Source organism: Acipenser ruthenus, chromosome 26 (genome assembly GCF_902713425.1).
Source record: "Acipenser ruthenus chromosome 26, fAciRut3.2 maternal haplotype, whole genome shotgun sequence".
NCBI classification, from domain to species: domain Eukaryota; kingdom Metazoa; phylum Chordata; class Actinopteri; order Acipenseriformes; family Acipenseridae; genus Acipenser; species Acipenser ruthenus.
The window spans coordinates 13,700,038-13,822,417 of record NC_081214.1 but is presented as its reverse complement, the minus strand read 5'-3'; the positions used below and the strand labels follow the sequence as shown (position 1 = coordinate 13,822,417).

Below are 122,380 nucleotides of genomic sequence, written 5' to 3'. Positions count from 1 at the left end.
TTATGATTGCATCACATATCTCCCTGGCACTCTTGAGGAGTGTGCAGTCCCCTGTGTTCAGGGTTATGATTGCATCTCATATCTCCCTGGTCCTCTTGAGGAGTGTGCAGTCCCCTGTGTTCAGGGTTATGATTGCATCTCATATCTCCCTGGTACTCTTGAGGAGTGTGCATTCCCCTGTGTTCAGGGTTATGATTGCATCTCATATCTCCCTGGTACTCTTGAGGAGTGTGCAATCCCCTGTGTTCAGGGTTATGATTGCATCTCATATCTCCCTGGTACTCTTGAGGAGTGTGCAGTCCCCTGTGTTCAGGGTTATGATTGCATCTCATATCTCCCTGGTACTCTTGAGGAGTGTGCAGTCCCCTGTGTTCAGGGTTATGATTGCATCTCATATCTCCCTGGTACTCTTGAGGAGTGTGCAATCCCCTGTGTTCAGGGTTATGATTGCATCTCATATCTCCCTGGTACTCTTGAGGAGTGTGCAGTCCCCTGTGTTCAGGGTTATGATTGCATCTCATATCTCCCTGGTCCCCGTGAGGAGTGTGCAATCCCCTGTGTTCAGGGTTATGATTGCATCTCATATCTCCCTGGCACTCTTGAGGAGTGTGCAATCCCCTGTGTTCAGGGTTATGATTGCATCTCATATCTCCCTGGCACTCTTGAGGAGTGTGCAGTCCCCTGTGTTCAGGGTTATGATTGCATCTCATATCTCCCTGGTCCTATTGAGGAGTGTGCAGTCCCCTGTGTTCAGGGTTATGATTGCATCTCATATCTCCCTGGTACTCTTGAGGAGTGTGCATTCCCCTGTGTTCAGGGTTATGATTGCATCTCATATCTCCCTGGTACTCTTGAGGAGTGTGCAATCCCCTGTGTTCAGGGTTATGATTGCATCTCATATCTCCCTGGTCCTCTTGAGGAGTGTGCAGTCCCCTGTGTTCAGGGTTATGATTGCATCTCATATCTCCCTGGTACTCTTGAGGAGTGTGCAGTCCCCTGTGTTCAGGGTTATGATTGCATCTCATATCTCCCTGGTACTCTTGAGGAGTGTGCAATCCCCTGTGTTCAGGGTTATGATTGCATCTCATATCTCCCTGGTACTCTTGAGGAGTGTGCAATCCCCTGTGTTCAGGGTTATGATTGCATCTCATATCTCCCTGGTACACTTGAGGAGTGTGCAATCCCCTGTGTTCAGGGTTATGATTGCATCTCATATCTCCCTGGCACTCTTGAGGAGTGTGCAATCCCCTGTGTTCAGGGTTAAGATTGCATCTCATATCTCCCTGGCACTCTTGAGGAGTGTGCAGTCCCCTGTGTTCAGGGTTATGATTGCATCTCATATCTCCCTGGTCCTCTTGAGGAGTGTGCAGTCCCCTGTGTTCAGGGTTATGATTGCATCTCATATCTCCGTGGCACTCTTGAGGAGTGTGCAGTCCCCTGTGTTCAGGGTTATGATTGCATCTCATATCTCCCTGGCACTCTTGAGGAGTGTGCAGTCCCCTGTGTTCAGGGTTATGATTGCATCTCATATCTCCCTGGTACTCTTGAGGAGTGTGCAATCCCCTGTGTTCAGGGTTATGATTGCATCTCATATCTCCCTGGTCCCCATGAGGAGTGTGCAATCCCCTGTGTTCAGGGTTATGATTGCATCTCATATCTCCCTGGTACTCTTAAGGAGTGTGCAATCCCCCGTGTTCAGGGTTATGATTGCATCTCATATCTCCCTGGTACTCTTGAGGAGTGTGCAATCCCCTGTGTTCAGGGTTATGATTGCATCTCATATCTCCCTGGTACTCTTGAGGAGTGTGCAGTCCCCTGTGTTCAGGGTTATGATTGCATCTCATATCTCCCTGGCACTCTTGAGGAGTGTGCAGTCCCCTGTGTTCAGGGTTATGATTGCATCTCATATCTCCCTGGTACTCTTGAGGAGTGTGCAATCCCCTGTGTTCAGGGTTATGATTGCATCTCATATCTCCCTGGTACTCTTGAGGAGTGTGCAGTCCCCTGTGTTCAGGGTTATGATTGCATCTCATATCTCCCTGGTACTCTTGAGGAGTGTGCAATCCCCTGTGTTCAGGGTTATGATTGCATCTCATATCTCCCTGGCACTCTTGAGGAGTGTGCAGTCCCCTGTGTTCAGGGTTATGATTGCATCTCATATCTCCCTGGTACTCTTGAGGAGTGTCCAATCCCCTGTGTTCAGGGTTATGATTGCATCTCATATCTCCCTGGTACTCTTGAGGAGTGTGCAGTCCCCTGTGTTCAGGGTTATGATTGCATCTTATATCTCCCTGGCACTCTTGAGGAGTGTGCAATCCCCTGTGTTCAGGGTTATGATTGCATCTCATATCTCCCTGGTACACTTGAGGAGTGTGCAATCCCCTGTGTTCAGGGTTATGATTGCATCTCATATCTCCCTGGTCCCCGTGAGGAGTGTGCAATCCCCTGTGTTCAGGGTTATGATTGCATCTCATATCTCCCTGGCACTCTTGAGGAGTGTGCAATCCCCTGTGTTCAGGGTTATGATTGCATCTCATATCTCCCTGGCACTCTTGAGGAGTGTGCAGTCCCCTGTGTTCAGGGTTATGATTGCATCTCATATCTCCCTGGTCCTCTTGAGGAGTGTGCAGTCCCCTGTGTTCAGGGTTATGATTGCATCTCATATCTCCCTGGTACTCTTGAGGAGTGTGCATTCCCCTGTGTTCAGGGTTATGATTGCATCTCATATCTCCCTGGTACTCTTGAGGAGTGTGCAATCCCCTGTGTTCAGGGTTATGATTGCATCTCATATCTCCCTGGTACACTTGAGGAGTGTGCAATCCCCTGTGTTCAGGGTTATGATTGCATCTCATATCTCCCTGGCACTCTTGAGGAGTGTGCAATCCCCTGTGTTCAGGGTTAAGATTGCATCTCATATCTCCCTGGCACTCTTGAGGAGTGTGCAGTCCCCTGTGTTCAGGGTTATGATTGCATCTCATATCTCCCTGGTCCTCTTGAGGAGTGTGCAGTCCCCTGTGTTCAGGGTTATGATTGCATCTCATATCTCCGTGGCACTCTTGAGGAGTGTGCAGTCCCCTGTGTTCAGGGTTATGATTGCATCTCATATCTCCCTGGCACTCTTGAGGAGTGTGCAGTCCCCTGTGTTCAGGGTTATGATTGCATCTCATATCTCCCTGGTACTCTTGAGGAGTGTGCAATCCCCTGTGTTCAGGGTTATGATTGCATCTCATATCTCCCTGGTCCCCATGAGGAGTGTGCAATCCCCTGTGTTCAGGGTTATGATTGCATCTCATATCTCCCTGGTACTCTTAAGGAGTGTGCAATCCCCCGTGTTCAGGGTTATGATTGCATCTCATATCTCCCTGGTACTCTTGAGGAGTGTGCAATCCCCTGTGTTCAGGGTTATGATTGCATCTCATATCTCCCTGGTACACTTGAGGAGTGTGCAATCCCCTGTGTTCAGGGTTATGATTGCATCTCATATCTCCCTGGCACTCTTGAGGAGTGTGCAATCCCCTGTGTTCAGGGTTAAGATTGCATCTCATATCTCCCTGGCACTCTTGAGGAGTGTGCAGTCCCCTGTGTTCAGGGTTATGATTGCATCTCATATCTCCCTGGTCCTCTTGAGGAGTGTGCAGTCCCCTGTGTTCAGGGTTATGATTGCATCTCATATCTCCGTGGCACTCTTGAGGAGTGTGCAGTCCCCTGTGTTCAGGGTTATGATTGCATCTCATATCTCCCTGGCACTCTTGAGGAGTGTGCAGTCCCCTGTGTTCAGGGTTATGATTGCATCTCATATCTCCCTGGTACTCTTGAGGAGTGTGCAATCCCCTGTGTTCAGGGATATGATTGCATCTCATATCTCCCTGGTCCCCATGAGGAGTGTGCAATCCCCTGTGTTCAGGGTTATGATTGCATCTCATATCTCCCTGGTACTCTTAAGGAGTGTGCAATCCCCCGTGTTCAGGGTTATGATTGCATCTCATATCTCCCTGGTACTCTTGAGGAGTGTGCAATCCCCTGTGTTCAGGGTTATGATTGCATCTCATATCTCCCTGGTACTCTTGAGGAGTGTGCAGTCCCCTGTGTTCAGGGTTATGATTGCATCTCATATCTCCCTGGCACTCTTGAGGAGTGTGCAGTCCCCTGTGTTCAGGGTTATGATTGCATCTCATATCTCCCTGGTACTCTTGAGGAGTGTGCAATCCCCTGTGTTCAGGGTTATGATTGCATCTCATATCTCCCTGGTACTCTTGAGGAGTGTGCAGTCCCCTGTGTTCAGGGTTATGATTGCATCTCATATCTCCCTGGTACTCTTGAGGAGTGTGCAATCCCCTGTGTTCAGGGTTATGATTGCATCTCATATCTCCCTGGCACTCTTGAGGAGTGTGCAGTCCCCTGTGTTCAGGGTTATGATTGCATCTCATATCTCCCTGGTACTCTTGAGGAGTGTGCAATCCCCTGTGTTCAGGGTTATGATTGCATCTCATATCTCCCTGGTACTCTTGAGGAGTGTGCAGTCCCCTGTGTTCAGGGTTATGATTGCATCTTATATCTCCCTGGCACTCTTGAGGAGTGTGCAATCCCCTGTGTTCAGGGTTATGATTGCATCTCATATCTCCCTGGTACACTTGAGGAGTGTGCAATCCCCTGTGTTCAGGGTTATGATTGCATCTCATATCTCCCTGGTCCCCGTGAGGAGTGTGCAATCCCCTGTGTTCAGGGTTATGATTGCATCTCATATCTCCCTGGCACTCTTGAGGAGTGTGCAATCCCCTGTGTTCAGGGTTATGATTGCATCTCATATCTCCCTGGCACTCTTGAGGAGTGTGCAGTCCCCTGTGTTCAGGGTTATGATTGCATCTCATATCTCCCTGGTCCTCTTGAGGAGTGTGCAGTCCCCTGTGTTCAGGGTTATGATTGCATCTCATATCTCCCTGGTACTCTTGAGGAGTGTGCATTCCCCTGTGTTCAGGGTTATGATTGCATCTCATATCTCCCTGGTACTCTTGAGGAGTGTGCAATCCCCTGTGTTCAGGGTTATGATTGCATCTCATATCTCCCTGGTACACTTGAGGAGTGTGCAATCCCCTGTGTTCAGGGTTATGATTGCATCTCATATCTCCCTGGCACTCTTGAGGAGTGTGCAATCCCCTGTGTTCAGGGTTAAGATTGCATCTCATATCTCCCTGGCACTCTTGAGGAGTGTGCAGTCCCCTGTGTTCAGGGTTATGATTGCATCTCATATCTCCCTGGTCCTCTTGAGGAGTGTGCAGTCCCCTGTGTTCAGGGTTATGATTGCATCTCATATCTCCGTGGCACTCTTGAGGAGTGTGCAGTCCCCTGTGTTCAGGGTTATGATTGCATCTCATATCTCCCTGGCACTCTTGAGTGTGCAGTCCCCTGTGTTCAGGGTTATGATTGCATCTCATATCTCCCTGGTACTCTTGAGGAGTGTGCAATCCCCTGTGTTCAGGGTTATGATTGCATCTCATATCTCCCTGGTCCCCATGAGGAGTGTGCAATCCCCTGTGTTCAGGGTTATGATTGCATCTCATATCTCCCTGGTACTCTTAAGGAGTGTGCAATCCCCCGTGTTCAGGGTTATGATTGCATCTCATATCTCCCTGGTACTCTTGAGGAGTGTGCAATCCCCTGTGTTCAGGGTTATGATTGCATCTCATATCTCCCTGGCACTCTTGAGGAGTGTGCAGTCCCCTGTGTTCAGGGTTATGATTGCATCTCATATCTCCCTGGTACTCTTGAGGAGTGTGCAATCCCCTGTGTTCAGGGTTATGATTGCATCTCATATCTCCCTGGCACTCTTGAGGAGTGTGCAGTCCCCTGTGTTCAGGGTTATGATTGCATCTCATATCTCCCTGGTACTCTTGAGGAGTGTGCAATCCCCTGTGTTCAGGGTTATGATTGCATCTCATATCTCCCTGGTCCTCTTGAGGAGTGTGCAGTCCCCTGTGTTCAGGGTTATGATTGCATCTTATATCTCCCTGGCACTCTTGAGGAGTGTGCAATCCCCTGTGTTCAGGGTTATGATTGCATCTCATATCTCCCTGGTCCTCTTGAGGAGTGTGCAATCCCCTGTGTTCAGGGTTATGATTGCATCTCATATCTCCCTGGTCCCCGTGAGGAGTGTGCAATCCCCTGTGTTCAGGGTTATGATTGCATCTCATATCTCCCTGGCACTCTTGAGGAGTGTGCAATCCCCTGTGTTCAGGGTTATGATTGCATCTCATATCTCCCTGGCACTCTTGAGGAGTGTGCAGTCCCCTGTGTTCAGGGTTATGATTGCATCTCATATCTCCCTGGTCCTCTTGAGGAGTGTGCAGTCCCCTGTGTTCAGGGTTATGATTGCATCTCATATCTCCCTGGTACTCTTGAGGAGTGTGCATTCCCCTGTGTTCAGGGTTATGATTGTATCTCATATCTCCCTGGTACTCTTGAGGAGTGTGCAATCCCCTGTGTTCAGGGTTATGATTGCATCTCATATCTCCCTGGTACTCTTGAGGAGTGTGCAGTCCCCTGTGTTCAGGGTTATGATTGCATCTCATATCTCCCTGGTACTCTTGAGGAGTGTGCAGTCCCCTGTGTTCAGGGTTATGATTGCATCTCATATCTCCCTGGTACTCTTGAGGAGTGTGCAATCCCCTGTGTTCAGGGTTATGATTGCATCTCATATCTCCCTGGTACTCTTGAGGAGTGTGCAATCCCCTGTGTTCAGGGTTATGATTGCATCTCATATCTCCCTGGTACACTTGAGGAGTGTGCAATCCCCTGTGTTCAGGGTTATGATTGCATCTCATATCTCCCTGGTACTCTTGAGGAGTGTGCAATCCCCTGTGTTCAGGGTTATGATTGCATCTCATATCTCCCTGGTACTCTTGAGGAGTGTGCAGTCCCCTGTGTTCAGGGTTATGATTGCATCTCATATCTCCCTGGTCCCCGTGAGGAGTGTGCAATCCCCTGTGTTCAGGGTTATGATTGCATCTCATATCTCCCTGGTACTCTTGAGGAGTGTGCAATCCCCTGTGTTCAGGGTTATGATTGCATCTCATATCTCCCTGGTACTCTTGAGGAGTGTGCAGTCCCCTGTGTTCAGGGTTATGATTGCATCTCATATCTCCCTGGTACTCTTGAGGAGTGTGCAGTCCCCTGTGTTCAGGGTTATGATTGCATCTCATATCTCCCTGGTACTCTTGAGGAGTGTGCAGTCCCCTGTGTTCAGGGTTATGATTGCATCTCATATCTCCCTGGTACTCTTGAGGAGTGTGCAATCCCCTGTGTTCAGGGTTATGATTGCATCTCATATCTCCCTGGTACTCTTGAGGAGTGTGCAGTCCCCTGTGTTCAGGGTTATGATTGCATCTCATATCTCCCTGGTACTCTTGAGGAGTGTGCAATCCCCTGTGTTCAGGGTTATGATTGCATCTCATATCTCCCTGGTACTCTTGAGGAGTGTGCAATCCCCTGTGTTCAGGGTTATGATTGCATCTCATATCTCCCTGGTCCTCTTGAGGAGTGTGCAGTACCCTGTGTTCAGGGTTATGATTGTATCTCATATCTCCCTGGTCCCCATGAGGAGTGTGCAATCCTCTGTGTTCAGGGTTATGATTGCATCTCATATCTCCCTGGTCCCCGTGAGGAGTGTGCAATCCCCTGTGTTCAGGGTTATGATTGTATCTCATATCTCCCTGGTCCTCTTGAGGAGTGTGCAATCCCCTGTGTTCAGGGTTATGATTGCATCTCATATCTCCCTGGTCCTCTTGAGGAGTGTGCAGTCCCCTGTGTTCAGGGTTATGATTGCATCTCATATCTCCCTGGTCCCCGTGAGGAGTGTGCAATCCCCTGTGTTCAGGGTTATGATTGCATCTCATATCTCCCTGGTACTCTTGAGGAGTGTGCAGTCCCCTGTGTTCAGGGTTATGATTGCATCTCATATCTCCCTGGTCCTCTTGAGGAGTGTGCAGTCCCCTGTGTTCAGGGTTATGATTGCATCTCATATCTCCCTGGTCCTCTTGAGGAGTGTGGAATCCCCTGTGTTCAGGGTTATGATTGCATCTCATATCTCCCTGGTCCTCTTGAGGAGTGTGCAATCCCCTGTGTTCAGGGTTATGATTGCATCTCATATCTCCCTGGTACTCTTGACGAGTGTGCAGTCCCCTGTGTTCAGGGTTATGATTGCATCTCATATCTCCCTGGTACTCTTGAGGAGTGTGCAATCCCCTGTGTTCAGGGTTATGATTGCATCTCATATCTCCCTGGTCCTCTTGAGGAGTGTGCAGTCCCCTGTGTTCAGGGTTATGATTGCATCTCATATCTCCCTGGTACTCTTGAGGAGTGTGCAATCCCCTGTGTTCAGGGTTATGATTGCATCTCATATCTCCCTGGTCCTCTTGAGGAGTGTGCAATCCCCTGTGTTCAGGGTTATGATTGCATCTCATATCTCCCTGGTCCTCTTGAGGAGTGTGCAATCCCCTGTGTTCAGGGTTATGATTGCATCTCATATCTCCCTGGTCCCCGTGAGGAGTGTGCAATCCCCTGTGTTCAGGGTTATGATTGCATCTCATATCTCCCTGGTCCCCGTGAGGAGTGTGCAATCCCCTGTGTTCAGGGTTATGATTGCATCTCATATCTCCCTGGTCCTCTTGAGGAGTGTGCAATCCCCTGTGTTCAGGGTTATGATTGCATCTCATATCTCCCTGGTCCTCTTGAGGAGTGTGCAATCCCCTGTGTTCAGGGTTATGATTGCATCTCATATCTCCCTGGTCCTCTTGAGGAGTGTGCAATCCCCTGTGTTCAGGGTTATGATTGCATCTCATATCTCCCTGGTCCTCTTGAGGAGTGTGCAGTCCCCTGTGTTCAGGGTTATGATTGCATCTCATATCTCCCTGGTCCTCTTGAGGAGTGTGGAATCCCCTGTGTTCAGGGTTATGATTGCATCTCATATCTCCCTGGTCCTCTTGAGGAGTGTGCAATCCCCTGTGTTCAGGGTTATGATTGCATCTCATATCTCCCTGGTCCTCTTGAGGAGTGTGCAATCCCCTGTGTTCAGGGTTATGATTGCATCTCAGCATGGTTCCTCCACATTGCTTGTAAACACCCATGTGAAGCTGGTACAGTAGGGTGATTAATAGCCTGTTCTCAATCTCTACTTTATAAGTTGGGATTGAAAGTAATTTGTATATACTGGTAGTAAAATAACACATTTGTTATACTCTCCTTTCTTCAATTAATAGAAGCTGGCATTTTGGCAAGACGTCTGTTTGTCTTCTATTGGCTGATTTTTGTATGATTTAGTTACTTTTAGTTGTTCCAGCTGTTTCCAGGTCATAGTATCCTGAGCTCAAGTTATTTCAGTGATTTATTGCAAATATAATATTTCCAGAAACATTACCTGTCGTGTGCTTCCATTTGCTATGTAGAGATCACAATTTAAAAAATATCTATGTATTCCCATGCTAGGATAAAGAAAGCTCTGTTTGAATGCTTTACTTTCATCAATTTGTGGACTTCCTAGGTCATTTCATCTGGGGAGTGAAATTGACTCCATCCTCTGACGTCATTAACCAACCAGCAGCTTCTCCTAATGACAGACACTGCTGATGTGAAATCACCAAGGAAGTACATCGGAACTTCCTGAAAGTAAAGCATAGAAACTGGCATTTGAACTCCTGTGAAAATTAGATCTACTTTAGATACCTGACTTGATACCTGGCTGTTGACATTTATATCAATAAATATAAATATCAATAAATATCAATAAATAGCAATCTCCAAGAATCCTGGTTCTCAATATTTCCCACAGCATCCTTGGCCAGGCACTGAATTGAGATTTATCTGAGATAGGGGTTAAACTAAAGGGATGGCACATTTTTACCTGGGCTGATCTCTGTGCTGTCTGTTTAATCAACGTTAATTCTGGATATGCAATGGTAGCGGGGCTGGGGCTGTGACGGATGACTTACACTGCAGATTCATTATTCTGGACCTGGACTTGAACAAAGCAGCTCTGTTTCTGTAATCAGCAGAGTTTTGGGCTGGCTGGTTTCCTGCGATGTTCCAGGGCTGAGGAAAGATCCAGTCATTAAAGATTTGGGGCTTGTGAGAGCTATTTTAAACCTGTAGTGCTCATTCTCCCCAAAACAACAGCTGCCTGTCAGAGCGGCTTGAGCAGTTTTATCTCCAGGCCCGAGCAAGACCAAACAAAGAAGGCCCTGCTCATTTGGAAACGCTCTCTAACTTTTGTCCTGTTCACAGAAATCCCGCTAGTGGAGTTCACAGGATGTGTCAGCGCTGTAAATGAGCCTCAGCTTTGTCAGGGGACTGAACTGGAAGGAACTCAGGGGGAGGTTTGGATCACAGGAGTTTGTTTGACTCACCCAGGATATCATCTGTCTGAGACCTGAGGACAGTGAGACTCAGGGCTGTTCTGAACAGGACACTCAGTCTGGGTGACTGCTTTCATAAGAGAGATCTGACAGAAAAGATTCTCATTTACTCAGTTTCTACAATGCACGACTGTAAACACAAATTTAGAGCCATGCCAAAAACAAGATCACCAAGACCTACATCCACTGCATGCACGTGTGTAAATGTGTTTGACAGACAGACAGATGGACAGGGTTTCTCCATGTATGCCCAGGTAGTGATATTTACAATATTTTGTGCTAAAAATCCATAGGGTTTTAGAACAAGGTCATCTCAACTTTTTATTACTATACCTGGAGTGGCCAGCAAGCTACTCTGCCTCCTCCTGTATAGGACCCTTTCTTTGGTTCACAGTCCTGCTTTGTGATTGAGCAACACACTGACCAATCTTTATCAAGCCAACATTCAAGTTTTCCATTGCACCCTCTGCTCCATGAGCTAGTGTTGTGAAAGGGGGTTCCGTTTGGAATGCAATATTAAGTTACATTTCTCTCGTCACATTCCAGTGAGGGCTGTTTTACGAGAGCTCATAGATTCCAAATCCCAGTAACATTATTTGGGTTTGACTTTTCTTGGGGGTCAAAAGGCACCCACCTGTCATTCAATATAGGCAGAAATTACTAATGAAAAACAGAGTCTTATAACCCCTTCTGCTCAATTTATACATTTTTTTTAAATGTATGTAGAAGCTGCCCTGCCATGGGCATTATAAAGTATAGCGCTGTTAAGAAACTTAACATGACACAATTATAAATGGAGACAGAATGTGCCACCCATTTAAATCCATACTGTACTGTGCAGTATGGAGTGCATTCACTATATGGTTCAATGTAATTTCTATTATATACCAAGGTAATGTGCGATTTACCTGTAGAAAAATGAAACAAAGAATATCCCTAAGCTGGAATACAATATCCTACATATACCTGTGTGTGTCTGTGTTAATACAATCCTGTTTACTCTGGGTGAGCAGAAATACATTATTACAAAATGTAACTTTATATATACAGGGTGATTAGAAAGTAAGTTTACCACAACAACACACCATACCATTGATGTGGTAAACTTACTTTTTTGTACAGACGTGCTCAAATTTGTTGGTACCCTTACAGCTCATTGAAATAATGCTTCATTCCTCCTGAAAAGTGATGAAATTAAAAGCTATTTTATCATGTATACTTGCATGCCTTTGGTATGTCATAGAATAAAGCAAAGAAGCTGTGAAAAGAGATGAATTATTGCTTATTCTACAAAGATATTCTAAAATGGCCTGGACACATTTGTTGGTACCCCTTAGAAAAGATAATAAATAATTGGATTATAGTGATATTTCAAACTAATTAGTTTCTTTAATTAGTATCACACATGTCTCCAATCTTGTAATCAGTCATTCAGCCTATTTAAATGGAGAAAAGTAGTCACTGTGCTGTTTGGTATCATTGTGTGCACCACACTGAACATGGACCAGAGAAAGCAAAGGAGAGAGTTGTCTGAGGAGATCAGAAAGAAAATAATAGACAAGCATGGTAAAGGTAAAGGCTACAAGACCATCTCCAAGCAGCTTGATGTTCCTGTGACAAAAGTTGCAAATATTATTAAGAAGTTTAAGGTCCATGGAACTGTAGACAACCTCCCTGGGCGCGGCCGCAAGAGGAAAATCAACCCCAGATTGAACAGAAGGATAGTGCGAATGGTAGAAAAAGAACCAAGGATAACTGCCAAAGAGATACAAGCTGAACTCCAAGGTGAAGGTACGTCAGTTTCTGAGCGCACCATCCGTCGCTTTTTGAGTGAAAGTGGGCTCCATGGAAGAAGACCCAGGAGGACTCCACTTCTGAAAGAAAAACATAAAAAAGCCAGACTGGAATTTGCTAAAATGCATATTGACAAGCCACAATCCTCCTGGGAGAATGTCCCAGCTCTATGTTCACAGACGAAAAAATGAAGCTTTCAAAGAAAAGAACACCATACCTACAGTGAAACATGGAGGAGGCTCGGTTATGTTTTGGGGCTGCTTTGCTGCGCCTGGCACAGGGTGCCTTGAATCTGTGCAGGGCACAATGAAATCTCAAGACTATCAAGGCATTCTGGAGCGAAACGTACTGCCCAGTGTCAGAAAGCTTTGTCTCAGTCGCAGGTCATGGGTCCTCCAACAGGATAATGACCCAAAACACACAGCTAAAAGCTCCCAAGAATGGATAAGAACAAAACATTGGACTATTCTGAAGAGTCCTGATCTGAATCCTATCGAACATCTATGGAAAGAGCTGAAACTTGCAGTCTGGAGAAGGCACCCATCAAACCTGAGACAGCTGGAGCAGTTTGCTCAGGAAGAGTGGGCCAAACTACCTGTTAACAGGTGCAGAAGTCTCATTGAGAGCTACAGAAAATGTTTGATTGCAGTGATTGCCTCTAAAGGTTGTGCAACAAAATATTAGGTTAGCGGTCCCATCATTTTTGTCCATGCCATTTTCATTTGTTTTCTTATTTACAATATTATGTTGAATAAAAAATTCTATTAAATATGGAATAAACAATGGTGGATGCCAATTACTTTTGTCAGTTTCAAGTTATTTCAGAGAAAATTGTGCATTCTTCATTTTTTGTGGCGGGGGTACCAACAAATTTGAGCACGTCTGTATATACATATACACTGTTGTGCAAAAGTCTTAGTGAAATAGCTCACATCTCTCGATTTTCAAGGTGTGGCATCCGAAGCATAATCAACAAGTACAGAGAAACATCATCTGTAATTGACAAACCCAGGACTGGAACACCCAAAAAGCTGTCTAACAAGGATGAGCAATACTTGAAGATAATATCCTTAAGGAATAGAAAGAAGACAAATGTTGAATTGACAACAGAACTGGCAGAAGGCACAGGTGTCGTTGTCCATCCATCAACAGTCCAAAGCACCTTTCACCATTGTTCCATAGTCCAATTTCTGTGTTCTTGTGCATATTTTAGCCTTTTAGTCTGGTTCGCCTTTCTTTACAGAGGTATTCTTACTGCAACACATCCTTTAAGTCCTGATTTCAAGAGTGACCTTCGTACTGTTGTTTTTTTTTTTTCATAAATTTAGTCGCTGCCAATTATTTTTATTATTTTCTCCTAATTTGGAGTGGCCAATTATTTTATTATGCTCAGCTCACCGCTACCACCCCTGCGCTGACTCGGGAGGGCGAAGACGAACACACACTGTCCTCCGAAGCGTGTGCCGTCAGCCGACCGATTTTTTTCACACTGCGGACTCACCATGCAGCCACCCAAGAGCTACAGCGTCGGAGGACAACACAGCTCTCTGGCAGCTTACAGGCAAACCTGCAGGCGCCCGGCCAGACTACAGGGGTCGCTGGTGCGCGGTAAGCCGAGGACACCCTGGCTGACCTAACCCTCCCCCAATTGAGCGCCGCACCCTGGGAGATCCCGTCCTCGGTCTGCAAAGGAATAGCCTGGAATCGAACTTGCGACGTCTAGACTATAGGACGCATCCTGCACTCCACGCGGAGCGCCTTTACTGGATGCGCCACTCGGGAGCCCTTTTCTTACTGTTGTTTTGATGGACAATGACACCTGTGCCTTCTGCCTGTTCTGTTGTCAATTCAACATTTGTCTTCTTTCTATTCCTTAAGGATATTATCTTCAAGTATTGCTCATCCTTCTGGGTCTTCCAGTCCTGGGTTTGTCAATTACAGATGATGTTTCTCTGTACTTGTTGATTATGCTTCGGATACCACACCTTGAAAATCGAGTGGTGCAAGCTATTTCACTCAATGTTTTTCCTTCTTTATGCAAGTCAAGGTTGTTATAATAGTAGAAAACACTAGTGGAGGCTTTGAGTAAATTGTTGATGCTCATAATGCATCAGAGTAGAAAAATGCAACATATCTAAGACTTTTGCATAACAGTGTATGTGAGAGAGGTCTGATAGAGTGGAGTTATTTTTGCTAGACCTGTAAATAGTCTTATGATTTTATTTATTAATATTGAACAGAGGAATATAATAAATTCATGAATGCACCATCAATAAACACAATGAAACTCACGCAGTGTTGTGGGACGCTCTGTCCTTATGGATTCTGGCACTACTGATGGTGAGAGGAGGTTGAAAGCTCTATGCAATCCCATCAGCGGCGGTTACACTTCTAATATACCCTGTATACTGTGAGTTTACATTCATGTAGTGTTTGTTTTACTCAAAGCTGCCGTTCTCCACTTCTTTCCATTGCTTATTCAGCCTGTGTGTCAAACATGCTTTGTTTTTGTGCTCTGTTTTTGTATAGAGCTGGTTGGAGAGGCATGTTGAGAACAAGACCCCATTGAACACTAACAAGCATACTGTGACAGACCAGTAACCCTTAACAGCTCTAACAACAAAGCCTCCTTTAGAGCGTCAATTAAACCATTTCATAATGATTCTTTACCCATGTCAAGATGATATAATTAATGAACTGCCATTGTGAAACTATACCCCCCTTCTAATAGGACATGGGGGTTTGGCGAGGCGGGACATTTTTACAAATGTGTTAAAGGCTTTTCAAATAGGGAAAAAAGCAACTAAAAATGTTATATATTTCAAGGATTGCTTATTGGTGTCAGTGTTGCTTATTTAAATTATTCCATATGTACTGCAATGTGATACATAAGGCACACACACACACACACACAGACACACACACACACACACACACAGACAAAAAGACACACACACAACCACACACACACACACAGACAAAAAAACACACACACAACCACACACACACAGACACACAGACACACACACACACACACAGACACACACACACACACACAGACACACACACACACACAGACACACACACAGACACACAGACACACACAGACACACACACTTCACCTCCTTTCCCTCACTCTTCTTCAAGGTCTAACACATCTGCATCTCCTGTTGTGGAAGTAAGCAATCGCTGCCCTTGGTTCAGTTCTTGCCCCCGCTCGTTTCAAGCCACCTCTTTAAAGTTTCCAAACAAGCTGTAGTTGAAAGCGAGTTGTTCTGTGCCTCCTCGTCTCATCTGGAACACCTCGACCATATAAAAAAATCATTACTGCGTTACTGTTCCACTGCTTTCTGTTCTTTGGCTCAAGTTTCATTCCAGCTCTCAGGGGACAAAAAGAAGAAACTTCTGCTTGTTAAAACAACAAATAAAAAAAAGATTTTTTTTTACAGATGAACTTGATTTATTTTGTTAGAAAAGTCATGAGAATGAAACAATAATCGATAAAAAAAATAACAACTGCTCCCAAGCGACAGGGATTAAAGCTGCAGTGTTGCATGATTGTGAAGTCAGATGAAGAGGTTTTTTTTTTTATTCCTGTAGAAATCTTTCCTAGTTTTGAGTGATATTTTTTGATTTGGAGCAGAGGAGCTCTTGTGTTTTTGTAATGTAAATACACTGCTCTCCTTTCCAAGGTAACCCTTTTATATTGAGGAACCAACTATAAGGCAGCATGGTCCTGGCTCCAGTGTGTCCCATATTGCCATTCTGCTGGGCAGAACACAAATAGCAAATAGTCTTGTGAGGATGGCTCCCAACTCTAGGATTATAAAGGGGGAGCACTGGATAGTTTGTCTGTGGAGAAAAATACAGATGATCTGGATTTTGCACTATGCATTACAACTTGATTCATGGTATAGAAATGACAGAAGGGAAGTGCAAAGGTTAACAAGAGGGATTCACAATGGGGTTGCCACCTGTCCCTGTTTACCTCATTTTTTGAGAAAGGTGTCTTGGGAATTCAATATGCCTTCCTGGGACACTAAAAGGTCACAGTTTTTTTTTGTTTTATTCTTAGTCTTCCACATCCATGTAGATTACTACAGCAATGCCAGTACCATAAATTGAGCATGTTAGATAAATCAAGATATACCATTACCGCCATGGACTCAAAATATGAATTGGTTGTCACTACTATAGTAGTAATATTAATATGTTTCCTATTGGACGAATATAGGATTTCTAATGAGAGTTTAAACTTTCAACAACCCCTCTTCCTTTTGGATGATATGTTTTTTGTACCCTCATCCACAAGCATATTTTATTTTTCACACAAATAAAAAAAAGATCGGCTGGTAGAGATGTTTCATTTCTGTATATTTGGAGTCCCGAGGTCTTTTACAATGGACAAATCAAACCTGCATCACAACCAGCATGAGCGACCATGAAGCAATCCTGGCCAGCAGTGTTAGCATCATTCACCCAATGTGTGGACAGCCAGCTTTCTGCTTAAAATGCAATACATATATTTGAAGAAGGGGAGATCATCTATTAAGGGTTACCAAGATGTTTGAGCAGGGAGTCTGAGTGGGATAAAGTTGAGCAGCAATCAACCCTCCCTCAATGTTTATTTCATCTGTTTCAATCCGGGAGGCAGTGTACTGTACATACAGAAACCATATGTATTTTGAATGCAGATATGGCTGTGTGGGGAATTCATTGTTGTGAATTGGTACAAACTAAATGAAACTGGGGCAGTTTTCAAAGGATCAATAAGAGAGCCATTTGTTTCTATTGAGTTCACTAATGGTGCCAGTCTAAGAATCCATGTTGGGCCTGAGGCAAAGCAGCCAAAATGACAGTGGAGATTACTGTATGACGGCCATTCCATACCAACTCAACCAACTCAGCCGTTGCCCAACCGTCTCAGATTTTGCTAGAAAAATTGGCGGTTTTCGGGCCCGCTGAGTTTAGAAATGCTAATATATATATTTTTTTATTTCCCCTTCGAGCTGTGGGATCAAACTAAAGTGGCAAAGGTCAAACTAAAGTGAAAAAGTGACCCTGACAAGAAAAATCACCCTGGGCTCAACTTAGACGCTACCATCATGTGTAGCACCTCGTTCGATGAATAGGGCTTTTGAGAAAAAAAATACCTGGAGCACCTGCACAACTTTGGCAAGTTGCCAGACGAGGGGTAAGTGACCTTTTGGTTTCAAGTCCTCTCTCGGGGGGGGGGGGGGGCTCCAAAAGCTCACCCAAATACATTTTAGTATCTGCAGATTTTGGATTTTTGAAGCTGCATTTGTCATGCATTCAAGCATTGATTATGGCCACTGTGGGGAGGCTAAAAGTACCACATAGTCCTAACTGAACTGGCGTTATTCTTCAATTTTGCATTGCCCAGGGTTAGATCTACAGACAAAGGGTGTGCTTCCAGTGGCACTAACTTGGAGTTGAGGGGTTATGAACTTGCGTGTGGAACTTATTTCTATGTTACAGTGACACATTTGAAACTACCAAAACCTCACTTAGGTGCGTTTTAAAAACTACAAACTGATAGAAAACAGTTCTTACCCTGTTCCTTTACTTGCTTTGCTTCGTTGTTTCTTACTGCATTTCATTCCAGCTCCTCTCCATTTGCTTAAACGACCTCTTTATAACCCAACATATTCCTCATTTCTCATTCGGTCCCGGTGTGTAGTTAACAAGCAGCCAACATTAGCACATTCTACACGATGATCCTTACAACAAAACCTGATCAAACAATTAGTGCTAAATAAAAATAAAGAAAAACACACGTGGAAAAACACTTACAATAATTAAGCAATTTGAAAAAAACCCGTTTACAAACAAATAGTAAAAATAAAAATAGCCAAGACAAAATGAAAATTACACATACTGATAAAAAAAGAAAAAAAAAGACTAAGTGATTCATCACCTGATGACAGTTTCTAGAGTTGTGTTCTTAACAGCTTGCATTGAAGTGGATCATTCCCTGCCTCATTTCCACCCCCAGGCAGGCTGCATGCAGTTTGTACTGCAGCTTATAAATGGAAGGCATCCTGCTGATTTTGGTCAAAGTGAATTCAAACAGAATGATGTTTTTTTTAATAACCTTGAATGCATGCCTTTGAATTTGAAATGTTGATTGGGTGCTTGACATGCCCAGACACACTTGGCGCCTTGATTTGTTTCATGGTCACCCATGGTATAGCAGTGATTGCTTCTGATGATCAACCATGGTCTGACAATGCCAGGCATGGTTGTATTTGTAAGAGTCTGTGCCATGGTGCCATATACTGTACCAAGCATGGTTAGGCAATGGTCACCATGGATAGTTAGGGGTGACCATGTTTGGGTGTTCATCCAGTAGTGGTGGTACCACAGCTTTGTGGGAACTCTCTGGACAGGTTTGCTGTCTCATTCTGTTTTTCATTTTGCCCTTCCACCCCCCTCCAGACCACTAAAGTTACAGCGATGAAGCCATGAAAACCAACCCCAGGAGAGCCAGCAGTGGAAAAACCTTCACACCGGACAAGGGAACATAAAAAGGGTCTCACTGAGGAGCAGAGGGTTATATCCCAGAGAGCCTGTCCCATATTAAAGAAAATAAGAACACAGTATGACCCAAAGGAAAGATCTTAATGTGAAGACATTGAGAGGCTGACACTGTGACACATTCCGCACGCAGCTGGCTTTTATGGTGAGTGAAAATGCAGATTTATTTTGCATTTTAAATTGCATCCTGATGAATTAATGGGCACTGCATGAAATAAATAGCTGTGCTTGTCTGTTATTACAGAGCATTAAACTAGACACACTCCATTTACAACCCACTTTAAAAGAGTGTTTTAAAATCCATTCTCTTACCCTGTATTCTTATGTTATAAATTACAGTTGGGTTAGTCCTGTGTATAGATGACATCAGTCTGAAGTTATCAAACAAAATTCAATGGAAAAAAGTTTGTAGAAATAGAACAATTAAGAGTCTAAAACTAAAATGTAATAAAATTGGAATTTTAAAAAAAGAACAATGCAGTTTTAATTGTAAAATAGGAACACTAAGATAGAATAGCTCTTCAATAAAAATAAGTTTTCAATCTTGACTTAAGAGCTTCCCTGACAGAGCATTACAGAATTTAGGAGCTTTTCAAGAAGAAAAGACACACAACGTATTAACGTATGTTTAGCACTAGCAACACTATCACTGGTCCACTATGTTTGTGATTGTTTCATTGCAGAGATGCAACCCTATATATTCAAACCAAGCTGCTAATCACTTCCTGTGCTAGAGGACAGTCTTACTTCAATTGAATGTATTGCTGAGTAGAACTTCCTGATGGACCTGACTTTGTACATTTCAATCCATGTTGCACCAGTTTTTTTGTTTTTTTTCATGATTCAAACATGAACTATTATTACGGTCACCCCTGATTTAGCCATTGCCAGACTGTGCCAATCCACGTTCGAGTCATTAGTGAATTTCTGATGGTACACTGGCTGGCCAAAAAATGAGAGTGCCCTAATTTGTCTAAATGGAAACAGGTGTGTTTTGTCCAGCGTTTTAAGGTTTCTGTGATCTTGTTGTTACAATCAGTTACACATGGCTTATTCCATCATGACCCTCTTATGAACAGAGTTGCCTGCTGAAGACGTTGCCACTCCCACTATGGAGACTCAGTGCAGCCGCTGCGTTGAGAGACGGGCCGGTGCACAGGCCCCCACTGCCATGCGTGACGTCACAGGGACCCTTCTGCTTGCTCGTGCTCGCTGCTGAATGCCTGCACCTCTCACACCACTTGGGGACAAGCCGATCACATGACATGGAACAGGACCACATACATCTGCAGACTGGAGATGTTTTCTTCTTGCATTCTAATTGTATTTTCTTGTTGGTTATGCAGTGTCCAATACATACTTCAGGTAATCTATTACAGTGCATGTTCCAGATCAGGGTGGAGTTATACTGGGATTCCCAATAGGATTTTTCTTAACCTGTCGCTGACATTGTGGCCATATGATACAGTTCGTAGCCTAATGGGCTTGTGTTTATAACGTTAAAGGATTAATCATCCAACCACTCTTTAATTTGATCTATGATCCAATAAAACAGCCTCCTGCATTGTCCTACATTTTTTATTTCGTGGTTTTTTTTGTCTTTTTAGTGCACTGTTGCTCTCTAAATCAAAATGGAGTTTGCTACTTATATCATAAATCAATCCCTCTTTGGAATCGGATACGGTGGTTATTATCTAATTAGCACTAATATACAACCAGTACTGTGCTTTATAGTGTGAAGGAGTCAGTTGTGTCAATAACAGGGCCTTTTACTAAACGTTCCCAGCTTCGAGTTGCTTTCTTCTGCTGTGTGAGGTGTCTCTAATGCATGAAAAGGCCTGTAAACACACGCCAGCCCCCTGCCCACCTCCACCTCTCCATAGAAACAAAAAAGTGTGCTTTATTACACTTTTATTGGCTTGTAAACTCACCAGGAGGTAGCCTGAGCAGGCGGCTGGTCCGGGGAGTGTGTGTGTCAGTGTGCGTTACCATCACCACTGCGCCACTACATGGCAAATTATTCCAGTGGTTGTGTTTTTAGTGTTAATCAAGGCCAGAAGCGTAAGGGGAAACCATGTGTAAGCTGACTCCATAAGTCAAGTACAGTACATTTTGTCATATGAACTGTAATGAAAATGTCACTTTCTTACAGGTTTATAAGGTAACTTTATGTGAAACATTTACAGAATACAGTATGTGTGTATTCTGGCTGAAAAAAATAAATACAAATTCCACACAAAGGCTTTCTAGCTTATTAAATGTCTTGGTATCCCTGAATATATAATCACAAGGGCAGTAGTACCCAGGAACATTATCAGTTTACCAGCAAATGCAGAAGGACTGGGTGGGGTTTTTGTTCCGACTTTTTGCCAGACAAGATGTAGATGAAGAACGGTTAAAATGAAGAGCAAACATCGCTCTGCATTTGTAGACAGAATCCCAGATTCATTTATTTTTTTGACTGTATTATTTTTTCACTATAATATAAATCATGTTCCAAACATTCAAGTGTATCATGAGGAAAAAATGATGGTTTACACCTGCCTTTTGAAAACAAACCCTGATTTCTACAGCCTCATAATATATTGTGGGGTCGTCTTTGTGCATGACAAGCACAAAATCCACATCGGTCACGGGCATGAGAACGGATCAAACAGATATCTGTGCTGTGGATACATGTCTCGGAGCATTGTTGAGCAACAAAATATATTTTTAAACAGGTCGAGTGCTATAAGGCCTTTTCATGGACCCCAACTTGCTGAAATTTCTGGGGGAAAGAAAAAAGTCAACTGATATTTTTTTGGAAGAAAAACACTTTTTACAAATTTTACAAAACTATAACCAAACATGAATGTGGAATTTATTTTTTGAATTAGCTTGGCTTGTTCAGTGGTCCCAGCCAGTGTCTTCCCTGGACCAAAAACCATATCTATACTATAGACAATGCAAAGGTAAAACATATAAGAAACCTGTCAAACCATACATGTACGACTACTTTTAAATATTGTTGTTTAGACCATAACACAGGGCTTGTACTGTAATGATTACTTGCATTGTACAGTAATGGCCAAAAGTTTTCCATTACCTTGAATATTAGGATTGAGACATAAAAAAAACAACATATGAACATAATTTGATTTTTTATTTAACATCATGTAATCAAAGAAACTACAAAATGATATCACAAAAGTAGTACAGTATTTCATGCTAGATTTCAAAATGTCACATTTTTCAATTGTCACTTTTTCATTAAGTATATGGAAAACTACAAAGTGGTATGTAATTCAGTATGTTAGCAGAACATTATTCAGCAGGTTTCATTTGATTTCATGAAGTGAAATGAGTTCATTTTGACCATGGCCTTATACTCATGTATATCCTGGTTTCTGTGAAAATGCAGTTACTGGTTTAGTTTCATATACAAGCTGTCTCTGAGTATAAGCTGTCACAGGGTTCCTTCTTGTGCAAGCCGTTACCACCAGATTACTGGATAATGTCTTGACTGAACTTTCTTTTAATTAATAAAATTCCATCAGTATTTTTATTTTTCCCTCATTCGCACCTACAGTAGCTGTCGTCTTTATCTCACTCCGACCACACACACACACAGGTGGTTTGGGAGCTTCTCTTTTAAACTCCATAACCTCTCCTTTAATTAACAGGTACTCATTCTATCAAAGGTGCTGATTTAATTATTGGCTACAGACACAGCAAACAAATCACAAACGTACAAATCAACAAATACATTTATATACCGGTATTTTCCTAAACAGTAATTATGGGTTCACCAACAAATATAGCACCAAAATACTTTTTTACTGTTTTTAACTGTTTTTTCTTTTACCTGACTGACAGGATGGACCGAGGTTTGTGACTCAGAGACAGTATAAAGTTCAAAAATAAAGTTTTTAATAAACAAAAATACAAAATAAACCAGCACAAGGGCCAAACAAAGAGATTTAAACACAAAATACAAACACAAAACAAAAACTTACAAAATAAAGTTTCCAGGCTGGGCCTTGCCTTCACTGGAACAGAAAAACACCACATACAAACACACTCTTGCTTCTGGAACTCTCTTTCTCCTACTCTCTCTCCTCCTAGCCAGGGCCTCTCCCCTGGCTTTTATCCCCTGTGGCTGGAGCCCAATTATTCAATAATTACTGATTAGTCAATTAGGGCTCCAGCCACATTCTCACATGTTTTTCTGGCAGGGAGGAATTTTAACCCCCTCCCTGCCAGTCCCAACATTGATCATAAAGACGGGGCAGTACCCCGTCACACTGACATACAAGCGCACCTGTTTTCAGGATGATAGGGTACTCGATTCCCACATGATAGATATTTCAGAATCTGGGATAGTGAGAATGATGTGGTTAGGTGGCAGGTATTGGTCAATGCTGTGTAGTTGGTTAGTGGTTAGGGAGAGTGGGAATGGGGAGTGCATTGGTCTCGTATGAGGATACTTTCAGGGAGCCCCTGGGGTTTCCTCGCAGGACCTCACATTGGGAGCCCCACACACTAGAGGGTGCATTGGTCTATCGTTTGAGGATACTTTCAGGGAGCCCCTGGGGTTCCCTCGCAGGACCTCACATTGGGGGCCCCACACACATTGCATTGGTCAATCACTCCATCTCCAAGAAACTGCACCAACACAAACAACTCCCTTCAGAAAGAGAAGCGGTTCACAGCATTACAATATGATGTTATTAGAAACTGACTGACTCACTTTGTCTCGGGTGCCTTCACGTTTCAGTACTGTAAACAGCAGTGTCTGTGAATGTGCCAAACAGGAACTGGGATGTCATGGCTGCGGATCTGAAGAATGGGCTCTTATTGCAGTAAATGATCTGGAGACTGTCCAGGGTCTGTCCTGCTCGTCCCCTTGCATCTGCACAGGATCAAATGCTGTTCACTCTGAATTCATTAACAGCCAAGCTGCCAGAATCTAGTAAATTAACGAGGAATTTTCACATCATCCCATCAAGCTCTTGTTAAAGCTCACAAGTTCCAGTGTATTAGCCCTTTATATAACGGGCCTCGTATTCACACATATCTAGGCCTTTGCAAACTCCTTAAAAGGAAAAGAAAAGAAATACAAATGATAAATCAAGTTACAGCATTTGAAGGCACCCTTATAAAAGTTTATCACGGTATCATGCTTTTCCCATGGTTTTACTAGGGCGATTACGCTATTTCATGGAAGCTGTCATCTTAATTGCCCTTATACAAAAAGTGTCTGAATGCTCGGTGAGTGCTTTTTAAAGTAATACATCACCATGACATTGTGAAAACATGAACTCATCAAAATCCCCTAATGCTGCCAGTGTTGTGGGCTGCACATGGTATTATTGTCATTAGGCTGTGCTGTACCCTTCCTTATTTGTGTATGACCTCTCAAGTTGACAATGGACATGTATATTTAATAACCAAAAACTGTAATGGATGATAGCATTTTATTTTAGACAGTTATGGGTTGTTTTTTTCTGGTCTGGGAACAAAACTATTTTGAGCAAAATGAGCAAAATATGAACAGGGTTAAAGAAGAGACAGGCACAAGTACCTAAAAGTACAGCCTTCCTACCCTGTGATCCAATTTCAACAACTAATTGAGCCAGAATAGTCATCACCCTGCTTTTAAATGTCTGCAGGTTAAACGTGTTTTCACACAGAGAGTGGCAAGGGTGTAGAATGGGATACCTTGTTGAGACAGAACCATCTGGTTCCTTTAAGACTCAACTTGACAAATTTCAGATCAATCAGCTAGTAGGAAGCGGACGAGCACTGATGAGCTGAATGGCCTCCTCTCATTAGTAAATTGTTCTTATGTTTCCATTCTAAACAGGTTTTGAAAGCTAGACTACATTTAGCAGCTCTCAAAGGCAAAGGTACAGCATGTGTTTTTATATACCTAGGTGTTTTTAAAACAGGGACCTAATTCCATATTTCCTACCTGCTGTACCTCCAGCCCCTATTGGGTGTTTATTATCATTCTAGTAAATGCCCCACAGGAATCCCGTTTCATTTACAAGTAGCCTCATCAGGAGGTATGAGAGCACAGCCTTGGAAACAAGAAGCCTTTCAAATCCAGGAAAAGCCAGGAATATGCTGCTGACCGCTTTCAATATTTTTTTTAACAGGAGTGGAGAGAGTTTTGGTTTTGTGGAAAAATTATTAGATTATAAATACAATTTAACATGCCCACCCAAGATATGAATAATGATTGATAAACCATTCTGAAATATTACGATAAGGAGGCCCTCTTGAAAACTTGTTAACCAGAAACCGAGCCTTTGGGGAACGGCAACTGCTTTTCACAGTGCTTTACTGAGTTCACAGCCCCCTCGGCAGCTAAGCGAGTCACAGGCTTCATTGTTTACTAGGCCTCGGTGTACCTCACCTCAGCATTTTTCGGTGCCCATGGGACAGGAGCTGAATAAAGTGCCTTATATCCACTCAAAACACCATTCGAATTACAGTCAATTAAACTCCTGTACTGATGTGTATGTGGTCCAAAATGTGAAAAAAAAACAAAGACAAATTTCTGTTGAAGTAACTAACAGTTTAACAACAGGCAGAATAAATCTCCCAATGGGCAGTGTTATTATCCTGAATTGATTGTTTATGGTGCTACGTTAACCTTTTAACCCAATGAATAAACTGTTGTGACCCACAAGGGAGGGCCATGTGTTGTAATGACACGGTTTTTACTTAAATACAGCTAATTCATGGTTTCAGGCCAGAATAAACTGTACTGTTGAGAGCTAATCTATCTACATGTGCTCAGTGATTATAAAGTCAATCTGACACTGTTATGGGAAAAACACTCACAGCAGAGTAATGAAACTTGGCAGGTGGCATCACCAAATAAAGTGCAATATGATTCCAGGACCACAGCTGTGGGCCAACAACTCATTGCTGTATTTGAGACCTATAAGTGAATTAACAGGGATGGAGCCAGTCAAATAATCCCATACCTTTTCCATTTGCTCTGTAGGCCTGACAAGTGCAGTTTTGAAAGAAACACATGTTATAGCAAACAAGCATTTTTAAAATCTGGCACCAGTTTACATGCCTTACTCTAAGGTAGCTTTCCTTGGTCATTTCAACTAGGGAGTGACATTCTCTCCACTCATCCAGCTCCTTATTTCCTGTCAATAACACGCAGCCAGTGACTTGTGTAACAGGCAGTGTTGGGAGATGCACTGCCCCCTGTTGGTGAGATGAGATGAGGTTAAGAGCTCTACATAGCCTGGCTCTTTTGTATAGTGGTTAAGACGCTCGCTTGCAGTGTACACTTGCTTTGCCACAAAAGCCAGTGCTACAGTGAAACTACCTACTGTAGGGAATTCGAGAGTAGGCCTGTAAGCTGAGAGTAAGCATGGACTCTATATAACATGTGCTTCTTTCAAAGCCCATGTGAGACCTGCATACTTGCAATAAACCCACGAGTGCATTACTGGCTCAAAACCAACAAGGGCGATATACAGTATATTGTGATGATCTTGCTCTTTTTATTCTGTTATTGGTATGAATCTTGTTGTTTCGGAGTTCCTGTCCCTGCTTGGTTGAATTTCCATGTCTTTATTTCAAGTATTTAGTACTGTGCATGGTTTGTTTGTAAAAGCTACAGACAGAAAGGTGCATATATTGTACCTACATATGGACATGAAGAATACAAAGATCTATTTCATGCAATGCAGTGCCCGATTACCATGGTAACATTAAATATACAGAGACGTGTTTGAGAACGCAAGGTTAAGCTTTGCGTTCTTCCCCAGGTATTTGTATCATGGTTAAACCATGTTAGCAGTGTCTGTATTTATTTTGTTACTGTCTTAAGAATTGAAAACTGGCTGCTTTAATTCCTCGTTCCCATTCCTATGGCAGGAGAAGCAGATGTGGGCAAGGTGCCTGCGCTCAGTGTATAAACAGTATTAAGTAAGGGAAATTGTTTAATCCAGATAGAGACGAATCAAAAGAATATCAAGGATTCCTTTTCTGAGCAAAAGTGAACTCCCTTTCATCTTCAAACAAGCACCAAACGAGAGACCAAAAAAAGGAATAACATTTCTGACAGGATAAGTACAATGTCACTGATTTCTTAAAGGTGATATCTTTATATACTCGTGCCAGTTTTGTTCTTGGTAAAATCAGGTGAACTGTACTTTTCAAAGATTTCGTTTGAATGTGTTATAAAAAAATACAGTTGTGGTGGATCGATGTTTTCCTGCTATTTTGATCATAATATTAGTTATAATGGCTGTGTCATAAATTCAAAAAATTGATAAGTTACAAAATGTTGTTTCAGCTGGTGTCAATGTGATGACTAGCGCCAGTGTGTACCTTCAGTAAATGCATTATCATGATGAGATTAACTGCGACAGTTCAATAGACAAGAGCCTGTGCCCTTTGGAGACAGCAGTAATGCTGGTTTCAACACTGCAGAACTGTAAAGAGGTCATGGAAAAAAACACTCCACTGAATACAGCAGACCAGCCCTGGTCCTGATCTTCATATACCTCCACGTCATTTTAACTTTTACATTTGTCTTATTCCTTTTCCTTTTCCTCTTCCTCGGATTTGGGTTTTTGCCCCATTTCTTGGCAGATGATCACAGTCAGATTTGGTAAATACAAAAAAGACAAGAAACAAGATGTCTGTAATCGCAGTTGATCAGGATACACCTGTGCCCTTCTTTATTAGGCCCTGTAACTTTTGGTTTCAATTGGTTTCATTTACCCTGATTAGCACAGCCCCTGCTGGTCAGCAACTAAGTGTATCTGCTGGACTCTTATTGGTCAGTCAGACAAGGTCTACAGCAAATGCATTTGTAAAAGAGCGGCCGCTGGGCATGAACTGCACACCCGCACACCGCAAGCAAGCATCTTAATTAAACTTTGATGGAGAGGAAAGCATTGTGATTGGTTAACTTAGTGACAAGTGAAGGTTTTAGGTATGTGAGAAATAACAAAGTTTTTTTTACTGTTTATTTTTAACAGTACAGTATCTTTGATTAATGCTTCATTCTTGGACTATGAAACTAGCGATCCTCCAAATTGCAACAACTGTTGAGCTAATGAGTGAAGTTTTTAGCCATTGGTGACGGGCATCAGATGTCCAGCGGATGAGGGTTTCAAGCATACAAGGAGCAGGAACCCATCAGAGCCTTGTGTGGCTGCATGAAGTATGTCCAAGTGTAATCAGAAAGGATTGGACTCTATACAAGTCACTGCATTGCTATGTAAACAAGTGTTCGGCTGGATTATCTTTACTGCAGAGCTTCTATGACATCATTGTTCCTGAAACCATTCTGATTCACCGCACTGTGATTCCGCAATTCGTTTTTTTTCTTTTAGCACTGGTAGATGGAAATAATCACTGTGAATTACTATAGTAGCATGTGAGTGTCATAGTAGGGCAGCAGTGTGGAGTAGTGGTTAGGGCTCTGGACTCTTGACCAGAGGGTCATGGGTTCAATCCCTGGTCGGGAACACTGCTGTTGTACCCTTGAGCAAGGTACTTTACCTAGATTGCTCCAGTAAAAAACCCAACTGTATAAATGGGTAATTGTATGTGAAAATAATGTGATATCTTGTAACAATTATAACTTGCCCTAGATAAGGGCGTCTGCTAAGAAATAAATAATAATAACCCAGCTGAACTTAAACAGTGAGAAACTTCAAACTCTTCTACATTATTTTAACTGTCCCTTAACTTTGAATGATGCTTGCAATCATTCTCAGTGGCCCTCATTGCAATTTCTGAAATATATTTTGGAATGATGTAGCTTTAGATGCTTGGACTGTGAGTTCAGGAGCTTTAGCTAGTTGCCTGCTATTGATATATGTCATGCAGTCTTGAGCAGACAAATTAGTAGGCGCCAGCACCATCTAGTGTACAACTGTATATTTACAGCAACACAAACTTCATCCAAAGCGTCAGATCACTAGCTGGTGCTGACTTTTGCTTCTATAAAGACACATTCTCTAATCTTATATGAGAAAGTAACACATGTTAAATACAAAAGAAAATAACAACCCTATTGTGTTCAAAGCACACATTTTTCATATATTTAAACGAGATAGATTAGATAGAAAGATAGATAGCTAGATAGTTAGAAACAATGCTTAGTATCAGGGATGGAAATAAGACTCATATTGCATAGCTGTTTGAGCCATTCCTGGTTTTATTGTGAGTTTAATAAAACACACCTGAGGTTGTTATTACCTATTCACTGTGGCTAATCAAACTCAGAGTAAAACCTGGAATGGATGAAACTGCTATGCAACAGGAGTCTTATTTCCATCCCTGCTTAGTATGTATAAATATTACATGAATACATTTCTGATTTGATACATTTTTGCAAATAGTCATGTAATAAAAATATATATTTTGAAAAGAGAGGAAAATTACACTTGGAAGTTTCACTCACTGAATTTCGAGTTGAATTTTTGCTACAATAGTGCCACCTGGCGGGCTTTTCAAGGTAATGCACAAATGTTTTTAAAGTCTTGTGGGCTGACATTCCGCGCCAGTGTAAAGTTTGGACCATTTTTTATGTTTTTTTTTATAATCAGTTTTAATTTTCAAACATGAAGCTTTTATTTAAATGTCTATAAAAGTGAAGGATTAATATAAGGCAAAATTGATTAACCCATACTGGAAAAATAACTGTTGGGTAACAACAAAATAAAAACACAAGACTGAAAGAGACTTGAAATGAAACCCCAGTTAAAGAGCACATGTGTGTTCTGCATCCGGGCCGGTAAGTTTGTAGATGACATTCTCACGCTGAGCAAAACATTTCCACTGCTCTGTAAGGTGTGATTAATTAATGTTGATACAAATGGGATTCTTAATTAAATGTCTCAAAACAGCTGCTGAACTAAGCTTTCTGTGACGATAACTCCCCCAAAAGCAATCCAACGTTATTCAACATGAAATAGAATGGGTTCTTTTACTTTTTAATTTAGAATCCCCTTTGTCTCAAAGTAAAAATTACATTTAAAGGGCAATAGAAAACCATAACATTTTGCCAATGTTTTATTGCTGCAATTGACAGCAATACAATACAATACAATACAATACAATACAATACAATACAATACAACTTATTCTTATATATCTCTTCCTCTTGAGGCGTCCCCAGGGTGCTAACCAATTAAAAACAAGAACTTTTGATTCTAAGACAAGCACACTCCATCAAACACGCCTTCAGTCTAGACTTTAAAGATTCAAGTGTGCTGGCATGCCTGATAAGAATTGGAATTAAGTTCCTTCACAACTGCAGGCCTTCGTCCCAGTCGATTTCAGGCAGCATTTTGGATCCAACAAGAGTTTTGCAATCTCAGAGAAGGGCAGAGAAGGGCTGGGAACCAAGGGAGAAACCTGGAGATAAGAAGGACTGGGCAGGACTGTTACATCGATTGTGAAAATCACAGTGCACGTGTTTAAGCACTGGGGGGCTTTGTGTGGGCTGTGGTTGTAGAAGCAGGCTTGGAGGCCCATACGAAGCAAACAAGAAGTTGCAAATCTCTGATTTATTGTTAAATCTCCAGGATCCTTTGGTCATACACATCTCTAGGTAGGTTGGTTTCAGGCATACAGACTAACCCTTTTCTGGTTCCTTTACTGGTTTCCAAACAGTTTCCTCCAGCTTCCCTCCCTGCAGCCCTGCTCCCTCTCTCGCTCTGTTACAGCGAGGCTCATTACAAGGGTTCACATCTCTGAACTGACAAAGTGAGCAGCAGTTGTCAAGGTGTGAAGAAGCCTGTTTTCTGTAGTTAAAACTATCATGAGGGATGTAAACGAACTGGAATGAGCCATCACCTAATGAAATGCAATGCACAGACATGTAGTTGACAGGCACCAAGTAATCATGTTTTAGAACAACAATTAAAAAGCCAGGTATTAGTCTTTAATGAAGGGTGTTCTGGTACACTTCTTCTCTGGGATGTCAACATTTTATTTATTTATTTTTTTAAGAAATTGTAATACGCGTTCCAAACCTTTAAAAAAAAACAAAAAAACATGAAACTAAATGATGTTTTTCTTATGTTGACTTATTTTGAATGTATATCCTCAGACAAGATTGTAAAAACTGCAATGGATTTTATTATTATTATTATTATTTATTTATTTATTTCTTAGCAGACACCCTTATCCAGGGCGACTTACAGTCGTAAAAAACAAAAATACATTTCAAGAATCACAGTACAAGTAATAATACAATTAAGAGCATGATAAAAATACAATGACTTTGGTTCTAATTTTAATTATTGGTCCGAGGTGTCTTGCTTTTATATTGGCAACACAAATAAACCCTTGCATGCATTTGTTTCAAAACAGGGCAGAGGGGATACGATGTCAGGCTGGCAACAGCTGATAATACAGGAACAACATATACAGTTATATGCATCAGTATACTCAAACATGTTTAATTCAATTACATTGAAATTTAATAGTAGACAACAATATACTGTATAACTATAAACAACCTTGAAGCAAGGGTAGTTTCTAGCAGTAAATTATTACCCTTTTAATGCCTTTGCCCAACACAGACAGAGCCTGCTTCGTTTATCATGCCCTTCAGTCATTTATTTTATTGCAGGCAGGGCTGTATAAGCAGAGGTCTGCAATGACAGATTCTGTTCTGTGTCTGGCTGAGCAGAGTAATGGCTCGGGGGGAAAAGGATTTATATCCCAATAAATGTCTTTCTAGTCTACTGGCTGAAGAGGAATGGGTGAGACGAGGCAATGAGACATGAGAAAGAAAACACACACACTCCTCTTCTGGGATCAATCCGTTTGGTCACATGAGTTCAGGAGCTTCTCCAGGAATCTTCCACCTGTGACAGTGGCCTGCAAGTTTTTACAAACGATTGTTATTTCATGAATTGCATTTCACATTTTATTTGCATACTGAACTTATACTAACACATATAATAGGTAATGCATTTATCTAATTTCTACACGTATTTCCACAAAGTGTCTTTCTCGATGAACGATGATGTCTGAGCTGCCAATAGAAAAGAGTACCGGAACTGTGTTCCAACTAGACTACAGCACTGCAGATTCCAAGACTGTAAGAATTAGAACCACCCGTAACATGAAACAGTGGATCCCCATGCCCTGCATCCACAGGAAGCACACAGGAAAATTGACATTTCACATTATTACTTATTTCTTAGCAGACACCCTTACCCAGGGCGACTTACAGTTGTATACAAAAAATACATATCAAGAATTACAGTACAATTAAGAGCAAGATACAAAATACAATGACTTCAGTCCTAATAAGAGCAAATACAAAACACAGTCTGATTTGATATTGGGGCCGTTCAACAGAGCGCAGTTTGGTTCTTACTGAGCATAAAGGAGAGCCAGGGTTGGGGAGGGGAGAAACAGAGAAACACCATTCTTAGAGACAGATGGTCCCCCATGTAGGAAATACCATGGAGTAGATGTAAGGATATGCGCAAAGTGATTTGCGGGAGCAAAACCCACATAATGTTGTCCTAAATCGTGTTTAGCTGCCGTAAAGTCTGATTTTGGAGGACGCAAGAAATGCAGTGTATCTAAAGAATGGTGTTCACCTGGTGTTCTGCTCCTGCTATTATAGGAGGCTGTGTGGACCAGTGGTTAAAGAAAAGGGCTTATAACCAGGAGGTCCCCGGTTCAAATCCCACCTCAGCCACTGACTTGTTATGTGACCCTGAGGAAGTCACCTCCTTGTGCTCCATCTTTCGGGTGAGACATAATTGTAAGTGACTCTGCAGCTGATGCATAGTTCACACACCCTAGTCTCTGTAAGTCGCCTTGGATAAAGGCGTCTGCTAAATAAACAAAATAATAATAAAATATGCACTTTGCCATCATTAATCCATTACAATTGTATTGAAATGCATTCAAAGGAAGAAAAGAGCATGGAATTGGGCAGGAGCTGGATACTAAGCGGGTGCAAATATTATAATGTGATGTAAGGATTTTGCCTTGCACTTAGGCAATTGCTGACCCTCCAAAAACTTTACACCTCTTCTTACAAGGTGCAAACCATTGTAGAAGCGAGTAACTAAGAGCTGTATAAAAGCACACACCTGCAGATATCTGTCATTGGCTTCAGGATGGCTGCTCTGGTACACTTCCTGATGCGGCGACACTTGTTGAGGAGAGGCAGGAACACGTTCAGAGGAGAAGGGCAAGACGAAGAAGACCCCTCATAGTCAATCCAAGGGTCACTTTGTTTGGGATGCAGGAGGATGCTGTGCTAAAGTGTTATCGTCTCACTCCGCAGATCATCCTAGACCCAATAGCTGAATTGAGGGATGAGCTAGACCCCAGCGTCAATCTAGGGGCCGCTATCCCTGCACATGTGAGTGCTGTGTTCTCTGCACTACTTAGCCTCTGGTTCCTTTAATTCCACCTTTTCCAGAGTTCTAAGCACATTTCTGAATGTCATGCTAAAAAGGGCAGGCAGATACATATAATTTCCTTAGGATACAGTACAGCAAGTGTGTGTATCTTAGATGATCATATACTCTATAGGTAATGGACCTGAAACATCCTTAATATGCTAGTTAGATGTACCCAGTACATAGTAGTTAGCATCAGGCTTTTTATTACCCCCCCAGGGGATGCATGTCCCTAGGAACAGGAATACAGGGTAAATACAGGCACACATACCCTTAGAAAGATTTCCCATAGTACCAGTATAGGTGTAATAAAGCATAGGTAAGCATTATAAAGCCCAAAGAGGTATTGTAAAGCCTATTAAAAAAAACATGACACATCATGGTAAACTATGAGAAAAACATGGGAAAACTGCAAATTTACTGTGCAAAATTACTGGGCAAATTTACTGTGCAAAATTACTGGGCAAATTTACTCTGCAAAATTACAGTGCAAATTTACTGTGGTGAACTTTTATCTCGAGAACCATTTATGCACCCACTGTGAAACTTGGTCTGGATTTAATTTCGCACAAGCTGTTGAGAATACCAGAATCTGAGTAAATGGCAACTATGTTTGTAAGAATTCACGGCACACTTTCGACACTGTGAACTCTTCCCAGACATGGTGTTAGGCCCTGTAACATGCCAGCTGCTTCTCACTTTCCTGCGAGTTCTTTCTCAGGTTTCACAGACAGCGTTTGAAAGCCTACTCTATTTTGGGGGACATTTTCTGTATTGCAGGGGAGGATTGCGCTGGGAGAATGTTAAATAAAAGCAGGTTCTTTGTCGATTAGATTTGCTCAGTTGTATATTTGTTTTTTCGGGTTTGTTATTTCCCTGGGTGAATCCACACACCAGGACGTTTTCCCCCACTGCGACGCCCAACTCCCGACTGCCTGACACAAGGTACACAAAACAGGGATTGCCTGCCAGCTTAACATGGTAAGGAAGGACGTGGGCATTTTGCTTTGCTGTGCATGCTTATCGGACCTGTGCTGAATTGTTTTTATTTGTGTGTCCACCCCCTTAGAGATTTTTAACATTCCTGGCAAATCTACACACTCTATTTTCTCTTCCCTATTAAGAAAATAGTATGCAAATATTTATCATATGCAACACATTGGGTCTTGTACATTTTTTTACATGTGCAACTGTGCGTCTCATTTTGTCAAAAAAAGGTATAATTAATGGTAAATGTACCTATTGTTTGACAATAGGAAAACACTCAACAGATCGCAATTGATTGCACCTGTACCAAAATCTTTCAATGTGATGACATAGCGCTTTCTGACATTACACCGGTCAGGTTTTGGTATGCGTACCACATTCTGATGGTGTACCACTTTCTAACACTACACCGGTATCTTACTCTGATTTTTAAAGATTTACTGGTAATACATTGTCACCGCTGAGGAAAATCGACTGCTTTATGCATTGACACTTTCTCCTATTTGGTTTAGGGTCGGCTTCATACTGAGGAAGTAATGTGAATAAACACGTTTTAGATAATTTTATAAAAATAACTACTGTATATTGCTACCCAACACTGTGAAAATAAACCCAAGCTTGTAGACTGGTAAAAAGAAATGCCTTTAAAAACTATGACAGAAATAAAAGGTTTTTTTTGTAATAGTGATTTTTTTAATTGTGTTTTGACTGTTCAAGGATTCAGTTTGTTTCAGTGCTATGATAATACACTAAGAGAATGCTCTTAATAGTGGTCCGTATCCGAGTGCATTGTGTGAGTGGAAGTAAGGCTGCCTGGTCTTGTCTCAAGGTTTCTCTGATGTAGCTCGTCTGTCGCCTGTCACAGTACGTTTCAAAGCTGAACTTTGTTTCCGGTGATGCTCCTCTGCCAGTGCTGCCATTCCAGGAACACCCAGGAGACTTGGTGGAGACATTGTTTGTTGAACTGTAACAGTATCAAACTATAAAGAAATTGTTTTTGATTCCTCCCACAGTGATTAACACCTGCACAGACACTGCAGAATGTGTTGATTGGGCACATGTCTGGGAGTATGAAATGAGCACAAAGTTGACTCCATTCAAGTGATTCAGAAGGCGAATAGGCCCATGACTTTGCATTTTCTAGAGGCTTTAAAAGATCCTTTCCCTGCCCTGTCTGTCATGAAGGTTCACTATCTGGAGAAGCGAGCAGCAAATTATAAAATTGCACACACTGTATGTGATAAACACTTCATTGTTAGAGTTACTCTTGTTTAGCTATCCCTTTAATCGGTTACTGATAACTAATATCCCCTAAACGAACACTGCTTTTCCTTTTCATTTATTTTAGTTGATAAGTTTGAAACCATCTGTACAAGGAAGTAACACCTGGATTCAAATAAGCATGAAAATGGTGATTACATGGCAGAATCAATGGAATGTAAAGAGAGATGCCTGTGAACAGAATAGGCATACTGCTGCTCTTGCTCCTTCAGCGACAAGGGGTTCTGAATGCCATCTGCAAGCTCTGCTGAAGCACAGAGAATCTAAACCTGTGATTGCTTTCCACAGGAAACGATGTGTGTCCCTCTCTTGAATCACATTGCAGAGGAATACAATAATCTGAATGGTATAAATTTAGCAATAAAAACAACCTCACCTGATATCTCTAACGCCATTGCAACTCTTTCAAGCTGTGTCTCCCTCTTTGTAACCAATTCTGCTTTTTCTTGAGTAGTTTTTATGTCTCTGCGTTCCTTCATGTGAACACTTGAATCACGCAGAACGGCTCACGGAACTGCAGCATTTAAATATGTGTTTCTTTTTTTGATATTACACATTTCAATTGGTTGTTGCTAACAAACTGCTGTCATAAATATTACCAGTTACATTCATGTTATAAGTCTCAAATGTTCACTTTTGAAAAGAAACAAGATATCATAAACATGTAGAGCTATGGCCAAACATTTTGCATCACCTAGAATTTTAGGATTGAGACACAATGAAAAAAAAAACAAAACTATATGAACATAATTTAGATCTTGTATTTAACATCATGTAATGAAAGAAACTATAGAATGATATCGCAAAAGTCTACAGGAAGCTTTAATAGCAGTACAGTATTACATGCTAGATTTCCAAATGTCAAATTTTTCCATTTTTGTCAGTTTTTCCATGACCAGATAGCCCATTCCATCCCCTCACCACTCTATGTGTGAAGAGGTGTCTCCTTCAACAACATGACCAGGTAGCCCATTCCATCCCCTCACCACTCTCTATGTGAAGAAGTGTCTCCTTCAACAACATGACCAGGTAGCCCATTCCATCCGCTCCCCACTCTCTACGTGAAGAAGTGTCTCCTTCCCTCTGCCACTTAATTTCCACTTAATTTCCAACTGTGTCTCCAGATCCTGGTTTCTGTACTGATCTTAAATATTGGTAAGGGATAACTACTATATATATACTTCTTTCAAAACTATGCATTTGAGGATTAAAGCTTGAATGTACATGGCGTGGAAAATGCATGGATTTATTTATTTGAAGCTAAATCATGTCAACAAAGCTTTACCATACTAACAGAATCTAACAGGTGGTAAAACAATATAACTGTCTGCAAGCTATTCCGCAGCAACACTCCTTGAAGAATGAAAGTGTTTTCTTTGAGTTTAATGATCGATTGGTTCTGTTGTTCAGTGTGAATGCTAGGAACAAGTAGAGATCCAAAGTAGTTCAGTGCACACAATCTTTCCAGTTCATCTGCTTTTGATTTTGGTTACATTTCCCTATGCTTATTTGGGCAGGAACGATGTAGATTCCTGCATTGGCCATTCTAAACCAATGATGGGTAAAACATCAATCCACTGTGGTGGCTCTCAAAGGGTGGCCTACCGGCTAGTACAATAAAGTGAATTGTATTGATTATTATTAGCAAATAATTAGAATATTATCTATTTTAAAAAATCTGAACTTTGGAATGCTTTCCTTTGGTCTTGACCATTTTCTCAAGCTCACAATTAAAAACAAACAGAACACCAAAGAGAACTCAGCCGGTGGATTTGAATCATAAACTTTTCTTAGACACTCTCATGCATTCTCACACACGGAGGTGGAACGAAAAAAATGGACACTAAATTGTTGCAAACAAAAGGCTAATTTATTACAATTACTATTGCGATGTTTGGCCTTAGCATTGGAAGACAAGCGTAACATGACCAATAAGTTGTCACCTGTTCCATCAAAACATTACACACAAAAGACAACATTCCTCCGCCCAGGAGAGCAACCACCAAGAAAAGGTGTTAAAACCAATTCTCGCCCAGGACAACTGGAAGCTGCTAGAGACTGGAAAATGCTGGCAGATGTTGGTCAGCGGCTTATTTTTCCACCTGAGATTGCCACCACTAACCTTCGACCAGATATTGTCTTGTGGTCTGGATCAGCACGCCTTGTTCACCTGGTAGAGTTAACAGTGCCATGGGAGGATGCTGTAGATGAGGCGTATGAGAGGAAGAAACTGCGGTATGCTCAACTAGCCACTGAAGCGGAACAGCGAGGATGGAGAGTTCGGGTTTACCCAGTGGAAGTGGGTTGTCGAGGATTTGTGGCACACTCTACAACCCGGTTTCTCAGAGACGTCGGATTCAGTGGCCAAGAGTTGCGTCGCACAGTGAAGAACTTATCTGAAGCAGCAGAAAGGAGCAGCAACTGGCTGTGGTTGAGACGGAAAGATTCTGGCTGGGGACAGGTAAGTAAGCTGGGCTGAGTTGAGTGGGGGACGGAGGGGGGTGATGCTGGGACGCCAGAATCACCGTCGAGCCCTCTTGAGGTGTCGTGGGCTAGTCGACGAAACACTGAGGATGGAAGGTGCCCACTTGAAAACCCCAGAGATGTACCCTACTTAGCTCAATCCAGACGGTTGTCATGCTGATGCGCTGGGGAGGCCGCACTTTGGTTGATCCCCGGAGCCAGCATCGCAGCCGTTGTGTGTGCTGATGCGCCAGGGAGGCAAAATAAGCTGATCCCTGGAGCCAGCATTACACTTCAGCCATTAACACCAGACAGAAGGATATCTACATCATCATATGGAAGGAAACGTAAATGGATGGAGACACATATGGATCACATTAGTTTACTGTAAAGCTACGTCTTAGTTGGTGCTTATCTTGGCGAGAGCCGAGTTCAAATCAGCATGAAGTTTTAACATCTACTCTCGTGTAATGGAAATCATTATTGCACAGAAAACACACTTGCAACTGTTTTTAGGGGTTGATTTCTTCAACAGGCTTGGGATAAGCCACAGCTAGATTTTTGTTTGAGCATTTTACAGCATTGGAGAATCACCCTGGATTGCATCTCTGTCCAGTGATAACCTCTAAAAATAAGAGCTCTGTGCAGTCCAGCTGGATTCCCTGGCAGTGTAAAATGCTCTAAAAAAACAACAGGTTTTAGGTTAAGCAAATCAACCCCTTGAGGCTGCAATAGTGAAGGGAAAGTTGTTCTGCTAATGACCAGCCGTTTAACTTAACTGTTTGGTTTTAGTTTTATAAAACTGGCAGATCATTTTTCAGCAGTAAATTACACAGAGGATACCAGGGTGCAATATGTTTCCACCTGGCTAATGTACTGGGCCAGATCAAGTAACTGCCAAGGCCATTGTGTCACACCTGTCTTCGAGGAAAAAGGCTGTACCCCACATTGGGAAAATAAATTGCTGGATACCATACACTAAATTAATAGATATGATTTGGCACTGGGTTGTGACTCTCCAGAAACTGAAGACAGGATTTGTCATTAAACCCCAACACTGAGTGCTTTCTGTGCAGCAGCCCCCCTGGCAGTCTTCAGGGTGTCTGTTATTGTGTTATCTTGTGCAGTTTGGGCTGCTCAGGCAGTGCAGAATGATCCCTCTTATGCTAGCCTCCACATGATGTATGAAGATTGGGCTTGGAGTTGTTTTTTTAACTTCAGAATTGTGCCATGTGTTCTATGCACAGGTTGACATCTGTACGCAGGATAAGAATTTTGCCTTTTGTCAAAATCTGTAACCAGGAAACCAACAATCTTGAAACCATCACATTCACAAGATAAATTAACTCAGGATCTCCACATTTGTTTTTTTTCTTGTCCTCACTGAGCCACTGTACCCAACACAAAACAGCACAGAATATCTGCATATGATTACTTTTGAAGAATGGTTTCCTAATGCAGGATTGGTAATTTAATGTTGTAACAAGATGACCTTAACCAAAACGTTGGTCTACTTGACATATTTTCTTCTAGTTTTGTCCCGTACAATTTCTCCTGTCTTGACCAAATGGCTGTCATGTCTCAGCTGGTAGGTTGTGATTTTCCTGGGCACTGGGAGCTGCTCATTAGTGTGATGTTGGGCAGTCGAACCCGCTGGCAGGGTCTAGGAGAGGCTTTCCTTCCTATTTCCTCATTAGTGTCAGCAACACCACTGCCCTGTCCTTTTCAATGCACTTGACTTGATCATCTGGAAACTACAATACATACACCGTTCTTAATTTCAAGAGACTTATTTTCAGCTTTAATAAGGGATCCAACTTAAATATTCCAACTTAAACATCCCAAATGGGCTCTCCATGACCTCAATATCTGTGTTTGTTAATAAAACTTCAATCTCTTACAAATAATTTTTAGATAAACAAAACCATCCCATAAAACCCACCCTTTCCACAGGGAACCTTACTACAGAGTAACTGAGTTCATAGTAATATTATTATTATGTAAAAAGGGAGAATGAGTATATATACATATACATACATACACAGTATATATGTGACTACTATATTTGGCCAGGACCATTCACAAAACTATTACAGAGAATTCAAAAACAACAAAAGGCTCTTTATCCAAGGAGAATCAGGATCCAACAGGCTACTCATCAATCACTAGAAATACTTCATGAAGAAAAGTAACTGATAAACTGAAAACTCAAAATGATCACACAGGCAGTGCATCTGTTTGAGGTGCAGTGGTGTTGAAGATGATCACACAGGCAGTGCATCTGTTTGAGATGCAGTGGTGAGATCCAGGGTTTCTGACGGCTTGTTTTAATTCAGCTCTTAGTAACAATTTGCAGATATTAGGAGCATGGGCGTCATTTCACAAAACATTTTGGGGCGGGAGGGAGGGACACACAAAGTTGTGCCAATATTTAACATTCTCTGTCTCAGACAGCATCATGAATGAACAAAATCAGGCAGTAATTGGCTCAGTTTAAAACGAGATCGCGTGCTGCGCTTTGTCAACCTTGTTCTTATTCTTAAATTAAATTATACAAAATGTGCAATGCAAGTATATTTAACGCACACCACTGTTGTTCAGTTATGTGTACAGATCTGATTGAACTAAACCAGCAAAGTGTTTCAAGAACCAAACAGCCTTGTCAGTTTCTCTATTAAACACCCACATACCACGCTACAGTATCAAAAAGGAATTTTTTTGTAATCATTTTTTAAATGCTCAATTTGAATCTCACTGCAACCCACTTACTGACTCAGATGACTGATGATCAGCAGTGCCCTCCGTTCCTGTGGTCAAGTTAACTGCTTACTCTCATCTACCAAGCCTAAGCATTGGATGTTACCAAGATACTGTTACCAGTGTGTCTGGACTCGTCATGCCCTTGACCAGCAGGGGTCAGTGAAGTGCGATGATGCAAACTATCCCCAGCCGAATTTCCTCCCAAACTTACAGGAGTGCAAACAACTGTACCAAAGGGGGCTGCTGCTTCCTGGGTCCAAACCACTTCCTGTGCTCTCGTTCAGTTTCGTTCCACTCTGTCTATCTGCAATCAGATCACGTGACCTTCCACACAGGAAGTGATTAGGTACCAGGAAGAACCACTTTGATATGTTTTGATATGCTGCATTGTATAGTCTGAATTAAAGAATATTAAAACAAGCCAAAAAACATCTTCAACTCCAAAAAGGGCCAGTGAAATATTGCTAGTGCTAGAGGTAAGAAGAAGGGTGTTGAAACATAGCACTCCTTTAACAATAATGGACACCAAGCCTATCTGCAGGGGCCGCTCCACAGCCCCTGATGAAGATCTGGTCAGCTGTCTTTCTTTTATCACTGTATAGCTTGCTTTGCAGAATACTGTACTAGTGTTATTATTCTGTGTGCGCTATACAGGGTCAGAAGTTCACATCATCTTTTGTATTTATTCTTGGACATGTCTAACCCCTAGTGTCACAGTTTAAATAAGGCAGTGAATTAGCATCACTATGCCAAAGAAAGAACAACATGGAGTGATACTAAATTCAGACAGCCGACTGTACGTTTCAAAATGCGATCTACAGTTAACTTGTGTAAAAAAAACCAAACAAACGTAGGGTTTGTACCGAAAATGAGTTCCTTTAAAAAAATTGACAATCTATAAACAAAATAAGTAATTAAATAAATTCAACACATGGCTAAGGAAAGTAAAAAAATGTTCTGACACATGGCTGGCATACTGTAATAAGGTGCTCACTTATTTTTTTTTATAAATCCAAGATTAGAGCTAATCTGGGTCTGTGAAGCAGCCAAACTAGCCCTCTGTTCTGTCATAATGTATTTTAATCTCAGCTTCAAACATGAAGACTGATAAAAAACAAAGTTATTCATTTTAAACACAAGACAACAAGTTAGTGTTAGACTTATGATTACATTATAGTTACATGTTCAATCGGATGGTAGTGGGGTTTTTATTCAAAACATATAACAGTCTCGGAAGATAAAAGGATGACGGTGTAATATTGCTAGTGCAATAAGAGGGAAGAAATGGATTTTAAAATACTGGGTTGGCACTCCTTTAAGGGCACACACCTTATAAAAGAATACCAAAGTGTAACAAAGCACAGTGAAAGCTTGGTAAAGCATAGGAAGCATTGTAAGAGAGGAATGGTTAAGAACAACTGGAAAGTTACTGTGTAAATATACTGTGGTAAACTTATATAAGGAACTGTAGTTCAGTAGTATGAATTTAATAACCTCTCAAGCTAAAACCAAGTTTAAAGCACGTATTAGTAATGGCCTGCAATACAGTATACTGCAGCAAGAAGGGAAGAGGTAGGGACTATGCAGACTGCGACTTGAAAGGGGGGCATTGTTAACATACTGTCAAACTGTCAGACTGTCAGCACACAGGCTGCCTAGCAGACTCGAGAGATCACAACGCTATATTGCACAGCTCACGGAGTGCATATACATTTGTTACACTGTTTTCTTGTTCGTCTCTTTTTCAGAGCCCGGATTGGAGCGGATGGAATTGAGCGTGCTCCCAATTCCAATGCAGAGTTTCAGCGAGAGCGAGAGACAATCTTTACAGAATTGACGCTGGGTATTTGAACGTAAATTACCCACATTTGCACGCAAAGGACGCCGAGGGGCTGCAGACTTGATGACTCAGAAGAATTTACGCACTATGCGTAGGAAATCGTCGCAACATACGCCCTGAATACTCTCCTACCTAGTTCTGTGAAAAGGTGCTAGTTCGGGTGTGGGGACTCGTTGTTTCAAATACCGCAATTCAACGACACATCTGCAAATACTGGGTGCTGGATGTGGTTTGGGGAAATAGGAGACCGCCGTTTTATTTTGGATTAGGATGCTGCATAGAATTTGTATAATTGATTCAAAAAGCAATGGACATCTATCCATAATACTGCCGCGAACTTCGAAGTCTGTTTTGCACACTGTGGTATATACAAAATAATTGCTATATCAATACGAAGCATTGTGTGAGGCAAAGCAAGTGAAAAACACAAATGCAATTCAGTGCCGTTATTTAATTACATGCATCTTGTGCTTTGAACATTGCAGTGCCTTGTTGCGCCGGCGCTACTGCAGAAGAGAGACGCATCAGGTGCGTTCAAATTAAATTAGTGAAAAGGACAAGTTCGGATGCAAAAAATTAAGTGTTGGGAGGCAGATCACCCGGAGCCTTACTTGTTATTCATGGTGAAACGTGTGGGTCCTACGAACTCGAGCCCCAGACCGCCTCACATAGCCACAAAAAGGAGCCGTCCATCCTTGCTGACGGTGCAGTATTCGTCTACAAGGCTGTCCAGCCATAGTTAAGCAGATAAGGTTGATTGCTATAAGCGTTGAACCTGGTTGATGTAAGCCGAAGTAGAGACGTTTTATGTTCTAAATAAGATTTTTTTTTTTTTTTTTTTTACATATGTAGGAAATCCTCTACCGTTTTATATGTATAGAACAAGACAAGTAATTTTTTGCAAGCCAGCATCACCCTACTAAAAAACAACGTAAGGATTTATCGTAAGTGGCGTCATAAAAAGGATCTGTGACATTGCGATTTTATTTTTTCCTTCCGCCGTTACTCTGTAATTAAGAATTTAACGTAGGGGCTACGCTGGGTATTAAATTTGGAAAAAGGGAGAAGGTGGAGCACTTCCCGTCGTACGTGTTGACGCAGTGGGGTTTCTACGTCTGGTCGGCGTTCCCCCCCGCCCCTCCCGCGGTGACGGCGATGGGTAGGAAGCGGTGTGTTGGTGCAGATTGTTCCAAGATGGCGGCCGGGTGCTGCGGGGTGAAGAAGCAGAAGCTGTCGGGGTCCCCCGGTTCGGGGGGTCTCTGCGGGGCGGGGAGCGGTGGAGCTGGGACGGGACACTGCGGCTCGGACCTGGGGATTGGCTCCTCGTCTGCAGTGGCGGCGGGGAGCGTGAATCGGGTGAACGGCCTGGGGGGTCCGGGTTGTAGCGTTAGCGGCAACAGCAACGGGCTCTCCCCAACTTCGGGAGGCTACAGCACCACTGGTCTCTCCTCGACCCTCAGCCCCGGACTCGGCTCTGGCAGCGGGGGCAGGAAGATGGTTGTTTCGGCGGAAATGTGCTGCTTCTGTTTTGACGTTCTGTATTGCCATCTATATGGGTACCAGCCTCCTCGGACACCGAGGTTCACCAACGACCCATAGTAAGTACCCCAATACAAATGATAATGATCTCCTGCTGTTAACACTGTGTTAATTGATAACCAGCTTAATACAATCCCGTACTGCTTCCTAGCTCGCAGGAGACAACAACAAAGATTCTGTACTAGTCGAAGAATTTCAAAAGTTTTACTAAACTTCAAACTTTCAGTAGCTAAAACAAATACATAACAGCGAAACACGTAAAAATGCATTATGTGAACCACCAGGGCTGCAGATGTTCTACAGAAACCGACTTCCAGTGCTCAGTCCTGTATAAACAAAGCGGATCTTTTTCCGAGTGGATCAAGTTCAGAACAAGATGTGAGACAAAGAGAATGCAGATCTAGGGCGGTTAGTTAAACAAACTCTTTTGTGGGATTACCCTGTTTTCTAAAACACGACGGTTACTTTAAATACAACCTGGCAGAATACTATTCTATGCAAGATTAGAAGGTAATCGTTTTATGTTCTGGTAATACCATCAAACGAAAGTAATCTGACACCAAACACAGTCTTTGTTATGCTTTACTAGAGAGGAGCCGTCGAATATTGTTGTATAAATCTGCACCTTTAAAACAATAACGAACAATTGAAACTGTAAATTGCTGTTTCTAGACTTAACCTAGAATGGCGAGAACCGTAGCTGATATCTTATGGAGTTAAGAATATTCAGTTACCCGGAGCCCTTTTTTATCAACTCGTAAGAAGTGTTTACATGCTGTATTAGTTTAAACACATTGAGTAAGTAAAGAGTTTCTTTAAAATTCCCTTCTCGATTCACAATTAAAGCTTTCACTACTGGTACCTTCCGGATTACTTGTAATGTAAATAAAACAGTCTCCTTTGTTAGGAGCGTTAAGGGACACAAAATAATAATAACAAAAAAATACAAGCCAGGCATTTATTTAGAGATCTGATGCTTTTTTTTTTTAATCCCCTTGTTAAAACTGCTTTTTATTTTGCACATTGTAGTTAAAATCCGGTATTTTAAATTGTACTAGCCTTTGTTTGTTAGAGGTACAGAATCAAATATGGCTGATCCTATACCCGTCCCGTAGTGTGTGTCTTTAGGCAGGCCCTAATTGTTGGGATTAATGTAAATCTCCATTGACTTTTTAAAGTGTATCTGTGTGTGTGGAAGTGCAGAACATTGCTTTACAGGTTTAGTTATTTACATTTGCTTGGAAATTAATTTAATTGGAAAAGAAAGTCTGGCTGTTTGAATCCCCTCAGTCTTTGTGTGAATACTGTGGTGTATAAGTGTTCTTTCAGACTCGAGGGACTTGCCTAAATGTGTACATTGCTTTTAAAATGTATTTCACATTTACAGCACAATATATCATTGGGGCTCTAGAGAAATGGGTGCAACCTAATCAAGTTGCTGTGCAAGGCTTTGGGATTCTTGCAGTCAGGGTTGTGAAGATATTGGAGCTGGGCAGATCTCAGGCTTGTATTGCAGTATGACATGGACTCTTCTGATCACAGAGGAGTAAACCTGAGGACTGAAGTATATCCTTGCTGTGTATCTACTGCATTGTGCTCTATCAATAAGAAGCATTTAGACTTGGAAAATAAGCAGGAGGTTTACTAATAACCAGACAGAGGGGAGGCTGCTGATAACACATGCTTTGTTTTTCTCTCTTCCTGCAACAACCGATTTGTCCATAAAGAGATGCTAGGGGTGGGCTGGGGCAAAGAGCCACAATTAAACTGTGAATCAGAAAATAAATCAGATTCAGTCCCTCTATATTGAACAGTGGTATGGCAAAAAACAAACGTGTGTGAGAGGAAGAACTGCTAACTGGGGAGAAAGTCAGTAATGGAATGGCAGTCAAATGAGATTTAAGATAATTGGGAATATTAACTGAATAGACATGGTGGGCCTTCGTTTCAGCTGTCAGGCCAGTTGTAACTTTTCAGCGGCCTAGGAAGTTACCGCCTGGAGTGATCACGCCTGACCAATAGGGGTCACTGCAGCGTAAACAGGAGCACAAAGCGAGTTCCCTGTCGAGATTGGGATTCAAACCACACTTGCATTGCTCACCCATTCTAAATTGTAGTGCTTTTACTCACTTGGGAAGCCACAGGGGACACTGTAGAATATATATTTACTGTGTGTGTGTGTCTATATATATAAAATATATATTTTTTCTGTAGCACAAGTTTAAAATAAACTTAAAAATAAATTAATAAAAAAAATTTGTAGATCTGATCTTATACAAAACTAAAATAAATCCTTACTTTTAATATATGGCTGAATATAGCTTAGAAATCTAGAATATGAGTATACAGATACAACCCAATATAATACAAATGTGTGTTATTTATATATTAGTATTTTCAGTTTTCAATTCCACTTGTTTTTACAATGCATCAAGATACTATAATTTATTACAAAAAATGAACATCAATGCAAGATCCTCCTAAAACACATTTCCAGTAAATGTTTAGCAATCTGCTGTCATTTTTATTTTTGTTTGGTTGTAATGTGGAGTAAAATCATTTATTTTAATGGTAACATTTTCTTACTAGGGGTGCTACTCTGTTGTAATTTCCTTACTGTTTTGCTATCCTGTGTTTTAAACTTTTACATTAAACATTATTGTAACATGTATTTGTGTGTAAGACTGTATGTAAAGCATTTCATTATACGGAAAGGACTGCAGAAATATTAAATATGAAATCAATTGGCCTACACTGTGTATTTCATCCCAAGTTTTCACATCTTTTAAACTCATGTTCATAGGGTTAGCCTAATTCTTCACTGTGTTAGTTCAGTCAAATACTGTCAAGCTTTTCGTCAAACTGATTCATAAACCAAACTGTACATGTTTGCTTTCCTGTCATTATTTTCTAAAAATAATACACAAAACACACCTTCCGGTAATTATTTTGTAGCATACAGTGCTGGAAAAACATGAACATGACATTAAATATAAACATTTGAATACAGGAAAATAGGGGCGGGATGCTACGTAAACCCGAGGGCGAAGCCTGAGGTGTTTATCCAAGCATCCCACCCTGAGGGTGGATATTGAATTCTCCTTTATCACACACTACCTCGTGCAGTGTTTTTTATAATCTCGGGTGAGCAGTTTTTTTCCCCCAGCGGAGAAGCGAGCGAGAGAAGACAGTAACTATGTGAGGTACGGTTTGAATTCCTTTGTTTGAGAGCTCGCGCTGGAGTTGCGCTCTGTTGCTGGTGTTAATCAGCGCCTGCTTCCTGTATCAACCAGAGGGGTAATATGGGAAATATCAGCTGGATGAGCCCATTAGAAAAATTAATCAGCAGTTCTATTATATTATATTATATCCTGCATGTAGATTTTGTATTTCAAGGGATTCTACCACACTACCGTAGAGGAGAGTGTGAACTGCATGGTTGGGGGAACGGTGTTGCCAGTTGATCCTAAATTGTCAGGATTGCTTTGTGATGTGGACACCTGCTCCGTTAGAATGAAGTCTGCATGTAACCCCCAAGAGCCTTTCCACTAGTAAAACGCCTTGCCTGACTCGCTGTAGAACACTGTAAAACGCCTTGCCTGACTCACTGTAGAACACTGTAAAACGCCTTGCCTGACTCACTGTAGAACACTGTAAAATATATAGCACCTTTCATAGTGGACCATCACAAAGTGCTTTAGAGAGGAAGGCTGTGAGCTGTGCATTATATGCAGTCACTTACAGTAGGACATTGATTTAACATCTCATCTGCAGGATGGAGCACAATGAGGTTAAGTGACTTGCTTCAGGGTCACACAGTGAGTCAGTCAGTGGCAGCGGTGGGATTTGAACTGATGACCTTCTGGTTACAAGCCCTGGACTTTAACCACTGGACCACACTGTCTCCTTGCCTGACTCACTGTAGAACACTATATTGGGTAAAATGTATAAAAGGTAAACAGAAATACCAATCCAGAACCGCACAGTATTCCACTAAATGTTTAACCAGGAATGTTCCGGTTTTATGAAATATGTTCATTTTACATTGTTTTGACCCAAAAGTTAAATCTTTTATAGTATCTTGGTTTATTGTAGCTTCTGTAATTGAATACTGTATGGTGATGTTTGGCATGTCTAATAAAGTCACCAGCATATTTGAACTGTGGGCAGTCTTTCGTTCAGAGTGAAATTACCAGTGCATACCCCAAGGGGAACCCCAGTGGCCATTTTTATACAGAGCTCATTATAGAAATTCCACCTTGCTCAGGCTTGCTCAGAGACCACTCAAATGTACAATATCCTGGGGAGACTTAATTAAATGTGTCGGGTATCCATGAGTGTAGAAATAGTAAGCTCATGTACACACAAATGGTCAATAGTATGATACCTGTCTTCTGACCCTATTGCTGTTTTTGAAGAATAACTCTTACAGCATTGCTTGATTCTTTTGATGACCAAGTTGTTTTAAAAACCATCACTGTTAGGTTCTCTGAAGTAAATGTATTCAAAGATAGCTGTCAGGAGTTAAAGATTGAGGCCTGATTTTCCAATACATTTTAATTCTGTTCTGATTAACGCTTTTTTAACCTCTTTTGGTAACAGATGAATGTTCTGTAGTTTTTGTCAAAAGCAGATTTCAGTCTTTTGGCATGTGTAAATTAGTTTGTTTTATGAAATTTGTTTTCCTCTCTTACTGCTTCTAGCTTTTTTTCGGTGGTAAACTTACCTAGCCAGCCAGTGCAGTTTGTACCCCCTAATGATCTGTGTTTGGGGGTGGGGGAGACAATCCCAGGCAAGTACAGGAGTACATTTTAGGGGCTTGTTTCTGTGATGAATTGCCTGCTGGATTGTCATTTATAATGAAAGATCCTGCAGCGGACCTAGAAACCATTTCCAGTGCTATGGGAACCACAGTATATCATGATCTACGTATAATTGTTTCTTGAAAGGTCTGTTCCAGGGAGATCATTTGTCAAAAGTGGAAAATATCCCTGTCTCCCCACTCTTGTGATTTACTGGAGACGTCCCCAGAGTTACCTTTACTGTGCCAGTCTGATCTTTTGTGTTTCAAAGTAGAATGGCTTGCAAACTCCCTTTCCCTAATAACTTGATCTCAGCATGTACATATAGGAATTTGTATCATGTTCCATTTAGAACATACAGTTCGACCTTCAAGCATACAGTAACAGGTACGTTTTGTTTTATCAAATCCAGAAGTTTCAATAATGATTTCACAAAAAGTGCTTGCAAATCTGCAGGGCTCCAAACTAATCTGATGTCTGGTGACAAGCCAAACAGTGTCACAGCAGCTGAGCAGTCGCTGCACTCAGTTTCAACATTTTTACATTGAAACTCATTCCAGCTATTGAGCTACAGTGTGTACAGTAAGTAAAGCAGTAAACACACTTGTGGGGGGTTGTGCCTGCTCTCACCTGAAAATCATCTGGCTCAATTGATTAGCCTTTATTTAGCCACTTTTTGTCAGCTGGTTACAGTTTATTGTACAGCACTGTTGTTTCTTTTCAGAATTTAGTGTATCAAAAGTGTGTATTGTATAGTAGTTTTGTGATTCCAATTGATTTCAGCACACTATTGGAAACTTGCTGCAGTTTGTGAACTTCCTTTGTATCCCTGATCCTGTAGAAGAAAGACATATCGCACAATGTATATGTACAACAAGATCGCTGGTTTACTAGGAGCTTTCTGAAGTCTACTAGTAGCTTTCTGAAGTTACTCTGTTTTGGAAATGACCTATTCTTATTCTTGCCAGAGCTGGAAAACTAGAGGAACAGAAAGCCTTGTAAGGTTTCCCGATCAACACTGCTTTCTGCTTGGCCTGTTGGAATATGTTTTCAGTGCTGAGAATTGTCTGTTTGTCTTTTCATGGGATTTGAGTCATGTTAGGGTGGATTGCGCACATCGAGATTCAGCCAGGACTGGATGGAATCCTGGATTGACATTTTTTTCCATTGTGCACATCAAGATTCGCGTTTGATCCTGGATTACATTCCAATCCTGGTGTGAGGGTGGATTGAGTCTGGATTGTCACAACCAGGTATACCCCATGCTGCTGTACAGTGTTTTAAAAGCACCACAATAAAATAATGTATTTGGTTTCTGCAAGTTAAATCATTCTGATTTGCTTTTGTTAAGTTGTACCTTTTTATTTTGAGTCTTTTTGAAGTTATTTGTAAGTGTGTTTCAGCTGAAAGTTTTTAAGGATATTGAATAGAACCCCCCCCCCCCCCCCCTTCACGAGCTGCTCCTCTGGTCCTTGACTGCATGTGGTACACAAGCACTGGTATTTAAGTTCAGAGCATTCTGTGTACTAGTTTTACTGCACAGGCTGCTGAAGAGCCTCTAGCTTTACGACTGCCCGAGGAACGATGATAATTTCCTATATTCTGTTTGGCTGGTACAATCTGGAATTTAGTGCAAATTGATTGAAGATTTAACCGATGACTGCGATGAAGAAACTGGCCATTCAAATTTAGAACAATGCACTCCAGTACATTGTTCATGGATAGAGCTCATGTTGGGAATCGCCGATGGTGTGAGACACAGTACCAGGCAGTCTAGATCTGTCTTCTGAAATGTTGCTGTGAATTCCTTCTCTGCTGCGTGGGTATGAAAGACAGTTATAAATAGAAGTGAATGCCTTTGAGCGGTTTTGAGTTGTATTTTTGTTGTAAAAATCATCAGTGTATCTCAACTGAACCAACGGTTTACAGTGTCTAGTTTTCCCATGAATAAGTTTGCATAGGGAGGAGCCGTGTGGATACCCATTGCTGTTCCTTGTATCTGCAGGTGGTGTTTCCCACAAAGTGAAGTTGTTACAAGTTCTCATTCTGCTTTGACACTCGTGAAGATGCCAAGGCCGCTGTAGCTCGTAAAATAAATAAGGTATTTTCAGTTGTGCCATGGCATATTCTCTCGCTCTCCAGCGTACTCCTAAATACAGATTAACAATTGAGGATTTTCTTTCCTAGAAAGATGTAGCCGTGCTTCTCTGTACATGGTTTTGCTTGAATAAAGGACAGTGTTCTGAAAGAGGAATGTGGAAACAAATCGAGATTACAACCATATTAATCAGTTCCATTGATACTTTAACATGTGCTTCAGCACACTGTGTAACTGGACTACATGTTCTGTACTGGTGGGTTTTGTACACAGGGGTACTTAATTGAGTGGGTTATTAAATGCTTCTTGGACAAATGGGGCAATTCACATTCAACCGCATAATGGGACGCTGTACTTACCGATAAGGGTTTTTACAATATACACTAGGCTTATAACGATAATAATGACATTATTTATCGATTGGGACCCCACGATAACAAATTGATAATGTTTTAATGAAATTGAATATTCCACGAAGTTAAAAACATGTCGTGTATATTTTAACTTGCTGTCAAGAACGTAATCTGTGGTGCTGCTTCTAAAAGTTACTGAGAATATGCGTCTGTAAACAAATACAGGATGATGATGCAGAGATCAAGAGTAGCCTGCTTTGTTAATGTATTTTATACATATTGTTTTAAATAGGTCCCAACTGGGTGCCCGTACCAATTGCTGCAATGCCCCTCAAAATATATGTCTATTCACGGCCATTATAGCCGCAGCAACTAGAGAGACTCCTGTATTAGGAAGTGTTTGGGTCCAAACAGTAACAACATTTTATGAATGCACTATGATGTCGGTCTGTAAAGGAAAAAAAAAAAAGCTTTATGTTTTTAAACTGAAGCGTGAGAGAGATGATAACAATATGATCAAACACAAATGCCTGGAAGTCCAGAGGTGCTGTATCAACACCAGCAGAATACGGGAACCCCAGGTTTATGGAGCAGTTGTGATGGTGACCCAACGTGTGTGAGTACCATTGTGTAAAAATGTAGCCTAAAATGAAACGTTGCATTCAAGACATTTTAAAACCAGAACAATTAACAAACTGCCCTAAAAAATTAAAATAAAGAATCATTATAAGGGCTGAAACGCAGCAAAAAGGTCAATAATTAAACAAACAAACAAAAAAAGGGAAGTGAAAATGTAGTTTACACACAAACAGATTTTTATCGTTTGTTACATCTTCTTTAGCAGCCGCATCTATCCCATATATATTCGGTTACATTGTGTACCTTCAAGAGTCCGAGGATGATTTAATTGCGAAGCAACTTGCCTAGTTACATGACGAGCTGATAATATCTCTTGACTTCAGGTAAAGAAGCAGGCACGGTAATTTAAGACGTTACCATTTTAAAAACAGTAAATGCAGCGTGGGTTTTGTACTAAAGCACGGTCAGCTGCTGCAGGGAAAACTGAGTATTTCAAACTCACCATTTTAAGAATGGTGACAGCAGAACACACATACATACTTTGGACTGTAATTAGGAAGTGTACTCCTCAGGGGAAAAAATCCCAAACATTTAGGTCATTTAAATTAAATGTACTGTACTTGATTGCAGTAGAAAACCTGCCATTCGAAAAACTTAGCATTCAGATTGTGCTAATGAAAAAGAATGGTTTGGAAATATCTCAAATATATAATGTTTTTACTGCGTTGTATTTAATATTGTAAATAACAGAACAAACTTGCTGAAACTTAAACCTGTTTGTTACTGAAACAGTAAATGGTTACATGTACAGTAAAAAAACATAAGATCTGGCTGTGTTACATTCTCTGAGACCAGGACTCTACTAACTAACACTGAGCATGCGAGCAGCAACATGCTGTTCCCCACATTACCACTGGACACAATTAGAGGTGCGGTCACCAATTCCATACACAACACTTGCAAAAGTTAAAATGCCAAGTTCATTGTAGACATCAGCTGCATAGGTTACCTCTTCAACATAATGAGGCAACAATCAAGTGAGTACTAACATACGTTACTGTTTTAGTATCACTTTATTATCTAAACAAGTTGTTGCATTTTAAGCAGTTAAATATGGTAGCAACCAACTTGCTCCTAAAGTGGCACCCAGCAATTGGATATACGGACCCATTTTTTTTGGCCTTGGAGCCATTGGCTCCTAATGCACAAAGTTAGTCTGGAGCCCTGTCTAGGCTGCTGGTTGACAAAAAATTGCATTTTCTGAATAAATAAGTAGTTATTTAATTAAGCTGTGTTTTTCTTCCTGTGGCCATTAATTAGCTTTTTATATATGAATCCTAAGCAAAAATACACAACGTCCTACACTTTGGCTCGAGACTGCCCCCTGAGGTGGTCTCGAGTACAGTATTAAAAGCTGCGTAGTGTGGACACTAACTGTATTTAGCACTTTTAAGCCAGTTTCAGGGATAGATCCCTGCAGAATAACACACAGGAATGAGCCTCCTGTGCACCAGGGACAGATCCCTGTAGAATAACACACAGGAATGAGCCTCCTGTGCACCAGTGACAGATCCCTGCAGAATAACACACAGGAATGAGCCTCCTGTGCAGTACTGCACCAGGGATAGATCCCTGCAGAATAACACACAGGAATGAGCCTCCTGTGCACCAGGGATAGATCCCTGCGGAATAACACACAGGAATGAGCCTCCCTGTGCACCAGGGACAGATCCCTGCTGAATAACACACAGGAATGAGCCTCCTGTGCAGCACTGCACCAGAGCCATATCCCTGTAAAATAACACACAGGATCACATTAAGAGGGTTTTATTGTACAGGAAAATGAGCATTGTCCTTCAAACTGGTTGATTGGACATCTTTTCAATGTATTGCCCTTTTAAGTTAATTACTTCATTTAATAATTAAACATATGCTTCTACATCTTTGTTTTATGAAGACAGTCTTCAGAAGTGGAGGAATACTGTCTGACTTGTAATTAATCAGTGATGTACAGTAGTGTCCAGACTGAATTAAAACAGGGTTTGTGGATGAATTGGCATGTGCAGTCTCTGGATTCTATTTGTGTTTATTAAGGAAATGGAATGGCTATTTGTAGGAGAGTCTCAAGTTTACTAACCATTTGATGGAACAAAATGTTAACATGAGGAGTCTCTAAAATTATGCATTTTTATATGAATGTTAAATGAGAACAACAAAAATGTAATTTCTCATGTTTGTTGAAGCATATTCTCCACCTCATGCAATCTTGTTCATTGCTGGATTTATTTTAAAAAAAGATTGGTGTTTTCTTAAAGTCTTTGTAGGCATGACGGGACAATTTGCTTCCAAGTTCACTAAATATTTTACTGTATCATTTAAAAATGGTGATGCAATTGATAACTATGTTTTTAAAGACCAGTATTTTCTTTTGCGTTGATGCAAACATTGTCATTAGATTGTTTCTTCAGACTGGTTGGTTTAAAGTGGAACAATTAAACCGTGCTGTTCTCAGTCAATCAGTTAAGTTATTGTTATTTGACCCATGACTGGGTAAAAGCTGTTGAAAGGGTTGGGTACTTGCTGTGGAATAATTTAGTACTGGTTCCATGTGTGTGAGTTGACACCACCCAAATTAAATACTTCAGTCGCGTTATGCCGCACTGTGCCAATATTGTGTGAGTAACACCTAGTCTATGATACGAGAAGAGAATGAGAATGAGCTTTTATGTACTGCACTCCTATGAAAAGCTTATACCATTTACAAAATATGAGCAAGAATTTGCAAAGCACTACTGTAGCAAAGGTAGTCTAAGACTTTCAATACCAAAACTCAGAACCATATTTTTAAAGAAAATACTGGAACAAAATGTTGTACATACTATAGGGCCGCAAAATGCCAAAATTTGCATCGGTAACATACCTCGATATAAGCTTGTAAGCATCATTTGCAGGCTTATTGTGAATCCTATTCCTTTGTTTTGTGATCCTAAAACATTTTGTGAAACCTGCTGTGTCGTCGTCGTTGTCCCCCCCCCCCCCATGATCCTGGGTAACGCTTCACTACTTCATCATAGTCAAGCCATCTGTGCTGCTTTCCGTTTCGTTCCCGGTCCCTAAAGGTGGGTTCAACTCAACGGAACAGGTGTGCTCCTGTTGCTGCCTGTGCTGTGACTTGGTAAGGACATTCTTTATTCGAACCTGCAGATATGTGAAAATGCCTGTCTGTTAATAACTGTGTAACTGTGATGTGCATTTTATTTATCTTTTAAAAAATATTTTACTGTGCATTTTATTTATGTATATCTTTATTGCAGAAAATTCCTACTGAGCAGATATTCAGGGCTTCCAGGGAACAGTCTGCTAAAATATGCTAACTGTTTTCTAAAAACCGTACTCTGCATGCCACTTTTAATGATGGCTGCACAGATAGCAGTTGGTTGAGAGCTAAAGGTTTATCTCCTGGCAGAGGGACAGGTTTTCTGCTTTCATCATCCTCGTCCTGTTAGCAGAATGCTCTCCATCTGGATTAACTGGTTATTTTTGTTTAATCGAGTGTCCTCTCAACATGTTTAAGATCCTGCATGAAGAGTCCTGATGGAAATATTCATATGTTTTTGAGGCTTACTGTAGTTTTTAAAGCTTTATTTTTGGGGTTGGTGGTCTTTTTAAATCAAGCCTTTCGGAACTGTGAAATGGTAATATCCTCATTTTGCAGATTTTAATATGTTGGGGATTTTAAATGAAATCCATAGTCTTGAGTTTGTATTGTTTCTGGTATTTAATTACATGCCTAAGGGAACAGTAATGGTTGCATACCCTGCTATGTGATGTGTTGCATTAAGATGAGTTTAATATTGTGCAAGTATAAAATCATGGGTTGGAGAGCTGTTCAGTCTTGAGAGGACTTTAAACTGAAACAGCTGCAGAGTTTTTATAGCTGTATTCCACAGAATATTCTGCCTACTAGATTACTCTTGTGCACTATCTACCTCCAGTACCTCCCCTACTCTACCTCCACAGCTACTGTGCCTACAGTAACTATGGCTAAATGCATGTAAACTGCATGTTGGGATCAGTACAAAAGATAATACAAAAAAAACCTCAGACAACAATTTCTATTTGGTCCTAACCAAACTCCTTGTTTTTTTTATTCAAACCGAACACAAAAAGCGAGTTCTGTTAAAATGCTTTCCCCAGATTTTAAATCTTAATGACTTGTTGCTGAATATAACCTGTTTTACAAACAAGTTTCCTCTTAAAGGTGGGGTGCAATGACAAAGTCATTGAGTGCAGCTAAACTTTCTATACATGTCCTGATAGTTTCATTCACATTCATTACTTAAAGTGGGGGAAAAAAGGCAAATTTGTGGTTAGATTGTTTTCAAAAACCTTCGAGCCCTCTACCTGGAAGAACACGTGTGCGTGACGTCATACCAGGACATTCACTGATGTAAACAAATGCAGTAGATGGAGGACAGAAGTGAAAGCGATGTTACCGGTACGGATGTTTTAGCATCTTAAATCAGATCAGAAATGTTGGTCTTGTGCTTCATTGATATTGGCTTCACAATGTTTTTTTTGTCAGTTTCAGGTTTTTTAATTTGAATTTGTTTCTTGGCAGTATTTTCACGCCTGCTTTTAGTGAAAAACTTGTGCCAAGCATCCTTATTCAGACGAATATTGAAGAATATTGCTTGATTGTTGCATCTATGCATCCCTGCTGTAGCGCGGAATTTAGTTATTAATCAAACAAGAGGTTAAATGATCAATTGAATGTTTCGACTACGTCACCCTTTAAAGGTGAGGGACCTCTAATCTCCTGCACAGATATTTAACTGAGCAGAACATCAGTGACTGATAGGAAGTATACAAAACAACAAGGAGGCAGATTGCAAAAAAAATGGAGCGTTTATTGTTCAGGTTCACAGTATAAACAAGACATAGAAGTATTCTGAAAGTTCTTTAGTTATTGTTACATTTTTTATATAATAAGATGTTCAGTAGTGATGGGATTTACTTGAAGCAACACCTCTCTATGACTCTACATAATAGTACAGTCAATTACACCGCGTCACACACACAGCCCGATAACCTTCACTGTCTATGTAGGCTATGCAAAGGTTCTTAGTCACTCGGTCGGCTGAGACCCTTTAAACATAAACAAATAAACAAAAAAGAATACAGACTCTACCCTCTTTGTTTCGAGACACAAAGAACAAAAAAAGGTGCGTTCTCCCAGCTCAGGAACTCCGTACAAAATAGCCAGTCTCTCGTTTCTTCACTGTAGGCTTTTTAAAAGCATTGAATCTCTGTGGCAACGGATCAGCCGCAATTTAACATGCAAAACAAGTAGAGTAATACACCTGTCATTTATGAAAACACGAAAACCAGAGGTCTCCTTTTACAGACTTAATGCACAACTTTCTCCGAGCAAATCAATATAATAATTCTTACATATAGCCTACAGAAATTAACACTTTATTCATAACTTGTAGCCTATTGGAATCTGATATAGCCTACATCAACATCATAAAGTAGCCCAAGACATTTTCGCAGGTGGGATGGGGAAAATAATAATAAATAAAGGTGACGTTTAAGATTGTATCTCTCCCCAGGGTGCCTTGTGTTTTGGTGAGCGCCAATGCAAGAAAGCAGCGGGCGGGATGGCGAACTTGTCCTGGGTGACATCACGCATAAATTAACCACAGCTTCCAGTGAGCTGGACTTTTCATAGAGGTATACACTTAGCGTTAAAACCTATACATTAAAACTACACAGATACTTTTATTGACCTACCAACAGTACTATACAAGTGAATTCTGAAAAAAATTAAATCATTGCACCCCACCTTTTAATTACGATTTAATTAAAACAGTGTTACTTCTTAACTCGTTGTTTTGTGTTGGGTTTAAATTAAAAAGAAGGTGCTACTTTTTTTTTTTTTAAACATTATCAATGGAACAGGATCATAGTCTCAATCAACTTAGTTAACTTGTTTCATAATCAACACTTTTCCAAAAGTCTGAATGAACAGATTTGTTTAAAAAAAAAAAAAGGAACATCACTTGATCAAAAACAAAAAGCGAAAATGAAGAGCCCTACACATACAGTACCGCAGGCAGTTATGTGAAATGGATACTCTGTTCCTACTGAATTGTGTTTAATGACCTGTTGTTCATTTTACTAGGCTTATTAACTAAAGACATTCTTCAACCACTGACATTTCTGGAGTGATACGGTTTTAGACGACGAGTAGGGGTGAGCAACTAATTTCAGACCCCTCTGCAACAGAGTTCATAAATGGGGAAAATCTCTCTACAAAACCAGTCTCAGAAGGGACAGTAATTACAGCTGCGCACATAAAAGCAACAAGACTTCTTGCTTTTTGTACAGTACTTTTTGTGAAGCTTGGTTTAGGTTACATTAATTCATTTCCATATAACAGCAAAAAAGTACAAAGATCAGATCCCTTCTAAAATAGATGACTTGCTGGAAGTCTTTATAATCTTAGACTGAAACCTCATTGATTCCGTAATTGGAGGAAATAGTCTTGGATTCCTCACAAGATACAAATGATGACCTTAGCAACAACAGAATAGTGTTGTGGCTGGGATGCCTCCATTTTCTGTTCATGATCAATTGGCAGAAGAGCAGCAAGGCCATTGGCTTGTGTCTCGGCTCACAGACAGGGATTTCTTGAATTAAGTGTCTATTTATAGGATACTCCACAGAGCTGTGAAGCAGGGAAGCAGAAGAGTAATGCAGCAGAGAGGCTTGCATGATTTGTAAAAAAAAAACATTTGTAACTGCTTTACTATGGAAAGCACATAACAGCATGACTACTTTGGATTCTGTAGACACGCTGTTGTGATCCAAATGCTAACAGGATATTTAAAAGGATTCTGTCGACACATTTCCTTGACTGTTCTTTAGTGAACTGGGGGCCTGTCTAACTACCCCCCCCCCCTCCCCTCCCCTGCATTTTCTACCTACAAATATAAACTTACTTTCATCAGACTGCTGGGTAGTAAAATAAGTTTTCCATACAGTATGCGTGGAGCAGATCTATTAAAAGGGTATACCTACTACTTTGGGGTCATTCCTGCTCGAGAGGACCAAATCCAGGGGAGGTGTCTACTCCATTTGTGAGTAATGTAAACAGTACCAGGGCAGGTGTCATGTGCATGCACAACAGCTGTGTAACTCATTATGGTGTGAAAGTGTCTGACGGTGGTAAAATGCCCATTTTGATGACCATCAAACTATCCCCCTATGTGGGGGATAGCAAATAAGGCTGATTGAAGCACGCTTCAAGGGCTTTCCAACAAAAAAAATAATTGACGCTGTTCTTGAGGTTGATTTTTTTAAACCACGTTGGTCCAGTTGACCTAGAATGACCCTTTCATTACATCTGGTAGAACGTTTCTGCCTACCTGAAGAGGTCTCCTTGTTTTAAATGGAAGTCGTGTTTGTCAGGGAGTGGTCGGAGGTGCTGGTGCTGGATTGATGTGTCGTACAGTTGGGCTGTTTTCATACACGAGTTTTATGTGCTGGCTTTCCAACGTCAAACTGCTTGATTTTGTAGATCTATAAAATGAAGCCGTTCACATAAAACATTTGCACTTTGTCAGCAGTGATTGGCAGCTTGGGGACATTATTTGAGCCTCTTTGAGTTTCCACACTGAATAATCCCCCCACTCCCCAGGAAAGATATAATGTTTGGGTATTCTAAACTGTGTGGAGGAGTTACACAAATATTTAATTATTTACCTGCAAGTATTGTATTTAACGCTAGGGGCAACAATATCTGAAATGCAAATACAGTATGTATAGCTTAATGTTAAACTGGGGGAATGATGTTTCTTAAACCCTTTGTGTGAATTTATTGTTCGTGCAGAAGCTGTATTCCCTTCCCCCACTTTGAATATGAACATAATGTAGCCTGTGTTTTCACAACAGGGGACCATTACTGCTCTGCTGAACAATTCTCTGAATAAGAAGGAAGTGACTCTACTGTGGATGGGTTTGAGTCTGGATTCATGTGTACATGAACGACATGCAGATTAATGTGTAACATGTACAGTACTGTGCAAAAGTTTTAGGCAGGTGTGAAAAAATGCTGTAAAGTAAGAATGCTTTCAAAAATAGACATGTTAATAGTTTATATTTATCAATTAACAAAATGCAAAGTGAGTGAACAGAAGAAAAATCTACATCAAATCAATATTTGGTGTGACCACCCTTTGCCTTCAAAACAGCATCAATTCTTCTAGGTACACTTGCACACAGTTTTTGAAGGAACTCGGCAGGTAGGTTGGCCCAAACATCTTGGAGAACTAACCACAGTTCTTCTGTGGATTTAGGCAGCCTCAGTTGCTTCTCTCTCTTTATGTAATCCCAGACAGACTCGATGTTGAGATCAGGGCTCTGTGGGGGCCATACCATCACTTCCAGGACTCCTTGTTCTTCTTTACGCTGAAGATAGTTCTTAATGACTTTCGCTGTATGTTTGGGGTCGTTGTCATGCTGCAGAATAAATTTGGGGCCAATCAGATGCCTCCCTGATTGTATTGCATGATGGATAAGTAGCCTATCTGCCTGTACTTCTCAGCATTGAGGAGACCATTAATTCTGACCAAATCCCCAACTCCATTTGCAGAAATGCAGCCCCAAACTTGCAAAGGAACTTCCACCATGCTTCACTGTTGCCTGCAGACACTCATTCGTGTACCGCTGTCCAGCCCTTCGGCGAACAAACTGCCTTCTGCTACAGCCAAATATTTCAAATTTTGACTCATCAGTCCAGAGCACCTGCTGCCATTTTTCTGCACCCCAGTTCCTGTGTTTTCGTGCATAGTTGAGTCGCTTGGCCTTGTTTCCACGTCGGAGGTATGGCTTTTTGGCCGCAAGTCTTCCATGAAGGCCACTTCTGACTAGACTTCTCCGGACAGTAGATGGGTGTACCAGGGTCCCACTGTTTTCTGCCAATTCTGAGCTGATGGCACTGCTGGACATCTTCCGATTGCGAAGGGAAGTAAGCATGATGTGTCTTTCATCTGCTGCAGTAAGTTTCCTTGGCCGACCACTGCGTCTACGGTCCTCAACGTTTCCCGTTTCTTTGTGCTTCTTCAAAAGAGCTTGGACAGCACATCTGGAAACCCCTGTCTGCCTTGAAATTTCTGCCTGGGAGATACCTTGCTGTTGCAGTATAAATACCTTGTGTCTTGTTGCTGTGCTCAGTCTTGCCATGGTGTATGACTTCTGACAGTAAACTGTCTTCAGCAACCTCACCTTGTTAGCTGAGTTTGGCTGTTCCTCACCCAGTTTTATTCCTCCTACACAGCTGTTTCTGTTTCAGTTAATGATTGTGTTTCAACCTACATATTGAATTGATGATCATTAGCACCTGTTTGGTATAATTGTTTAATCATACACCTGACTATATGCCTACAAAATCCCCGACTTTGTGCAAGTGTACCTAGAAGAATTGATGCTGTTTTGAAGGCAAAGGGTGGTCACACCAAATATAGATTTGATTTTAGATTTTTCTTCTGTTCACTCACTTTGCATTTAGTTAATTGATAAATATAATCTATTAACATGTTTTTTTGAAAGCATTCTTACTTTACAGCATTTTTTTCACACCTGCCTAAAACTTTTGCACAGTACTGTATGTTGAGCAAGAACTACTTGCAGTGAGCACTTTATAAAAGGTGGTCCAAGACTAGTGTGAATTAGGGTTTGCTAAACCAGCTGGTAGTGTTTTTAAGGCTAGTGTCCTGGGGCCAGTTTCACCAAGCACTTCTAAAGTTAAAAGCTAGAGGGCTGCTAAGTCAAGATCTAGCATGAGGGCACATGCTGCTCTGTCTGGTTTCATGAAGGCTCTTCTACTGTTCTGCTGGCTAGTCTGATTCCAGGTGATGAGAATGATAATTACCATGCTAACTGAGTCTGCATGCGGGACATCCCAAACGAATAAAAACTGAAGCTGGAGTTCACTTCACTGAACAGACAAAACGAGAGAACAAATTCAAAAAAGGAGAAATATAACGCAATATTTAAAGAACCCTTTGCAGTCCATTTATTAAGTGCACGTCAGGTCTAATTAATTTTCACACGCGCAGTTAATTTTAGACGCGCTGTTTAAAAGTGTTTTTTTCCACAGTCGAACGGGTTTAAATGGCCCTGCATATCAACAAAGCACTCACTAGGCATCTCCAGCCCTGCCCCACCCTTTCGTTCGCTATCGCTTTCACCTATGTAAGAAATAAATAATAATAAAAATAATAGTCGTACATACTGATCAATCATCTCCGGATCACTCGTTTTATCACCAAACTCCTCAATAATGCGATCAAAGTCATTATTCTATTACTTTAATATCTGAAAAAAGCTCTGCAAATGTCTGTGATAGTCTCTGTGCGCTGACGCACTCAGCCAGCTTGTTTACTATGCCGCCCTGTTATCTGATACCAGGGCCATATGTATGACACTTCATGAGATACGCCTTATTTATTTATTTTTTTTCGACTTGTCTCTGCTCCTGTCGCTCCCACTCGGCAATTGAATGGTTTTTTCGGCTTTTTCCGGAGAAAAAACGACTAGAAACCCGTTTTTTGCGTTGCTATAATGATGTCGGACCCAGTCCGACAAAGAACCTGAGAAGAATAATTGCAATGTCGGACCCAGTCCGACAATGGACCGCAAAGGGTTAAGTTATTGTAGCCTGTTGCAGTGACAGAGTGTAAAAATCAGGAGTTGACTCAAAGAAATATTTCAAAGCAAAATTGCCTTGGAGGCACAATGAATCAAGCAGAGTAATTGTAGAGTGCTTATTGGTGTTTGAGGGACACAGTGTTTTAGACACATGTTTAATAGTAATCCTACACTGGTATGGTAATGGGGCACCAGAATGGCATAATCTTAACCTGTGCAAGAGTTCAAACCTTTGGTTGCTTTATGGTTCTATTCTTGGTGTATTGTTCTGTGAAGCAAGCGTGGGGACATTTAACTCCAATTTTGTAATAATTTACTAATGTGGATTATTCCTGTTTCCTAGCTGCTCTATATCTTCATACTCCCACACACAACAGCAAAAAGCAGCTTGAGCAGTAGCCTACATTCTTTAAAACATTGGCTCTGCAAATGTTATTGTTGGCACTGTGCCATTTAAAGAGCGCAAAACCAAAGTATTAATTAACCAATGCCCAGTTATCCCTGTCAGGAAGGCTTGTTTTGTAAACCCGCTGCCACAGCTATATTTAACTGCTTATGTCTCCTAAACCATGTGAGATGTTCATGTTTTTCAGTCTCTTGGAAACTTCTTTTTCAAAATCTAGCTTTACCTGCTCAATTTGACCTGTGGCTTACAGTGTTAGTCTTTTTTAGGTAGTAGTAGACTTTGAGTTATTTTATTAATATTAGGTAAACGGCTTCTGTGATTTTCTTCCAGGTGGTGCCTGTTTCAGTGCCACATTGTTTTAACCTTTGGACACTGTACATGCACAGCTGTTTTCCACATCCATTTGACTTCATGCTTTCAAAACATTCAGTCTGATTTGCCGTTCCCCTTACATTCCGCCCCCGGGGCGGTACTTGTTGCAGGATTCGGGTGTGTGTCTGGTACTTGCTGTAGGATTCGGGTGTGTGTGTCTGGTACTTGCTGTAGGATTTGGGAGGGTGTGTCTGGTACTTGCTGTAGGATTTGGGAGGGTGTGTCTGGTACTTGCTGTAGGATTTGGGAGGGTGTGTCTGGTACTTGCTGTAGGATTTGGGAGGGTGTGTCTGGTACTTGCTGTAGGATTTGGGAGGGTGTGTCTGGTACTTGCTGTAGGATTTGGGAGGGGGTGTGTCTGGTACTTGCTGTAGGATTTGGGAGGGTGTGTCTGGTACTTGCTGTAGGATTTGGGAGGGTGTGTCTGGTACTTGCTGTAGGATTTGGGAGGGGGTGTGTCTGGTACTTGCTGTAGGATTTGGGAGGGTGTGTCTGGTACTTGCTGTAGGATTTGGGGGGGGGGGTGTCTGGTACTTGCTGTAGGATTTGGGGGGGGGGTGTCTGGTACTTGCTGTAGGATTTGGGAGGGGGGGTGTCTGGTACTTGCTGTAGGATTTGGGGGGGGGTGTCTGGTACTTGCTGTAGGATTTGGGGGGGGGGGGTGTCTGGTACTTGCTGTAGGATTGGGGGGGATGTCTGGTACTTGCTGTAGGATTTAGGGTGTGTGTGTCTGGTACTTGCTGTAGGATTTAGGGTGTGTGTGTCTGGTACATGCTGTAGGATTTGGGTGGGGGGTGTGTCTGTGTCACAAAGACGGCCAGAGTGGGTGGCGTCAGACCAGACAGGAATTCAAAACAAAGACAGTGGTTGATGATGAGCTGAGTGCAATGGCTGCACTCAGCGTTTATTAACAAATAAAAGGGTTGAAAACAGCACAAAACACGGGACACGGCACTATACGCCAAAGTAAAAAGACAAACAAAACGCACTAAACACAAACGGTGCTCGGAGACAAACAAACACGGTGAGTACACACACTTATCTTCACTTTTACGATCTTTAACTTAACTCTCCTCTCTCTCTCTCCCGTTCTCCTCTTCCGAACACCTAACCACGAGTGACTAAAAATGTGCCTATTTATACTGTTGTGCTGGGATTCAATTACTAATTAATTATTCACTTGAATCCCAGCACGTGAATTAATTCTGTGCAACCCCGTGCTCACATATTACATTTAACCAGCACGTGAAGTGATTTGTGCTCTCCTCGTGCCTAAATACAAATCTACACTTTAAATATACGTGAAACACAGACCCGTTTATATCCCGTGTACCAATCTATACACCAACATTAACACACACACGCACGCAACATACAACACAGATCACACAAATGCACACAGGGGCGGGGCACTTTGCCACATATACCCCCCCTTGTGCGCAGCACACATGGCCTCAACGGCCACCTCCCCCCTTAAAAACCCAGCAGTCCAGAACAAAGTCTCGGGCTGGGAAGGGAGGCTTCAGTGGGCCCTTGGCTGGCAATGCTGTCAGCACCCCTGCCGGTAGTGGCACGGCTGACAGCCCGTTGGTCCCGTCCTGCAGCGAAAAAGCTGCGGGGGCAGGTGGTCCCCCGACCTCCCCCTTCTTCGTAGCTGGCAGCTCCCTCCTGTGGGGCTCCGGCCACAAGAACTCCTGCAGCGAAACTGCTGCTGGGGAAAGTGGTCTCCAGACCTCCTCCCCCTTCTTCGTGGCCGGCAGCTCCCCTTTCTGGGGCTCCGGCCACCGTACTCCCTGCGGAGGTACGGGCAGCAGAGGCAGCTCCTGCTCCTCTGCTCCGGGCGGTGGCGGAGGCAGAGGCAGCTCCAGCTCCTCTGCTCCTGGCGGTGGTGGAGGCAGAGGCAGCTCCTGCTCCTCTGCTCCTGGAGGTGGTGGAGGCAGAGGCAGCTCCTGCTCCTCTGCTCCTGGAGGTGGTGGAGGCAGAGGCAGCTCCTGCTCCTCTCCTCCTGGAGGTGGTGGAGGCAGAGGCAGCTCCTGCTCCTCTGCTCCTGGAAGTGGTGGAGGCAGAGGCAGCTCCTGCTCCTCTGCTCCTGGCGGTGGTGGAGGCAGAGGCAGCTCCTGCTCCTCTGCTCCTAGTGGAGGAAGCGGTGGAGGTGGCGGAGGCAGAGGCAGCTCCTGCTCCTCTGCTCCTGGTGGTGGTGGAGGCAGAGGCAGCTCCTGCTCCTCTGCTCCTAGTGGAGGAAGCGGTGGAGGTGGCGGAGGCAGAGGCAGCTCCTCTGCTCCTGGCGGCGCTGGCTCCCTCCGCTGTGGCGGCTGGGCTGGTGCGCGCCGTGCTGCCTTCAGCAGCATGAATAGAGGCTGCTGGGGGACACCAGCCTCCTGCCCCTCTCCCCCCCAAAAATTTCCAGGGGGTTGGGCCTGTAACTCCTCCCCTTCCGGCCCTTGGGGCTGAACCAGCAGGCATTTTCCCTCTGCTGGTGGCTTGCCTCCCTTTGGGCTGTGGAAGCCCCGACTTGCCTCCCTTTGGGCTGTGGACGCACCGACTCCTCCCTTTTGGGCTGTGGACGCACCGACTCCTCCCTTTTGGGCTGTGGACGCACCGACTCCTCCCTTTTGGGCTGTGGACGCACCGACTCCCCCCTCTTGGGCTGTGGACGTTCGGGCTCCCCCCACTCAGGCGTAGGACGTTCGGGCTCCTCCCACTCAGGCGTAGGACGTTCGGGCCCCTCCCACTCAGGCGTAGGACGTTCGGGCTCCTCCCACTCAGGCGTAGGACGTTCGGGCTCCTCCCACTCAGGCGTAGGACGTTCAGGCTCCTCCCATTTGGGCTGTGGACGCTCAGGCTCCTCCCACTTGGGCTGTGGAGGCAAAACCAGCAGGCATTCACCCTCTGCTGGTGGAGATGGGGACAGCAGGTACTCACCCTCTGCTGGTGGAGATGGGGACAGCAGGTACTCACCCTCTGCTGGTGGTCCTGCTACCTGGGCTGCTGTTCCGTTGATGGTTGCCTCCAGGTAGCTGAGGACAAACTCCACACCTTCCTCCAAGGTGTTTGGGGTGTGTTCCTCCTGAAAGGCCTCCCATCTCTCACTGTCCATCATCCACAGGGCCCGGACGACCATGGGCAGAGACTGGGCCTCCAGCCCAGCATTCTCCAGGAACCAGCCCCGCAGTTTGATGGCGTCTTCTGCCATTGATTTTTTGTTTTGTTTTGTTTTTTTCCCCCAAAACAATATTTGTAATTTTTTTTTTTTTTTTTTTTTTTTTTTTAATCCATACCCCTCCTGGTCTGACGCTTGGAGGCGCGGCTATCCCACGAAGACACCACGTGTCACAAAGACGGCCAGAGTGGGTGGCGTCAGACCAGACAGGAATTCAAAACAAAGACAGTGGTTGATGATGAGCTGAGTGCAATGGCTGCACTCAGCGTTTATTAACAAATAAAAGGGTTGAAAACAGCACAAAACACGGGACACGGCACTATACGCCAAAGTAAAAAGACAAACAAAACGCACTAAACACAAACGGTGCTCGGAGACAAACAAACACGGTGAGTACACACACTTATCTTCACTTTTACGATCTTTAACTTAACTCTCCTCTCTCTCTCTCCCGTTCTCCTCTTCCGAACACCTAACCACGAGTGACTAAAAATGTGCCTATTTATACTGTTGTGCTGGGATTCAATTACTAATTAATTATTCACTTGAATCCCAGCACGTGAATTAATTCTGTGCAACCCCGTGCTCACATATTACATTTAACCAGCACGTGAAGTGATTTGTGCTCTCCTCGTGCCTAAATACAAATCTACACTTTAAATATACGTGAAACACAGACCCGTTTATATCCCGTGTACCAATCTATACACCAACATTAACACACACACGCACGCAACATACAACACAGATCACACAAATGCACACAGGGGCGGGGCACTTTGCCACAGTCTGGTACTTGCTGTAGGATTTGGGTGGGGGGGGGTGTCTGGTACTTGCTGTAGGATTGGGGGGGATGTCTGGTACTTGCTGTAGGATTGGGGGTGGGTGGGTGTCTGGTACTTGCTGTAGGATTTTGGGTGTGTGTCTGGTACTTGCTGTACACACTATCTCCAGCACTACACTATTTTCTGTGTGAAAACTAGAATCAAACTCTACCCACCTGCACAACCTCCAAAATGTCTGTGTTGCTGAGAGTAGTAAATGTGTTGTAAACTGTGGGGTCTCTTCAGTAGAGCTTATTGTTGGTGGATCTAAACTCTGCTGCAGTTAAATTTATGAAATGGCACCAGCCCTGGCCTTTTTACTGATCTTTTTATTGGAACTAAAAAGACAAACTGCCCCTCCACTGTTTTTTTCGCTTGGTGTATACACACCATTATACAAGTTATTGCTCATTAAGTACAATAGAGGTGGAACATTTTATGCAGAAACACTGTTTTGTGTAGGGCTGCAACGAAGGGTACATTTTGACCTCAGAAGGTTCGAATCTTCCTTCAGTAATGTGTTCCGAACATAAAATGTGCCATCTGTATTGTACTGTAATGAGCAATAACATTGTATAATGGTGTGCATACACTGAGCGAAAAACAGTGAAGGGGCAGTTTGTCTTTTTAGTTCCAATAAAAAGATCAGTAAAAGGCCAGGGCTGGTGCCATTTTATGGTACTCATTTGCATAATTTACTGGTGACATCACCATAGCTACTTGTTTTATATTTGATTGAAAGTCCTGTTTTATGGGTAATCCATATAAATAGAATAACACATTCACATGTAGTTTAAAAATGTGATATAGAACAGCAATAATTTAAATAAAAATAAAAATGCATGTTATTTATTTACACATAATTGAAGGTATTTGCGATACATACAGTAAGTTAGCATTGCACAACTGCAGTGGACTGAGGCAAAACAAAGCTTTAATTAAGCCACCGTTCCAAGCAGGTTGTCAGTCACATTTTACTACTACTAAAAATATTAATACTAATAATAATATGAACTTACACTTGTCAAAGTGACCCCAGAGATTGGTTATACTTCCATTATACAAGTCGCTTGCACAGTTTGCATTCAACTTTTTTTTTGGTCGCCTGGGCATTTAACAAAAAAATCCCAAACAGCAGAGGGTTTTTGAGACATTTCTTTCAGTACAGCTTACGCTATACAACGCTTTGCTGTCGAAATGGATAATGAAGAAATTAAAAGTTTGCTTCTGAATAACACGAGCTGGAGAGGGGAGGGACGGACGGTGCTCAGTTTTCAAAATGAAAATTATTAGTGTTATCGTATATTTTGTATGTGCTTTGGATACTATACCCTGCTCCATACACAGCTGTGGCACCATATATTATATTATTATATTATCTATTTCTTAGCCGACGCCCTTATCCAGGGCGACTTACAGTTGTTACAAGATATCACATTATTTTTTTTACATACAATTACCCATTTATACAGTTGGAGCAATCTAGGTAAAGTACCTTGCTCAAGGGTACAACAGCAGTGTCCCCCCCACCTGGGATTGAACCCACGACCTTCTGGTCAAGAGTCCAGAGCCCTAACCACTACTCCACACTGCTGGCATATAGAGTATAACGATTTGGTAGCGGATTTTAATACAACAATTTTTGTTTACGTAATATGAATTTTGCATGTGAGTGACATTTAATGTGTGATTTATAGAATTCATTATTGACAAACAGTTTAACGGGGGGAAAAAAACAAAAAAAACAGTGCTTCAATGTCGTCTGATGAACCTTCAAAGGTTTAAAACAACCTTCGAATCCCTGGCTAGTGAACGAACCTTCAAACACAGTTTTGTGATTTATTTATCCCCCCCCCCATGACAAAAACAGTTAGTAGGTTTGCATGGTTTGTCAGCTTTAACAGTTAGCAAGAAAACACATTTTTTGCCTTGTTACGATCGGCACTTAGTTCTTTACTTTGCCCCCCAACTTACCAAAGCAAGATGCCTGTGGTTAGATACAGGTTATCACAAAGCATCTGGTTCTGTAATAGGTAATTTAAGATGATGATATGGGGAGGCAGGAAGATTAAAAACTTAGGCTCTCGTATCAGAAACCTGCTGCTCCCATTGCAGTTAGCTGCAATGTTACACTAACACTGTTTTTCACACTAGGCTCAGGCATTTTACAGTAAAGGGGGAGACCACATGGCCAGACTTGCTACGGTTTGTTCTCATAGCAGACCAAAGAACCAAACTGATCCTGAAATAGTGTTTTTAACAAAGTACAGGCAGTTAAAACAGTATCTGCATCCACAGTAGACTTGGTGCAGCACTTGTTTACGCAGCTGCATTAACAGCGTGGAGTGAACCATTGCGAGTGTTGGCAGTAGTGATACTGATTTGATATTGGGGGAGAAAGATGTTGGGTATTAATTGGATAGTTGGGAGTGTCTGAATGTACTGGTAGAAGTTAGTCATGGAAAAGTGCACAACACTTTTGCGTTGGGTAAACTCTTACTTGTGTGCTTGTGTTCTGTAAATCTCGTAGTCTGTATGTACTGTTGGCATGGCATGTTTCTGGACTACTGCAGCTTGCTGCGGTATAATTTCATTTTGTATTTAACATACAGTATGTGGGAGAATGTAAACATTATTATGGGGTAAGTTGAAGCACTCCTCTTTAATATTGTGTGGCGGAAGTTAACAGCATGCAGAATTTGCAGTAGTACAAATTCTGATTTTCATTTTCCCTTTCTATTGACATTAATCCAATTTTGCAATCTGTTCATTCATCCAAGCTGTCTTGCTAAGCCAAGCTGCATGCAATCTTGCATGTCTACAATTAGCATCTTTCCCCCTGCCAGGAGGGATGGCTGTTGAGAGTGCTTAAACACAAGTGTCTACACATGTATTTCTTCCAGGAAACAATACAGATATTAAAAGCTGTTGCTGCATCTTGCCTTAAGTGACATTAAAATCTGTGAGAACAAAGGGTATTTAAATATTATTATGTAGTGCTATATATGCCATTGTGCAGTACATGTACTGTGTACTATATTCTTGCAAATATAAAGATGTAGAGGTATCATGTTTATCAAGATCCTATCAAAAGTACAAATGCCATTTGCTTTCATTGGCATTCCAGTTCCTGGAGTCCTGCTATAACTGTACATGGTACAGTTTTGTATTTAACAAACATCACAAAGGATCCCCTTCACAGCATTACAAAGCCTGAATCACTGGTCCAATTGCTGTCCGACTCTGGGCTGGAGCAGCACATAAACTAATCCAAAGCACCTGTTACAAAGCTGGAAGATTCATTGAGTGTACAGCAGTGTCCCTCGCTACTTGTTTTTAGATTTTATCCACTGTTCTCTCCTCACACACGTGATGCTTCCTGCAGTTCTTGTCTCAAGAATCTCTCTGAAATGTGTCACTGTTATCTGTTGGAGAAAAGATCTTGAATCCCTCCAATCAGCATTCAGAAGTAGTCCGTTCCAGTTTGTAATTTCTTTTTGTCCCCTTTCCCATAAAAAAAAAAAACTACTATAAAAATCTAAAACAAAACCACCTTTCCCAGTGCAGCTGGCCAATGCCCCTCCTTCCTGACTTGCATCTATCATTGATTCGTTCTGAATACTTTAATCCCTCCCAACTACTGAGTGGCAGCAAATTCTACATTTCTATTGGAGACTTAAAAAACGAGATAGAAGGCTTGTTCGTGGGAAATGTGAAATTTAAGAAAAATGCATACACATAAATAACTCAGAAGAATGTGCCCATGACCATAAGAAAGAAGATACAACTAAGTGTGCGAATACTATCAAGTTACTATTGTGACAAAACCGCCGAAGCATTTTGGAAAGTAACACAAAAGCCCTGAAAAAAACGAAAAAAAGCACTGAAATAAAAACAGCCCTACTTAAGATCCTCAGCATTACATTACTGCACATATACACTTAATCTGTAACAGTAAATAGTGTAATGTGAAGCCAGACCTGCCGTGTTTACCAAGTGTCCAGATGCTTGTTTGGTTTGTTTGTGTGTATAGTTGTGTATAAAGTGGTAGCACCAGCCACACCGTTTCTCAATTTGCCACAATCCTTGGACAATATTATGATTATTGACACAATCATTGGCGAACTCAGTTTGTTTGCAAGTTTGGTACCAATACTATATTCAAGTTTTTGATGCTTTGCTTCGTTTCTGATGGCAATTAAATCTTAATTCACACAGAACTACCATCTTGAAGCAGAAACGCAAGTGACACAAATGACAGGCTTGCTGTTGATTTTATACACTTCCGCATCTGTGGGTCTAATTATGCCGTGGTTTCATTCTGTAATCTGGTTATTTTCCAGTTGACATGTTTGGTTGAAATAAAAGTGCATTTTATATTAGCTAAAATAATAAAGGAATTTATTCCTGAAACACCCGTGGATCTTGCCCCATGCCCCACTCGCTTTTAGAAAGGCTCTGGTGACGGAGACTGCAGGTGTAATGATTACATGTCCGTGATTTATTTAGCCTTCCTATGTAGTATATACAGTAATTTCATATGATAATGTACTGTGGGTGGGTGGTTGTCACAGCAGGATACATTTCCAAAAGTTGTCCCAGCAAAACAAGTTTGAGAACCCCTGGTTTAGATCATTAACATAAGAGACTGCACATCTACTGCAGAACCTCCCTGAGAGCCAGGGCGGGTTGGGTCCCCTCCAGTTGAGAGTGACGGCTCATTTCCAGCGGGGTCCTGGCTTCCCCATTCGTACAGCTGGGTGGGACTGAGGGGTTTGTGCAGGTTCACTCAGAGTCAGTGGCTTGGCTGAGATCGCTCTGTCTGGGATCCAGGTAATTAGGGAAGTGCCTTGAGGGATTGTGTTGTGGCATCTGCCCAAGTGAGACTGCAGGTTATTTCCAGCTGGTTTGCACTGGCTTTGTGGCTGATTGTCGGGTTAAAGACTATGTTGTACAATGTAGGTCAGGGCTAGTTTGGCGTTTTCTTTAAAAACAATTATTCTGAAATTATTATTATTATTATTATTATTATTATTCTTATTATTATTGATGTAAATTACTCTTGCCTTTTTTAAAATGTTTCATTTTTAGACATTAATTTAATAAGCAGATCCTAAATTCTAAAGGCATTATTTAGAATGTGTGAAAGAAAATGTGATTAATCAGGAACATGATTCTGCACCAATGTATTTGTAGGTCGAGAACTGCCACTCCACCTGTGATCAGGCTTGGTATTGACATTCTCCACAGCAGTGGTCCTCTGTCATGTATTTAAGACTGCAGTAGCTAATTCTATCCATAAATTCACTGTATGACAGCAGTTTAAAGAGAAGCCAAACAAGTATTGTTTTTAATATTGATGTGTTGTAGAATGTGTACAAAACGAGCATGCTGATATTTCTTTTACATGCGTTTATTTAGCATCGTTTATTGAATGATGCTCAGACAAAATATTTCATTGAGGAAAAGTACCCTCCACCCTAGTACTATAGTACTGTGGTGCTCTGCCTGCATTCTTAGCAATATAATGGCTTTTATTACTTTTTGAAAAATGAACAAAATATCCAAATGAATATTTAAATTGAGCGAATGTCTGAACGTGAATCCTGTGTTCGTCCCAGCACTAGTATTGACTGCATCATTTATGTAAGTACACTGCATCAAATATGTAAGTACACTGTCAATTCAGTGTTTAGCTTGTAGTTTACGTTGTGTTTCCCTTTTATAGGTCCATCTTGACTTGTTATATTTGCAAAGGGAAAAACTACCACAGTTGTCACTTAATTACTTCCAGGCGCATCAGCAGAATGTCTTGTTTAGGCTAAACATGCAGAGGAAGAAGATGGCAAAGAACAGCCTGTAAGTGCTAAAACGCCCAAAGTTAGTCACGCAAGTTAGTTTTGAAATATCTTATTTTTAAATTCCTCGATTTTGTTTAGTGATGTATTTCTTGTTAACATAACAGGTACTTAAAGTAAAGCATTCACTTGACCACTCCATAGGCCTCATGAGAGATTTATAATCTTTTATGGTTAATATGACACGGGGCACAGGTGAAATCTCATTGAAAGGCAGGAAACAGACAGTAAAGCCTATGGGAGGCACACATGAAAGGAATAACATTAGAATACATTTTTTGATACTCCTTGAACCAAACAACACGTGTAGTAACTATTTGTGTAGCTATGTGTGTGTTTGAGGGTACAGGGATAGCAGTCAGTGAAAATGTGCTCTGGACCTTGACCTTGCTGTAACCAAGAATTGTGGATCTTCACTTAAAATAATTCCCTTGGCTTCAGAGCATTAGAGTCTGGGATTGTTTCAATCTGTATGGTGCGCACATTTATTGTTTCAATCAACGTGATGCAAGCATCTTTAGACTGATCTCTTTATTTATTTTCAGTGAAATGTCAAATGCTTTTTTTGTGTATAGTACAGTTTTGTATTAAAGTGAAGACATTACTGAGTTTTTCCATTCTGGTTTGAATCATGGCTGTTGCTAGGTGTTTGTTTCTGCGTTTGTAGAAAGAGCCTGTTCTCAATACTGCAGCACTGTGAGCATTAGTGTTCTTGTTTCCAGGATGTCATTGGATTGACTTATTGCTTGCTTGCTAATGTCTTTCACACAGTTGTTGGTTTTGCCAAGGTTACCTCTACAAGATTAAAAGCTATTAATCGTAATGCAGCATGGCACAAGCTTTCCTTCTCACAGACCCCGGTTCCAGCTTCATTTGGGTTGTAAGTCATTTGTCTGACATCCGAACAGGATGATCTTCTTTAATTATTGTACAAAAGCATGCTTTGCTGCCCAGCTAGTATTGTTCCGAGAAGTTTCAATATATGTATGCTGACACAAGCAGGAGATTAACACGATTAGGTTTCTCGGCATGGTCGCGTCGGGAAACCTTATGTTATTGGTAACAGTGAGTCTACACAGGCTTGTTGCACTCGTTACATTTCACTGCATCTTGTAATGAGGAGCCTTCTGAGGAAGTTCTGTATTATCTACCTTATAATAATGTGCATGTAAACACTGAGGCATACGGATAAATGATACATGCAAGTGTCAGTAGTAAAGTGAATACAGGCCTACAGTAACACTGAGCCAAGTGTTCTGATCACTGTCTGGTCTGTACTGGTGACTCCGCTATGTTCGTGTTCCTGTGAATGAAGTGAAGGAAAAGGCCATTTCAGAACACCTTTTATATTCAATGAGCTGTACAAAACAAGTCTCAGTCCTGCTTGGCTTCCTGACACTGGAGCATTCCATCCACATCTACATGCCTTTACCGTCAATCACCATAATCACGGCTGTCTTGCCCTTGCATTTTTCTACTGGAACCAAGCTTCTAAACCAACTGATGATCCCTCTAGCCTTAGTAAAGTGTCTGAGGAAGATCTTTTTGTGAACTGATTATACTGCATTTTGATAAAGGTTTTGAAGTGTCAGTGACACAAAATACAAGTTTCAGTGTCTCAAATAGCAGAGACAAGTGACTGCAGGTAGCCTACTTACTCAAAGTAGTTTTGTTTAAACAAGTTATTTACAGTTTTCAAAACGTTTTAGGAAAGTGAAGAAATCCTTTTTGTACAAAATCCAGATGTGTAAATCATTTGTAATAACATCAGAAGCTTACTTGTGCAATGTCATGTGAACTGTAGACAAATCCAGTATCGTAAGTCTGTGTTTTAAAAATGTATTTTTTAATGGTGTTGCTATACGAATTTCACCCCCTGCCAAAATTAAATAACTCGTGCAGCACCACATTGTTTTGAACAAAGGATATGAAAACTACTCTAGGAGTAGCTAGCATTATATTTGTGCATCAAACAACATTACTCTTGAAGACTTAGTACACTTTCCATTTGCACCATGCAAAATCTCTTGTCTCCAATCCTGCAACCAGATGTTACACCAAGGGTGTAGTGGTACGGCAATTTTGTTTGGCATAGTAATTTTGCATACCACGGTTTTCTCGTCTGGTTCCTCAAAATAATTCCAAACGTGACTTTGCCTCGTTCCTTTGTTTAGAGATGCAATTTTATTAAAAATATACAGTATAACAAACGTCAGAAAAAAACACCTTTCTTACCCCGTGTGGACTGAACCATACCAAGCCCACTACAGCACGTACACACAGTGTACCAATGAAGCGCCAGATAGAATAGAAGAAAAAAAGGGGTGAGGGAAAGATGTTGAGCCTTTATTAAGGCCATTGCTAATGGTAGTTGAATATTTAGGTACTCTATTTCAATACATGCATTACCTGCTAACCATTTCCAAGCTGTCCACTTACAACTTTGACCTAGGGATTTGCCTAATCCAACGAGGCAGGATAACACTGTCTCTTACCTAGTCAACGTAGAATGCTGAATTTTGGGACTGGCTCATAAACCATTAAGGATGCAGTGCCTTAGGTTTTGTATTTATTTTGTGTCATTACCCAGTGTGTCATCTTACTCAGTAGATGTGATCAGTCATAAGCTATGAACCACATGTTGGAATAATGCAATCTTACTGACCTTTTCATTTGATTATGATTTATTTATTTTTGTATTTTTGTATTTTTGTATTTTTTTCCACCAGCCCGCTGTTTGTCACATGGAAGATTGGCCGTGATAAGCGATTGAGGGGTTGTATAGGTACTTTTTCTGCCATGAACCTGCACTCAGGACTCAGGGAGTACACACTTACCAGGTAAGAACTTGTCAACTGCTGTATCATTCTCTTCTGTTTTTCTACTGAGGCTGTAAAAAAAAAAAAAAAAAAAAAAGCTTCAACAGTAAAAAAACATTTTACACCCTTTAATTGGTGCCATTATGTCCCAATATCTTGATGCATTTTACACCACTGAAAATATATAAATGGTTAATAACTTTCCACCAGAGGTTAAATGTTTTAATGTAGTTTTACTGTATCACGAATGTTTGAAACAATTTGCATGCTTGAACACAGCCCTGCTGGCGTTAGTTTAGTGCATAGACATATCTAAGGGCTTCCTGTACTCTCATTCTGCTGGAGCTGTGACTGTAAAGTGATTGTACCATCGAACGGCACTGTCACAAAACAACGAGTAACAATTTTCAGAGTCTGCGAGAGGCATGCAGTACAGTGTTGCTGTGATACAATCAAACTACTCTTTTTCCATTTATGTAGTCCTGTGTTCTCATTTCCAAATTCAGCACGATTAATTTAATTATGGGAGAAAATTGTACTTACGAGAGTAACATCGTCAGGCTTGTTACTGCAATTACTTGGCAGAGCTGTGATTAATCCAAAGCTATACTATACAAAACCCAATAGAAAGTGTACAAAGACTGCTTGAATTGATTACGCTTTATATATTATGGAGCTTGCTTTTGCCAGGGCATGTATGGGTTCTGATAATATAGAACAGCTTTTGTTTTGAATGGTTAAACTTTTGCAAACTCAAATTAGTGAGCTGGTATACTGTGGAAATGTATAACATCAAGTAAATACCATGGTATAAATCATGCAAGTTATAAAATGAAGGCTTATTAAAATGGAGAAATAATGTAAATGACTTTGAAAATGGGATTCATTCCCAAACATGGCGCAAAAAATGTAATTAAGAATCGCACTTTCTTTCACAGAATGCTTTAAACTTTGGCTATTTTGTATTTCATAAAGACCAAAAGCTGAAAAAGGCTAAGTAATTTTAACTTTATTTTTGATAGACAATCAGAATTTTAACTTTAAAAGAACACCCTAGAGTTGTACAATGTTATGCCACAGTATGTATTATTTGAACTATTAATATCTATCCTTTGCTCAAAACAGTGTGGTGCTGCAACGTACCAAAAAAAAGTGCTTTTTGTGGATGGTAAACAGAATTAGGAAATGATCAGTCATATTACTTAAAACACAAACAATTACTAGCGCAGGTTATTTAAGAGCAGAAGAGAGTGATTTGATTTTGGCATGCGGGCCCAAATACGTATAGCAGCGCATCATTTTGTTTTATTTTAACAGATGTATGATATTGGATTTGTCTACGTTCACATTGCACAAGTAAGCTTCTAATGTTAACAAATGATCTGGATTTTGTACAAGAAGATTTCATCACTTACCTAAAACATTGTGAAAACTGTAAATAACTTTAAACAAAACTACTTTGAGAATAAATAGGCTTTGCAGCTGCAGTCGCCTGGCTGCTAATAAATGCAGACATTGAAACGTGTGTTGCTGACAGTTTCCGCAAGCCATTGCATTAATCTGTTCACACTAAATTAGAATACGTTGACTATTACACTTAGAGCTATGTATAAGTTGATAAACGTGTAGATTTTATAAGGCTGCATTATAATAAAATCATAATGATGTGTCAGACAGTGAAGATTGCCTTCGTACAAGTTATTAGGTGTTTCCTGATACTTGTATTTTCTGAGTATTTGTCAGCAGGGATTAAATCAAAACACACTTGTTTATTTAATTTGATTTCAAAACTAGAAAAGCTGCCCTTCCCTCGCCTTTACAATTAAGTACTAATCAATAGCAATTAACTTTCACTATGAGTGTTTTAAAAGCCAGTTGGAGGTGGATTTTTCTATCGTACAGGACGCTGACATTTTTACTGCCATACCGAGACAAACTGACAATTATATTTATTTTACAAAACTAGCAGATGCAACTGATTTGTCACGTAAATGTGCCCTTTCCTTAAGCCCAACACAAGCTAGGACTGTGGAAACTGGGATATGTGTTTATCAGGCTCGGGACAACAATCCCACAATTCACTGCAGAGATGATGCATTTCTTTTTTTTTTTTTTTTTTTGGAATGTCCAAGTAATAATTACACTATGGAACACAATTTTTGTTCCTGGGTAGTAAGTGTTATTTCCTAATTGCTTATGCCTCAAAAGTATAGAAAATGGCTATTATTCCCCACAAACTTTGCTTTTGTGACCAGGACAGTGATATTTTGAAATTTACCTATTTCCAATGAGAAAACGGGCGAATTTGTGTCTTTTTGTTCACATAGTCAGAAAAAAACAACATATGAATCCAAATTAACATGTATTTATACTAAAGTAATACAATAATGACTACAAAAGATTTAGAAGCGAGTAGTTTTTCGAGATTTATGATTATACTGTAAATCACTTTCACGAATCAGCCCCCAAATGTAGTCTCCCATCATGTTCTCGTTATACTGTCCTTGGTAGCGGCGTTCAAAGTCCAGTATATCCTGGTGGAAGCGCTCGCCTTGCTCCTCCGAGTACGCTCCTTGAATTTATCAAGATGAGCATCAAGGATATGGACTTTGAGGGACATCCTACAGCCCATTGTGCCGTAGTTCTTCACCAGAGTCTCAACCAGCTCCACATAGTTTTCGGCCTTGTGATTGCCCAGGAAGCCCCGAACCACTGCGACAAAGCTGTTCCAAGCCGCTTTCTCCTTACTAGTGAGCTTCTTGGGGAATTCATTGCACTCCAGGATCTTATTTATCTGTGGTCCGATGAAGACACCGACTTTGACCTTTGCCTCAGACAGCTTAGGGAAAAAGTCTTGAAGGTACTTGAAGGCTGCCGACTCCTTATCTAGAGCTCTGACAAATTGTTTCATAAGGCCCAATTTGATGTGCAGTGGTGGCATCAGCACCTTCCAGGGGTCCACCAGTGGCTCCCACTTGACGTTGTTCCTCCCCACAGAGAACTCGGTCCGCTGTGGCCAGTCCCGCCTGTGGTAGTGCGCCTTGGTGTCCCTGCTGTCCCAAAGGCAAAGATAGCAGGGAAACTTGGTAAAACTGCCTTGGAGACCCATCAGGAATGCCACCATTTTGAAGTCTCCTATGACCTTGATGCCATCTCAGAAAAATGCAGATATGTATCCACTTAGGCAGCTGGAACTAAACTGAACTGGTGGGCTTAAGGCCCCTGTATTTATACTACTATTTATATTACTGGAAAGTTGTAGAAGTTACTCCAAGTTTACTCAGCACTGACTCTATCTGGAATGTTCTGGAAAATAGGTAAATTTCAAAATATCACTGTCCTGGTCACAAAAGCAAAGTTTGTGGGGAATAATAGCCATTTTCTATACTTTTGAGGCATAAGCAATTAGGAAATAACACTTACTACCCAGGAACAAAAAAAAAAAAAAAATGTTACACGGTATTATTATTATTATTATTATTATTATTATTATTATTATTATTATTATTATTATTATTCAACCTGGCTCACCACTGCAACCCCCAAACTAATTTGGGAGAGACGAAGACGAGCACTGTTGTCCTCAGAAACGAGTGCCGCCAGCCGTCCACTTTTTTTCGCTCTGCAAGCCCACCGTCCAGCCATATTCAGAACTTGCAGTGTCGGAAAACCACGCAGTTCTGATTTGCGTACAGGTCGGCCTGCAGGCGCACTGCCAGCCACAGAGGTCACTGGTATGCGGTGAGCCAAGGACTCCCCAGATCACTTGTGCGTTGCTGGGTGAAAAAAAAGAAATCTTTGACCCACGTGACAGCTGTGTTACGTCTTGACACAACATTTAACCAGTCGTTAAGGGGCGGGTTTTCTGTGTGAAGCACTTTGAGAGGCTAAAATGTTAATGACCTGCTAAAAAAATAACCGATTTTTATTTTCAAACAGAAATAGTGACAATGAATGCATGCTTTTCAAAATAAGCCGGCGATCGGCGCAATCCACCGCCTAATACTATATTTGCGGCGGCTACTTCATTAAAAATATTAAGACTATATTTGGATATTATCATTCAGTCCTTTTGTTGTATTATTGTACTGTAAGGGGATATATTATACTACATAATAGCTATACATATGCACCAAAAAAAAAAAAACATTGTGATATCGTAAAAATATGTACCCAGGTGCTTGAGATATATTGGGGGTTCATGTATAGAGGCTGTACGCCTTTAAGAAGAAAGGTGTGATGGGATATCAGCAGAACACTTGTCAGCTGACGTACAAATGCTTAAGTGCAGAAGTTCTGGATTATTACACTCTGGTTTCATGCAACAGTTATGATGGTGACCATGTACTGTTGTGCTAAAAAAGATGTTAATGAACAGTTGCATTCAAAAAATGTAGAGCAGCGAAAAACAAAAATAGATGTGCATTAATAAAATGCCTTGTAAACTTAACAAAGAAAACAATTTAAATGAAGCAATAAGCTCAATAATTGATCTAAAAAGGAAGTGAAAAGGTTGCCCCCCCCTTTTTTTTTGTGAACTCCAATAAACCTACGTTATATTTCCTGAGTCAAATCGTACCGTGCCTAAATAAGCACGGTCATTTACCATAATAAAAAACAGTAATAAAATGTAGACCATAAAAAAGAGCAACCAGATATAGTCAACGAAAGACAACACATTAGTCAAATTCTTTGTCGTATTTTATATTTAAGGTAAGGCAAGTTTATTTTTCCATTAAAAGTGCTCCAGGCTATAATATTCTGCTGCCCAGCTGTACAGAATTCCTGGGGAGAACCCTGAGGTTGGTTGGTTGGTTTGTTTGTTTGTTTGTTTGTTCGTTTGTTATTGTGTAAACAAGGGAAACAAAGGGACCATGTTGTTTTTGTGTTTTATTCCATTTCATTAATACCCAACAACTTCACATTTCTTAAAGGCAGTTACTCAGAAAATATGAGCATCGGCACACCCTGCAAGTTGTGCTACTAAACCTGTGTATCTCTGCCTAACGTTTCTTCAGCTCTTTGCAGTGCTTTATCTAGTTTTTCGTGATGTCTCTGAGGAGTTGTATTTTTATTTTAGCTGCAATACACCTGCGTAGAAAGCTTTTTGTTTTACCAGTGAAGTTAGATGAGAAAGCTGATTAGTACTTGAGACTTGTTTTATATAGAAGATTAAATAAAATCAATTTCAAATGAAAATGACCTTTTCCTTCACTTTGTTCATAGAAACACAAGCATACCATTAACCATACTGTAATTATGGTATTTGCTGTGCAGCATAACAGGAACAGTGCCAATACAAGAATGTACCTTATCCATGGTTAACTTGAAATGGGATGCCAACTCGCCCCTATCAGAATGGTATAGATCAGGGTTTAATATCACTGCAAATATAGGTTTGGAGACTGGTTAGTTTTGGTGCAGTACACAGCTATATTTTCTTTGACCTTGTTGAAAATCTAAGTGTGTGTTTTGCTGCAGTTGTCTCCTGAAGTTTACATTTCCGCTGCGCTGCTGGGAATTTTAATTAAATATCTCTGTAGTGGTGCAAAGGGAACAATCACCCCCCGCCCCCCTAAATAACCTGTAACATTACACTGATTGTTTGTCATTTCCATACTGTGAGTAAACGTGAGGGAATACAGCACCTTACTGTACCCTTCACCCATTAGGACCCCATCACATTTCAGCAGGAATGTATTACTGGAATAGGGAGCAGGCATTGTTCAGTTGTGTGGACAGCAGGATTGATAGATCTTGTATCGCATGTTTCAGATAGTTCTGTGTGTGTGTTGTGGAGGGGGCTGCTCCTGTACCAGTAAACAGTGTGTGGTTCTGCCAAAATATCTGCAGTCTTTATTGATACCACCAGTGTAGTAATTTAGGTGAATTCTCGTGAGGTCTAGCGGTGTAATTTTGGTAGTTGGTAGTTCACCAGTGCATATTAGACAGGTTTAACAAAACTACTGGTCAAAGCGTTGACATTTGAGCATGACGTGTAACCAGGTGCAGCCTTTAGGTAGCTCAGGATTAAACAACCGTGTAAAATAACATTCTAGCTGCAGACAGACCAGCCAGCAAAAGCCTACGTGCACTGAGGAACAGATGGAGCTGGGTTAGCACAGACTTTTCAAATGAAGCAGTGAACAGGATTACAAATGTACAACCTTGCGCCATGTTTTGGGGCTATTAACAAAGAAATTAATTTGCAGCACAGTCCTTTTGTCTTGTAAAAGAAAAAAAAAAAAAAAAACCTTGACAATGAGAGAGAGAGATCTTTTGATGTTCTCTGTATGATGTCCATGCTTTGTCTGGCAGTACATTAGATTCTCTGGGGTATGGTACCTGATACTTACTTGTGGGCAATACCTTTTTATTTTGTTTTCTTTTAGACTATTAATCCTCAGAAATTTGAAAAACTGTTTAATCCCCTTCTACAGTGTAATGAGGGAGGTTTGCATGTGGCCAGGTGGCTGGGATGCACAGAGTGCATGCCTGCTTCAGCAGGAAGAGAGTTTCTCAAGAGAATCATCCGTGAGTGTTTTTATTGGCTGAAGATTCAGGCTTTCCATTATCTCTTATTGGCTGCCACTGTTGCCAGGGTAATTTAACACCTAGGCGTGGGGGTAGGTCATACATTTCAGAAAGGTCATGCTTTCTCTGTGTTGTAATTCAGACATTCCGCAAACACAAAACCTGACAAGCTGATTACAAAGGGTCATAAGTGTTCCGATTTAAAGATGCCTGTGCTGTGACTCTTTGGTTAATAAACACGACACAGAAAGCAGGGAAACCATTCAAATTTAATGTTGAAGTCTCCTTTGTATTTATTTATTTATTTATTTATTTATTTATTTATCTATCCCCCCAACAAGAGCTGATATCTGCTCTGGGGGTTTCTTATACAATATAATTGGCAAGACAAACACCATTTGTTAAGACCTATACTATAATTTCTAGGCTGTAAGGAAGCTTGAGGATGGGATTTACTGTATTTAGCAGGCACTTTATTTGCTCACTGCAGGGTGACATACAGTACTGGTAAACAGGTTTCAAGGAGGGAGAAAGCTTGCCTTTGTTTCCAAACTACTGTACCTTTGGATATTATAAACAAACTGGGCAATAAAGTTCTGCTCTTTGGTATTAAAGCGCCCAGAATTCCAATTTGTGAAAATGTTCAAGATAGGACAGTAGTTTGGCATTTTCAATAGTAACTGTGTGGATATTGCAGTATGCTGCCAAGTTTTAAATAGGTGATTTGTTATTTAATTCTTCTGAAAGCTTGTCCCTCTCATTATCTTAATGTATTCATTTTAGATATTAAACAGGCTTTGGTAATATACTACTTTTTTAAATAATATATATATATATATATATATATATATATATATATATATATATATATATATATATATATATATATATATATATATATATATATATAATATATATATATATAATTTTTTTTTTTTTGTAGTGTGAAAAAAAAAAGTGCTCCAGTAGAATTTGCATTCACTAGTACTATAAAACAAAAAGGACCACTTTATTCATTTCAAGTCTCATCTTGTATTCAACTCCTCCTCTTCATCGATATTGTAACATGTATAATATGTTCTCTCATGACTTCTTAAAATGATTGCAATAAAGTTTTGTTTTGTCCCCCCGGTTACCTCTACAGGCATACTACTAGCTCTGCATCCTGGCGTTAGGACCTCAGATTAGGATGTATAATTGCTATTCCAGGAAACACAATCCGAGAGTACCACTACAGGTAATAAATCAGTGCTACCTTCCGCTGTCTCTGTAGGAACGCTCCATTCTTGTAGTTTCCTAACGAAGATCACTTAGAAGTTTAGACTCTTGGAGGGGTTCCAATCAGATGATAACCCTGGGTCTCCTCACATGTGGCACCCATGAAAACACTGAAATATCAACACTTTTGTGCGCATACATCTTATATGAAAACCATCAATATAAATGGCAGACAGATTCTCTCTGTATAAAACATTGAATGGGTCCTCTTGCCGTCCCTTCATTTCTACACAGTACTGTAAAGTACTCTCATTACAGATCTTAAAAGATGACACATACCAGTGCAGTAGGCTATTGCTGTTTAGAGCTTTGAACTCAAACCCAGTGAGCCCCAGTATTTTAAAGATACCAAATATAGTTTTCAGGATTTATATTGTACAGTAATCACTTTAAAATGTGCATCTAACGTTGTGTGATGTAGAAACCATTCCTACTCATCATAGCCTGGCACACAGTAACATGACCTTATCCTTTATAGCAATTAAAGTGTGTTTTGTCTTGATCCATTTATAAAATGCAGGTTTTCATAGTGTAGCGCAACTGGTGCTTATGAAACCTATTGTCCATGTATGATAAATCAAGTACAAAAAAAACCACCAACCAATAAAAAAAGACAAATTGCAAACGATATTCTTAAGGATCAATGAGGTATTCAATCTTGTAGTGGTTATCCTACTGTGAAAATGAAAACATACAAGCTGGTTACACAGGGCTGGCTGATTTGCAGGCAAGAGAGTTTTGAAGAAGATTTAAAAGTACATTTTATCATTGATGTAGATTATTCCTCCACACGATATTGATTTGTTACAAAGTAATTAGATTACAAAACGGAATGATTTTGATCGTCAAGGAAAGTACACAAACATGCAAGAATGGCATCATGGAAAATATTGCATAATCTATACCCAAACTACTTGGTAAAATAATTAAATGGTGGGAAGGTGGCCAAAAAATTGGACATGTTTTAAACAGATTTATTAGGACTATCAAAATAGTAAGATACAAGTTTGAGCCCAAAAAAAGAATTCCGACTTTTCACTGGAGTGAATCCATTCCTTTGTGTTTCCAGCCACACATCGATGTAACCCAGTAGATTGGTCTAAATGAGCTTTGACTTGGTTTGAACACCACATGTCTGTAGACACTGCCACATCCAGCTGTAAAGCAGTGTATGGTAGCGAGAGAGAAGATCAGTGTATTGTGCAGCACAGCCGTGCTCTACAGCTTTTGTGGAAAAAATATAATTTCCTAAAAATAAATTAGTTTTTATATGCATTCTGTTTTAAATGCAAATTAAATAATTTAGGACCACGTTTGTTTTTTCAACAGAAAATCACACTTTGGTTATGGCACAACACCACAAATACAGGCAGGGAATAGATATATGTACTTGCTTATTGCAGCATGGTAGACTCTCGTGGCACTTTACACAGGACTCCTGAATCTTTACAATGTGCGAAAGCGAGACATTCGGTTATTAGCCAGCGCTACTTAGTTATTCTTGAGATTTGTCGGTAAATGTCTGAAGTAAAGCGCTATCGTGTATTTCGGTTATTTACTATTTTGCTTGGTAAATGTCGACATTTACTGGTAAATCGTAAGTGGGTGGGTGGAGGGGGGGGCTATTAATTACAAAACAATGTCACTTGTTTTTACCTTCATATCTTGACTGGGCCTGATTTCTGTTTTGCTTAATTTATTTCAAACAGATGTGGCTAATTTTTTGTTAATTGCTCATCGCTGATCCTATTTGCATTTCATTCTTTCAGTCGCCTAGTTCATCGCTGTGCTTTTGTTGTTTTCACTCGTTTAACAGAGTTGGCCTGACAGATTTTCTTTCAGCCTAAAATACCCAGTATGGAATGTACACTGATAGCAAGTCCATTTAAAATCTCCATGATTGAGTAAAGAAAAAAAAAAATCTTAAACCCAGTCTTTAATTAGTTGTTTTCTCTATTAGGATGCAGAGACAGCTTAACGACTAATTTAACATTTAAAGGGCGGTAGAGATTTGGAAAATAAAAACTGACCAGTTCAAGCCCTCTGTATATTGCACTGTAATAAGTTCTACGATGTGAATTGTCCCGTTTACTGCAAAATGTGGTTGTTTCTCATTGCAGTGTTTTCTGTAATTGATGTCAATGGCCAGCATTGCCTTCAGTGTTGTATCATGGAGCCGCATAGTATTTAAGTGATACAGCTGATGGGAATCGTGCCAAGCTTTCATCAGCCTGATCGCTGGTAATGGGGAGGACAGGAGGTGCATATCCAGTTAAAGGCTGCATTATCACCTATCAAAGAACTGGAACACAAACATGCACTTGGTGTTGGGGAACATTTTCATTCTTCAGCTATCTGACATCTGCAAGGTTGAGTGGTAGAGGCTAGTAATAAGATTTTGAAATAAATAGTTTTTAGATTTAGTAATTTTTGTATATGGTAGAATAGTAGTACTCTGTATTCAGTATAATTAAAGCAATAGCCTGTGGACTGTTTTTACATGTATGATAGAAAACCGTCATCAAACGCTACTTGCTGGATGGATAACAGCACCATAAAACCATGCAACATTGATCATAATGCATTGGCTACTCCATTCTGTGCAGATCCTGGCACTACCAACTGCAGCTTCTCCAAAATCAAATCAAGAAGGAATCCAAACAGATTCGTAAAACTCAAGTACCATAGATGAGATTAACATAGCATGCTTTTAAGAGTTCTAGGAGCGAACATCAAACGCTGATGCAGAGGGGATTAATAACACAAGTGCCCCAACCAAACAGACAAGCAGTAATGTTTTTTTTGGGTTTTTTTTTTTAACTTGGATGTAAGGTGTTTGACTTTGACTTTTTCCTTTATGTCTTGTATCATTTTGCATCCTACTTGGGTGTATAATTCCTTTTACTTTTCAGTTCAGAATAGCAGAGCTTATTGGACACTAGATGGGAATAGGGAAAGACAACTTGACGCACAGCTTGGAGACAAACAGGAGGGAATAAAACCAAAAAATTTCACTCTATCCTGAACACTTTAATTTGCGCATAAATACAGAATATGATGTGTGGCATCTGGCAAAATAATGTAATTTAAAGGAATACGCACTGCTGTGTGGGTGCATGCGTTCGCTGCTGAGTGACAGGCAGGAGATTGAGATAGAGGTTAAAGTTGATACGCCCTGCAGGCGTGCAGGTTTTATTCACAAACACAGACAAGACATACAGGAACCCCACGTGACGCTACCAGCAATGGTAGCTCATGTGGGACATAAGGCAAAAACTATAAGTACAAAAGGCAAAATACAAAAACTACAAAACAAAAGGTGTCGTGAAAACTGCGGGTGCTACTCCTAATACGTGGGAGGCTCCGCTTATTCACCGCACTCTATGTACTTGGGATATACAATCCCTTAACTAATCATCTCTGTTCAATACTACTACGCTGTGGGGTTTTTTTTGTGTTTTTTTTAATGTTCTGATTCCGGTTCACTCTCACAGCGATCGGAGGATTACAGCAAGATCTTTTAGTTCTCTGTCCAATATTCAGTCTGTTGTCCTTGGCTTTGAGGCAGTCCTGAGGTGAATAAATGGGACCTTTTTATACCTGACGCCCCCCTGGAATACCCCTACCTGCTGATTAGATACTATAGCTGGCAATCACACAGCAGGCAGGCTCTCCCAGGAGCGTCCGTTGCTTCATCATTAATAATTTACACAACATATTTAATATATAGGTATATAGATATATGCACACACAACCCACCCTTCATGTGCAGAGCTCCTGCCCTGCCACAGCCTGCTAATCATTTTCCTGGTGCTCTCCTGGAAACCTTATTTAAACAGATATTGATATCTTGTACATACACCATGGAAAGTCTATAGGCTTTTGTTTCTAATGGAACATGCTTTGCCCTGGTTGACACTGTTTAAGTACTTGCCCTCGCATTTGAGCTCACTCGATGAAATCTGCACTGTTTGCATCCACAGAAAGATGGCTCATTAACCAAGGTAATGAATGTTGTTGACCTGGGATGTCCTTGAACTTACTCTTCGAAGGCTGGGTTTGGGGGACTCGGAGGCAGCAGGTTCAGTATCCAGCTGACTTGGCTTTCCTGTTCAGGAGCGATTTTTGTAAATGTTAAAATCTTTTGTGTTTATTTAAAGGGTGTTTGACTATATCAGCCTGCTAGCTTCTAAAAGAACCAGCTTAGGTTTACAGTTTTCCATACAAATTTGTCACAGTGATGTTGTGTGTTTTGATACTATGAGATAGGGCCCCCTTTTGGTAGTGTGGCTCAGCTGCTCTCCTCACCCAGTCACGTCATTTCCGGGTTGTGGGCAGATTACTGACATGTAATATGCAGTGAATAATGTTCTTTTATTTTCAAGCCCAAGACACCAAAGTAGGGAGACTGGCCATTTTTAAATGCAAACAAAACACTATAAAAGGAGAGGGCTAATTCCTGCTCCCCTTTTGTACACCAAAAGGCTAATTTTGGTTTTACCATTGCTATAAACACATGCTGGCTTTCTTTTGGCAGTGTCTGTAGCCACGCCCCTTGCTAACACCACCAACCAAGGACAGTTTTGAAATGGTCTTTTTATACCAGCCTTTTCTACTTCATTGCAACCCTCGGTCTCCACTATACAGGGGGTATATGCTCCTAGCAATACGGGGACCAATATATCTCCCCTCTGCTATTCTACCCCATGCTTCACCACAATAGCAAGAGTATATTTCATTTCATATTCTTTTTTTTTTTTTTTTTAAATGAACACAGTTCTCATACTACAATACACGGGGGGGGGGGGGGGGTTTCTCCACTTTACTTTTGGCAAGTTTGACTGCCAAATATATTTCAGCCAGAACATAATGCTGTCACTTGTCTTATTTGTAATAAGCAGTTTTATGAGGTATTTTTTTTAATGGTCCCAGTGGTAAGTTTCACACACTATTTTCCATTCCTCAGTGCATTATGGTGGCTGAAAACAAATGAGCAGAACATGACCAGCTAAATTGTAACTACTTGTTTCATTACAAGGTGAAATGTATGCTTTTCACTGTCAAAATGGGACGGAATAGAGAATTCTAAAGAATGTTTTCTGTAAGATGCACGGAAACCTTTTCTAGCTTTTCGGTGATAACACAAACCTTTGGATTGCATCAGTCACATATCGGTAGCTGTAATAAACATAAGTGGTTGATATAGTCCAGTGTGATTCTACAGTGCTGTAATAATAATAATACAAGAACAATCCAGTTTTGGTTATCCCGTTGATACAATAAACATCTTAAACAACACATACAGAAGAAAAGATATACAGTTTTGCGCCCCCTGAAAAAACTAATAGCGAAAGCAAGTACTGGATTTAATTTAACAGGAAAGAATAAAATGAGCACCACTGCTCCAAATGATAAATAATGAATGTGTGGCATGAACAAACTGAAGCCGCGGTACCATGGATGCAAGTTAGCGATAAGGATATCTGCATACCGAATTGCTGTAACCATCATATCCCCAAGCTATTAATATTGCCCAATTTACCAGACTGCAGTGAAGTCCCTATTAAATTAACTCCAGACCCATTTAGCACAAGCACCATAAATTAGCACAGAGCCATTGCGGGGCCTGAGATTTATTGAACAAATACCAGCAGTAGCATTTAGTAAAATGGGAAAGTGAAGTGGTCGGGAATTTACTTTAAAAGAAAAAATGTCTGCAACGTCAGCAACTCAGTTTGAGGACATATTAACGACAATGAATGTTTGTGCATATAAAGTAAACATATATACTGCATACATCATCCACTGTAGTAATTGACGAATTTTGTGTCTTGTGCATTTTGCAGATTTTTATAAATGAGAAATCCAGGGAATTTCTTGCTCACAAACATTTAACTGTTTTCTATACATTGTAACTGTCATCTATTCTAAGCAGTTCATCTGCACAGTGGATGTTTTCTACCATTTGTTCTCCAAAAAAAGAAAAAAGAAGTCCTGCCTTGTAAAATGAAGACCACAATTAAGTGTTTGGCATTGCTCTTGTTCCCCCATGCGCACGTGCTTAACATAAAAATGAAAAATAAATGCGAGTGCCCATCAGCTGATAGCATTTGTGGTTTTGGTTCAGTATGTGAAGTAAAGGTGTATCAACGAGTATTTCATGTAACAGTTTGATTCATTGTTTCTTCCCTTGCGACTGATATTTGTTGATGTGCAGCCGTGCCCTCCTGATTCATAGTATTGGTAAACGGGCCTGTTTCATCTTCAAATGTAATAATGTCAATGACCCCAGTAAGCTGAAGTCCTCTTTACTGCCATAGCTAATTATTATCTTGTACAGTGAGATGAACCAGCACATATAAATGCACTCTTTCTAGGAGATGTCATCTCTGATCTGTACATTTTGACATTGTATGAGGTTCATTGTTCCCGGATTAACTTCATTAAAATGATTTGCATTTCAAATACACCCACCCCTCGTTATATCGGCCCTCGTTATACTGCGGATTCGGATATATCGCGGTCCTGGAGTTGGCTCCACATTTTTACAGTCTGCAATATACATAGGCAATTTCACTTAGAATTACTGTTCGTTTTATTTCGTATTATGTAGGTGTTGTTTTGCAGCCATCGTAAAAGCCACCTACTGGCTTGTAAGTAAAGTACAGACTCAGGGCTTTCCAAAGACGTATTCAGTGTGTGTATGCGCTACTCCTAGCTGGAACTAGGCTCGCCTCAAGTTAAGCGCCTCATCATGTGACAGAGTTCACAGCTTAGGTTTCGTTTTGAGCCTATTGCTCCGTAGCAGCTATACAAAGGGGCGGTATCGTTGAAAAGCTTAGAAGCTCAGCTCCCCCCCATGTTAATTTCATATTGAGGTTTACTGGTGCAGTGTTTGTGTTTTTTTTTTTTTTTTTTTTTTGAGCCATCTATGATTACTATATATATATATCACACACACACACACACACACACACACAGATGTGCTCAAATCTGTTGGTACCCCTCCACAAAAAACGAAGAATGCACAATTTTCTCAGAAATAACTTGAAACTGACAAAAGTAATTGGCATCCACCATTGTTTATTCCATATTTAATAGAAATCAGACTTTGCTTTTGATTTTTTATTCAACATAATATTGTAAATAAGAAAACAAATGAAAATGGCATGGACAAAAATGATGGGACCGCTAACCTAATATTTTGTTGCACAACCTTTAGAGGCAATCACTGCAATCAAACGTTTTCTGTAGCTCTCAATGAGACTTCTGCACCTGTTAACAGGTAGTTTGGCCCACTCTTCCCATGGACCTTAAACTTCTTAATAATATTTGCAATTGTTGTCACAGGAACATCAAGCTGCTTGGAGATGGTCTTGTAGCCTTTACCTTTACCATGCTTGTCTATTATTTTCTTTCTGATCTCCTCAGACAACTCTCTCCTTTCCTTTCTCTGGTCCATGTTCAGTGTGGTGCACACAATGATACCAAACAGCACAGTGAATACTTTTCTCCATTTAAATAGGCTGAATGACTGATTACAAGATTGGAGACATGTGTGATACTAATTAAAGAAACTAATTAGTTTGAAATATCACTATAATCCAATTATTTATTATCTTTTCTAAGGGGTACCGACAAATGTGTCCAGGCCATTTTAGAATATCTTTGTAGAATAAGCAATAATTCATCTCTTTTCACAGCTTCTTTGCTTTATTCTATGACATACCAAAGGCATGCAAGTATACATGATAAAATAGCTTTAAATTTCATCACTTTTCAGGAGGAATGAAGCATTATTTCAATGAGCTGTAAGGGTACCAACAAATTTGAGCACGTCTGTACAAAAAAGTAAGTTTACCACATCAATGGTATGGTGTGTTGATGTGGTAAACTTACTTTCTAATCACCCTGTATATATAAAGTTACATTTTGTAATAATGTATTACAAATTTGAGCATGTGTGTGTGTGTGTGTGTGTGTATGTATGTATGTATGTATGTATGTATGTATGTATGTATGTATGTGTGTGTGTGTGTGTGTGTGTGTGTGTGTGTGTGTGTGTATATATATATATATATATGTAATCAGTGACCAAACCTGATTATTTTGGAAATATAGCCTCATCCCTACCACATATAGTATGCCTGATTCTGTTGCAACTTGCATAATATGAAAGGAATTTCTGTGGCCTTTCATTTGATACATGTTACATGCATGCAGTACAAACTATCCAGTAGTTAAACATACATAAATGAAAACAGTGAGAAACAGGTGGAAATAGGGCTGAGTGTAAAGAGCTAAAAAAGAAATGGAGCGTTGGTTAAAAAGAAAAGCACCTTTTTCTTCTGCTGCATGCAAAAACTTAATATCAGGCAATGGCAAAGGCAATGGAGTGTGCTCACTGATGAACAGCTGTTCGGTCTCTTGAAAGCAGCTTATTTTAAAGCAACACCAGTGTGAATGATGATGCAGTAATATATATATATATATATATATATATATATATATATATATATATATATATATATATATATATATATATATATATATATATATATATATACAGTACTGTGCAAAAGTTTTAGGCAGGTGTGAAATAATGCTGTAAAGTAAGAATGCTTTCAAAAATAGACATGTTAATAGTTTATATTTAACAAAATGCAAAGTGAGTGAACAGAAGAAAAATCTACATCAAATCAATATTTACCCAATTCCAACAACTGTGCAAAAATGGTAAGTGTTTGATGATCAGAAGGCATTCTTTGGAGGACCTTGGAGCTAGTGGATAACAGTTCCAGCTTGTATTTCTACTACAGACAATGCCATTATCGCTGTATATCGAATTCTAAAATATCATGGGTAAACTAATTCAGCAGTAATAAGTTCTTCAAGAACATTTGTAGACTCTACAGCCAAAGTATAGGGACTATTTTGTACTGATGGAGGGATACATTTAGTAAAAATAAATGTGAAGTTTAAAATCTAGTTTGTTCATTTTACAAAAAAGAAAAGTCACGCTGTGGTTGAGAGGTGAAGGCAAGTCCTCCTTCCACCCAGGAAGTTAATATCACTTGCATATCACGCTCTAAAAACTAACAAATGTATCTCTCTCTTGTCCAAAATGACATTGTAATTGAAAATGGAAGCAGGTGGTTACTGTTCCTATTGGTAATGAATACATCTTGTAATCTTCCATTGACTGATGGATGTAATCATAGTATTGTGGGGTAAATGGAATTATAGACGTGGTCATTGTTTCTCTTTTTAAAGTAAATATGCTGAACGTTTTCTATTTAAGAGCTGCTGTGCCTAAACCCCCTGCAGATCAGTGTTCCCTCTAAGGCTACATTACAGAATCATTGGCAACAGCCTTAGCACTCAGTTTATTAACTTTCGCAAGTTCTCATAATTATCAACTTCAGTCGAGACTCCAACATCAAGGTAAACATATCAAGAGCACTGTTGCAAAGCGTTAACATAAGAATCTTTGCGTCTGTGACTCTTGCAGCGGATTCCCCTCTGTAATTCGTGCAGCGCTTGCTAACAGCCGTGTAGATCAGCCTGTAAGCTCTGAGTCTGCGTGAACGTAACCTGCAGGGCGACATCATTGCAGGATTCTAGTGACAATGCTAGCGATGCTGCACCTGCTGTTGCTAGCCAAGAATGTTTTAAAAGTGTTGATAAAACATCTGACAACCTTCCTGCTCAGATATCGAGCTAAAAATCTACCAAGTTCAAAATCAAGCACAAAAGGTAAACAACCTAAAGCACACTCTGGGATACCGATAATAATGATGATGATGATGATGATGGTGATAATAATTAACACAATATTGTTAACATTTTTAATATGATTTTTTTCCCATTGTATTTGAGATTGTGTGGCATCTCTAAAGCCACACGACTGCACATGTAGGACTGTGTTTATTTTTTATTATGTTTGCTTGTTTGTTACAATAGTAGCATTAATTAAACACTAGTTTGTCGTGTGAACTGTATCTGCCTTTCTAAAGGCTGATGGAAAGGCATTGGGTATCAGTGGGTGCAGATCATAAAGAAAACACTATGCCTGGCAGTTTGTTGCTGCGCTAAATGAACCAGTTGAGTCAGTACTTGCAAATGCTTGGGGAGAGTTGAAGTTCCACACTTTGATTTTAGAAGCACAGACATGGCAACAAAGAAGCAGCTGCTGCTTTTCGTAAAAATGTCAAGTTTACATTTAGTAAAAATGTATGCTCTATTAACCCTTTGTGCGTGTCAGGCGCGTCAGGTCCAATTTATTTTCACACGTGCAGTTAATTTTAGACACGCTGTTTAAAAGTGTTTTTTTCCACAGTCAAATGGGTTTAAAAGGCCCTGCATATCAACAAAGCACTCACTAGGCATCTCCAGCCCCACCCCACCCTTTCGTTCACTATAGCTTTCACATATGCTAAGAAATAAATAATAGTAATAGTCATACATACCAATCAGTCATCTTCTGATCACTCATTTTATCGCCAAACGCCTCAATAATGCGATCCAAGTCATTATTTTATTACTATAATATCTGAAAAAAGCTCTACAAATGTCCGTGATATTCTCTGAGCGCTGATGAAATCACAGCCAGCTTGTTTCCTTATGGCCTCCGTTATCTGATGCCAGGGGCAAGTATGACTAATCATGAGATACGCCCTTGTCTCGGCTCCTGTCGCTCCCACTCGGCCATTGAATGGTTTTCTCGGCTTTTTCCGGAGAAAAAACGACTAGAAACCCATTTTTTGCGTCTTTTTGATGATGTAGGACAGGGTCCGACATTGGACCGGATAGGAATAATTGCAATGTCGGACCAGGTCCGACATAAGACCGCAAAGGGTTAAAAATGTACAATATGGCAGCAGCAACTCGCTAGCAAATACAGAAATCTTATGCACAGAAGGATGGTAATGTAGCTCCAGACAAATCAGATTTCCTTACTACGAGATGTATATTTACATACATTCTGATATTGCAGTTACACCATACTTTTAATGTGATCGTGTGAGAACTGAAACGCTAGTAATCACTAATAAATACTAGCCTGTGTGGGGTGGTTATGTGGTTCAGTTATATCATCATAGTTCTGTGTCACAGCCTTTTTTCTTTAAGTGTGGTATAATAATAAATCCTGTGTAATAATATAGGATCCTATATAAATATATATTAGTTGGCACTGTTACACTAGTGTGGTTTTATAGGATTTCTCTGCTTGTTAGTCAGAACTGAAGGTTATGTTTCTCAAGGTGGTTGAAGGCAGTTCCAGTGTTTTATACAATAGTATAAAGCAATGCTATACAGACCACCAGTTAAGCATGCGGTCTAAATCTGTGATGCAGTTATGACAGGATCTGACAGACTTCATAAAGGTAAATATATGTGTCATAAATTCTGTATTTATTATTGAGAAGCAGAGGCAGAGCCAGAATAAATGTCTTGTATATGTTTAAATGTAAAGCAAATTCAAAAATTGTTGAGGTACTGATAATTTACCTTTCTAAGTCAAAACGACAAGTCTGTCAGTATCTTCGAGGGAACGCTGCTCGTGATGCTGTGTTCCTTATTTACGGTACCAGAACAGGATTCAATTGAATGTGTTGTACCCTCTGCGATACTGCACAAAAATGCCTACGCAGTTCTGTGATAAATAAATTACCAGACATTACTGCATCATACATGCAGCCATATTCAGCGATTTATTCAATAATCCTGTGACCAGTCACCAAACTGATTGAATGAACTGCAGCAGTCTGGGAGTGCAGTCAGTTGTGCAACATGAGAGAAGATCAGTTCAGTTTCTCCATGTGTTTCTTATTTACTGTTTGCATACTAGATTGAGGAAGAAGTATTTTATTGTTGAGGGGAAAATAATGTCATGGGAGTCGTGTGCATATGTGGTTTTCTCTGTGTGTGTGTGTGAAGATTCAGATCGTAGTGTTTCTTTTTCTAAGTGGACTGTGGTGAATGGCTCCCTGCAGTGCAGCAATTCTGTCAGACTGGTTTATTGCTATTGTATTAAGAAAAGGTTGGGGTTATGCAGTACAGTTAAAATCAAACTTAGGCACATTATATACATGGGCTGCCAGAGTTTAGCTCGTATGATACTTTGTGTGTTTAATACTGTATAAAACAGTAGTCTTGGTTAAAGGTGTCTGCGAAATGAATAAATAATGTAATAAAGCAAGCACTTTTTTAATTTTTTTTTTTAATGTCCATATATTCGAAAGAAGAATGGCTAGTGCAAATATCTCTAAACTATTTACAGATATGTATTTGCAAGAAATAGTTCAATGGGAGGTGTAAGTAATGGGGTTTTACACACACCCGAGAGATAGCTTGAAGGTTTATTCATGGCATCTCACACCAAGGGTGTAGTAAGTCATGCAAAGTGATACTAAAACATTCATGTTTGTACTCGCTTGTTTGTTACCTCATTCTGCTGAATGGTTAATCTATGCAGCTGATGACTGCAATGACGTGTTTATGAAAGTGGTGACTTCACCTTTTAATTGTGTACAGTTGTGCAGTATGAGTCAGTGTTTGTTAGTGAAGTCCTGCTCTGAGAGCTTGTAACACAGCCAGCTCTTATGTTTGCATGTTTATTGTTTCAGTAAAAAGTTTGTTTCAGTGAGTTTGTTCAGTTTTGTACGATATTAAATACACCACAGCAAGCACATTGTCATAGTTTAGATTTTTCCAGGCCATTCTTTTTCATACTACAATCTGAGAGCTAAATGTGATGAATGGCAGTTTTTCTAATGCAATCCACTAAGCCACATTCCACATTCCTTAAATGTTTCTTCTCAGTAGTACACTTATTAATTAGTCCCCAGTATTTCAATGCGTTCTGCTGTTGCCGTTCTTAAAATAGTCAGTTTGAGAAATAAACTCTCTTCCCTGCAGCAGCTGACTCTACAAAACTCCCGCTACATGTACTGCTTTTCATTATGGTAACGTAGTAAACTACTATGCCTGCTTCTTTTGCTGAAGAGATATTATCAGCTTATCATCTAACTAGGGAAGCTGCTGTGTAATTAATCCTCCTCAAACTCTTGATGGTAAACAGTGTAACCGAATTTATTATATCTGGAATAGATGCGACTGCTAAAGAACAGCACTCGCACATGTTTGGTCAACATCTCAACTGTTGAATTAAACTGGGGTCAGCGTGTTCTGCTGGTGTTTATACAGCACCACTGCACTTCCAGGTAGTGGTGCTCGATCAGATTGTTATCGTCCTTCTTGCACTTCAGTTTAAAACACGTGAGATGGCGGCTTTTTTCTTCTTTACAGACAAGACAGGTTTGTGTGACGGCAGCATGGAGGCAATGACTGAAGCGATGACCTCATTACTTATGCAGAAATCCACCAATCCACCACAAACTGAATTAATAACAGAACTCACTACTTGTTCCGAACAGGATTAAGTAGTGCAGTTGTCGCTGCCTTTTGCAACCAAACTGTGTGTGTACTTAAACCGTATTAAGACCAAAAGGTGAACTCGCAACCACATTTAGGCTGTGTGAGTACGAGAGCTTAGAAATGCTTTTGAGCCCTGCTCACAAGCTCGAAGTGGATTGCTGCAGGGGTAGCTGTGGTTTTCAGCTGATCCTGACCCTGCTCCACAACAGATTCCCCCAGCGTGTTTTGATCCGTGCTCCAGATCACTTTGAATTATGGTAGATCTGTAGGGGAGCTTGGGCTTTAACATGAAAATACATTGCATGCTGCAATACTGCTTGCAGGTGTTGGTACAGTGCGGAAGTGCACCTAGAAACACACAGATTAAAGCATATCTTTGATACAAGGGGGATGTTTTCATCAGCATTAAGGGCAGTGTATTTACTGTTGCTTAGGTAGCAGAAGTCTCATGGGTGGACTCCAATATTAAATTGTGGATGTAAAATAAAGGATTAGTTGACCTCAAAAACCAATATGTAATTTGGAGAAAAGACTTTAATTTCTCTCTCTCTCTCTCTCTCTCTCTCTCTCTCTCAACCCATAACTGTTTTTAAATTGCAGAATGCTAGGGCAACTTTGCAATCATAGTCAATACTCTGCTCTTTTGATCCTCAATCAATCCTTTATTGGCCTGTGACCCTCGGTTCCCTGTGACGAATCTGGAGACTGATGTTGATACATATATACCATGCAAACCTCTGCAAGGAAATGAGCGTGAAGCATACTATAGCATCATAACAGATCCATATCCACCTGCATTGATCTGAGTGAGAAGGGGCTACCAGTGAAATAAGTCATGGCCTCTTAAAAACAGAGTTAGGGTTAGTGTTCTGCAAACACACACATACAGGAAATTAAAGAACCTGCAACTTCCACGGAACGAGCTCTAATACAGAAACTAAGGACTGTACGATGTAACCCGGGCAAATTAATAATTGAAGCTGAAATTATCACGTATTCACAACTGAGTGCTTACGAGTAAGTAATGGCCTTATTTCACCCTGCTACCATTGTATTAAATGAACTGTATAGCTAATGTATCATGATGTTAAAAGCAATTCTTAATCTTGAGCTGCCTAGTGTTTTATTGCAATATGTTAACCTGTGAATACTGTGCTGAGCTCGAAATGCCTTGGGTCTCTCCTGTAGTCCTGTTAAGGAACCATCCAGTCAAGAGACATTTTAAAAGGGTTAATACAGGGTGATTCCAACATGCATTGCATTGTGGGTTATTATAATAGTGATCAAAGCCACTTCACAGCTACAGGTATGTACAGTGGTCCCGTTTTTCTATATTTTTTGCATACTTGTCTTCTAACGGTTAGCATTGTGTTATGCCTCAAAATACAAACCATATTTGTCGTTTTACTGTGGAAGTAAAATATTTATTTCATTGAAAATTTCGAGCTGTGAAATAATGCCTTTTGAGGCGACAGAAAAGTCTATGAAAACTAACTAGACTAGTTTCTTTGAGGGTTTTCTTAGCAATCAATCTAATATTCTACACATCTGTTCTCTTTCCATTTATAGCGTGTATATTATCCAACATGCCTGTCTATTGTGCTGCTATAAATTGTTCAGAACTCCACAATGAAGACACGTTGAGGAGGGATCACCTTTCACGGGTAAAAAAGAAACAGACATTTATTTTATTAAGTTATTTATAAATAGTGCTGGGACAAATACCTGAATATTCAAACAAATATTTTTTTGACATGTACTCGGATACAAAAATCGTATTCGCTAGAAATGGTAAAAATACCTTACTTATTTACCGGCTCACCAGAATTTGCGCAACAGTTTAAAAAAATTGCAAATTAAAAAGATCTCCTTATGATATGTTAATATATGTAAAAAAAAAAGTGATCTCTGTGGAAAGCCATCTGGGTCAAAAATGCATTGTGCTGCTTTAGAGTGAGACAGAATCTCATGGGACAGAAAGGCAAGCACGTCATTCTGAAATGCGTTGCTTAAACAGTGCCCATCTTCCTGAAAATTGTTGTGTAGTGATTTTTATGTAGACTGTATATATTATATATATTTTTGTGACTGTTATGTGGAATGTAATAAACGAGAACCAAAACGGTGAGTTTTTCCCCCCTTCACTTTACAATGCCATTTCCACATTGTTTTATTTCAGTGTTTTAAAGTTAAATTTCAGTTTGTTTGCTTGTTCAGCTGCAAAAAGGCACAACTTTATGAAAACGTGTCTATGGCCACTGTTTACTGTGAAGAAACTGCAATGGCAACGAATAAAAATAAAACCAAAAAATGCGGTGTCAACTTTATGTACTATTTTTCAGGAATAAACAAAACGTTTAACTTGAGCTGCTATTTGGCATCCTTTGTTTTGTAGTTCACTGGGTAAAGTAAGTCCCACACAACTTATTCTTTACTGCTAGAATATTTTTCTATTGTAAGGTCTTGCTGTAGATAAGGCACACAAACAGGGGCCACGGCCTCTCCTCCTGCTGCTATGCTGTCTCTGCCTGCGTTCAGAGAAATATAATGGCTTTTATTACTTTTTGAAAAATGAACGACTATCCGAACGACTATTTAAATTATGAGCGAATATCCGAACATGAAAATCCTGTGTTCGTCCCAGCACTATTTATAAATAATAGTCCTTGCTTACTGATATCTGTATAAATGCTTTTAAGGAATGGAGATCAGTTGAAGCAGTAATTCAGTATGTAGAGTACACAAACTTTTTTTTTTGTTTGCTTAGAATATAGACAATTGAAACATGTGCAAAGCTGTGCCCTATTAAGAGTTATGTTAATAATTTATAGCAAGTGAATAAGGGTGCCAAGTGTGTGTGTTTTAATAAATAAATAAATAAATAAATAAATAAATAAATAAATAAAAAAACACAAATATTTTACCAGGTGTTTTTTTCCAGATTTAATTTAAATCTAGTATTTTTTTTAATAGATTAAAAAAAAAAAATTCCCCCCAGATTTAGCTTTATACATATATATTTTAACAAACATCTGAAGTTTTTTTTAATTTGTACTTTCAGATGTAATTTATAAATATTGAAAACGCTTAAGTCACAAATTCAACATTTTAAAATCAATTTGACAATTAAATCTGTGAAATCTGGGTTTTGTCAAAATATTTATTTTGCAAGCTAATCACATTTAACCCTTTGTGGTCCTATGTCGGACCTGGTCCGACATTGCAATTATTCCTATCCGGTCCAATTTCAGACCCTGTCCGACATCATCAAAAAAACGCAAAAAACGGGTTTCTAGTTGTTTTTTCTCTGGAAAAAGCCGAGAAAAACATTCAATGGCCGAGTGGGAATGACAGGAGCCGAGACACGCCGAAAAAAAAAAGGGCGTATCTCATGAATAGTCATACTTGCCCCTGGCATCAGATAGGGGCGGCCATAAGGAAACAAGCTGGCTGTGACTGCATCAGCGCTCAGAGAATATCACGGACATTTGCAGAGCTTTTTTGAGATGTTATAGTAATAAAATAATGACTTGGATCGCATTATTGAGGAGTTTGGTGATGAAACGAGTGATCAGGAGATGATTGATCGGTATGTACGACTATTATTATTATTAGCAGCAGTGTGGTGTAGTGGTTAGGGCTCTGGACTCTTGACCGGAGGGTTGTGGGTTCAATCCCCAGTGGGGGACACTGCTGTTGTATCTTTGAGCAAGGTACTTTACCTAGATTGCTCCAGTAAAAACCCAACTGTATAAATGGGTAATTGTATGTAAAAATAATGTGATATCTGTATAATGTGAAATAATGTATAATGTGATATCTTGTAACAATTGTAAGTCGCCCTGGATAAGGGCGTCTGCTAAGAAATAAATAATAATAATAATATTATTATTATTTATTTCTTAGCATATGTGAAAGCGATAGCGAACAAAAGGGTGGGGTGGGGCTGGAGATGCCTTGTGAGTGCTTTGTTGATATGCAGGGCCTTTTAAACCCGTTTGACTGGCGAAAAAAATACTTTTAAACAACGTGTCTAAAATTAACTGCGCGTGTGAAAATAAATTGGACCTGATGCGTCTGACACGCACTTAATAAATGGACTGCAAAGGGTTAATGGGGCTGGTCACATGGGCGGGGATCATTTGCATTTTTGCTTCATTTTTAGCGTGCAAAATATTTATTTTGACAAAACCCAGATTTATTTTCACAGAATTATATTTTTCAAATTTAATTTGCTAACCTCAGATTTATTTTAGATTTATCTGTCAGCTAAATGTTGACTGGCCAAGTGTAAAAATCACATTTTAATTTTAGTGTGCCTTTTCACTGATTTATTTGTTAGATTCCCAGATTTAACATGTCAGCTAAATGTTGTAAAAGAAAAACCACAACAAAAATGATTTATATAATTGTTCTATTGAAATATGTAAATTAAAGCAAAGATTCAGCTTTATAATAAAACCAAAATAACATGCTGTGGCAGGGATGCAGCCCTGACGCTGTAATATAAAATGTAATGTTTTTGAAAATATTTGTATATTAATTTAATAATGTGTGTGAATGGTGTTTGGTGTTTTGTTTTGACTACGTTTAGCAGAGATGGAGTTAAAAGCTGTCCCTGCCAAACACACGTCATGTGACCAGAGTTAATTGATTTATTGTTGATTAGCTCTGGCCACAGACTATAAAATCATTCTGAGCCTGTACCTCTGCGTGATTTTGATATTTTGCAGCATTCATTGATCCTTCTACAATACAAAGGTCGCCAGTGCTTGGAGAAAAGCAAGCCCATGCCATCACACAACCTCCATCATGTTTAACACTGGGCATGATGATGAGCTTTTGATGAGCTCCTCCAAACTTTTATTTTATTTATTTATTTATTTATTTATTTAATTATTTATTTATTATTATTATTATTATTATTATTATTATTATTATTATTATTATTATTATTATTATTATTATTGCTTTCTTGGTGATATTTTGGATTCATCTCGCTAGTTTTCTAATAAAATTAGTTTTGAAGTACTGTACATTTTCAAATTTCCTTTTACTGAACTTAATTTGTCTAAAGAAATTCATTGTAACTTTATAATGTGAGTGAATTTGTTACACTGTGTAATGTTGAAAAACACTAAGTTGCCTTGGATAAAGGCATCTGCCAGATAACTAAATAATAATATTATGTTCCATTTCCTATGTATCTTACTATTACATTTCTACTAAAATCTACTGTAATTTGAAATTATACATGATTACATTTCTTTCTCTATTCCCTGACATAAAATCTCTATTTGTAACCGATGGGAAAATGTAAAAGTTATGTTACTTATTATGAAGCGCAGACAAGGTCCCCCGAGGTGAAGTGTAGGTCAAACACAGCCTAAGATGATGAGGAGTAGGATTTTAAAGATGACCAATGGGGCGACTCGTGTATTTCCTCCCTATAGTGTTAAGACACCAAATTGTTCATGTCTTTCCAGATCTTATTAAAATTATAATGTAAATCTTCTATCAATTTGCTGTTTGATTGTGTTGCCTTTTGCTTTTATTTACTCTGTGCAATACCTCGTTTAATCTGTAAAGGTTTGTCATGTACCTTATGTAAAGTTACTCTCTATTAACGTGTGCAATTTTACATCAGGACAAATCCACTTGACTTGTAGATTTTAATATTATGTTTCATCAGAAAAAAGTAAGGGTTATAAGTTGTAAAGAAAGTTACAGAAAAAAATCCTTAATGTTGTAATTGTTAGTTTATGCAAGATTAAAACTATTTTCATATCATACGTTCTGTACCTTAAATGTTCTTATTAAAATCCTAGTATAGCACTTATTTATTTAAGATACAGCTCTTGGAATACTTAGCCCCATTATTTCCAATGTAAAGTTACACAAATGTTGAGGCTGTTATATCCCAGGTGGGACACCGCTGCTGTACCCTTGAGCAAGGTACTTTACCCAGATTGCTGCAGTAAAAACCCAACTGTATAAATTGGTATCAGAATTTGTATGTAAATAATTAATTGTACCTTTTGTTGCATTGGATAATTGGATGAAATCAATCATGAGGATAGCGTTGAAATAATCGGGTTTATTTATGTATGTATGTACAGGAGGTATTTATTTGTTTTATTTATTAATATGAATATCAAAAATCCTGCAGAAAAAGGTCAGTCTCCTAAGCTATTAATGAGCTGTCTGACCTTCTCTATTACCACCCTTCATTCAGGGTTTTTATTTAACCATCAATAAACACACCCGTTTTGTAAATCAATATTTTCATGTAATTTGTGATTTTAATGTATTACCGGAACAAGTCAAAGTTTAAACAACGAAACACCCCTTTTGTATCTGCGCTCCTATCTGTTGCCTTATAGGGTATGAAGTTCCTTACCTAGGCAATACGGCCGTCCGGTTTGCATACTGCTGCTAGGAGAGTTTCCATGCAAGTTTCTGATCTAATCCTACTACTGGGTTTGCATACTGCTGCTTGGATTTTCCATCGGCGTGTCCGATCTAATTCTTCTACATCTATGAACGTTCTCTTCCCCAGCCCCCAGGCCCCTCCCCTCTTCCAACTCCATATAGAAATTCTGTACTGGCAACATAAATTATACAGGACAGGAATGGACATGTGGTTTAAACATGGTGTGACTAGCAAGACGCTGCAGTGCATGTCTCCTTAACGCACTTTTGTAAAGTGCAACAGAATTGATTTAAGACTTTGGGCACAAAGCAGTAAGCTGCCAGAGGGTTTTTCTTGATTAAAAACAAAACTTAGCCTCTGTATGTGAAACATAAATTATGCTATTTGGCAGAATCTCTTCTTACTGCACACACCTTCGATTTAAAATGCAAGCCTGGGTTATGTTCCCTGCAGTTTTTTTTTTTGGAGTGGGGTTGGTAAATCTAATCCTGTGTGTCATTTTCCTTCTCTCGCTCTGTCGCTCTCTCTCTGTCTGTCTCTGTCTCAAAGTGTTTTGTTTCCCTGTTTTGCAGTGCCCTTAAAGACAGCCGCTTTCCCCCCATGACGAGGGAAGAGTTGCCACGGCTTTTCTGCTCCGTATCTCTGCTCACCAACTTTGAAGATGTTGGTGATTATCTAGACTGGGAGGTAAGAGACGAGAGAGCTTCTCAGACGTGCACAGAGAAATTCAATACAGTGGCTGGAGCGGGGAGGGTGTGTGTGTGCTTGGGGAATAACACATGCAAATTGGTTTTGAATGATGCTGAAAATGATCGTTTGACAGAAGAAAGTTGTGGAATCACAGCTGAGTACATTAGCAGTGCATTGCCTCACTCGATATTCGGTGCTCTAATTTATACTGCACTCTTGTCAAAAAGGAAAAAAATATGCATAAAAAATGAATGAAATCATCTAAAGTGACTGACTCCTGCAAATCCTTTAAAGATGCCAATTTCATGTTTTCAATGTTGAGCATAGTTATTGTGTACATGTGACTTTGGTTTCTGCATGGTGAAGACCAAACACTATTTTACTATGGGCATTGAGATTGTACTTTTTTTTATTTATTCTTTTGTTTGTTTTACTAAAAAAGAATATTGCAAGCCAACTGCCAATATAACCACTCAATTCCTTTCCAAAATGACCCGCTTTGTAATGAAGTGCAGTACTTGAAGACAATAGACCTTTCCCTCTTGTTGGTCCACCTTACATATTATACATGCATCTGCAAAGTAGCAGTCTGGGGCTGAGTTTTGAGCTTTTGCCATTGAATGTTAACAGAAAGCAATTTTGTGGTTCCTCATTTTACTATAGCCTCAATGTAGTACCCTATCAAGTACGAAATGTAACCATCGCCTCATGGGTATTTATCCGTAAAGACCCTGTAACCTGAATAAATATAACAGCGTGCTCGTCGGAGCCTGTGACGAAGTCATGCCCGCCCCCGGGGGCATAAATAGACTGCACGCACATATCTCAATATCATTTTTCCTTTCATCCGACCTGAGACAAGAGAGACTATGAACAGTAAAGTGAGTATGCTTTTATCTGCTTATGCGCTTGTGTAATTACACTGTTAATGCTATTTATATTTACATGATTATAGTAATTGCTATTTACACGTTTGTGCACTCAACTGTGGTTTTTAAGTCCCTTAGCGGCCTTGTGCTCCATGAGAAGCTGGCGGCTCCGTTGCCCCTTCCTTGGGATCGAATAACCTTAAGTCAGCTACTTGTGTTCTCTCTCCGGCTGCTAGCTTCGTTGAAGTTGAAAATAAAATTATACCTAATTAACAGTAATCGAGTGTTTACTGTTTTGTGTGAGAATTGTTTCTCAGTGTGTATTTTTCTGTTTCTTTTCACAGAAATACTAGCGCACCTGTTGGACCGAGACACGTGCTTCAGGTTAAAACTGCTTGCAGTTTTCTCCCTCAGTGTCTCGTTGCCATATTAATTCTACTTGCAGAATTCTTGTGAAGACTGTTAGGGCTCCAACAGCAGGCTTACCTCAGTTTTCAGACTGTTTGGGTTTGCTAGGGCGATCCCTGTAGATCTCTCCCGTGGTATCTGGGTCCAAACCTGCTCCCGTTCCCGTCTGTACAGTGTACATCAAACAAGGCTACCGTTCAGATTCACTAGCACTTGCTGGGCTCAGCTCGGCTTTGGGTCTGGCAGTTCACAGTCCCTCCTGCAGTGTTTAATTGCCGTCCTGGTCTCTGTATGCAGTGCCAGTGGGAAGGCTGGCATGGCTCTGACAGCGGGCTTTCCCCAATCTTAGGGCTGTGTTGGTATGAAGGTATCGGACTGAGTGTACCGCCACCGACTGGTGAACCACCACTAAACGGTACTGCACCGAGTGTACCGCCACAGAGTGTAACACTCACTGAACCATGCCTTGCAAGGTACTGTACAGCACAGCACTAGTCCTCAGGCACCGTGCAGCTGTGAACCGATCAGTTCATCTCTGTTCATTTTGCTGTCTGCTTGGTTCGACCTCTGTTCATCACCGTTCAGACTTGGTTCAAAGGTGGTATTGTGGTACACAACAGTGATACTATCCCTAATCCAGGACCAGTGGACCGATTTTTGAGTCTCGACTTGTGCTATTTTTATCTGTTTTTACAGTACTTTGCCTGTAACATACTGTATAGTGGCATTGCTGCTTGTGTTGTCTGAGACAGCAGGTTTTTGTTAAGTACTGTATACTGCACCAGCCCTGTTACAGTACGTACTTTGTACAGGAGCTGCAGCTACCGTCCTGTTACACAGCGGCGTTGCTGCTTGAGCAGACGTGTCCAGCCTTGGCTGGGGCATTGCCTAGAATGGCAGTGGGGGCGTAGGGGAGGTGTAACCCCCATCGAGCACTAATGTACCTACCTGCACCAAATCAGTACCAAACACAAGCTGAGGCAGCAACTGTACATTGCTTGCTATTTACATAATGCCTGGGTTTTATCCGTGTGACCCATGCGAAGCCAGTCTGCCTGTCTGGTACCAAGCAGGCCTTGCTGACAGCCCAGTTGCTGTCTTTTATCAAACCGCTTTTCTGCAAGTTTTATGTACATTTCTCCAAGGTGCTCTGCGTCTCAAGGCCAGCCTACCTGTGGACAAGCAGATGCTCTTCCTGCCTGAGGCAGCAGCACGCAGTGGAGGCACTGGTAAACTGTATTCTGGGAGTTTTTAGTGTTCATTCATTCTCCAAGCGTACGTTTTGAGAAATGTTTCTCCTTCAGCTCTACAGAGCACTGTGCGTTTCTTTCCTGTGTTATGCTCTTTCCCATCACCCTCTCATAGAGAGGTGGCTGTGTCCTCACCCCATGGCTCTGTGCCAAGGGAGAGCCACGCACCCAGGAATAGAGAAGCTCTGGGCAGCAGTTTCCCACAGGCATACGTGCCTTATGGGGACAAAGTTTGCTTCCTTCCGTTTGGTTCCGGTCCACTACCGACTGGTTCCCATCCCAGTCTGGTACCAAGCAGGCCTTGTTGCAAGAATGGGCTATTCATATGGTACACCCCCTCCAATTGGAGGACGGGTTCTACTCCACGCCCAAGCGGGATGGTGGCCTCAGACCAGTCCTCGACCTCAAGCAGGTCAACCAGTTCTGAGCCGAAGGAGGTTCAAAATATGATGATGCAACAGTTAAGTTGCAGGCATTCAGGCCAGGTAATTGGTTCACCAAGATGGACCTCAAAGATGCCTATTTCTGTATCCCCATAAAAACTGACACACTTAAGTGCCTGCAGCAAAGGTTACGCTTCGTACCAATCCTGCTTTTTTGCAGAAAAATATCTCTGCATTCCACATTAACCAGACTCTGGAATCGGAGGCTTTTAATCCGCCTCCTTTCCAGTCTGGCAGGGAGCGGCAGCTCCGTACGCTTTGTCCGGTGCGGGTTAGCGTATTATGTGGACCGAACACAGAGGTGGAGAGTCTGAACAGTTTGTCTGTTATGGGGCTAAGTCCCATGGTAAAGCCCTCTCTAAGCAGAGGCTATCCAAATGCAGCACAGACAGTCAAGACTGCATATGAGTGAGCCAACTTGCCCCCTCCAGAAAATCTTACTGCCCACTCCACCAGGGGCATGGCAACTTCGTGGGCTTTGTTCCAGGGTGCATCTGTCAAAGACATTTACAATGCAGCGGTGTGGGCTACTCTGCATACCTTTACACGGTTCTATCGGCTGAAGATCCACAAGAGTGTTGAGGGCGACTTCCGGGTCGACCCTTACAACAAAAACTTAGAGGTGAGTTCTCCCTACATTTTTTAGCCCTAGCTATTAGTACTGGGGTTCCTCGTGGCAACGCGCAAGGTAGCCTTGGCTGAACCTTGTGGCATTCCAGTTGTCTGCAATAATTGCCTTGCGACAGCTTTGGTATTTTTACAAATGAGGTAATGGTTGCATTTCATAGTTGATAGGGAAGGTTGTTATACTAACCCTGGCTCCCTGAAATAGAAATGTAACCATTAACCTTCATGGTCGCTGCGTCTATGATTGCAGCAGTCTCAAAGGAAAAATGAGATTGAGATCGGTGTGTGCAGTCTATTTATGCAGTCTTTGTTATATCTATTCAGGTTACAGGGTCTTTTAAGGATCTTCTTTTTAATTTTTTTTAAACTTTTATTTTACTAGGTAAGCACATTGAGATTTAAAATCTTTTACAAGTGCAACCTAGCCAAGAAAGGCAGCAGCAACACAATAAAACATGGTACAAAAACACAGATACAGAAATAAAATGCAAATCATAATAATACAATCAACAATCCGTGAAACAGCCAACAATCAAATACTAACAAACAGTACCAAGTCTACTCAACTACTTAAAACATGCACAACTCTCAACTAGATAATCGTGCAGCTTACTCTTAAATTGTAGTAAAGGTATTCGGGACTGCATCTTAAGTTTTTAGATTGTAAATCATTCCAAAACCAAGGAGGAAAATAAGCAAATGATCTCTTAGCAGCCTCTGTACGCACTTTAGGAACTGTAAAATTAAAAAAATGTGTGTGTTCTAATACTGTAGTTGCAAAAAGTGACTATAAAGTATTCATTTATATATGGAGGTAATTTACAAAGAATAGCCTTATATAACGGAATATACCAGTGCTTCTACCTTCGCAAAGCCAAGGAGGTCCAGCCAACCAAACTGCATACCACACAATGATGAGTCCTGTAACTTGAATTTGTAATATATCTCAAGGCTGCATAATATATAGGATCAAGTTTGCTTAATGTTAAGGGCGATGCAAACCTATAGACTGTGTCCCCATAATCAATTTGTGGTAAGAATATACAAGCAATTAGCCTTTCGTGAATTTGTCAATATGGACCTTAAAATCAAGATTACTATCCAACCAGATACCCAGATACTTAGTTATCAACTATCTCAATAACTTTTGTTATCTAAAGTAACTAAAGAGAATTCTTTAGTAGCATTTGTCCTTGTAGAAGGAAATACCATAGCTTTTCTTTTCTTTGGAATCAAAATCAGCCTGCAAATTATTGATTGCCAAGGAAGGGGAGGGATTACATGAGTATAAAATAGTATCATCTGCATAAAGATGGTACTTACAGTGTCTAATGTTATCACGATGTTATTCATATATAGGATAAACAATAACGGGCCGAGAATAGATCCTTGAGGAACACCCTTATTTAACAAAACAGGATTTGACATCATATTTGCATATTTGACAATCTGTGATCTATTAGTAAGGTCATTTTGAAACCATCCAGCTGCTTGCAACCCAATACCAGCGCACAATAATCTTGTATTGAGTAATGCTTGATCAACCGTATCCAAGGCCTTGGAAAGATCAATAAACAGAGATAAACATGTTGATTTTTTTTATTTTTTATCTAGAGTTCATTTTGATTTCATCCATAACTTTCAATGCTGCAGTCACAGTACTATGACCTGACCTAAAACCAGATTGCATATTGTTCAAAATGTTTGCATCCAATCCAGTTGATTATTGGCCATAGATTACAACATTTTTGCCAAAACTGACAAAATTGGAAATTGGTCTGTAATTGTTCATGTCAGATGGATTTCCAGCTTGTAAGAGAGGAGTAACATAGGCTTACTTCCTGATATTAGGCAGTTCATTTGACTTAATTGAAAGATTATAAATAAAAGTAATAAATACCCATGAGGTAATGGTTACATTTCTATTTCAGGGAACCAGGGTTATGATAATAACCTAGCTTTCAGTAACTTGCATTGTCAAAGGTTTATGTGAATTTTTATAGCAGTAATCATTTGAATTTTTGTATTTTAATACATGTATTATATGCACATTGTGTATAGGGATATAATTTTTTTTGTTGGTATTTAGCAAAGCCTGTGCATTTACATTTGGCCCTAGTCACATGGCACTGTATATTACTGATCTAGTCTTAGGCACTTCTTGATCTGTCAGAATGCACTCAACTAGACATAATGTTAATCTTTTTGTGGATTTTAAAAATTGTGAAAGTGTGTTATGTATGTTTGTGGAAAACGTGACGACTACAACAGAACCTGTGTTTTGCTCTACACTTTATTGTTTTGAATACTGTGTTTGGTTCCGTGTTCCCCCAGGTTAGGTTTTAAAATACCTTGAATAGACTCCAAGGCCAGTTTTACTGCTGTTTTTAACATTTAGTTCTACCATTTTACAGCATCTCCAAGTGTAACACTACAGAACAACCCTCTCCACAATATTGGTTTGCTGGTGTTGGAGTCCCCAGTACTGGGCACAGTGTCTCTTTCAGAGAAAATGTGCCATTCCCATAATTTTCAGTAAAGGTAGCCAGATGGCACACCATGTGTTTAGTGGAGTCTTAACTTGAAACTGCCCAGCAAAAAAGCATGCTGGTGAAACAGGGCGGTGCTGCCCGCGCCACACAGAGCTCCATAGTGTTGCACTGTACCTTCAGACACTTTGAAAAGAGTGATCGGAACATGCACTAGAAATTTTGGGTCTTAACATCTACACATGTCATTGTTGGTGTGCAGTAGAAACCCAAGCTCTTGGGAGCCACACAGATCTCTAAACGACTTGGATAAAGTGTAATCCCACCACAGTGTGGTACAAGCTAATGATTTGAGTAGAACTTGCGTCAAGCCCAGGAAGTTAAAATGGACAGTTCTTTGGCAGACGTCCTCTGCTATCGCTGCATCTTTTCCATGTTTAATTTTATTTAAAAAAGTCTCCTTCTTTCGCTAATTGTATTACCACTAGGTACGCTGATGAACTGGAGAACTGATAAGCTGTCTGCCCTAGTTTTGTAAACCTCTCTCGTACGGTGCTCGTAAGGGTTAGTAAGAAATGCTTCAAACTAAATCCTTTACAGGGCGCAAGACTGGAAAATAATTCCCAGGCCGGGCAGACAGACTGGTATCAGTGACTGTCTCTAAAGGGCAGATGCACTGTTCAAGCTATTGCCGTCTCAAATTTCAAATCAAGTACAACTTTTCATATTAAGGTTGCATAGTAAAGGCATAAACAGAAATATAACTTTGTGTCTGCACAGAACTTTCACTTCTAATGAAAAGCAAAACATTCTGCCCCCCCCCAAAAAAATACTACAGTAATACTGCAATGTTTACTAAGTTGCTGTATCCAAAAAATAGTAGTACTGCATTATATTTTGTATGTGCATGCTAATAGTAGTACTGCATTATATTTTGTGTGTGCATGCTTATTAGTACTGCATTATATTTTGTGTGTGCATGCTTATTAGTACTGCATTATATTTTGTATGTGCATGTTAATTTCGGTAGTTTTCTAGCATTACTTGTGTCTCAGGCTGTCGCAAGGAGATGTATGATTTTGCACAAGAAACATCTGTTTTCAATGTGCAGTTTTTATATGTATTTTTGTTTTTCAGGCTGGTTTTTATATGTGTAACCTGTGCATTTTAGTTTGGTTTAAAGAGCTCCCACTTTTATTTCCAGGTGGGTGTACATGGCATTAGGATAGAATTTTTCAATGAGAAAGGATCAAAGCGCACTGCCACCTACCTGCCAGAGGTTGCAAAGGAGCAAGGTCAGTGGTGTGTGTGTGTGTGTGTGTGTGTGCGTGCGAGAGAGAGATTGTTTGTAGTGCTTACGCAATCAAAACAAAGGATGCCAATAGACTAGCATGTGGGGTTTATCAAAGGAGCCAAGTCTACATCTGTGTGGGTCGGGGTGGCTCATTGGTTTTCTGGTTGTGCTTTTACAATTGTAAAGGTTATGTGTGTGTTTTGCTTATTTCCTAGGTTGGGACCACATTCAGACCATAGATTCCTTATTGCGAAAGGGCGGTTACAAAGCTCCCATCAATAATGACTTCAGGAAGACCATTAAATTGACCAGGTAGGAGAACTATCAGCCAAGGTGCTCATTGACTAATCTAGCTTAAATAATAATTTTGGGAGGAACAACAAAAAAAATTGTAATTTGTCTAGCTATCATGCTGTCACATACAGTAAACAAGCAAAATCTAGTAACATGCCTTGAGCCTCCTCCAGCCCAGCTGTTTTTAAAAGGTGTTCCTGAATTATGCCAGTAATCTGTGGAATGGAATCGTTTTTGCCATGCTTCAGCTTGCTGTGTGCTGCATGTTAATGGTGTTCAGAAATGTATCATGCCCAGGGTTTCTACAATCCAGACACTTGGATTGCACAAATGACCTTGTATGAAAAGGGTTTGCACAAATGACCTTGTATGAAAAGGGTTTAAAATAATGCCAGAGTGATAGAGCTGAGCTTAATAAGAATGTAAAGATTTTGGGGCCTCTCTACTCCCCACTGGTCATGTGCAATGGAATTGTCTGTGTGCAGCCTGCTTTAGGCAAAACAAGCACTAGAAAGACACCAGGACAATGTGTTCCTATTTAAAGATACAGAAAAAACAACACCCAATGACAGGGAACACTTAATTCATAAAGGTTACGCTGATATTTAAAAGACTTTAGTGTGTGCGTGGGCAGGGAGGCAGTTATCTATTCACATGTTAGCATTTGTTATTTTTTTGATCAAACAAATTACACTCGTCTGCGATGTCCATTATTGGTTTCCCCAGCTCAACTGAATCTAAATCGCTGAAGCAGGCCATCTCTAAATCTAAACCCATAAGGAATAAGATATCGGCATGTTAAGAGCTTTTGGGTCAGTTTCAGAATCCTGTTGATGATGGACTTCAGATCAAGTCCATTTAATCAATACTGTGTTAATCACTGATCAAGTGATTTATATCCACGGCCTGTCAGGGAACTGATTTAATGTCCTTTTTTTTTTTTTTTTTTAGATGGTTCACTCCGTAAATGGGAATTTTCAGGAATTTAATTTGAAAAGCATCTTAAATTACCCTGCCCATGGGAGAGGTGTGCACATCTATTATGTGGAATACCCAGGTTCTTGATTTGATCTGGTAATTGTGCCATCAATTTACAGTTGAGTATCGCAGGCAGTATGGTATAGTTCACTCCTGGAAAAACATGTGACCGTTGACAATAAGCTGGGTTGTTTGTTGCACCCATTCTTTATCAGTTTAAATGTAATTGTGCTGTCTGACACCGCGGTATGGCTTTTAATTCAGAAAGCTTTCATTCTTTCACCCATCATGGACTGTCATGGGAGCCCATGCACTAGTGTGGCAGATTTTCAGAACAGGTTTTCACATGCACCTAATAAATAATATATATTTGTGTTATTCCAGGCACGGTATACATAACAGCATTTGGACATGATGCAAATCAAGAGAATATAAATCTGTTGTAAATGCGCAGAAAGAAAAGTCAAGTAATTTCTGTGCAGAAAGACATTGGACTTATTATGAACTAGAGGTTGGCACGGGTACCCCTGAAAACCTGGGTACCTGTCAGGTTTTAAATTACCCGATGCTACCCGGGTCTCTTTTTACTACTCGTGTTTCGATTTATTTAACGCCCTGCTCTCTGGGGGGTCTAATAGCATCCTCACTAAAATTCAGTTTGTTCAAAACTGCAGCCAGAATTTTGTCTCGGTCCCGCTCAAGAGATCACATCACTTCTGCCTTGGAGGCCTTGCACTGGCTGCCTATCAGGTTTAGAATTGATTTTAAAATTTTAATGCTGACATATAAGGCTCTTCATGGGCTAGCTCCGACTTAGCTGTCAGATCTTTTATCTTTTTACACTCCCACTCGCAACCTCCGCTCTGCTGATTTCAGACTGCTGTGTGTCCCGCCTGCCCTCTATGGGCGACAGGGCCTTCTGTTGCTATGCCCCCAAATTATGGAACTCTGTTCCACTAGAGATCAGGGACTCTGCTGCTTTGAGTGTTTTTAAAGCTAATTTAAAGACTTACTTTTTTAGAAAGGCATTTTTATGTTTGTTTTATTTCCTTGTCCTTTTTTTTTTATTAATTGCTGTACTACTAATTGTGAGATGATTGCTTTTAAGGGCGCTATACAAAATAAAGATTATTATTATTATTATTTCAGAATTTATAGAAAATGTAGAAAACATGACAATGCAGTTATAAGCGCGGGTCTCTGGCCAGCGTAATAAAGACAGTGTTAAAACAAGCTTTGCATGAAGCCTTTTCTTAACTGATAGGATCTCAATGTTTTACAGAAAACAATAACACAGTGAGCAGCAAGTACACCTCAATAATAACTGCGGCGACTATTCTCAGGAACTAAATCGGAAACAAAACATAACATCCTGTTGGCTTATGTCAGTGATAACTCTGTGATCTATTAATAATAATAAGAGTGTGGCTTCCAATATTATTATTATTAGTTTATTTAGCAGACGCCTTTGTCCACGGTGACTTACAGAGACTAGACTTACAATTACATCTCACCCGAAAGATGGAGCACAAGGAGGTTAAGCGACTTGCTCAGGGTCACACAATGAGTCCGTGGCTGAGGTGGGATTTGAACTGGGGACCTCCTGGTTACAAGCCCTTTTCTTTAACCACTGGACCACACAGCCTCCTGGAATATGGAATGCTTTATCTACAGTTATTGTGCAGATACAGTTTCTTACCAAAAAGAAAATAAATAAGCAAATAAATAAAATAATGTGGAGCACATTAAGTAAGTGTGCTTCCTCCTTTTAAATGGAATATTTCCTTGGCAGAGTTTGCGAATTCCATTTTCTCCTGCTTCGTAAAGAAATTCCACTCACAGCTTTGCTTGGATGCCATTGTTATGTATTCACAAGAGTCTAGCGACTGCCGTCAAAACCCAGCTTGCTCAATTTACTGTAGCTATTGCGACCGTCCATAACATAATAGCGGTGCTGTACTACTGTTCGTTCTAAAACTGAACATAACAGCCATGTTAACAGCGGAATATGGCCAATATAATAACTATTTAAACATGTGTTTTAATTTTTATTTTTCAATGTTTCCAGTACTGAAAAAGGTTACACAAGTTTACAGATCTGAAGGCTAAATATATGTGTAGTATATAGTATTTAAATATGTATCATGCATTTAATCATTTTATATGTGGGTGTTTTTATTATTAAATCATTGCCCGAAAAAGATCCATGGTGGGTACCCGGTTCTGGATTTTCTACCTGCACCGACCTCTTATGAACTGTAACACGCAGTGCTCCTTGCAGAGTGTGTGTGTGTGTGTGTGTGTGTGTGTGTGTAACCTTCCTTGACACTAAATCTTAGGTACTTAATGCTCACTTTACAATGTACTGTATTAAGAACCCAGAGCCGTGGTAGAAATGGCTTTCACTGTGTTTTAAGAGCAACTCTGCAGTAAACAATATGGACAAAAACCCAATTTGAATGTCATTTCACTGCTGTAACTCGCATAGCAGCACAGGGATGACTGAAGATCAATGAGTGTCCTCAGCTCCCACTGTCGAGCCAATTGCCTTTTCACCCGGCAAACCGAAGCAGCAGAGTTTGCCCAGCAACTGAAGCCTGGAGGTCGGTTGTCTGGCAAGTCTGTGGAGTGGTGAGAGAAATAAGCCCTAGCATATGGGAGTGCAAAGACCAATGCTTCATGTGGGACCCCGGCCAAGATCAGCAACTCTGTGTAAGCTGGGATCAAACCAGCAAGCTCCTGGGCAAATGCCTTTACTAAGTAAACCACTGGGGACTCCTTCTTATATTTGGCTTTTAAGGCCATCAGTGTCAGGTTTTTTTTTTTTTTAATGCTGTGTCAGGCTTATAAGCATTGTAGCCGCATTTAGGGCAGAAGTGTATTTCTGTTTTTTCTGAAGTTGTGTTTTCCTTCCCCATCCTCCCAGGTATCGTAGTGAAAAGATGACCATGAACTACACGGATTACATCAGCCTTCGCCAGCAACACCATCACTACCAGAACGGCATCGGGCACCCTCTCCCCCCATACAACCATTATTCCTGACAGCGAGCCGCATGACCAGTCACTGGACCTCTTCCCAGGAGAGCCCGCCCCTTCTTGGTCTAGCTATCTCTACTACTGTACCATTTTATGATGATAGTTTCCGTTGCCATGGCGTCGGTCGCACGACCTCGGCATGGCAACGGGCGGCAACTCCATCATATCAAATTTTGATAAACACCAATTTCTCCTTTTTATTTTGTGTTAGAAGTTAATGAGTTTTTGCAGCATATATATATATATATATATATATATATATATATATATATATATATATATATATATATATAAATCTAATCCCTCTTTTCCTTTAAACATTCAGATTTTTCTTTTTAATTAATATCATAATCCTAATCAGGTTATTATTGTGTCTGTGGATGGAAGGAAGAGTTGAGTTGATAATGGGTTACTTTGTTTAGGGTGGCTTGTTTTAGTTTGTGTGCTTAGGCTTTGTAGGATGTATTAATTAGGGGTTATTTTATTTTTGACTTGACAGAATCTTGCCCCGATCTGACCTCCTTATGTACAATGTAATTAGCAGGACCGTGTCCATTTACTTTTGCGTGCGTTTGCAGTATAGAGTAGTTGATTTTTTCATCCAGCAGTGTAATGACGAGTGTACTGTTTGTGAGCTGTCAGTTTTTAGTGTGCTGGGTATTTTAGCTTGTGTGCTGCAGGTGGGAGCAGTCTGGTAAAACCAGCTTGGGGTAAGCTAGTTCTAGGGCCTACAATCAGAATTGCTGATATAATATTGTGAAAGAATTGCAAATCTGAAGACATACCTGTCGGAACAGACAATTACCAAATAAATTAGATTGCAGAAATATTTATTTAATTTTATCCAAAATAATTTCCCCCCAGGCATTAATTAGAGACTGTGCGTGTTTAACACTTGTAACTGAAACAAATTAGCCAGTACGATATAACAGTGTAATGAGACTTTTATATAAAAATGTGTATTGCCCAGTGTTCCACAGTCTTCCACATGAATCGAAATTGTAACAGTCGTCCACAGGTTATTTAATTGTTACATAATCTGTTTTGGAATGAATATCTGCTACTGGTACATTTTTTATTAGGATTTTTTATTTATTTTTTTATTTTTTGGTGGAATGAAAGTAGGAGGTAACTCATTCTACATTTAGGAGACTGATTGTAAAATAAGGCTGATCTCTAAAGACAGGTTAGATGAATTGCATGTAAATTGAGAGGCAGGAGTAGCCATTAGAATCTGGGGCCCTGTTAACTTCGATTTATTTCTTTATTCTTTTAACAGATCATCTAATAGCTGCATAACCTGCCAGGTATTTTACGGTGGTGAAAACCAGTTAAGTGAGGGTTGAAGAAAAAAAAAAAAAAAAATCTGTTAAAAGCCATACTTCTTATAATGCATGCGTCTGTATCGGTCTGTGTTTTATATTTAAGGAAGATGGTAGAGTTTTGGAGCTGGGATGCTGCGGCTGTATTGTGCTCTAGTGCCATACATACTGGAATGCTGCAGATGTCTCAGGAATTTCAAAGCTTTTAACTTGGGATTTCAGGATTTTCTTTTGTTCTTTGGAAATTCCACCAACGGTTCAGGACTGCTGTGTAGAAATGTGGACCCTGTAATCATCAAATTTCATAAGGGTTTCTTGTAAAAACTAAAATACACTGAGTTTGTTATTTTACTTGCATTGGTGTTACCAGTCTCAACATCTTACAACTGTATCGAATTTCCATAGGACACTACAGAAATCTGTGATATTCCTTGGATAAATACATTTTTAAAAGTGTGTTGTCGTCTAGTAACAGTGCCAGCGAGAAAAATTATGGTTGTGAACCAGTGTGTATTGGATGTTTATTAGCATGCTACAGGTTTTTAGATGTGGTTTGTCGTGTTTCTAAAGGGGAGTCCTTGTTGCTCCTTGGGCATGTAAGCAAATATAATCACTCCGGCAAAATGAAGTGCTTGTAACAAGTCAGCGACGTTAGGAAACAGGCTAGTCTGTGAAATCAGAGAGACACAATGTAGTTTGGAAATAAGTTAGGTGAGTAAGCCATGTTAAAGCCACTCTGCCACTCTTTGAATTGTAACCCCTTGCTGTCAGTGCTGGATGTCACGCTGCATAGGGTGGAGTCCATGCTCATTTTAGATCTCATTGCAGGCTTGAATTTCAAAGCCCAAATTTGGTGAAACCACTGTTGGCCATATCTATTTATTGGTAGTTTTTCATCAGTTGATCGAATCTGTATGAGATCAATATGACTGGTATAATGAGCGGACATCAGAATTGGCCAAGTGATTGGTGAGAGAAGAGCAACGACCAGGGATCTGGTACAGATTTGACCTTGCTCATTGAGTGTGTTTTATAGTTGCATGATCCAGTTAAGATGACTTACTCACCTCTAGCTGCTGTAAGGAAGCAACTTGTAACTGTTAAGGGCTTTTGGTATTCCATCCACAGTAATCTTATAGTCCAAAAAAAAAAAGCTTCAGTTGTGTTGCCTTAATATTAATAAATAAAGTGGGACCAGAAAAAACAGTGGTTGGATGCTCTCTAGTTTTGAATTGGTAGAACTAAATGACAATATCTCCAAGCAATGCAATCCAAGAATGTGAGTAATTGTAAATGCAGTGAGGATGGAGCATCCACACCTCCATGTTACTTCTGGTCCCTATTGAAAATGAGTACAAACTGAATATTGTCTGCTGCAAAACCAAGCCTACTAGATTCCTTAAAAAAAACGGAATCTATAAACATTCAACCCATTGTTTTTGCTTCGGCATGCTCATCCTACTGTTAGAGATTATTAAAGAGATAAATACAATTTCTATGGTGCTAATGGACCTAGTGTTGGGGAGGGGGTCACATGACTGGTCATGTGGACTCATCAATCATATCAGACTATAACCCTTGATATATGCAGATCTGTTTTACAGATGTTTCTTACCAGTGTAACAATGATGATAAACTCATCCTGCAGGTTTGAAAGGACCAGGATGAACAGTTCATGCCCTCCATTGCCTGGGAAAAACTGCAGTTTTTAATCATCTCTGTTGTAGATTGCGGCGTTGAAGAGCAGATTCATTCTTGTACTTTTAACTGCGACAAGCGGTGACTATGAAACCGAGATTTTGCAGGTTTTCCTAGGTGGGGTACCCTTGTCTATCTGCTCTCAAAACAGGACCTGGAGCATTCACTTAGATGTGCTACATATATGTATATGTATATATGTGTGTATGTATGTATGTATGTATGTATGTATGTGTGTGTGTGTATATGTATATATGTGTGTGTATATATATATATATATATATATATATATATATATATATATATACACACACACACTCACTACACATTCACTCTCAAAGCAAAATGCTGTACAGCACATTCTGTTTACATACATCTCTTGTTATAGGATAATCTGTTAGTGCTTTTTATGTGGGCCCTACATTTCTTTTGTTCTGATTTGGTCACTGATATACATTTGGTAAAATGATATACTGCAGCCAATTAGGGACTTTATTAAGGAGCTAGATTTCCAATTTAAAAAGAAAATGTTCTACGGTTTGCTAGCTGTTAACATGCAAAAATCAGAAGTGTTTGATCGGGATTTCTTTTATATATAATCCAAGTACAAATGTCAGTCTGGCCTGCTGTGCACATTTGATTAATCCTGGCAGTGATTTCTATATTTGTTATTAAATTCACCATGCACACAATACTATTTACAAAATTAAATTGTGCTCAAGTGATTCTTCTTCATCGATATACCTGTAGTGGCGTTCTGTGCTGTGTAAAATAATTTGTCTGTCGCATTTTTCAGACTTGGAAGTTAGCTCTCATTGTAGAGCTTCCTCTCTGAAATGAAAATTCTCTTGCACGGTTTTAAAAATTCCTGTTCAGAGTGTTACCCCTTACTAAAAGATGGATTTGTTCTGTGGTTCGTCCTTGTATACAGACAGGATCTCTTTCAGTCCAGACAAAAAACAAAAACCGTATACCATGCAAAACACATTATGGGTTGAAAAAACTTTGTGAGGGTTTGGGAGACAAAACCGGCAGGGACTGTTTTCTCCTCCTCACGCTACACCGAACCCTGAAGGCCAGGCACCCATTGAGTTCAAAAGCAGACACCTGTAGGGCTGGCCTTTGTCCTTCAGAGGCCGGTAGCTCGCTGACATCTGCGCTCAAGTTCCTGGGTGTAAAAGAGGAAGCTGGAGGGTAGTGGGATCAGAGGATGCCCACTGAACCTTTAGTTCTCCCGAGTTGTTGAGGGGAAAATGACTGGACATTTCAAATTAGGGAGTAAAATAATTGGGCACAATAAACCATTAAAAAAATTATTCAGCAAATAGATTTTTGTTTTGCAAAATTTTACAACTGCATACATTCTGTCATTCAACTGTCATACATTCTAAAGTCAGATGAACTTTGCATGGTGTCCTGCTTTTTCTTTTTTTTTTTTCACATTATGCTTCTCTTGACAGTCCAGCAGCAGCACAGAGCCTCTTTCTTCAGAACTGGCGAGGCAACTTTTACAATTATAAATTATAATTGTTCTAATAACATATTAATTAAAATGACTTGAATTGGCTTCGATATGTGCAATGCATAACATTGAGAGAATGTGACCAGGTCCATGTTTTGAGATAAGAGCCAAAGTAAGAGATTTAAAGTTTAAAACGTCTGTAGGTGGTCGTCGTCTGAAACCTACAGGCTTGTGTACAACTGTGCTGTGCGTCTGTCTCCAACGGCGTTGTTCTTTTCAATGCCCTGCCACTTTCCTTCACAGGTGCAATGTCTATAGAAATGCATAGGACTAGTAAAGATCAACCATATTCATTTTTGGTGGGCTGTAATCAAAGCCACAAAGGTTTTGTTTTTGTTTCCTTCTTTTAAGTGTGTCTGGAGCATGTAGGCTACATTACCTTTGTGTGTTAGATCAAACCAAAGAGGCCCCCAGCCATGTCCAAATGCTGCTTAGAAAGTCTGCCTTCCTGTCCTTCCAAAACACCCTGCAGGAGAAGAGCTTCACTTTTTTGTTGTTTGTTTTTTTAATAAAATGTAGTACAATTACTAACAGTTTTTTTGCTAGCAAACTTTATTCAATCAAGTTTCATTTAAAGTCCTGAATGTCCTATGAAGTGACATCAGATGTTTTAAAAACTGGTTATGTTTTTTTTTTTTTTATATATACAAGAAAACCCCATAGCGTGCCTATTAGATTTATGGGTTTCTTAATGTGTTCTTACTGTTTTTTTTTCTTCCTAAAGACCAGCAGTGATACTTTATATACGAAGATATGTTGATACTTATTTTGATTTGTCATTTAAGGAAAAGCCTCTTATTTTACCCTGGACCCAGTAGCTGTGCTAGTATACAATCGCACTGATAGAATTATACAAAATAATACAATACTACAATAAACTTGTGTTTGGAACTTTTTGTAAAAAACGAAAAATACATAAATAACTGTTTTTGTATATCCAAAGTTGATTTTTTTCAAAATATTTTGGATCTAGTTATTTTAGTGCTTTTACATGTTCCAAGAGAATTAGTTTGAATCTATCGCCAACAGAGAGAGAGATGTGGTGATATTCTGGGCTAAGGGCTGCCTGGTGTAGTTTCTGGCCCTCACTTGTTTTACTTCATAGAGACTTGAAAGTAGACCTGAAAGAAAAAGTGCCCTTCGAGATCCTCCTTCCTTTTCCTTCCACAATGAGTTGCTGTTAGTGTGACAAACGCTCCAAGTGAGCATTTAATATGATAGTAAGGCTCCAAAAAAAATTAAAAAAAATTTAAAAGGCAAAAAAAAAAAATAAATAAAATAAATATATCTAGGCAGGTTATTGGTGGGTCTGTGAGATACGGCTGTGGCAATTATATTGTAGTTTTAAAACACTATTGTTATTACCATTTAATCATTTATCCAATAAAAACATTTAAAAACTGAGTTATGTCTGGATTACTTGTATTGTTCTGTGGTGTTGCTTATCATTTTGCGTGGATTAAAAATATAGCATATTTAGACAAGGACCCACTAGAGTAGCTTCAGATTGACAGGGTGTCCTTTTTATTAAAGAGAACAAAAACAATTATAACAATCTTCACACATGGGGGGGAAAGAAAAAGTAATCAAGCATTTACACATCAAGTACTGAACTGAAACAACACCTTAATCTTGGTTATCCCCCAGTAACCTTCCCTCCCAAATCGTAAGAAGATACTGACACTTCTCATTTTTAAACATCAAAACTTGTAACATTTTAAAGCTATAGAGTGGATGTTTAAACTTC

The 122,380-nt window shown here is 40.3% G+C and overlaps 1 protein-coding gene across 1 annotated transcript; it reads left to right on the top strand.

Annotated features, from left to right (window-relative positions):
• Positions 1 to 43,331: 43,331 nt before the first annotated feature.
• LOC117430691 (nuclear protein AMMECR1-like) lies at positions 43,332 to 122,037 on the top strand. The gene is made up of 6 exons (XM_059001180.1): positions 43,332 to 44,098; positions 75,937 to 76,047; positions 104,284 to 104,398; positions 111,692 to 111,782; positions 111,997 to 112,093; positions 115,980 to 122,037. Exons 1-6 carry the CDS (start codon positions 43,656 to 43,658, stop codon positions 116,095 to 116,097), a joined length of 975 nt encoding a protein of 324 aa, XP_058857163.1. The 5' UTR covers positions 43,332 to 43,655; the 3' UTR covers positions 116,098 to 122,037.
• Positions 122,038 to 122,380: the final 343 nt, after the last annotated feature.

What these genes read in the sequence shown, in the direction of transcription:
- LOC117430691 (XM_059001180.1), top strand. Translation starts at nt 43,656, where the DNA reads ATGGGTAGGAAGCGGTGTGTTGGTGCAGATTGTTCCAAGATGGCGGCC. An exon ending in AGGGAGTACACACTTACCAG is followed by an intron (nt 76,048 to 104,283) that starts GTAAGAACTTGT and finishes CCTGTTTTGCAG; the next exon opens with TGCCCTTAAAGACAGCCGCT. An exon ending in AGAGGTTGCAAAGGAGCAAG is followed by an intron (nt 111,783 to 111,996) that starts GTCAGTGGTGTG and finishes CTTATTTCCTAG; the next exon opens with GTTGGGACCACATTCAGACC.